This window comes from Falco rusticolus, chromosome Z (assembly GCF_015220075.1).
Source record: "Falco rusticolus isolate bFalRus1 chromosome Z, bFalRus1.pri, whole genome shotgun sequence".
Lineage (NCBI taxonomy): Eukaryota > Metazoa > Chordata > Aves > Falconiformes > Falconidae > Falco > Falco rusticolus.
The window spans coordinates 83,125,901-83,269,581 of NC_051210.1; the positions used below are offsets into that span (position 1 = coordinate 83,125,901).

The 143,681-nt window shown below is 42.1% G+C and overlaps 5 protein-coding genes across 13 annotated transcripts; 3 read left to right on the top strand and 2 right to left on the bottom strand.

Moving 5' to 3' along the window:
• Positions 1–12,417: 12,417 nt before the first annotated feature.
• Positions 12,418–52,897, bottom strand: MBD2 (methyl-CpG binding domain protein 2). Its single transcript, XM_037372983.1, has 7 exons — positions 52,507–52,897; positions 40,029–40,188; positions 33,172–33,309; positions 22,984–23,074; positions 22,060–22,237; positions 15,069–15,209; positions 12,418–12,899 (listed from the first exon to the last, which is right to left on the bottom strand). Exons 1-6 carry the CDS (start codon positions 52,617–52,619, stop codon positions 15,080–15,082), a joined length of 810 nt encoding a protein of 269 aa, XP_037228880.1. The 5' UTR covers positions 52,620–52,897; the 3' UTR covers positions 12,418–12,899; positions 15,069–15,079.
• Positions 52,898–52,936: 39 nt separating this feature from the next.
• Positions 52,937–65,036, top strand: POLI (DNA polymerase iota). 5 transcript variants are annotated; one of them, XM_037372980.1, is made up of 10 exons: positions 52,937–53,056; positions 54,588–54,713; positions 55,413–55,577; positions 56,347–56,499; positions 57,517–57,753; positions 58,960–59,138; positions 59,407–59,498; positions 60,674–60,807; positions 62,025–62,227; positions 63,275–65,036. In XM_037372980.1, the coding sequence occupies exons 3-10, from the start codon at positions 55,481–55,483 to the stop codon at positions 64,097–64,099; spliced, it is 1,920 nt and encodes a 639-aa protein (XP_037228877.1). In that variant the 5' UTR covers positions 52,937–53,056; positions 54,588–54,713; positions 55,413–55,480; the 3' UTR covers positions 64,100–65,036. The 5 variants fall into 5 exon arrangements, with proteins under 5 accessions (XP_037228877.1, XP_037228878.1, XP_037228879.1 ...); XM_037372981.1 differs by having other exon boundaries at positions 52,939–53,056; positions 54,591–54,713; XM_037372978.1 differs by lacking the exon at positions 52,937–53,056 and adding an exon at positions 53,596–53,773.
• Positions 65,003–73,260, bottom strand: STARD6 (StAR related lipid transfer domain containing 6). Its single transcript, XM_037372985.1, is given in 6 exon segments — positions 65,003–65,467; positions 65,775–65,868; positions 66,921–67,047; positions 68,176–68,302; positions 71,947–71,996; positions 72,145–73,260. Coding segments are annotated over 6 exon segments (636 nt in total). The 5' UTR covers positions 72,235–73,260; the 3' UTR covers positions 65,003–65,319.
• A 271-nt stretch (positions 73,261–73,531) lies between these two features.
• CZH18orf54 (chromosome Z C18orf54 homolog) lies at positions 73,532–88,919 on the top strand. 4 transcript variants are annotated; one of them, XM_037374024.1, is made up of 9 exons: positions 73,532–73,580; positions 74,023–74,179; positions 74,536–74,865; positions 80,856–81,626; positions 83,131–83,278; positions 84,302–84,410; positions 85,786–85,917; positions 87,449–87,522; positions 88,408–88,919. In XM_037374024.1, the coding sequence occupies exons 3-9, from the start codon at positions 74,586–74,588 to the stop codon at positions 88,433–88,435; spliced, it is 1,542 nt and encodes a 513-aa protein (XP_037229921.1). In that variant the 5' UTR covers positions 73,532–73,580; positions 74,023–74,179; positions 74,536–74,585; the 3' UTR covers positions 88,436–88,919. The 4 variants fall into 4 exon arrangements, with proteins under 4 accessions (XP_037229921.1, XP_037229924.1, XP_037229920.1 ...); XM_037374027.1 differs by having other exon boundaries at positions 73,549–73,615; positions 88,387–88,919; XM_037374023.1 differs by having other exon boundaries at positions 73,549–73,615.
• A 2,094-nt stretch (positions 88,920–91,013) lies between these two features.
• LOC119141574 (dynactin associated protein) lies at positions 91,014–104,213 on the top strand. 2 transcript variants are annotated; one of them, XM_037374028.1, is made up of 10 exons: positions 91,016–91,470; positions 94,997–95,083; positions 96,843–97,067; positions 98,316–98,522; positions 99,892–100,125; positions 100,906–101,059; positions 102,223–102,332; positions 102,477–102,590; positions 103,197–103,343; positions 103,981–104,213. In XM_037374028.1, exons 2-10 carry the CDS (start codon positions 95,006–95,008, stop codon positions 104,104–104,106), a joined length of 1,395 nt encoding a protein of 464 aa, XP_037229925.1. In that variant the 5' UTR covers positions 91,016–91,470; positions 94,997–95,005; the 3' UTR covers positions 104,107–104,213. The 2 variants fall into 2 exon arrangements, with proteins under 2 accessions (XP_037229926.1, XP_037229925.1); XM_037374029.1 differs by lacking the exon at positions 102,477–102,590 and having other exon boundaries at positions 91,014–91,470.
• Positions 104,214–143,681: the final 39,468 nt, after the last annotated feature.

Consider the following 143,681-nt stretch of genomic DNA (forward strand, 5'->3'; position numbering starts at 1 on the left):
AAAACGCATGGGATAGGAAGGGAATTACTGTGACTGTGTCTCCTGCCTTTCATTTATTGTTTAGGGCTGCCTTTAAGTAAAAAATCTAGAAAATATCTTCTATTAATGCTCCTAGCCCAGTTCTTGCATGTGCCGTACCTCTGTAATCCCAGAGCACCCTCACAAAGTTCCATGCCTCAATGAAGCAAAGTTTTGGAAGTGTTTAACAGATTCACCTTTGTGGGATTCCACAAACATAATTACACTGAATATTCTGTATTTGACCCCAAGCCCCTCAGATACTCCCTGGTGACTGGTATTGAATCTTCTTTCACCCGGTGCACAGAATCCTTCCAAGACGATCCATGTTCGCGTGGGAAGGATGCGATCGGATGCGCTGTGTATGAAGCCCATCCAAGTGGTTCCCAAGCCGTTCTGTTGAGCACTAACAAAAACCCAAACACATTCCTCCAGATACGCTATCCTCTCTGCCTAGCTTCACCTTCCATTCAAGATGCCCTTCCCTCTGGTGAATTACAGTGATATAACAATGCCGAGAAATTATTTGTGTCTGGGCAAGTCCTGGCCTTACCACAAATTACATGTGTTTTAATTATTCGCACCATCCAGCTGAAGAGGAAAGCCATGCAGTTAATTGTCATTGCCCTGGCATTCCCGTCGCCTGTACCTAAACACCACGGGTGAGCACCGGGGAAGGAAATACCCAAGGGATACCTCCTCAAGAGAATAACGAACAGCAAATATACTGTATGCAAATATATATATGTATATATATATATATATTTGCTGTTCATTAATCTCTTGAGAGTTTTTTACTTCTTGTTCTTTCCACACCCTGACCATAATAATATATATATACAAATATTATATATATATATATATATATATATATATATGCAAATATAATAATATTAGCTTCCCCTGGCAGAAGTTCACGTTGGGGAGAGCTGAAATTACAGTCTGGCCCTTGATTTTAGAGATTTTTCTCCCCTCTCACCAGTGCAACACCATCAGGGGTAATTGTGTGTAGAAGTGCAAGGACAAGGTGAGAAGCAAATCAAGATGGTATCCTTTTCAACTTGAAAGTTGAAAGAAAAAAAAAGATATTTTGTTAAATATATATATAATAGATATTTAATATATATAATCAACTAAGCAACTGCTGAGCATAACTAATTTATCTTTCAGTGTATACATTTATTCATTACAGAATTTATCAGCTACAGCGTGTACATTTGTTTAATACTACTAAACCTTTACTTAGGAAAAACAAAAATCACCAAAGAGACTTGACCTACATTTAGCTCGATTGCTGGTTTTCCTCTTGGGTGTTTAAGTCAGGTTTTGTTTTCCAGGACTACCAGGAGAAAACAGCCACTAACTGGGAAATCAGAGGATGAAATAAATGAACGCTACGCGGACGAGGGCTGAGCTCCTTTAGTAGGCCTCTTTGATTAGAGAAACACAACAAAGAATGAATGAACTGTGAGGAAGGATGAAAACCCCAGGAGAGGAACCTCGGGGAAGGCGTGGGTGTTCCAGCAGAGATGACTGTGGAGCCACGAGATGTTCGACAGCAGCGCAGAGGTACAAGGCGCAGGACACAGTGCCCATGCTGCGAGTTTGGGTGGGCAGCATCCTAACTATGAAAATGTGAGTGCATTGCATAAATAGGAATGTGACAGCAATAGCTTTTGGCACAAAGCACCCAGCATTATAACAAGTTCACGGAGCAGCCTGAGGTCCTCAAGGACCGGGCAGGCTTCCCACCGCCCACTCCTGCTCTGCCATGGCACTACACACCATCCCCACAACCACCCACCACCCCACAGAAATCCGGGAAGCCCAGAATCGTTTGGGTTGGAAAAGACCTTTAAGACCATCAAGTCCAACCGTTAAATCACCCCTGAGACAGGACTTTCAGCAGAATAAAGTGCGTGACAAAGAAAGGTATTTTTGCCAAAGGAGATAATGAATGTCCTTCTCAGTACAGAAAATCACGTAAAGGGTTAAATCGTGGTTAAAGGCTTTTTCCAACCCAAATGACTCTGTGGTTCTAGGGTTTAAGGGGTCCAAACGGCGTGGAAAATAGGGTTGAGACATTGCTGCTCTCTGAACACTCACATCCACCAGAGCGGGATGCTGCCCCTGGAGAGTCCCGGTGCAGAGTCTTTAGCGGTGTCTGCTCTATTTATCCCAGTTCTGTTTGCAAACACTTTTTTTTTTTTTTTTGGCTATAAAAGTGACAGTTACTAATTTACCAGTTCACTCAGCCTTCCAGAGCAGACCTGGAGTATGAATCCATACCCCCATTGAGCCCCCAGTGTTCCACCACTCACACCTTTTTTTTTTTTTTTTTTAAGTTTAAGTTTTATTCCTAAATTTTCAAATTTAAATACAAATTTCAAATTTATCTACAATGTAAAAATATTTTTTAAAATGTAAATATTTTAAAAAAACAAACAACCAACTTTTTTTTTTACTTCTTGTTCTTTCCATACCCTGACCATTGCTGCTTGGGAATGAAGACGAAGAGCCAGGTCCCTGTTGTCTTTATCCTACTTTAACTCAAATCATCCTTCTCCCAGAGCTTGTTTTTCTGGGGAAGAAAATGCATCTCTCTTCCTCCAACTGCAAAATTGGGATGCTCATCATTTTATAACTCCCGATTCAGACTGTTTTTTGAAAATAACTGCTTGGCTGTCGGTCAGAATACCATCTCAGTCTGCAAACTGCAACACAAACTGCTCTTGTTGGTAGAAGGAATATTTCAGACCCAGTCACACAAGTCAGAAGAACAAATGTACATAAATAAATCATTCAAAGCATTTCTTCCATTGCCGATTGCGGTGAGCGTTAGCTGATAGAGAAAAGAATATATTCTAGCTACTCAAAAGAAGAATAGGTGAGCCTGCAGCCGACGTCTCCAGCCCTGCAGCCTTCCGAGGTGAGCTGGGCAGCTCACCAGGTTCAAGGACAACTGGGAATTTTGATAAAAAAACATCTAATGGATGATATTTCAGACACTGCATCCAGACTCGCTGAGCCTCACGCACGCTCGCTCTCAGTGAATTACTCAGCATCATAAAGAAATGTATTCAGAATTTCAGGAGCAAAAGTTAAAGCTTGTACTTGGAAAAATGCAGTTGTTAAACCTCTGCATCCACTGAGGAATGAATAGCCCGGACCTCCCTCCCGGTGGTGGCTGGTGAAAGCACAAATCCGGAGAGGGAATTAGAAAAATCCCCCAAAACACCGATGTTTCTGCAGAAAACTCCTTAGTTCGATCCCTTATTATTTTTACGGTAGTTACAGAGTACCCAAGTGCCTGTAGTGAGCAGAGGGGAGCTCCAGTTCCACCAGCACTAGCATCAGCCCTGCTGATGCCAGCGAGGCATCTGAGCAGCACCGGCCACCAAAACACGTTGTGTGGTCTGATGGGACAGGGAAGAGAGGGCTGTGTGTGTGGTGGGGGGGATAGGGGAATGGGTGGTGAAAATCCTGGTGATGATAGTCGAAAGCATTTCGATGTTATAAATGAGGGTGGAGTAAGAAAACAGACATTTGGGGTTTAATTATGGGACAAAGTTTCTCATGGATCTACACAGGTTTGAACGGTTGCTTGAAGAGCAGTAGGTGCAGCGGAGCAGGGGGGTCTTCTAAGGAGGCCGGGTGTCGCTCCAAAATGTAACAGGGCACCCAGACCTGTAGTATCAGACCGGTGACCTGACAGCCTGCCATCCCTAAGGGCTTCTCATTACAAAAGAGTTTCATATCCAGCTAGACAGTGTCCAGGATCCAGCTGTAGGAGCAGCAGAACATCCACAGCCAAATGAGATGAGAAAGGGATTCATCTTTTTCCCAGTCTGGACACCACCTTCTTTTTGGGGCTTTTTTTTCCTTCTCTTTTCTTTTCTCTTTAAGTTAGACACTCAGGTTTCCGTAAAGAAACTTTTCCCATTCCCTTCTTTCCTTTTATGAAATGGTAAAACTTTCAGAAAAGTTCTAAAGCACTTTAAAGCCTGTAACCTTATAAAGTTATAAGGTTCTCCTGTCCCTAAGCTGTACTGTAAAATAAGTCCACTGCACAAGCTCGTTTCATTTTTAATAATTCTATCGTTATTGCCCCATAACTTTCCTGGTCATGAACTCCAGGCATAAAATTGAAAAGAAGAGGAAATCTGAAGACTCATTAATAAAATGCTCTCACACCATTTCTTCACGCTCCCTAATTTAGGGACAGATTCCCCCCTTGGATGGATGTGAAGGGACCCTGCCAGCGACTGGCACCGTGGGCACTGCCACTGGATTTGACCTCAGAAAACTCAAGATGAGATGGTTTTGCAGTAAAGTGTCCTCCCTGCTGTCACTTTTAAGAGGACGTAAGGTTGTTGATGCATCACACATGCACAGACCTGCTCTTGAAAATGCATCAAAGAGTAAAATCAGGCTATGCCTGCGAAAGGAGTAAGATATTGTCATTGTCGGGGGGGGGGGGGGGGGGGGGAAGAAAAGAGCATTTTATGTCGCTTTAAATACAGAAAGAAGTCTATATGACCTGGTGCTGGGATTCAAAGTCATGCAGAAGAGCCGTCTTTGTCAAGGCATGCAGTGCGAACAGCAGCAGCAGCAGTGCAACGGTACCGGCAGCTGCATTCCTGTGCCGTTCTGTTCCATGCCCTTCCCACCATAAAATGAGGCTCCAGAATGGATGATCTGTAACATCTGAGACTCCCTTTTGAAACTCCATAAGCAACTGTCTAGAATAAAGCCAAAGGGTTGAAGACCTCTACCAAATTTTGAATTTGGGGTTTAAAAAACTGCCTGTGAAAGACACCTCTGAAAGGTTGCCAGGTGTTTCATTGAAAAAAATATTTTTGGACACCCATAAAAGCCTCATTTTAAAAATTAGATTTTACATCGTAGTATTGCAAAACCTGTATTCACACTGGTTATTGATTAACCAGCTATAAAACCAACTATAGATTATAAAAACTCTACAGGATTTTCCCATACAAATAAATGCCTCAAGTTATTCCATGCTGGGAACAAAGAGTTTCTAATGACATGAGCATGACTGTGAGCATCAACTGAACAAACATCAGGTTCACACCAAAGATAATAAATTTTATTAATTACACCTTGCTTGAAACTCATAGAACACAAGATATTGGTAAAAGTTATTTTCCTTTGAATTGTAAAACATTGGCAATATTGACTAATTTTAAGCATGGTGATAAAAATTCTTCTGGCCCCAGAAATTTGTTCTGCTTCCTTCTCTTTTTCTATCCCCTTGCCTTTTTCACCTTCTGATTTGAATCTTTTCATTTTAATTTGTTCCCTCTATTAAAAGCCAAAAAAGGTCAGTTGCCTTCACATTGTCCCTTACTGGGACAAGGCAGAGCTGGTTTCTTGAATGATCTCTGTGAAGGCGGCGAGGTTTGGGTGTGCTCCAGCACTGGGAAATTTCCCAAAATAGATCTGCTGGAATCACTGGTGGAATAATTGTTCCCCGAGAGTTATTTCGGTGTATCCCCGCACGAACCCTCATAATCTGAAATCATTCATTTTCCCCTCATCTGGAGGTGGAAGGAGCTAAAGATGAAAAAAAATAATCATTCCAATCTGGAATAAATTTCCACAGGGGGCCTCCGTCGGAATAACTTTTGGGGAATAATTAGTCCATCACTGTTCTGCTGGCAAACTTCCAGGTGCAGGTGAGATTTCAGGGGGGCTTATTTATCCTCCATGCCCAGCACCCCACCAGAGCAGCACCCCGGGGTTGCTGGCACCCAAAGGGGTGTCAGGTTTGCCCAGGTGGCACAGCAGCTCCCTGCCTGGGGCAGCACCCCCAAGCCCCCCAGAGCCATAGCCCCCCCCCCCCCCCCAAGAGAATCCCAAGCAGTTTTAGTTGGTTCCTGCCCTTCTGCATCACCCACAAGAGCTTAATTTTCTGCAGCAGCTGCAGGAGCCGGAGGGGACTCACCACTGCCCACCCCGACCACCCTGGGATTAGCCCAGCACCAAGCAGCATCATGCCCACCCGCCTCAGCCCAGTGTCTGGGACTCCCAGCCCAGCCAGGCAGATGTTCTCCAAAGTGCTTTAAGGATGCACACTATCCCCCATGATTTTAATTGTAAAAGCCAAATGCTACTACTTTTGGACTCCCACCACATGAATGCCTCTGTGAAGTACTTAATATCTTCCGTGGATTTCTCTGCTCCAATAAAAAAATGTGCAGCTCTACAACATCACAGCTGGTCAGACAGGGAAAGGAATGCCCCCTGCGATGAGAGACAGAAATTTGAGAAATAAGAGGCACCTCTTGGCTCACGCGGGTTGTTGAGTGTGGATAACTGGCTAGCTGAAAAGGGTCACATAGACATAGTCCAGCTGGCTGGACAAAAATGCACATCGCTCTCAGCTTATCTGAAGTAAAGCAAAAATACACTGTCCTTGGCTGTTCTTGTTACACAGTAACAGGAAGATCGCGGTGGGAAAAGAATGTTGCAGGTGGGAACAGATAACTGCAAAAGAGAAACTAGGGGCAGGCTTGATATTTAGGCAACTAACCAATAATGAGCTTAACTTTTGTAATATGTATGAGCTAATTATAACAAGGCATAAAAGGTGACTGTAAGGTACAATAAACGAAGTCTGCTGATCACTCATATTGAGGGACTGTGTCTTCCCTCCGTCGCGACAGTTGAGAGCTGGCAGTACATGGGGAATACGAGGGGGCACTCCACCTCACCATCCACGGTACCACCTTCTGCAGACAGCAGGTGACCCCGAACCAACCAGTGACCCACCAGCCCACCCCACTCACCTTCTCCAACCTCCAGCAAGGTGGTCTGGCTGAAAGGTGATCAACTTTCTCTCTACACAACAATTAACTTACCAGGAAAGACAGTTAAGGGCCACGGCAGGGACATGAGACTGGGGAAGAGATGCTAGGGAGTATCTTATGCTAATATTTTTTACTACAAATTCCCCCTGAGACAAATGTCAATGTAATCATTCAGAGACTAAAATCTGTCTGGAGACAGGAATCAATACTTCTGTTTTAAGCCTCATTCACAGAGAATGAGTACGTGCTAAAACAGTTCATAACAGCTTGGGTGCTGGCAGTTTGTCATCTGTCAGCACATGATTTCAGAAATATTTCTTTCACACCCTGTACAAGGATATGTATGAGATGGCTGTTCATTATATAAGTATGAGAAGACTCGTTTTATTTTTTTTATTATTTATTTACAAAAGAGATGAAGCAAACCTAGACTGGTAAAGGTTATCTGCTGAGCTGCGCATGCGCTCAGAAATTTGTTTTATATCATTTCATGCTGCAATAAACATTATTCCATCTGCAGGAGACGGTGTGGGTAGGCTCGAACTTGTCCCTTAGCCTGAAACTTTTCTGAGGGCATTTCGGCATGCAGGCGGGGCAGTGCCAGAGGGAAACGTGTGGGAATCACACCTTCTTCAGCCTCATGCTAATGCCATTCCCTGCTTTGGTTACTATCCCAGTTCTAATTCAGCTGCATGAGCAGCTATCAAGTAAAAAATGACCCACATCACTACCTGGAAGGGAGCTGTGGGGCTGCAGCAGAGGGTGGGACCCGGAACCGCTGACAGGGTCAGGCAAGAGGTCTGATCCACAAGGTGTGCTTGCTCCCCAGGGGCTTATTTTCCTCTAATATTTGTAAATCACAGAACCAATTCCTTGGTCCTTAGGTCGTTGTAAGAAGGTGCACAGTCTCTCTGGCTAAGCTGCGGTGATTGCTGGAAGTTTTAGGGAAGGTAAGTACCATAAAATTACAGAAGAATAACTGAACAGGAAAAAAAATACTTTTAAACAGAAAAAAAGCTCCCAACATTTATAGACGAAAAATCTTTACCTGTTTTGTTTATGACAATCTATCAGCAGAAGCATGGAAAGCTGTATGGGTACGAAAACAAACGCAGCCCAAAGCAGGAGAGCCTTTCACACGTAGGTTTAGGATGACTGAGTCCGTGAATTTGCTTAGAGTTGGATAAACAGCATTGAGTAAAAGAGAGGAGAGATTTGGAGGTACCACACAATTCATTTGGGTATTTTTAACCAAATATTCTTTGTTCAGCAGAAAAGTCATCTTTTAATTTAGGTGGGTTAAACTTTTTAAAGGGCAAAGCCACCTGGAAACAAAATGTTTTGGAGCAGAACGCCTATTTCTCAAGCAAGAAAAATATATTTTCATTGTGGGTCTGCTCCACGTGATTTTTCCCTAACGTTTCACTTTACTTACCAAGCAGTTAAATCTGTTTGCAGAGGCTCAGCAAAGACTTTGGTTGTCAGAAAATATTAAGCACTTACCCTTTAAAATACAGCAAGCATAAGACAGTGCATCAGTTCCTTTGGTGGCCTTGGCTTGGCTGCAGCTGAATTCCTGAGAACCTCAGCAGACCGTGGAATACCGGCTGCCAGGACATTCCGATTTCTGCAGCTCCCTGCAAACTCAAAAAACAAATGAAATACACCTCCTGCAGCAGCACAGATGCGTTGCAGGGGCTCCTTCCAACTGGACGTGTCAATGAAATGATCAAAATCCGCCTAAATCCCGGCCACCCATCCTGTTACACAGTCACAGTGCAAAGAAGGGCAGTTGCCGGAGCAGGTTTTAAATGTTGTTACATTTTATTCTTATTCTGGTTCGGATTTAATGTGCAATTAATTTTTTTTAATTGTTAATGTAACAAATTAAAGTGTTTGTGGCTGGTTTCATCACCCTCTCACCCCTGCCCCGGGAGCTTCTACGGCCCTGGGAGCCGTGGGAAGGCTGGGAAGGGGGATGCCGGAGAGCACAGGTTGGCTTGATTTAAATCAGAACTGCTTCGCTTTGCAACGACTTCAGAAATAACCTCAGCTGAGCTTGTTTAGAGGCAACAGATTTATTTTTTTTCTCCCTGGTTTCAAAGGGCTGTGAATCAGCCTCCCTGTGCACCGCAGTAAATATAATGGAAACGGTAAAGCCTTCTATTTCTCCAAATGCCTTTATTTTTAGACTTCAAGGTACTTTGCATCAAATTCACCAAAGGGCCAAGGTCCTTCAGTGGAATTTCAGTGGAATGGGGGACATTTAAGCCCAGAGCTGAAGCCTTTGGCATATCTGACCACCTACCTACCGTCCTCCCTCCTCCATGGATGCTTGTGTAGGGAACCGCTTGCCAGCTTTCTCACCTCGGACTCAAGACCACAGCCCACAGGGTGATGCTAGAGTGGGCTTATGACTTCATTTCCACAGCTGGATTTAGGCGGCATGTCCCAGAATAGTCAATACACAGGTCACAACAATCAGACAGCCGTAATACTGGAAAATACCGGAAAATACTGGAAAATAGGGGTGGTCAACACATCTGTCTGCATGTATCGCTGCAGGTACTTCTCCACGGGCCACCCCTGGGAGCAGCTATCCCTGCCCTGTTTCTCCAGGTGCTCTGCCTGCCTGTGGACAGGATAAAAAAAAAAAAGAAGAAAAAAGGGAGGGGGGAAAAGGGAGGGGGAATAAGGGAGGGGGGGGAAAGGGAGGGGGGGAAAAGGGAGGGGAGAAAAGGGAGGGGGGAAAAGGGAGGGGGGAAAGAAGGGGGAAAAAAGGGGAAAAAAGAAGGAGGAAAGAAGGGGGACAGAAGGGGAAAAAAGAGTATTTTACTCCCCAGATCTCTCTCCCGATCCACAGGCTCGTCTTAAGTGGATTCCATGCCGGTGGGGGGGGTACTGGCAGTGCTGCAGGCAGGGCTGGCAGAAGCGCTGCCCGTTGGAAGCCTGAGATGAGTGCTGCCCGCGCTGCCCGCGCTGCCCGCGCTGCCGGGGGTGCGGGCATGGGTTGAGCTGCACCGACCTCTAGAGGCTTCGGCCCCAATTGCCTCCATCGCAGCGGCGTTTTACCGGTGGTGGGAAAGGGATTGCAGGGGATGGAGAGGGAAAAGTGCCCCTTCCATCATTTTCCTGCTTTTTCTCCCACCTGCTGCCCAGTCTGGCTCCTGCAGGGCTCGGGGAGGCAGGTCGGGGTGGGTGCAGCACGAGCGGAACGCCCGGAGCTGTGGGTGCTCCATCCCCAGCAGCACCCAAGGCCAGGCTGGGGCTTGGAGCCACCTGGGCTGGTGGCATGGGGTGGGACTGGGTGGGCTTTAAGGTCCCTCCTGACCCAAACCCTTCTACCATTCGATGATGATTCTATTTCACTATGACTTTGTTGCACAAATTGGGGAATATCTAAGATTCCCCTAGGGAAACCTGGGGACAAGCAGCCACCTGAGATGCTGCAGGTGCCTGGACTTCTTGTCCAGACAACGTACTGGTATCTCATTGGAAAAAATAGGTACCACCCCTACCCACTCCCGGACAATCTGTTGCCACACATCCCTTTTTAAAGCAGATTTCCAGTTTAGTCTACGTGGTTGTAAGCATTCAATCAATTGCAGGACCAGCACGTGACTGCAGGTTTGAACATGGGATGTGGACCTCTCATCCAAAGCTGCGTGACGCACCTGAACCAAGCTGCTAGCGCTGGAAGCTCATGGAGGATGCAACCAGTCACGCAGCGACAAAGCCAGCTCAGCTTTAATGGAGAAGTCATTAAACTTTTGACAGAAAAGCTAGGAAAAAGCCAGTCCTTCCAGTACAGATATAAAAAGGAAACCTTGTGCCTAGGTTCTTGTAAAGTCAATGAAAAAGCAGATGCTCATTTCACTGAGGTGTATTTTAGCAGAGAATTTTAGCACCCCCACAAGATTATTGCATTATTTTTAAGCAACAGCTGCCTCAAAAGAGACATGATGGGAAAGGCGAAGCGTACTCACGCACCAACACCTCTCGTGCATCCCTAACACCCAGTCCTTTGCAAAGATGCTGTTCTGAGGGTTCTCTGGAGGGCACACAGTGTCAGTGACATTCGCTCCATTACACGGCTTACGCTTTTTTCTAGAAGGTAGCGATGTATTCTGCACCAAGGCTTTTCTCAAGCTGGCTTTTGGACTTAACCTCCAGCAAAAGCACAAAAGAAGAAGAAGGGTGAGCTGCGCATTCTGCTGCCCGAGAAATAATTCCACCTCCCTGAGAACCCCAGAACAAGTTATATAATCGAACTGCTTTATAGAGAGTATCTGATGTTGTTTCGGTTGTATTAAAGAGGCTGCTTCAGATTTAAAGATCATCTTAATTTCTCTTTAAATGTGCCCAGTGAATCACGCTGGTCTGCTCCTGCAAGCAGAGTATGTGCATACCCATAGTACGCAAGTACCCATAGTACGCACAGTACCCAGGTCTGCAGCTACCCATACAGATGGAATGCAGCCACTTCCAGGCACAAAATGCACTATAAATATGGTATTCAACAGCTACAAGGCCTAATTTAGAGCCTATTTGAGTTTCTCCAAGGACAAAATGTTAAGGCAGGTAATGTAAGCAAAATCGAACCAACCACGGGGGTGAGACCTGGGTGAGCGGTGGTCGCAGGCAACTCTCTGCTCAGCAGCCTCCAGCGTCTCCAGGGAAGAACTACAAACAGAAGATGGTGGAACCTGTTTGGATCTTCCTTCATTTGAGGACCCTGACCAAAACTGCTGATCTCACGTTAAATACTAGTTATTTCATGTGGACACCTTTAAGGGTTTGCTTTACATCCTCGATGAGGACCAGGCAAGAGACAGGAGGGGGAATCCCAGTGACTGAGGAAGGGAACTGTAGCAACTAAACAACATGCATGGTTGTAAATTGTATTTGTTACCAAACAGTTCAACATAAAGCAGCGTGTGAACACATCCCCGCTGGAAGGAAAATCAGAATGGAATGTTGCAATGCGCATACAGCAGGAGGTGTAACGCTCTGCCTGCACGTCCTGGAAAAAGAGACGTTCTCCTAATCTTGGAACCACTCTGACCTGCCAGGCAATTTAATTTTTAAGGCTTTCGGGAAGTGAAGCAAACCTGCTTGGCTTTTTTGATTATTTCTCAGTTTTCTGATTAACTGTGCAAGCCCCAACTCACTTCACAACAACCCTTGCAGTGCCCTAGGCCACCCTGATGTCCTCCCTGCTTTGTCTAGGTAGACAGAAACAAGCCCAAGTTTGGGCACCTGCCGCAAACTGCGCTGAAGACACTTTTTTCTCAACAGTCTCCCTTCGACCTCAAAGCAGAACTCTGTCGAGTCATGCTGGCTACTTATTTTTAGCAGTCATCTTTCTCAGAGGAAATACACAATTGTACTTCACCTTGGCTGAAAAATCCATGCCTGCTACCGAGTTCTGACAGATTTCCTGAGGCAGTGCTCTGGGCAAAGACAGTACTTGTGGATAAACGCCTCTCCCAGCTGACCCGCTGTCTGGCCCAGGGAACACTGAAATATAAAGCAGGGACACCGACTCTATCCACAACACAACAGCTTTTCAACTGCTTGGAATATAATCATTTATTTATCTTTACAGTGATGACGGAAGAATGTACAGGTGTTTTCACCCATAGGTATAAAAATCTGTTTATATACAGAGTCACAATAATCTTTAATTGGGAAATCATTCTGTTCTCCTGATCCATTCTTACCCAAAACCACAGGAAAAACAAATTTTTAGTACAGGCAATATAATTCCAGTAGGTTTGCAACCTGGCATCAAAAGCTCAGCTTTAGATTAAGGGTAACGTTTGATACTTAAAAAAGGACTTTAGAGTCATAGGACACAAAATAAAGTTGCTTTTCAAATAAGATATATACATCAAAAATAGGAGTCTAAAAAAGGCATTGGTTTTAATGCTATTAGAAAGCTATATAAATGTGCATGGGTCCATTTCTTCTTGTAACGAAAGACCGAAGGAGAAAGTGCCTCTGTCTTTTCGGAAGTTCCTCCTAGGATAAGTCAGTTAGAAGTACCTGTAAAAGAGAAAGAAATAACCCCTTTTGGAAAAGTACAGGCTGATGGTTGCAGCAATTAGAACGACTTTGTTGGAGCAGCTACAGCTCTGTTTCAGCTCCATATTAAGATCGCACCACAAATAATTCATAAGTGGGTAACAAAAAATTAATACCAGGTAGGTAGCTGCTCAATTGTTAAGAGTCCCGCAGATGCCTGGTTAGTTTTTCATTAAGCACAACTCGCATACATAACGTGCTTTTAACATCCAGTCTCTTGCACCACACAGCCTCCTGGCACATTACCCACAGCCTTACATCACTTTCTGAATTCTTCTTTTTAAATATAGCATAACGTGTACAGGAGAAGTTTCTCAATACAAAAAGATCATATTGGAACATTAGTATGTCTAAAGAAAGAAAACCAACACCAACTTGCATCTTTCAAGCTATTGTACATTAAAACTTACCCAAAAATCTTGCTGAAGTCTCTAATTAAACCCAGTAAGGCAGAAAAAAAAGCAGTTTTATAGAACATAGCCAACACGTGTTCATTTGCATGGACACTAGCTATGTACACGTAAATAGGTGATGAGTTCACAAGTTGATGAAACTCAAGGTCTACTGCTCCACCTGATTTCTGCAGAGAACCACAGTACCAGTGCAAAAAGAATCACTTCTACAAACAGCTTTATGATTCACTTCTACAAACGGCTTTATGATTCCATTGGAAAAAAAGTATTTTATGCTAAATTTAAAAAATTCAAAACAACAGTTCAATTCTAAAATGGCAAAGGTTTTAAATGTCACATCTTCAAACAACGTTCTTTCTTGCCTTCCTTTAAAGTTATCCATAACTAGAGTTTTATAGGAGAAACACTCAAGGATTAAGACTTTAAGAGTAAATAGCTATAATTTAGAGTAATTAAAAGATTCTAGTAGCCTGGAAAACATCAAGATTACCAGCCTGTTAACTGGCTGGTAAACAACACTGGCAAATAGCTCTTGTCCACAACTTAAAGATCAAAATTATGTTGCATGGACATTGTAAGTAATAAAAATGACTGTGCATTAGAAACACGAGTATTCAGGGGCTGGTGGGTACATTATAAATACTTTTTGTTTCTAATTATAAGAATTCACTCAAGCAACACACCCGTGTATTTGAAACAGTAACCTGGTGTCCAGTCCAGATACCAAGTGCAAAATAATACCTGGCTGATGGTTGCGAATCTTATCGGCTTACACCCTTCTTTTGTAATTACCGTTCTGTGCTATGGGTCAAATACCAGTATGAATGCTCTGCAGCCTTGCTAAAGCAGGTCACAGTCTGGAAACTTCCATCCTACATCTACAGGTTACCACAATATTCACAGCTGTATAAAAGTGAACTCCTTTGTACCTGCCAAATAGGAAATACATATATTCTTTCCCCTTGTGGGTAGTAACTTCATAACAAAAAAATGAAATTAAGTCCTTTAAAATCACACAACCATCTCCAGACAGAATTCTTAGTTGTTAAAACTTCAGCTAACTGCTTATGAAAAGGTCAGATCTTAAAGCTGTGCACTTTCATAAACGAGCACTAGGCACTCAATGGAAACAAGAGGATGAATTACCATTCTTCTGCAGATGATTACAAAAAAATAACATTTTTTAGAGAAAGTTTGGCAAACCCACAGATCACTATTGAAAACAGGTATAAGACACAAGAATATGCCTTGGAAAATTAATTGGTAGTGCTATTATCCATTTAAAAATAAATAGGAAAGTTTCAGGAACTTGTTATGCAATTTTATGAAATTAAATTTTGCCAAACAGAAAAAGGCCGGTTACTTTGACTGGTTTACCCCAGTTTCACAACAAGTATTAAGTGCCAGAAAACACACCTGCAATCATTTCTAAAGACTGGGTCTTTGCTGTGGAGGATGAAAAACACTGTTTTTTTCCTCCCAGGTGATCTGTGTAGCATTTGCTGTGAGGATGTTCATGTCTACAGATGCAAAATCACCCTAGCGCTCTGCTGCTAACAGATACCTGCTGCTATCACCAGCAAGGCAGCTATCGCCTTGGGAGGAGAAAGCAGGACTGCTGGTGTGTGATACACTACTGTCCACCGACTGACTGCCCAGGCACTGCCAGCAGCTGAAGCAGGTAAATGTCCTCGTGCCCCCAGGAGAGCTGACTCACCTGATTTCTTTTTATGCTTCATCTCCATTATCCATTTCTACATCTATATCTTTCGTTGTATCAGCTGCTCGTGACAAAATGTCTGCCATTAGTGCTTCCTCCAGTTTTTTACGCACTTGTTGCACCCGCTCTTCTTGTTTTCTGAAAGGAGAAAAGGGAAGAAGGCACAGAAACGTCACTCCTTCAAGTATACTATTAGGCTGGGAGCATAATACTTGCATAAATGACTCAGGATTGGCTTTTCAACTTTTATTTTAACTTGGAACAGAATACAAAAAAATAGTTCTAGTCAGAAGGGACCTACAATGATTGTCTAATGCAAGTACCTGACCCCTCCAGGGCTGACCAAAAGTTAAAGCATCTTATTAAGGGTATTGTACAAATGCCTCTTAAACACTGACAGGCGTGGAGCATCCTGTGTGCAGAGGAAGAACCTCAAGGACCTTCACTGATTCCATTTATTTACTCTTTCCGTTTATCTATTTAATTACTCCTACCTATCTATTCAGTCTTATCTGCTAGTCAGTGATGCATTTAAGATGGCAGCAGCTTCTGCTGAAACAAAGGTTTGTTTCCCTGGGGAAAGTTAATTCAAAAATACTACCTCAATATCAACACAAATTTAAGATATTTTGAATCATTGTTTAGTTTAGAAGGTAGTATCTAGCTTTCAAATGTTACAAGAAGTCCTCTTTCCAGGTTTTCCCCAGAGAACACAAATTTTGCATCAGACCCAGGGTGTTTTTTACATGACAATCCACTTGTTCTATCAATTTATGTTTTCCGAAAAAGAAAACCTTTAAACAAAATACACACTTACAAATGGCAAGAACTCATCAGAAGCAGGCACAGGAAAACATTCATTAGTGCCACAAACTCCCTGTGGCTATTCAGGACGGCAGGACAGATACAAAGAACATCAAATCCTAGAAGAGCAGGAGTGATATCCCATGACCTCCACAGAAGCCTCTGAGGAGCACCAGCCTCTGAGGCTATTCAGTTCTACAGCTGCAACCACTACCAGCCCTCCCTAAGTACTTCAGAGGAGGCTGTCTGCTTACAAGAGATAGCAAAAAGAATTAAAAAAAAAACAAAAAACACCAACAAAACAAGGTAGCAGCTCAGTACAGAACATGTCTTCTATCTTCCAGGTGTTTTCTATCCTTGTTTTCTATCTTCAGTATACAGCTTACTGTCCCAGAGCTGTTAACTTTCAATGCCTAGAGTGATCTTTCAAACCCTGGGGCAGAGAACTGAACAAAACCAAAGACACCTTATCTTTTGCAGAACCTGTGACAAAGGAGAAATAAAAGTTTAGGGAAGCAAATTCAGTACTTCTTAATTGAATGAAAGTGATTTCAAGAACACACATGAACTGAAATACAATTAAAAAAAAAAAAAAAATCAGTACTAAAAACTTGTCACCATCACACTGTTGGAATACACTGCACACTGGAAAATAAATAGTTGAAGTATAATTTATTTGCCCCCTTTTTGGCTTCACGACAGTGGGATCTTTCCACAATCCCCAACCTACAAACTCCATTGCAACAGGCTTCAGACTACAGCCACTGACACCAGCAGATCCCTTCCCTTGATTCCTGGTGGTTCCTTACTCAGGGCTAATTTGAGCTATGATGGTAACTACGAGCACGTAACAACAGCATTTTTTAAAAAGTGCCTAAATGATCAAATCAGAAGAAGAAAGCTGCTGGAGTATCTTTATAAAGCTTTCCATTAGAGTGCAAAGAAAATTCCAGTAAATTAAAACACAGGAAGGACACTTCCCTACTCTTACACAGAATGGATTAAGAATGAAAGGTAAATTTTCCTTGAACACGGTTCTGGTCACTGGGAGTTTTAAGTGTATCTCCTGGAAAAGCCCTGAAGTGTCACATAGCCAGTGAAGATATGGGAAATCAGCAATCCTCCCTTTGTCAAAAAAGTCACAGGGCATTTCGATAACCTTGCCCACTCAGTAACCTGAATTGAGCCACAAACAGCTGAGGTGGGAGAGAAAGGAGGCCCCTTCCAGGCTGTGAATATTTCATAACCTAAATGTGTATCACGGAATGCACTTCACAGAAAGCACACAAGAAGTTATTCTGGAACACCTTTTCCTTCTTCCTTGTGGCTACAAGGTCATTCCCTGCTTTGCTCTTCAATGGGTCTGGTGTTCAGGCACGGAATCTGACATAAAGGCCAGCAAAGTACCTTATATATCAACTTTGAGGAGCTGGGCACAAAACAATCATAAGCTTTATCACCTCATTAGGCTCCTTATTTGAGATCTTCTTTTAAATGCACTTCACTATACTGACGAAGTTTTGAAAAACACATGCATAACCTCAGCCTGTCTTCAATTTCAAAATCATTATCCTGATGTGACAAGCCCCTTCCTAGCACCTCGGACATAGAACCAGAGTATTTAACTCTCACAATACACAGAAGTGACAGCCAGTTTTCTCCATCTTGGACCAGCTTCTGTTACTACGGGCCCAAGTTCCCTATTCATGGTATACGTGACCTTCTCCAGAGGTTACTCCTAGGTCTTGCTTCCCAAACTCAGGGGAAGACATAGCTTTCACCAGTTATCTCATTTCCAGATTTTCAGCCAGCTAATTGATCTCCCAGGGAGCAGTAACCAAAAAATAATTCACAACACTCCTGGTCCTGAAGAGTCTGGTCTTCTAGGAAACAGTTTTTAAGTATTAAAAACATAGCTCTTTATACAAGTAATACGATTTTTAAAGCACAGGAACTACCAAGAGCAAATGTTTAAGAACCAACAGCAAGAAAACACTACTAATAAGAAGTGCTCATCTTTAACACTAAATAAAACTCTAGGGCTTAGGAGTAGCTCCACTCAATTTGATTCATGTGACTTCTTATGCTAGTTTATCACGATAGTATTAAGTAAAAATACTTTAGCCCATTAAGTCAGCAGGGTTAGCAACACTGCCAGGGAAGGCAGCCACACACAAGTGCCCACTTTTTCCTACTAGCCCTCAGCCCTTCAGCTCCATAGCTCCCTGGCACCATCCTGCAGCCTGTGCTGATCCTTCTCACCTCCTCAGCTGCATCACTTGCTGCTAAGCAGCTCCCTGGCCACATGCGCTTTTCAGCCTTCCTCCCAGCAAGACACAAGCCTCATCCTTTAGTTTAAGAACTACTGTCTTCGAAAGCAAGCTAAAATTAAAGACACTATTCCTAACACAGAAATTCACAAAGCCTCTAATTCCAATTCCAACCATATTTTCAGGGGAGAACTGCTTGACACAACAGGATTGTGTCTAGCTCTGCATTCAGATGATTTCCTTCTGCTTAGCATGATTTTATTTGTCCTCACTACTTGTACTCTTCTCAGCCCACAGAACTAACCGATGTGTGCATGCTTTAAAGACGTGTGATTCCACACTACTGTATGAAATCTCACTACAATACTGTGCCAACCTCCCCTCTGGCTTCTCCCACCATTTTTTTATATTGCTAAATCTATTTAGGCTCCATTTGATTTAGGTCCTTATGTGCTGGCACAGCAATATCTACTCTGTCATCAACATAAAAAATGGGTTCAGATTAGATGGGAAAAATCCACAGAACCAACTTGTGCTTGTCTGAACATCAGCTCTACCTCCCTTTGTGTCAGGGGGGAGGTAATATTCCTTTTCCTGCTCTTCCAGCACATTCAAATAAAGTATTTTTTGGACACACTCTAATCAAGAACCATCACGATAAGTGCTTATAGTAACATGTACTCTGTTTTTATGAAAAAAATACTCTAGAGCTTCTCAGCAGCAGGCATTACAGAAGTCTTCCACCAACCAGGTCTGAGATGCACTGCTGAAAGGAGAATTATGTTGACTGTTATTTGTTGTATTATATTGAACTCAGGTTTAGGGGCATCTGCTAACTCCCTCACACACACACACCTCTCCAACACATCTTTCCCATCTCCTCCTCCCATCTCAGCAGAAATTAACCACTGTTAAGACAGCCTATTCTAAATGGTAACTACAGAAATCCTCACATGCCTAGTTACTGTGCTTTCCTGACATACACTGTATTAAATTTGTCTTTAGATCTGGGGGCAGAAAGTTTATCTCATAGCAAAGACTGATAAGGATTATTTAGGGGTTTGTCTCTCTGCAACACGCATCACTTTACCTTACAATTTTTTTATTCCTGAGGAAAGCTCAGACTGAGGAAACACTCTCGATCTCATTTTCTTTCTCTGGCACATTATAGTTCTTGTGGCTTTGGTCTGCCACATGGAAATTGAGATTTGTATAGGGTATTGAGGAATCTGGTGAGGAACTAAGCTACAGCTGACTAGCTTGGATCAAGCATACAGGTTAAGATTCAGACTTTATCAAACCCATTCCAAAAAAGCATTAGACTTGAATTACTCTCCATTGCTGTCTCATGGTAAACACAACTTCAGGCTTTTTTGACAGATTAACAGCTATTTTGTCTTACCCACTACTGTGCAGAGCATGACACAGCCAGATTACAACCAGTACTACATTAATTGTTATGCTTTGGTAAATTTAACAGGTTATGATTACCCATAAGAAAAAGCAGAAGTACCACTACCATGCTATTTGAAATGTCAAGATAGCTGAGAAAGCCCAGGAACAAAACTTACTGGGTGCTGCTCAGCAAAGGACCTAGACTGAGCAAGACAAATGGCTGTTGAAAACTCCAAGATGGGATTTTCAGAAATTACTTACATGCTTTAGGAAAAGAAATCCCCTGAAAACTGTAAGCTTTAGAAAATCCCACTCAAGAGAGAGACACTTGAAAAGAATGACAGACTAGACTATGAAGCAGAACAGAGCTGTAGTCAAAAATGAATTTTATAATATATTGCAAAATTTCATTCACCTAAGCATAACTGGAAGAAACAATCCACCTATTTGTTATTTGCAGAAGATACCATTCCCCAGTTCATCCCAAAAGAGAGAAACTGGTTAAAGCATTTATCTGGCAGAGACGTAAAGGTTGTCAGTCTTAGCCCTTCATGGAAATGAAGGCAACTCAATAGTGCAGTTGCAAAGAACATAACCAGATGCTGGTCAGGAAAGAAGCTGCAAAGCACAGTCTCAAGAGAAATGATCTCACAGACGCAGTATGGGAGAAGACAGTTAACAAGGAATTCTAAAAGCCTGCCTCGGGAGGTTAAGATTTGGATGTAAAGACCACGGAGAACCACACCACACTCATTTTACTACTTACCCTCCACAGGACTAGCACTAAGAAGTGCAGAACTATTCAGGTGTATGCCACAACTTGAGAAAAAAGTAGGCGTTTGTCCCTAGTGATCAGGAAGCACGGCTGTTTCTTAACCATGCATTTATAGCAGGTTATTTAATGTTTTCCCACTGAATGTGCTAAACCAGAAGAGGAAATTTTGCATTTTACCCTGACTATGAAAGAGATTTACCATCATTACATGACCAGGAATACTTCAAGTTAAACATGAGTTAAGCTGACAGCTATTTTAGTAGATATAAACAACTGCAACAATCTCCCTGAAGAATCTGTAGTACAAAAGAACATATGCTGGCACCTGACCAGATATCCCCAATGGCAACCCTTTCCTTACCATTATGTAAGTTCAGAAAGCAACTGTACTGCTTTCCTTAGTGATAACAACAATACAAAGAGTATCCTGATACTACTACTTCGTGTTTTCCGGATGGTCTTAAAATGAAAGTCAGCTTCATACAAACAGTAGAAAAAAGTAACTTCCAAGAATGTTTTGGTGGTGGTGAGCTGCCTAAGAAGTCATGAATCAGAACAGACACTGAACTGGCAGCATATTCACAGAGGTATTGCTGCTCCAGTTCAGAATCCATGTTCTTCCTGAGTTGCCAGCACTGACTTCTAATTCATTATTTACTTTTTTTAGAAACAGCTGAATGACTGATAAGACAAAAAAGGAATTTTATTTCAAATAAATAAAAAATGTTGTCAAATGTGCTAAGAAATTTTCTCATGTTGCCCTGTAACTTTTCGTAACAAAGCAAGAAAGCTTACCTTTTGAAAGCATTTCAAGTTAATGTTTAAGAAAATAAAGCAAAGTAAATCCCTAAGCAAAGCACTGGGAATTGGATAATTTTATACCTTAACATTAGATTTGCAGAAGCTTCAGCTAGCCATCTAGGGCTTAGAAAAGACTGTGTTAGTAGTATACTTTGGTGCTGAGTGCACCAAGTTGTAAGATCCAACTTTGGTCTTCAAATTCCCTATGCAATCCAGAATTAACTAAAAATGTGATACTAAAGGCAGTGTTCATCCCATATGCTGATTCATGCTAAGCAACGCTAAAAAGAAATATATCGGATGACAGGCTTATGTCCCATGTCTTGCCACACTCTGGCAATTAGTCAGTGCAACAAGAAATCTCTCTCTTCACTCAGTCCTAACTTTGAAATTCAGTGCTGAAGCCCCTGCTTTTAGCACCCCCAAAAATGATTAATCTTTCTTTGAAAAGAAAGTTAACAGTACAGCTATTAAAAAACAAAACCTTTGCCCCTATGTGAACAGATCTATCCGTGCTCTTCATACCATATCCTAATCTCCCACTTCAAGAGGGTGTGTTAGCTGCAAAGCTATGTGCTATAGGGGGATATTCTTATTCTCCTTTGTTGAAGTACTTACTTTTTAACCCAGAACAATAAATTTACTTGACCTAACCAGAAAAGGGAAGGAAGAAAGCCAATACTGATTATGACTATAGCTTAACGTGTAGGGCTCTCTCTTGGGAAAGAAAACGTGAATTATGACTCATACCTTGGGGAATATTTTCTATCACTATTTTGGCCTCAAAAAAAACACGTTTTCATTTTTCCAAGCAGGTGACCTAATCAACAGGTACAAGAAAAATGTTCACGCTTCCCTTATCTCCAGGACTGCACTGAGCCAGGAAGGAATCTACTTTAATGGAACTTGCTTTTTCTTTTACTGAAGACTTCCAGAAACTTACCTAATGTCATCATCTGTGACTATGAAAGCTTTGCAGAGGGGTTGAGATGTATTAAGCCAGACAGCTGGGTTCTTCTCAACAGCTGCAGAGAGCTGCCCCGTGATAGGTGCAGAACTGGTGTGCAAAGCACTGGCAACAGCTGATAACAGGGTATCATCATTGTTACCTGGGCCAACTCCTAAAACAAAGATAACCGAAGAGTTACCATTCACATTTCCTCCGTAATTTCCAGTGCCAGAGCTCTTCTCAGTTTGTAAAGGCTATGTGTACTCATAATGTAACTGCCACTGGATACATGATTGTATAATCAAAATAGTTAAATGCAAGTTCTTAACAATGGCTTTGTAATAGCACAGTTCTCATTTAAATTTAAGTCAGCATTGCAAAAAGCATCTCATTTCTAAAATTGGCTAGGTTTTTTGTTTACAGTAACACTTACAAGATCATCAATTTTTTAATCAAGATGATCACATCACAAACTTATCAGTCACATACTGAAACAGTTTCTTTGCAGCTTCATGGTATTAATCCACACCAGCACAGCCTTTGCTTTAACATGACAAGGTATTAAATCAATTCCGGAAAATGAACACTGGAGATTTTTACAACACTAACATACCCAAGAAAATCTCCCAAGCAGTGTAACAAAGTTGCTAGTTTTGAACTATAACTTGAACATATTTTAGATCAACTTTCACCAATAACAGTGCAGTTCTGAAGTGTGGTTTATATTAACTACATAAATTAACTAAAAATAAACACAGTTTCGGAGACTGAGGTATTTTGTCAGCAAAGAACACTTATAATTTCAAGTTTACTTCATCTGACTATAAAATGAAAACTTAAGAGCATCAAAAACTCCATCCTTTTTAAGCACAAATGACTTTGTGGATCTGAAGCAACAGCAGCAAGTGACCACAATACCTTGAAGACCTTTAGGTAGCTCCATGGATTTTATGATTTGCTCACTGACGTCCGATGCACTGAGGCCTTGTAGCCTCTTCTCCCAGAAAAGCTGAAAAAGAGAAAGCAAGACTGCTCAAGAGAAATAATTAGAAGAATAGAAAAAAATAACAACTAAATCAGCTCATGGAAATAAATAGCATTCGAACAATAAAAGACAGTGCCTAGCTGCTTACAAAACAAGCAACCTGGCAGTCACGTAAGCTACCAGAAAGGTAATATCCTATCTGCTGATGGAGTTTCGGCCATGGAGAACCTGCTTGTACAGAATTATGCAGCATGTGTTGAGACCCTGGAGACAGCTCTGCACGCCGGAGCAGTCCAGCTGCACCAACACCAATGCCGGTCAGCAGCTACGCCACTTCAGGACCTACACTGGCCTGATGACCCAGCCCTTCCTGAGGCTGCGTAGATCTCTTGACTTATCTGGAAACAGAATCAAATCTTTCCACTTTTGTAAGATACGTGAATTAAATTCACATTCATTTACTTTTTATTGCTTTGTTTATTAGCTGGGAGTATGCTTCCATTTCACACACAAACCTTTTCTTGACCTAAGAGGATTTTTGTCCAGTGATACAGATTTCCCTACTCACTCCTATCTTACTGGTCTGAAGATTCATCCTGAAGTTTGGGCTGGAGATTAGCCACACCTGCTTTTTAAAATGGCCTTCTATTTAACAAGATAGTGATGAAGAGCTAGTTAAAAAGTTGATTTCCATTCCATGGGAAGCTACCTGAACAAAAAATCTTAGTAAGAAGGTAAGCAAGATCGTAGCTCTGCAATTTCCTGTGGAAAGGGCATTCAGAAATAGTTTGATTTTTCTGCACTTTTCTTATTTTTCTGGAGAAGAAAAAAAATACCCGTTTCTTTTCATGGCTGCAAAATCTGAGACATAAAACTAGACAGGCAGTTATTCCTCATTCCTAGGAAATTCTTTGTTGCAGCTGTGTAACCAGAAGCTGTAGTTAAGAGGAGGCTTTTGAATGTCACACTCTGCTCTAAAACCCAAAGTGAAACCACTAGCACATCTTTCATCTGCTGTGGAACCTATAGGTGCCAGTCACACAACATCGTAACTGTATCACTGTACATCAGTGATTCTTATTCGAAAAAAAATCACATTTTTTTCAGTTACAGAGGTAGTAAAGGCAAAGAAAAGCACAACAAAAAGAACATCTACCTTAGCATTAAAAGCATACTACTGACTGAAAATAAAACATACAGTTACGCTAAAGAAAAATGCAATACTCTCCACGACATGTCCGTACAGCTTCATAATCAGTTGAATGACACTTGTGTTGCCTGAAGATTACTATGTCATTTTATAGAGATCTAGTTATTTAAGCATTCCTCTCCGGACAACAGGACGCATTTATAATGGAGTTTAGATCTAAGTGGTTTAAAAAGCCCACACACATTCACCTAAGTAAGCTCTTCAGCTCTTTTACAAACTCTGACTACATTTCACACCTTCTTGAGATCTCCGTGATTTGACAGCTTTTGAAAATACCTGTTGCTACTTGCATCTCATTTTACTAGAGCCACTTAAACTTCAAATGCTTCCTGTAAACTGACTCCTCAGTCTTAACTAGTATTAATTTTCAACGTTCCAACCCAGGTTTGAGCTACATTGTTAGCTGAGTATCAAGGAACCTCCGTTACCTTGTTGAATGTTAAATATTTAGTACCTCCAGCCACTCCCCTGCTGTTTACCACTATTGCTAAGCCCCCCCCCAAGAAAGCACTCAAGGTGTCTTACAGTTGCCCTTACAGTTCCGTGGATAAGTGGCAGTGCCTTAAAGCTGTCTAGAAGGCTAAAGAAATCCTTTGTTACAGAGGCAAAACCAGCAACTCGCTAGCCGAACTCTAAAAGCAGTATCAGGATTCAGATAAATGAAGTCAAAGTAAAATCCTATCAATTCAGTATTTTCGTCACTGGGTTTGCTTCCCATCTTGACAAAGTCTCTAGAAAGCTTACTTATGTTTTCCACTGTTCAAAGAATTCACCCTGCATTCTCCTTTCCTTCTGCGTTTCATCAACTTTTAGAGACAAGCAAAAGGCCCACCAACCCCAAATCCAAGCCATGTTTTTATATGCTACAGGTAAACATAAGAACAGGTCTGTTCATTTGGGATAAAATGAACTGGTCTACAGCAGCAAATGCATCACCAAATACAATCAAACATTACTGGGGTTTGATTCTTCAGGTCCCTACTGGGAAACAGCACACATGGCAGAGGGACAAGGAATCGGAGAATGGTTTGGTTATAGAGTGTATTAGGAATGCAGATCCCCGTGTGGAGAGAGGCCTGAAGAAGGACAACCAGCGCATATGAAAGCTTAGAAGATTTGGGAAGTGTAGTGCAGTATTGATTGAGTGTAGCTTCCAAGACCAGGACTCGCTCAGCTCTTTAAGCACTGAATGCTAAGGCAGGGAAACGTCTGTACAACTAGCAACACCTCAGATGACTTTTGAGGTCAGCGTCAGGTAGAAGAAAGCACCTGGCACTTTGACACACTTGTTGAAACAAGATTGAAGCAAAGCATTTTCCTAGCACAAAGCTTCCAGCACCATTATGTATAATTATTTGCAAATCACAATGATTGTGCTTCAAATTCTCATCTCCCCAGATCGCCACCAAGACTGCACACGTCACTCCTACTAATTTTCTGCCCAGAAATGAACTGCATTCCTGGAATTTTATTATGAAATTTGTTTTCCAACCCTCTGGGTTCTTACAAGTTCTCTCTGAAGCCCTGTGTCTTTTCTTGGATTTTACTGAAGATTCTGAGCTGGGCCAGACCTGGACAAGTATTTCCCTATCAGCTGCGCCAGGAATAGCTATTAAGGGACGGAGACAAGAGGGAAGGAAAACTACTAAATATAAATTCAGACACAGCTTTTCTGTTACTTCACTTACATGATGAAGATGCAACCTTTCCACAGCAGCAGAAGTAACTGAAATAGATCATGCAAGTCTTGATGTGCAGAATATCTGCCTCTGAGGTACAGCCCTAAACACAGCTTACGTTATTTAACTTACAACTCTCTCATCATTAGTGAGACAGGGAATAGAAAAAGAGAAAATAAAGCTCGGGTTCAAAGCTTAGCTATGTGCCCCGCTAAGCAGAGAAACAGGCTCCTAAATTAGGAGCAATTCATACAAATCCCATCTAGTTTGGTTGCATCAGCAGCCATAGAGCGTGGCTGGACTTTGTAAAACAAGGAACAGCCCCTCACAACACAAGCGCCTGCAGATACAGCCAGCCAAACTCAACAAATGACTGCCAGCCACAGAGGCCACCTTCTGCATAATAACCTTACAGCATCTCACCATCAGAGGTTTCCTCGTAAAATGGACTGAGCTCTCCAGCCTGTGCTTTTCTCAGCTTGAAGATGCACTGGTACAGCCAGAAAAGCAAGATACATGCCTCCAGGAAAGAAGCATTAGCAGACATGAGACCCTGTTATGCAGTAATGAGAATCCTGATGGAACCAGCAGAGGAAGGAATGGGAGAAGAACTGGATTTCAAGACTTGTCTTTGTTTGATGTGGTATTTCACTACTAATGCAAAATGAATAATCGTTCTGAGGATCATCACAGTTATGGGTATTCATCCTGCTGGACAATGAAAAATGGCTTATTTCACTTTTGCTTGAAGCAGGGTTAGGAACACACATCAAAAAGAAACTACAGCCCAGGTCCTTCATTTACTAATGTTTGGAGCATTCTAGATTCAGAAAGACCCATCAGCCAAGTGCTCCATTTCCTAGGAAATTAATCAGTGTGCTTATGCCAAAAGTGACCTCTTATGCAATAATCTCCTGCTGAGCAAGAAATGTATCCCTTATCTCTCAAACTTACTCTCCAAGGGCAAGCCTGTTTTTTTCCTGTGACAAGGAGGCTCATAGGAATGCAATGCCAAGGTCCCCAGGGTGTAGCAGAATTTTCACTTCCTTGTTCTGAAACTCCATAATGGCAGAGCTGTACAGCTGTGCTTCTGAGGTTCTTTTTGGAGAATTATAAAATATTGCTTCCTCCATAATTGTTTCTTGTCCAAAAAAACTATTTGTGACTAATGGTGAACTATAATCTAACCCGTAATCTCTGCAAAAACACATCTCCTAAGCAACTATTTCTCATTCAGACAACAAAGAAATGAGATTAGCCTTTCTATTGCAAGAACCACCATTACAAACATATTATGAGCTGCTCCTTTTCCTTAGATAAATAAAAGTCTACTTGCAGTTGCTCAAGCTCAAGGAAGCCTACAGGAATTTTTGCTAGAAAGAAATCCATTCCAGTTCTATTATTTTTAAAAGAAAAGCACATGTGTTCTTAACATTCAAACATTGCTGGAGGGTTTCTACATAAATCAAACAAGAACCTCAAATTTCTTCTGCCATTTACTATTTAGAGAGTATTGAAAATACTGTAGATGTCAGCAGACTGATGTACTTGACTGGACACACAGAAGAAAGGACAATGATTCTAGTGTTGGTGAGTTCACAGATTTGTTTACCGAGGTGGTTTCTTCTATTTAGACAGCTACAGATATCCACTCTTAACTTGAAGCAGCAGTCAGAAAAAGCTACCATCTAATTCAGAAGTAGGATCGACACAGCAAGTTTAGCAGCACAGTCACAGCTCCAGGAGCTGCCTTGGCATCTTCCTAGCTCTCTGCAACCACGTGTATTTCCATGCTGCTTACAAGTGCATTATACACTGGTCTCCAAGCTGATGAAAAGTTAGTCATGTCTACACAAAACACAGTCAACATATCTATACTGTACTGCAGACACAGCCAGCCTGCAATTTTGTAACGTTTTAAAATGTGTTTTAAAGGCTAAGTGAGACCAGAATGCCAGTTACCATTTGGGAAACTGCTCAAATGAATGACATTGCAGGCAGTTAAGTAAGGAGATATGATTAAAGAGAGGTCTTTTCAAAGTCTCCATGAAAGAATTTAAAAGCATGAGAATTTCTGCAGAAAACCAGAAAACTTCTTTCCTCTTTATATCCAGTTGCTGAGCTGCTCAGCTCTGCAGCATCCATAATAGCCAATCAAAATTTCAGTGTTCCCTTAGCTGCCTGGGAGAGGGAGATGAAACTTAATCTCATTGGGTTGCTTCCATCCCTCTTTTTAATAATTCTAATAGATATTAACCAAGAAGCTTAAGTTTTCCAACCCTGTTTGAATTCTAGATTCTAACCTTTAAGTTGATCCACAGGAAAAAAATCACATTTGACAAAATACAAAGTGCTAAGAGCTAAATAGCCTTTTTGTTAAGAACTGTTCACAAGAAGACATACATAAAATGACATCCTGCAATTTTTCTCATAAAGTAGGCTTTTTAGACTGCATATATACTATGAAATGACTATGGTCAGATTTAATTTGTCATATATAATCCTATTCAATAACCCACTACAATACAAGCCACTGCAAATATATATGACGGTAAATTTATAAAAGAGACTTTCAAATCAATTTTAAAGAGTCCGTCTGGCCTACAGATAGATGATACTATAAGTAAATATATCAGCTGTATCCTAATGCATTTTAAAAAAGAAAATACCCTCAGATTTATCCTAAGGTGGTTTTTAAAGGTGGTTGTCTGTCACAGAACTAGAGGAAATGGATCACATAATACTGACTATCTGATTTTCTCAAAATGAGCTTTGAAGGGAAGGATGTCCTTTTAAACACTTGAGGTATGTTTGTGGGGTGTTTTTAGGCAAATGGATCAAAGATACTGAGGTCAGTGCTTTGAAAATTCACCCGTTTACCAGATTACCACTCACATAACGTCAGTTTACTAGTATGGTTTCAAATATCCCTACCACCACAACCAACAGTGTAAACCAGATTTAACTAGTGATCAGTGGGTCCTCAGGAGTCAGAGCTCTCCCAAAGCAGTGTCTCAGGTACTACACATTTGGGGCATGGGGGAAAATGAATGAGTCTTGTATTTACCCTGGAAAAAGATCAATCAGCGTGGAACAGTGTGAACCAAGAAGCTCTAACAGACGAAGAAGAGGGTAAGTGCTCTACATAGGACACAGGGACCTGGACCCTCTGCAGGCACCGCATGAGTGGGGGTACAAAGGGCAGTGACCCATAAGAAAGTCTGATTTGCAGCACCATTCAATTTCATCCAGTTAGATACTGTCAAGAACACCTGACAGGCAAGTAACTCAAGTTTAAGTGATTACATAAAAGATTTACTGCTTATAATAGTTTCTGGACTTCCACTGCTTCACATTCACCCACTTCACACTTGAGAGTAGAATACTCAAATCCAGATGCACAAGTGGAGCATTAACGTGCCCTGAAGAACTGCTACATCTAGTGGCCTTTTTGTGAAATAAGAAGGAAGGAGAAAACAATCTGATTTTAAGACAGTACTCAACACGACCTAAGAGGAAGATGACAGATATAGTTACATGACTTATTAAGTCATCATTAAATCCAGTTTCATTTTCAGCAATGCTAATCTGACTTTTTAAATGTAAACCATCGCCCTGAAATTCATCAAGAATGTATCATGTCTTATCGAAATCTTATATACAGTGGAGAGGAGGCTGAAACAGGAGTTTGTTGGGTTTCGGTTGCTTTTTGTTTTCCTTTCTTTGCAGGGCCCACTACCAATCTTTCAGGATTCCTTTTCTTACACTGGTTTATCAAAACTTTTTTATCAAAATATTTTGTGCATGTTGATACTTCAAAAAGAGATGTTAAAGCACTCTGAAGAAAACAGCAATTGAGGCTATTAGATTTGCTATTTAGGAACTTACAGATACTCCTAACATTTGATTAGGCAGGAAGACTTTGTGAAATCTCAGTGGATTGACCGGTGCTGGTATTTGAACAAAAGCCACACAGAGGAAGAAGGCTGATAGTGAAGAGAAGTCTAGTGAGTACCACTTGACTCTTCAGAACATGCATGCATACACTCACAGCTCAAGCTCTGACACAGCCTACTTCCAGGATTCACAGAACGTTTCCATTTTTTCTTGGGTAAATTTCTCCACTCTGATTGATAACCAGTAACCTACAAAACCTTTAAGAATGGCTTTGAAAGCTTTAAGATGCTGTCTTGCAGAACTGTTGCTTTAAAAAGGCCTGGACAACTTCATGACACTTCTTATATGCCACAAACTAGCATGCTGAATATACGGAACCAGCAGCTGCCACAACAACCTGTTGCTTTGAATGACAGATTTACCTATACGAAGACCATAAGCAAGCTGCAATTAGTTTGTCTTTCCAAGAACTCCAACATGGTTTACTGCTTAAAGAAGAGCTGCTGCCAAATATGTTCCCTGCCAACACCAACAGGCATGTCTTCTCACTCTCAGGTCATGTAAAAAACTACTGACTGCCAAAGGAACTACAGTACTCATTTATTTTGATCTTCACAGAAGCAGGCAGGCCAAAGAGAATTTTCAGGGAATTCTGGTTAGACTGTCTTTTGAAGAGGGAGATACAATAGATATAAGCAGATAAAGCTTTCAGAGATGGATATCTACAGAAGCAAGAATCCCTTACGGGATCTGGGCCAAGGATTAAAGAAAATAGGGAGGAATAACACTGGAAGGAAGTGGTAACTGAGTAAGCTTTATATACAAATAGACCATGTAGTCGGTGTTTCAGCACTCAAATATCCAACCCTGATATATTTACAGTCTGTGTTTGGAAAAGTTTGCACACCTGAGTATGAGAGAAGGAGAAGACAGTGTCACACGTAGGGGTTATTTATGTAAGCAAAACAGAGGCTTTATCTGGAGGGGAAAAGAATTCAAATACATTTGCAAGGTCGCATTTGTCCCACAGTTGTATCTCAAGCGACAGGTGCTCCACATGGTGCAGACTTTATTAAGAACAAAGTTATCCAGCAACTTCTGTCCTCACCCTGGCTTCTCTACTTTATCTCAACAGATCCTATCAAGAAAAAAATCACTGCTTTTTGAAAACCGAGCAAAGATCGTAATTATTAATATTTACGCTCCAGCTAGCGAGTACAACGTTGGAATGAACTGCATGCTATATTCAAACAATGGGCATGTGTGCACATCTACGTATGCATACACGAAGGGTGCACACATGATCAGCATCTGCAGTTCCTCCATACTTTTGGTTATTACTAATACCAAACCAATATTGTTCATTGTATGACGGAAATCAGTGCATAAAGAAACCAACCAGATCAATGGAAATTATTTAGGAAAGCTGTCAATTTGCTTAAGATTCTCCAGTAACTGACTGCATACTACCTACGGCAAATTGCTTTGTTCCAGATTTTTTAATGAAAACTTTACTGAAAACTCAACTCAAATTTTATGTAAAAACAAATGTAACAACCTGTTCTCTCCTTTCCCAAATCTCCCACCTATGTCAATCATCACTACGCAGAATGATGACAAACTAGAAAACAGCTCAAGGCAGCAATCTAGCTTGAAGAAAAGCAAGAGTAAGGCACACCAAGATTTGCATTCCTATTGGATATATAAGATTAAACAATAGTCTTACTCTGTATTGCCATACTTCATTTGGAAGAAATGCTAGCTCTGATCACACTGATTGTGGAATAATTAAAGTGTCCTCTTCCGAAGATGCACTGTTGCAAGCTTGGAGAAAGGAGTTTGATTGAAAAAGAATGCTGACACAGTGATCAGCAGACAATGATTTCTTGAAGATCTTGCTAAACTTTAATCCATTAGAACCTATCTTAAGGCAGCAAAGATTTAACTTGGGTAGGTTTGAAAATTGACTATCTGGTAAGGATTTGCAGAATAGGCTTTCTCAAAAGATACGGGATGCATTCCCAAAGACTTCAGTCACTACGTATTTGAAGAAAAGATTCTGGAAGAAAGAAATCAGGGAGGAAATAGGCAAGCATGAAATGGTTTCGAATCCACCAAGACATAAATTGCTAAGGCATCCATTTCTCTTGCCACAAAGGTGCCATAATTTTCATATGCTTTGGTGATTATTACTGGTTCAGCAGACATGACCAAAAGGAAATTCCTGACACACAAAGTGTAGTACTTCAACAGGAAAACCCGAAGAATGTGAAGAGAATCAACAGACACATGCAATTATGCATCTTTTAGATCTGAATGTGATACACTTACATGGCCCCTGCTGAACTTCATGGGACCAACAGTGAGGTTAGCTGAGGCCTTCAAATCTTGCTAAAAGACTTCTCAACAAGATGATACAATACGGCTCGAAATTTCTTCTTTTTCTTTCTCACCTGAATTTACAGGATGCAGTCTAAATTGCTCATGTTATTTCTTACAAGAACAGCATTCAAGATGTTTGAAAGTGCAATATTAGAGACAGCTTGAGTTTCAAAAGAAATGTTGTTAAAAGTTAGTGACATATGAGTGTACAAAAATTTGAACATGCCTCTGCATTTTCTTCTCATCCCTGCACTCCTAAAACAGAATAAGGTGTTTCAATTTGATGGTAATCATGCTATGCCTCAAAAGACATAAGTCAGACTTAGAATACTTCAGTCCAATATACACTACGTTATCTACCCAATTATTCATTCATTAACTAGATTCTCATTTCTTCTCAGCTCCCTCCTCCCCATAAAATACAAAACCAAAAAAGCACTGTGTGAACAGGTGACCTGTCATTGACATAAGAAAAGCAGCTAAAAAGGAGAATTTGTGTAAGATGAGTTGATGTTACCGTAGTTTGAATTTATAGTAGTCGTAGAGTGAAAAAGAGGGATTTAAAATACAATATTTTATTGATTTTGCGCAAAGTTCTTCTACATAAGAGATATTATGCCTTGATGAGAACTGTGTATTTTATTGAAACTTCTATTAAGAAGCTGCACCTGAACAATTTTTTTTTTAATAATTGATGTCCAGTTGTGACAATAGAGCACAGATCTGAATTTCAAGAGGAATGTGGTAAATAGATAAGAATGAAGTTTTGGATTAAGAAGTATGAATCTCCATATGATGTGACTGTTATTTCTGTATTTTTTGAAATACACTCCTATAAGTAACCTTCAAGACTGGAATTCTCATCTGTAATTGAAGCACAGCCAAAAACAAGCATATTTTCAGCTTGTTTCACAACTTGCTGAGCAGCAACAATGGAAATAGATGATTCTTACCTGTCGTGGCTGCTCCGTCACTCGTTGTGGATCAGATCGTACTTTGTTACTAGGATGATTTGTAACTTTGGTGACTGGTTGTTTGAAAATTGATGCAGTTTGTCTGATTGGTAAAGTTGTATTTAAGTCTGGTTTTCCCTGTTAAAAAAAAAAAAGAAGAAAAAAAGAGAATTAGGAAAAATTATACATAAAAAGTACACAAACTAATGTTGGATTCACCCTCCTCTACCGAGGCTTTTTTCTGAAGTAAAGATTTCCCTTAAATGCTGCACTTAACTACTCTTTGCAGTCCTCCATTTTAAAGAGAACAAAAAAAAACAAAAAAAAAAGTAACACTTAACTGGTTCCACACTTTTCCACCTTCTTGGGAAGAATCAAACTGCTTGGAAGTTCATCTTTTGTTAAAATATATATGTTAATTGTTCAACTGACTTACATTCTGAAAAGAGACAGCTTCACAATCAGATGTCAAAATGAGATCTCCAAAGCTTCATGCAAATATGTTTGTAGCTAACAGTTTATAGAGTTCCAAGTCTTAAAGGACAGCATCTTCCTACATAACCCTGGTCACAAATTTCCTAAGCAATTCCTACACCAAACAAATCCTCATTAAGTGCAGCAATTTATTCTGGAAAAAAAACTAAAACTGTATCAACTTCAACAAACATTTTGACAAAGCTAGTTTTTATCAGGTTTGAGAACTGATGATTCCCAGGCATCTGCCTTAACTTTACCAATAATATCTGGTCACACATCAAACCCTTAGGCCTTTGGAGAAACTAGTGCCTGAAACCCTCTTTGTAGCAACAACCCCAGAATTATTTGGGGGGGGAATAGAATTCTCCCATAACCCCCAAAACTGATGAAGAAAGAAGATAGATCATCACCTTACACCATTCCAGCTTTTCTAAACCTGTCTCTATCCAAAAGCAGACTGCCAGTTTGAAGTGCTGTGCCCAGGAACAGCACCTCACAGCTTTTTGTTTGTAATCCCATTTCCTCCAAGTCTTGAACACATAATACCAGACTTTTCTGCTTGTGAATTTTGTCTGATATTTTCCTTAACTGAAATAAAATATTTTTTTTTTCCCCCCAAAGGATACAAGAATGTGACTGAGAAGACATGTCACTATATTGACACCAGAGAGACACTGAAAATAAATATCCCATGATAAATACTCTCCTAATTAATGTGTACCAAAAAGCAAGTTCACTATTTTGCAGGACAGTCTTAAGCACTTCAAAACAATTCATAGCCATATCTAGTTTCTGACATAGAAAAATGGTTAAGTTTTTGCGTTTTATAAGTTTACTGCTAGTCATTCAAAAGGAAAAGTAGTAAGTTATTATGCAGTATTTCACACCTCAGAAATTTCATAATTGGCTGTGAGATCACAGGTCAAAAGTTACACAGTGAACACTGGTATTAGACTCCATCCATGTTAGAAGTTTTTCATTAGGATTTACTTACACTCCTAATTTTGTGAGAGAAAGCAACCACTTGATCTTAGAAATGGGCATTAAATCTCAATATTCATATCCTCCATACATAGATTATACAATTTGGACTACACAACTTCATAAAACAGACAACGTTAAGAACCAAAGAGCACATGCTTGTTCAAAAAGCATTCATTTCTAAGATCAACACTCTGGAATTCCAGACAACAAAAGTTAGAACACTGACTATAGATATTCTGTAATGATCTGTATCAAAATTAAATTAAAAATATGGCGACAGGCTTAGGTTTGTTAAGCAGTAAGACTTCTCTTCACTGCATCTGTTGCAGATTAAATTCTTATTTTAAAAGTACACATCCCTCTTTTAGAGCTTTGCTAAAGCAATCTGATAAGGTAGTTCCTTCACCATCAGAACACTCTGATTTTAGCATACCTCTGTAATTGCAAGGCGGATGGCTGATGAGAAAGAGATCATGAAGTCATTCTTTCTATATGTGTACAGTGCACAATCTATAAACTAGCAATAATGAGAGTATAATCTCTGCACTCCACAGAAAGTTATTTTCATCATGAAGACCATTCTATAGGCAAGCCACTTAATCCCAAAATACATCCTTAGACACTACAATAGTTATTATATTGGGTGCTTCTATCCAGCTATTCGATTCATGTGCTGGGTGGGGGGACAGGCAAGGGAGAGGTCTCTTGTTATAGCCTCTCCAGGATGACACAGTGCTATTAGATCCTGCCTGGCAGAAAAAAATAAGGAATTCCTCCATGTATTTCTAAGGAATGTAATTGACAGGAAGAAACAATATAGAAACACTTCACATTTATCCAGGCACCTCAATATAATCTAAATGAAGGGACAGTTTTAAAACTTCAGGCCTCTATTTTTCATGCAGATGGCAAAGGTGGTGATTTATCAAGAGTACTATGCGTATTCTTAGGTATTCAACAGTATGACTCCATTCAGACACTCATTTATAGTTAACACTGTAGCATGTTGGAATCCTGGCTTAATATTGATTTATTCATCCTCTCACAAGAGCCAGAACACTTTTCCAGATCAACAGAAGAAATATGCCAGAATATTCAACAACAGACAGGTGAATTCTGAAAGAGTTCTAGAAATCTATTATTTTCAATGGAAGCAGTTCTGATCACAGCTCTCTATTCTTACCACTCCTTTAAATCACAGAATCACAGAATCATTTATGTTGCAAAAGAGCTTTGAGAATAGGCCCCCTTTCTTCACAATTTCCAGGTAGTGCAGTTAACTCATTAAAATATAATAAGGCTAAACCAATGGAAGTTTTCCTCAGAAATTCAGACATCTATCATTTCTAGTATAAACTTACAGCCAGAAACTAACCAATCTCTGTGTCTTGCAACATTACGGCTTTTGAATGGGAAAAGCAGCGTATCTTCAGAGATCTCCATCCCTAACACGCTGTTGAATTTTAACTGGAACCAGGGTTTCCGTGGCCAGAGCAAACAGCAACAGAGCATGAGTAGTTCTGCCTCATTACACTTAACAGTTTTAACCAACCAGAGAAATTGCCATTCAATCAGCACGGAAGTCCTAAGATCTTTTTATACGAAGCAAAAGCGAGAATCTAAACTTATAAGTAAATCTAGACATCAGTCTTCACCTAATGTTTCACCCAGGTAGTCCAGGTCCGCTAGAAAAATACTTGCGATACTGTGGTCATCGCTTTGCATGGTGGATACTGGTTATGGGCTCCATTTTTTTTCCTCCCTGACGATGACAATAGTAAGTCTAATGTTAGACTTTCTCATATATAATACATTTTTTCATATATAATTAAAGCATCTCTGATGAGCACAGCATCACCAACCAGAGCTAGACAGTAATCACACATACTTCAATTTGCACAAAGTATTTTGACAATTAACTTTCCTCACACCACGTAATTTAATTCACACCAGAACCCTGACAGACCTTGCCTATCCTACAAGCTTTGCATTCCCTTATCTTGTGACATCAAGTTCAAAGAAGTATTTGTAGCTTTGAAGTCCATGGCCCCAGGGCATTCTGCACAGTAGCATCGGTATAAGTGGTAAAATAGCTATTAAAACTGACAAAACCAATAATATTACAGAGCCAGCTGCCATATGGGGGTTAAATCTGGAAAAGCGAACATTTCTAGAACCAAGGTCTTCATTTCAAGTTCAGAAAAATATTTACAGGCTCCTTATGGCCAGTGATGGGCCTTAAAGAGAAGTTAAAAATTAAATCCATTAAACTCAGAAAATAAAAAGGAGATTTCTTCAGGCAGTCTGAAAAATCAAGACAATTCAGCTACATTAATGATATGGCGCCCAGAATTAAAGCGAAACCCTGATGAGCTATAAACGATGCAGGAAATACAGGTTCAAGAGCTAGATGGCCCATATACTTTTTATCAAGGCTACATACTAGAAAACGGTCATCAGGATAAACTGTTTAAACAAAGAACAGAGCAATTCCTAAGTACTGTAATTATAATCTTACTACTTTCCTGTTTTATTTCCTCTCTCATCATAGTCACATCTGGGCTTTCTGATCTCATCCTATATAAACAGTCTCTCATTTGTGTCACTGAGTTTTGAACAACAGAAAACTCTAGCACAGAAACTTGCTAAGCTCACCCATCTCCGGCACCTGCAGATCTTGGGATATACAGGGAAAAAAAGCAACTGATACTCAGAGAAACTTTTTCACAAGAAATCGTAAGTCAGCCACACATAAGATTTATCCGTGACAAAGGAAAAGCTTCCAGCACATCCCTACATCTTCACTGTAACAAAGATCCCTACAACCGACACCTCTCCTGGAGAACAGAAAGTTCTTTTGAGCTTTCCACCTACACGTTTCAAATGGTCAGACAGCGATTACTTCACTTGAGATGGCAATTAAGCTCACAATATTCAGTTTTAGGCACACTTTGGCCTTCAGAAACACAGCTGTACTGTGGGCTTCTATGCTGCTTGACTACTATCACAGAACAAAAACCTCTTCCTACTCTGGGAACTATAGTAATGTACTAGCTAGCAGAAAAATCAATTCCCTGCTCATTTTTATTCAGTAGGAGTATTTTATGGTCCAACAAGGATTTCCAAAAGAATTTCAGCCCACTACCTTTCCAAAGACATGTCTTTGCAGAAGCATCAACATGCCCAGGACATAAAAACATTTTAAAAACTCAGCAGAGGATTTTCAAGCCTTTCAAATCCTTTAATCTAAGAAGTCACTTATAACCAGACAGCATGTTTAACCAGTACTATTATGTTTTCTTTACAAAATGAAGAATTGATAAGCATATTTTTATAAGCACTGCAGTATGCTGTGTCTACTGGATTCATATTCAATTGTATTCCTTACTTCACTGTCTCTTCAAAAGCACTGCAAATAAATAAAGTAACTTAATTTGCAAGTGAAATGTAAAAATGGATACACAGAAAACAATGGCAAGATTAATATAGGTTGAAGCAAAACTCCTCCTGCAGCTTTACCGTAAACAAACCTATCAAACATATGCCTTTATTGCCAATACTGAACGGTCAGTATGAATGCGCAGTGCTAAGATTGGAGAGAAGTATTTTGCTAGAAGTGTATTTCCGTGTCATTTACACTGCTGTACATTTAACATCACAAAATGGAAAGCATTCATTAGCATATATTATCCGCAGTTCCACTTGAAGCCAGGTAGCATTAGTATGTCAATCTTGACATTGAGTTGTAATCTGCTCCAATTACATGAGAATCTCAAAAGTTACAAGTATGGCAAGACAGCAATTCCATCCACCAGCTACATAAATCTAACTGCCTAGACACGTCCCAGTAAGAAGACTCAAGTGTATTTTGATGTTCCCTCTTGAAACATATGAGAAGCCAAAGGATTTAGAAACATTTGTGGTAAATTGTTTGCACAAAACCAAACAACCTATAAAACAGGAGCAAGTTTATACACAAACTTGCCTATGCAAGTCTGTCTTTTATGGCCCCCCAGCAGCACAGCTGCAAGGTGGACTGGAAGACAACTCCAACCAAACTCTTTCAGTGTCTTGTGGAAAAAAAAAAACCAAACTCCAGGAAAATGTTTATCTTCATTTTTAACTATCACAGGAATACTGCAGAAATTCCTGAAAGCTCATGAGTTACAGATTCAGTCACTTAAGAAATAATAAATGTTATTTACCCGCAAAAAAAACCCCCACCGCCCAAAAAAACCCTTTCCTAATTTTGTATGTAACAGAGCTACTGTCAGCAACATTCAAGTAATCTCAGATCATAGAAATACAAAGTAAGCACGGACTCATCTAGATTTTATATACCAAATCTTCTAGTTTCTGCTCATGCAAAAAGCATAATCAAAACCTTTCCTTGGACTACCCCTAATTGTTAAATTATTTGAAAGCCTCATGTCTGTGGTAAGAAAATAGTAAATAATTTGAACACATGCTTTAAATAAAAAGAAACCAGCATGAAATGTGTGGTTCACGCATTACAAATGGCAGATGACAAAAACACATCAGTGCACAAGACATACCTATAACTTATTAGGTCATTTCATACACTACTGTAAGTTAAGAAATCCTGAAAAATAGAATACTTTAAAAAGAAAACATTGCAGGTTGTTACAGAAGTCCTTTCAAACTGTCATATAAGGTTTCTAAAGTTTGCCCAGAAACATATTATATCTGAGAGTCAGCTAAACTGGTCATCCTCCTATGTGCTACATCACTTATTTCACTCCTGCATGCTTCAGCCTTTTATTTTTAATGTTATACACATTTTCTTCAGTATTCAAAAGGATACATTGTTGTTTAAAAATAAATAGACAATAAGAGAACAATCAGATCAATTGAGAAAGGCCTAATCTTAAACAGAAAAACACCCGGCCTCGTTAAGCCACATAGCTGTACACAGCCATCCAGACTTGTACAGATAAACGCATCTGCCTCAGAAACAAGCTTCCTGGCACATACTGCACACATTAAAAATGTGAACTATTTCATCTCAGAACAGGAAGATGAACATAACAATTTGAAGCCTTGCACAGGAGAATCTCTTGGCGTCAACAGTCCTAACTTTTCCCATTTAGAAGAACATCATTCAGGTAGATGACTAGCACTGAGGTTCTTAGTCCCAAGCCAACTCCTGAATTACTCGAACTTTTGATTCATACTTAACCTCACCTTGGTATTTTTCTCGGTAGTAGCAGAGTATTCCATCTATTTACAGTTACATCTCTACCACTACTAAAAATTAAACATACATGTACATCTTAGAAGCAGACTGCTTTAAGCAGAAAAAAAAAAAATTGCTAAATGAACTACAGGAAAGGAAATTCTTAGGATATCCTTAAACACAGTATTTACTAACAAACCTTATTTTGATTGAGAGAATCATTCCTTAGTCTCTGTTTGTTCTTCTGCAATTTACTGGGCATCATCTTTCCCGTTCTGAAGTCAAAACTGCTGAGATCAACAGTGTTTCCCAGGTATCTTGCCAACTGAGGCTTGCTTCTGAACTTCTTACCACTTGGACTAAAAAGAAGAAAACACTTTAGTATGTTTTGTTGTACAAGAGGATACAACCTTGACTTCTTATAACAGGTTCTATGCCTTGTTAAATATCTAAAAAGTTTCCATTATCTTTATTCCATGTGGCACATTCATTGCTGTGTCGGTTAGTGACAGCATACCTGTCCAACCTCTGCGTATCCGCTCCCATCCCTGGCACAGGGTTTGATTTATATGTCAGGCTGTGGGACACTAGGATACACTACACCTTGGGAAGCTGGCTTAGCAGTACAGCTAAACCAAACTCCAGCCTAAGCAGCACAAATGTCAGACTGTGGCCAAGTGCAGGACCCTCTCTGCATAAATGTAAAGCCCATATGCGAGGTTCCAATGGATGGCTAGCTAAGGCCAACCTCGACTCAACAGCAACCCTTCCCAGCTATCAAACAGCAAGGCGTTAAACAGCTGCGCAGGACTAGGAGCGGAGGTGATGTGACATCTTATTGCTATTCAGTCACTACGGCTGGTGAGCAAAGCCAGGGAAGTAACCGAGCGACAAGCAAGCAAGCAGCAAGCAAGATGATGCAGAATATGAAACAGGTCCAAAGCTGCCATTGTGCATATAGATCTCACCATAACAATGAAATCATATGGAAGTGGTAGGGAAGTTATTTAAATCATCTTCATTTGGAATTACGGAATTATTTCTACCCCAAAGTCCCAGCTGATGTTTCTGAGTAACATCAACAAACATCCCATTTCCCATAAGGAAGTGCTAAATCTACCAGTCTTTAAATCACAGAACCTTCTATCCTCTCAACTCTACCTCATTTTCAAGCATTCCGAACACAGTCACATACATCATGCACACTGCCTGTGCTAAATACACATTTTATCCATGCGTATTTTCACCGACTTCACTGGACACTTGCTAACTAGTCTGCATGCCCTGTCTGCAAGGCATTGCTAAGAAGCACCTTACTGACAAGACACTACATAATTCATTTCACGGTAAGGGCCAACGGTGTGCTGTCCCCAGACTTACAAGCTCAGCAGAAAATCAACCATCAAGAACTGCTCTGTAAAACTCAAACTACAACACCAGTTTGCAATAGCGACTCAGTAGAGAGAGCTGTGAAAATGGCTTAACACCCCTCATGTGATGTCAACAGTCCCTTGGTCTAATGCAAATCTCGACCCAATGAATCAAGCCAAGTGTCAAAATCCTCCCAACTACTGAAACCAAAAAGCTTAACCGAGCTCAGAGAATTTTCACGCTACTTCCTTTCTGCAGAAAACTACAAGATTTTTTTTGTCTTCTTCACTTTTCAAAGGGGGGGGTGGGGGTGGGGGGTTTTGGGTCTTTTGGGTTTTTTTGTTTTGTTTTGTTTTGTTTTTTAAACTTCAAAATGCCTTGAGGCAAGAACTTCCCCACTGAAAAATATGTACTGAATTCTGGGAAAAAATAGCTAATGAAGCCAAACATTTTTCAAAGTCATTAAAATGAATCCAGAAATATGGAAAGACATAATTAACAAGCGGTAAAGAGTGGGAGAAAAAGACTTAAAACAGATCACAATCTGAAGCTAACCTCCTCGAGGATGGGTGTGGGAGGGAAAAAAAAACAAAACACCCCACCACACATATGGACACCCACACCCCACGACAAACCTCTTTTCTACTTCTCATAAACCAAGAATTGAAGCTATGCTATAAACCAAACTAAACAAAACACCAGTTTTATTTCAGATAGTGCAGATTAACACCCTGGCTTGTTAACAGTAGAAAAAATTCTGTGCTGAAGGTCAGAGACAGAGAAAGGTTTTTGTGGGGCAAGGAAGTTTGCTATTAAAATAATCTGACCCATTGCCTTTCACTCCTATTCAGGCACCTATAAGAAAAGATCAGGATAAAACCCTGACAAGAATTGCTGGCTGCCTAGCTAAACATCCCGGTTTCCCAACAGACTGGAAGGGCTGAATTTACTGAATAAAGCCTCCTGTTACGAATTGCTTTCCCAATGAACATAAAACACTGAATGAAAAGGAGAAAACAATGACTATAAGCAAACCCTGAAGCTGGTGTTAGTGTTCTTTTTTTTTTTTTTTGTAATTAAAACCTGTACACACAGTCATTTTAGCTCATAACTAAGTAACTACTAAAAGCACATAGAAATTTGCCATCCTACATCTTCTTCTATTATATCCTAATTTTGGTACCAAAGATGAAACATGCTTTCATTTTTCCCATATCACCACCTTCTGTTGTTGTGTAAGAAGCTAACAGACTCTGTCATCAATACAGCACTCTTTTTACTAGCTTTCCTCTTCAGATTCCTTGGACATAAATGCTTCACATACACCTCAAAGAAATTCAGAATTTCAGCAGTGAGCTGTTATCAGCCTAGCTTCACTAAAAATTCTTCCTGTAGAACTCTGAAAACAGATTTCACAAATAAAAGCAAATTTTATAAATGCATCCAACACTCTTATTTACAAATCTAACGTTTCACAGGTCTTGGTTGGTTGGTTGGTTTGTTCAGTCATCCAAAAGCAAATCAAAGTATATGACCCAATATTCCATACTGGCATCTGCACAGATCATCAGTAAGGCGGTATTAAAGGCTATTCCAAACCACAGCACAAAATCTACCACCTAAGTTAACAGTGAAACTCTTAGCAGGGACAGACTGCAATCCATTAGCAAAATATCTAGATTCACTTTAATCTCAGTGTTAAGAAAAACTGCCTTTTTGTGCTGAGATTAAAAAACAAAAATATGCCAATTAAAAAATAATCCAAGACAAAAAAGAAGCAACTGAAAATGGGCATTTTTTTTATCCTGTCCTATAGCTTTTGGTTCTGTGTTTTCCCACACCAGTGTGAGGGATGATAGACTTGTTCTGTCTGTCCTTGACCTGACATAACAAGAGCAAACAAAAAGGCAGGCAGAGAGCAATCTGCCCGCCTTAGCTTTGGTTGCCACTTCAGTCAAGTACTTATTGTGGACTTTTTTTACATTTCCCATATTCCACCATTCATTCTCATTGTCCTACTCCTTCCCCAGATGTTGCTGCCTCCAGTCAGCAATCAGTGACCACAGCAGCTCCCTGTCTCTGCAGAAGTATGTTACTCCTTTGCATCCCACTACATTCATATTGTCAGTCCATCTTTTCCAAGTTGAGAACCACCCAGCTGCGCTCTCGGAGAAAAAACAGGAATTGTTTTTCTTAGTCCTTAAATGCATAGTTTTCTGTTCCTTATTATTTCCATCCTAAATCATGCCCTTATCTTTAAAGTCATTCAATTTCTCCTGATTATTTTCTGATTCTCACTTGTTCTGATGATGTCCCAGGTATGAAATTTGCTCACGATGTATACACAGCACACATCATTTGTGCATCCAAGATACTAAGAACAGACTGGTTCCAAGAACTCCACTAGTAGCTTACAACACCCAAGAAGCCCTTGTTTTACCATAAGGTACTGTTGTCTCCTCTTCACCCCATACCTTAACCATTATACAAAACCTGTAGTATTCTCCGTTCTCCAGCTTCAAGGAAATCTAATGACAAATTATTGAAAGTGAAGTTCACTGAAGTCCAACAGACTGAGTAGCATTCCTTCTGCTTACTGCAAAACATTATTTCAGCACAAACTCTAAAACCTAGTCAATTCTGCTATGAAACTACATTTCATTTGATTCCATATTTCACAAAAGCCCCTATCCTTAATTGTTCTTCATTTCAGAGTTTCAACAAGTTCATATGATGTCAAAACACTGGAGAAAGTACATGCTTTGTAAGCCTTCTGGTTCAGCCTTGGTAGCTGGCAAACAAAATACCCACCAGCCTTCTGTTCAGTTTCAAGGCTGCAATTTTTTCTAATGTCATCCAGACTCGTTTCGTATGTCAGACCTTCATCCTGTTCTAAAAGGGGCATGAATACATGAGCTGGAAGGATTTGAATAAACTCAGAACTGTATTTCCACCCCACTTATATTAGTTTTCACATATATTCATTTTTTCACTAACACTCTTGTAGCTGTTACCATTTTCTACTTTGAAAGTGCAGGCTGTCAAACCACTAAAGTAATGCCTTCATTTCTGAATTATTCCCAGATTATCTTCGGTCTCCAAGGTGCTCCTGCTGCAAAGCTTTCTCTTACCTGCAGAGAAAGCTCCATGAGGTAAAAGTCAAATAAAAGGCCTATTTGCAGAGGCTTTATTTGAGCATCTATTAAATAATTAGTATGCACTAATGGAAAAGAGTGAGGTTATAGAACCTATTTAAAACACTATGTCTACCTAAAAGCCTGCTACTTACATATTTTGGTTGAAACTAAGAAACAGCATATTTTTTTCCCCCCCCTAAAGTTGTTAAAACCAAGATTAAGTTCAAACTTAGTTTTGAGTAGAATAGAAAGGCAGAAGGAGAGGTATGAAGCTTTCTTCTCTCTGAGAAGGTTCTCTGGATGATGTGACAGAGCAAAGCCTCTGGTCCAACTAAATTGCAGCGTGCCCCAACATTGAGACAATTTAGAATTGCAAGATCAATGTGAGATTACACAGCAAGATCTCCACATAGATTTTCAACAATAAGATTGTTGTAAGATTTTTATTTTTATAAGCACTAACCAAAAAAGTTACAAATATTTAGTCTTATCTAAAGACAGTAAACTTTCTATAGGCTTTTAAAATTTTTATTAGCTTTCAGTAGAAGTTTCAGGGTGGGGGGATCCATCAGAGATATTATATTTAGTGCACCTGAGAGACTTAGTTCTACGTGTGTACCAGCACTTAAAACTTTATCCTGTCAAATTAAACACTGTACGATGTTTATTAACATAACCAATTAACAAAAACCAGCACTCCTCAAAAGAGGTGATGCGCAACAACCTCTGAAAACTATTATTTCAATGACACTATCAAGGCTTAAATCGCTTTATACAAGACTAAATGAAGAACACAACCCTTCACCTCTAGCTATGTGCTTGTGCAAATTCACATATATACAAAATGAAGTTCGTAGTAGGCTGAGGATGATTATGTCATGTAATGAACTTGCAAGGAACGTTATTAAAAAAGACACTTTCCAGATCTTTCCTGTGAAGCAGCAGAGCAAGCTAATTAACATACAAGGAAGTTACCTTGAATTTTATCATACAGTAAAACCTACTTGATACTAGCCTATCTGGCCCCCTCCCCAGTTCAAAACGCGCAGCAAGTTTACAGGCAAAATAGTAGTGTGGCTTATTAAAACAATAACCTTGTTGGCAGACATTTCTGGGTTTGGTTGCTTTCAAAAAAACGCTGGCAAGCTATCTTCTTTTTCTTTGTTTATGTTGAGCTTTTGCTTGCTGGCCTTCCCCATCAAACAGATTTTAGAGGAAAATTTCAACCATAGCAAGCTAGATGCTCCAACAGCAGATGATAACAGGGAAAACATGCTGTCTCCACCCAAGTTTAAAATGTCTTGCTTTTCAAAGCAGCTCTAGCTTTACAGTTTTGCAGCAGTGGCTAAAATGATAAGAAACTGAAGAAAGAGAAAGTGTGATTTCATGGTTATTAAAACTACAATTCATTCACTTTAGTGTTTTCACCTCTACTTCAGCACTGCAGGGTCAGTCTAAACAAATCAGTTGTGCCACCTACCCCAAGGTGGCCAACAGTTGCACAGATCCTGGTTTCTCGGATTGCACCTGGCAGGCTGTAGTCTGACCTAGGGGAGGGCTGAACTGCCACACACCCATGAACGGGAACAAAAATGCTGAACACTTTTGAAAAGGCAGAGCAGATTAAAGACATCTTCATTTGGCTACCTAGGCAAAGGATTTCTACCAGTCAATCCCCTCCATAGGTTGGGAATGAAGCCCAGGAAGGCAGGGAGGTTGAAAATATATTTGAGCATTTCACAGTGTAATAGTAAATACAACCACAGAAATTCCACAATAAAATTAGTTGTTTGATCTTATGTTCAGGGGAACCTAACACTGGACAGCTGCTGACAAAACCTCCTAGGCAGGTGACCTATAAGGGAACATGACAGATTTCATCAGGATATCAAAACTGCTCTGCAGTTGTTGGAGATCTCTTTCCTCAAAGATTCTTCTGCAAATACTCAAACACAAGCTCTAAGACGTTTGAAGATTCGGTGAAGAAATCACTGCATGAATGGCATAACATAATACATTTTCATGTGTTCAAAGGAGTTCAGCATTTGGGATCTAATTTCACTTGCAAAAATACAATTTTTACACAATACTACTTGCGGTTTATACTACCACACTAAATCACCAACAACAATTGACACCAACCAACCATAAATGGTTAATTTCTAGATTGTCATTTACTCTTCCATTTAAGGAAATATTTTGGATTCATTTATCAGAATCTATTTCTGTTTCCTAAACAACCTGACCAGCTCCTTTGCTGGGACAGAGGACTGATTCATTGTGCCCTTGTAAAATGAAGTCAGTTACTACTGTGACTTTGTAATAATCATTATTATCATTCAGCACAGGGACAAATTCACCCTATAAAGAAAATAGATTTATTTTACATACTAAGACCCTATTAGGCAGCATGGTTAAACCAGCACGCCGGATGCTGCCCTGAACTGAAGTAGGGGAGACTGTTACCATGCTTTTTCAGAATCAGTGCAGGTAATTGAGCCATGGAGATAAAAAATAACACCTGTTCCACTTAAAACTTCCTTTTTACATTCTCCTTCCAACAGGCAAAACAAAAGGCAGCCAAAATACTCAAACTAAAAGCAAATGATGGTAAGAGAAAACCCATCCAAGAAAACCTGGGCTAACTTGTTTGTTATTACCATTACCCTTGTATTGGTTTTCACTTAAATTTAGAAAAACAGTACAGTTTTCAGCAGTGAAGGAGAAATGATGCAGCCATTCAGAAGGGATGAGAATAACAAGATGGCAACAGCAAATTCTCCTCACTGAATGCCAGCCCCTGAGCTGGGTGCACTGCAGAAAAAAGAAAGAATAGGAGCAGCACTAAGAGATTAACATGCAGCTAATGGCAGCAGTTTTTTTCTTGCACAGAAGGTGAAGTACAATCTCAAAATGTAGACCTCACTATCAGGACTTTTTCTATGCTCTAATTACCTTTGGAAACAAAAAATCAGTAAGCTTATGTATAACATAAGCACAACTCAGCATCGCTCAGGAAGTCATGACTTGCTCGCTTTCAAAGACAAAGTAAAGGTCTCCCAGAAAAAATAATAATAAAAAAAAAAAAGACCAAGGGGGGCACCCAAAAAAAAAAAGAAGGCAGCACAGAATTAACCTAATCCTACTGTCATTGGAAACTCTCCTGCATTTATCTTACTGTCAAACCACAAAACAAACTTCAAAAGGATGTCTGTTTGCCCTATGGGGAGACCTATACTGGAAAAGCTTTTGTAGTTAAACTTAACAGTCTATTAGAATCCAGTGAACATGGTGTCAACTACTTGGCTTTTTTAATCTTGACTAGAAAAAAAGTAGACTAGCTCTCCCTTGCTTTTTTCCCACGAAGAACAAATGCATCAAAACAGAATATTAACTTGCTGCTGCTGTGAAAGAAGTAATTTCATGCCAGAGTTTAAGAAACATTTTTCAACAGGTAAACACTCTAGTGGGTTATATACACTAAAGGGATTTTACCAACAAAAAGAAGGGGTAAAGAAAACAATAGCTGAGATACCCGTGTTCAAAGTTCCTAGTTTACTCAGACTTTTGCAGGACTTTGGAAGCATGACTTAGTCTTTTGGCAGGACAGCAGCACCCCCTACCTCATCACATGCTGAAGAAATAATACTTTAAAAAAAATTATGATGCCAATTTTGTACAGTATTAGGGCTTACACAAATAGTAGGGGAGTCACTTCAAAGAGGCTCTTTGTACAGGTACAGTTTCTCAGAAAACTTTGATTACAATGAAACAACAGTTAGGACAAAGTGGAGACATGGATCACAAGCACAGCATATTGACTTAAAAGAAAAATCAGATGTATAGCTTTAAATGTAATCTCCTGTCTGTAAACAAAGTGAAAGAATACTCTCAGATTATCACTCTGCAGATACGGGGAAGACATTGGACTTTGCAGCAAAGACAGACAAGTCACTCAGAATGAGGACTTACTATTCTTGAGGATCAACAAAAATTGCCTTTCAGCTCGCCTCTGCTGTAAGTTGAGCGCTCACTAAATTTACAGTATGGACAAGATGGTCATTAAGAGAACTCCTGCCTTCTTTAAACTAGAAAAGGTCACGTATATTCCTCGGAGCTGCTACGTATCTCAAACTGATTCAAAAGAACACTGTTTCATTTTGGCACCATTGTAATCTTCTTGATTTTAATCCATATCATTGTCGCTCTGAATAGCCATTGCTCTTGAGACAGAACATATGTATTTATGACAGTACGTGCTCAAGCTACAGGCACTGCACATCAAACCGATTGCCAGTAAAACCCTCTGGGAAGTTACCTGATGTGTGGATTAAGGTCTCATCCAAGTATTTATTCTGAGAATGTTGTGCTGGTATTTGCATTTGTCCTACATTCAGTATCATGATTTTTAATGCACTATTCCCTAGTTCAAACAAGTTTATGTCACTAAAGACAGTGATTATTTCCTCCCCTAAACTCAGCTCCAGAATAATTAATTTTTCTCCATCACAATTAACAAGGATTCTGCAAGCCGAGCCAGACCTCTGCGCAAGCCTACTATCCTCAAAGTAAGACACACACAGAAATCTATTTCTTCTGACTGTCTGTACAAAATTAAGCAACCAGAAGTTTAAGCCAATTATTCTGAAGACATATAAACTTAAAATGCAATGTACTTTTTTGTCATTGTCCTAAAGTTGCCAAAAAAGTGTGGCATTATTCTTTAAACGGTCATGCCAAACCCTGACTCTGTAGGCTTTTAAGGAATATTAGTCTGTATAAGGCACACAAACCAAAACCCGCTTTGTACCCAACTACGTATTTTAACAACATAGCATTTGTTAACATTTTTTCCCTTTTTTTTTTTTCTTCCAGCAGAACTAGAGTGACATAACTCCTTTGAATGTATTTGGCCTGCTCTACTTACTGGATCAAAACAGATTTTCATTTGTTTTAAATATAGCAGTGCTGAAATCTGCCTCATAGCTATAACAGAATGAAAAGGGGGGGGGAGAAAGATAAATTTCCTATGCCAGTCCTGCCTGCAGCCACAAATTATTTTTTTTTACTTGTTTTACTTTGGTTGTGCAGAAGTAGTCCTGTTGCTGAACAGAAGTTATTCCTCTAGATATAAATGACTACTTTTTCCAAACCTGTAATCATAGTGAAACCAACAAACTCTAAGCTATGAGTTGCCTGGTAAGTTCTGAGTTTCAATTTTGCGGTTGTTTGGCAGATGATCTGCATCACTGCTAACCATGCTGGAAGGCGTCCTAAAATTTGAAACGTTTATTCCTACCACTTTCCCACATTAAAAAGACAGAATTCTAGAGTCAGTGATGAGCAGATTACAGTCTTGCATCTTCAACAAAAACTGTGTTAAAGAGTTTCTTAACAGGGTTTCGGGCAACAGCAGCGGCAAAATCTGAAGGATGAAGGCTCAGATCATTACACAGAAGGGGCTAACCTCAAAAGCTGTGTTTTGATCTAGTACAGTATACATGAAGTATTTCTACCACACCCCTCTTTTAATAGCTTTTTAATGATAATCATAAAGGTGAGAAAACTCATGGATATATGTGAAGGGGAGCAAAAACCACCCTACCAGAAACTATGCTGGATCACATCTTCCTAAAGCATGATATGTTTAAATACCATAAAGCTGTCCTGAAACAAGTGAGTTTCAAAATGCAAATAAGGTAGATTGCAACATGTATTAATCTTGCAAAAGTTGTTCTTAATTACCATTATTATTATTTAGACCATCACAGTAAATGAAGCTTTGTCCAATGCCTTTTGGCATTTTTTTCTAGCCTTAAGAAATCATAAAAAACCATAAACCTCAGGGTTTTAGTCAGTTAACTATGGCACTTTAATGAATTTAATGAGGTTACATACCATTCTTTGCAAAGCCAAAACTAAAACCTGGAAATACTAGAACTTGCTGCATTCTCCCCTATGTTTTCATAGTTTAACTAAGGATCCGTATTATATAAAACACCAACACCCCTACATTCTGATGGGACAAACACGCGGCTAAACTCAAGTGTTTTTAAAACAGGCCATTCTGAGCAAACAGCTGAAGTTACTTGGACCTTCTACATTAAATATATTCCAACACAGTCAGCAGTGACTGTCTGGCTTGAGAAAAGTCTGGCATTTAATTCTGGAAACAATAATCCTATGCAGGCAGTTCAGTTTAGCAATCTGCAGAAAAGCAGGACCCATCCAGAAAACAGGATTTAAATTGTAGACTCAAGCGCAATCTTTCAGACAGGCTTCACGAGGCAGCATCGAAGAAAGAAAAGGCAGATGCAAAGAGATAGACGGTGATGCCAGATGCTACCCAATCATCTGCTGCAATATTAGCATACGGTTGGGCGTGCGAGTCAGACAAAGGCGGTAAGACAAAAACAGAACTTGTCTAAAAAAGTTTTCAAGCAGATTTATTCAAAAAGCTCACAAAAAAAGTGCCATGTTCCTCCTCCACATCTAGCGATTCTTTTGTCAGACACCGAATTTTCTTTAGCAGCAGGCACATGATGGGTCAAATGATGCCATATTCAGCACTGACAGAAACCGACTCTTCCATTAGCTGGCATCTGAGAAGGAGCAAGCACAACTTCCCACTCCTCCAGCCAGGCAGCAGAAAGACTGAATCCATTCGCTGCTACAAAATGAGACTGCTAGGCCTGCTCAGAAACAGTGATGTTAGGGAGAAGTTTCAGGTGTGGCTCATCAGATGCACACAGAGCTATAAATAGAGGTGCTGTGGGTAAGAGGTTAGCCGTTGCAGAAGACAGCTTCCTCTGCTGTGCAGCAGGCTGGACTTACAGAAGCATGGCCTAAGAGCAAGACTTCAGAATTTCTTTGATTTCTCCCTAGAGAAAAGAGCTATACTTTCAGCTTCTGAAAGCAAGCAGGAGGGCGAAACAAAATCAGGTTGCTGTTGCTTCTCTTGGGTTTACTATAACCTAGGCAGTAATAATGAGAGCATTTTGCAGCAGCAAGACTTCTCCGATTTTTGCATGCCCTTAACTTTGCTAAAATTTCAGCTGTTGATGCTAATGGTAAGCTTCCTAATTAATTTGGGGCAGGGGGTGGGGTGCACACATCCCGCCTATAAGCTAACTATTTTGGTTGGACCTCTTGGGTACAGACCATGGCAACTCTTAGTTTAAATGCAGGGGGGTGTTCCCTTTAGGCTGACCCCGCTCTTACTGAAAAGTGGGGCTTGGGTGGATTGTGGCAGGCCAGCGTGCAGCACCACCAGCACCCCTCTCCAAAGGAAAACCGGGCAGGGGGGGCTCCTTGCAAGCCCCAGTAGCTCCCCGGCTGCCCAGCTGTCAGCCCCGCAGCCGACCAGCCCAACACTGGCAGGGAACTACGGAGCATCACTACCGGTACGGCTGGCTGCCCGGGGCTCCTGCCCACACGGCAGAAGGAGCCCCAGCGGAGGGCGGGGGGGGGCGGGCGGGCCTGGCCGCCAGCCCACTCTGCGGGTGCCTCTCCCCGAGCCCCCCCCGCCGCCAGCCGCACGGCCGCCGCAGGCTTCGCCCAGCCGGTCCCCATGGCCGCCGCCGGGGCTGGGCTGCCCGAGGAGAGCCGCCCGTCCGCCCCCTCCGCCGGCACCGCTCCCCTCAGCGCGGCCATGAGAGCCACTCCCCACAGCCGCCCCTGCCAGGCGGGCGGCGCCGGGAGGGCACCGAGCTCGGCCGCCCTGCGGCCCCTGACGGGGAAGCCGTGGCGGGGGGGCACCCTCCTCACAGCCATGGCGGGGGGCACTGGTCTCGGCCCGCTGACACAGGGGAGCCATGACGGGGGGGCACCGGCCCTCTGACAGGCGGGCGGCGGCGGGCGGGAACCGGCCCCGTCCTCCCCCGGCCCCTGACAGGCGGGAGCGGACCGAACCCCTCTGCCGGCCCCGGCGGCGGAGCCGCGGCGGGAGGCGAGCGGCGGCGGCTCCGTGACAGGCAAGCGGCAGGAGGGGACCAGCCCTCTGACAGGCGGGCGGGCACCGGGACCGGCCGCGACCCTCCCCGCCGCCCCTGACAAGGAGGAACCCGGGGAGCAGGTGGCGGGGCCGGGCGGCGCAGCAGCTGGCGCCGGTCCCCACCTGGGCCGGCCCCGTCCCGCTGGTGGAGCGGGCTGTCACGGGCCGGCACGTACCTGAAGTAGTAGACATCGCTCTTGCCGGCGCTGAGGCCCGACTTGCGGATCACCTCTTCCTTCTTCCAGCCCGGGGGCAGCGCAGGGCAGTCCATCCTGCCCTGCTTCTCCATGCACCGGGCGCTGGGCCCGAGGCGGCGGCCGAGGAAGGGGTTTGCCCGGCCCCCGGTACTCGCAACAAGAGCTTTATTGTTCCCGGACACGGCCGGGGCCGGGACCCCCTGGCGATGGCGGCCGCGGCGCGCTGTTCGGCGCCAGGAGCGCGAGCTGCGCGCGCAGCCGGCGGAGCTCTCGCCCGGCGCCCGCTTCCGCGGCCGAGCCCCGGAATCCGTGTCAGCGGCCTAGAGGGGCCAGAGCGGCCAACCCCGCCGACCATAGAGAGCGCCGTAGGCGGGACAGAGCGGCAGCGGCGCTGCCGCAGCGGCCCTCGCGGGCGTCTGCGGCCGCCTGAGGGAGCGCGTTACCGGAGGGGAGCTGTGCCGGGCCGGTAGGGCTCGGGCTCCCCGGCGGCGGAGGCTGGAGGAAGCCCGGAGCGGGACGGCGCCGGCAGGTACTGGGGCGGGAGGAAACCGTGCGGCGCGTCTCGTCCCGATTAGCCCCCAGCGTGAGGGAGCGCGGTGGGCGCCCGGGGCCGGTCTGGGGACGCCGCCGCGGCGCTGGAGCCCACCGGGGCAGGGACGCTGGCACGCCATAAGGCCGCCCTTGCCCGTGTTCTCCGCCGAGGTGCCCAAGCACAAAGCACCCCGCAGCCCCCACGTTCAGTTTATTCGTGTCCTCCGCCCCGCCCCGCTCCCCCCACCCCCCCACCCCCGCCCGCCTTCCCCTCACCCGGCCGGGGGCCGCCGGCCCTGCCGAGCTTGGGCCTTGCACCACGAGCTAAACCCCAGGCAGCCCCGTCACGGAACCCGGCGGCCCCGCCGCAAAGCCCACAGCGCACCCCCGAAGGGCTGCGTCCCCCGCGTCCTCCTCAGAGCCACCCGGGGGCGTCCCCTGGGGGCGCCCGGGCCCGACCGCCTGCGGAGGCCTCGGCCCTCGCCTCGGCGGCGCTAGGACCTGCGCGGCACGGCCGGGCGCCTCCTCCCCGGGGCGGGCGCAACGCGAAGGGGCCGCAGCAGTGCGGCCATCCCCGCTGGCAGTGGCGCTCGGCGGGAGCGGTGGCTGAGTCAGCGTTGCGGCGGCATGGAGCCTTTCGCGCCGCCCACGGAGGAGGATGAGGACGACTGGCTTCGGCCGCAGCCGGGCGGCGAGGCCGCTGCGCCCGCCCCGTGTGAGCTCGGCCGGCAGTGGGGCGGGGAGCAATGGCGCCGGCTGCGGAGGGTAGCGGCGGCGGCGGCGTGCCCGCACCCCCCCCTTTCGCTGGCCGGGGACACGCGTGGGGCTCGGAGGGGCAGGGACGGCAGGAGCAAGCTCCCCGTGGCGCCGTCCCGGGGCAGAGCCTCTCCTGGGCAGCCACAGTCCCGGCCGCTCCGGCTGGCGTTACCGCCGTGGTGCCGCTCCCAGCCGGGGGCCGCGCCCCCAGAGGGGCACACGGACCGGGCTTGCGGCTGGACTGTCTGCCCACGGGGTTATTTTCACCTCAGGGAAAGAAACACTTTTTTTTCGTAATTTTTTTTTTTTTTGACCTTGGCTGGCTTGTTTTTGTAGCAGGGTTTGCCGTTTGTCAGATGGCGATTTGCCATCTTCGTTGGCCAGCCCTGGGAAAGGCAGATATTTGATAGAGCTGTCTGAAGTAGAGACAAAACCAGATTATTTCACAGAAATACATTAAAAAAAGTTACAGTGTTTCGTTGTGAAAGAATATTGTATCAGTAAAGCAATGTTCTAAATCAGTTATGTGAAAAACAAATACAACTGACCCCCCCAAAACCGGGAGCGATTAGTAGTAAGCTGAGTTGTTATGGACAATTTACACACTTTAAGTAATCCTAGAATTAATGCAACGGCAGAATTAGTATAAAACTTGTAAATTTTATAGTTTTCTTGTAATATGTTTATTACTCTGGATTAACATTTTAAAAAATGGTAACATTGCATGTTAGGTGGCGAGTAATTTTTAATCTGTTCATTTGCTTTCCCTGCAGCAGGCCACAGCAAGTCCGTATCAGCAAGAAGCACAGCACGCAGAGTGATTGTGCACATTGACTTGGACTGCTTTTATGCACAAGTAGAAATTATCCGTAATCCTGAATTAAGAGACAAGCCTTTAGGTATGAGTTACTTTGCTGTTAATTTGGAGATTATGTGTATTCAGGCAGAAAAAAAACTAAGGATGTGAGTAAACTGAGGATGTGACTGTGTGGTGAGGTACGCCAGAGCCCGTAACCACATCCAGAGTGAGCAAGGTACACTCTAGACTCTGTGTGGCTCTGACTACAACGTTAATAAATCCTCTTGAGCGCAAGTACAGGCACTTGCCAACGTGTCTGAGCAGTTCTGGGCATTGAATCTGGTTTATAACATGGGCATAGAGAGGGCTGAGCTCCCCAAATGAGCCAGAGCCTTTTGACACAGTCATGCTTAAAGCACACTTTATTCCACCCAGGAGTTAAGAAGGAATGCAAGGCAGTTGGTAGTGTCTTATGATCAGTGAAGAAAGTACATCCAAAAAATGACTATTACATAAAGAGCACTTTCATGGGTAAGTTGCCTAAAAAGGCCCAAAATTGAGAGCAACCATACAATGGGAAAAAAACATCTATAAGGTTTTAAAATGTTCTTACCATCCAGTAATTAAATCAAGAGATCTGTCCTTCTCATGATCTTCGTAAAATAAGACTGTTGTGTTGCTTTGTCTGCTTGTTCTGTGGCATGGAGTTCTGATCAAAGCATATGCTTTACAGTGGCATTAACGTAATGTAGTCTCTGTGAAGTACCAAGAAACCTAAACTTTAAAAAAATATTTTTAGGTGTGCAACAGAAATACATCGTAGTTACCTGTAACTATGCAGCCAGAAAACTTGGAGTTAAGAAACTGATGTCTGTCAAGGATGCTAAGGAGAAGTGTCCTCAGCTGATCCTGGTTAATGGGGAAGATCTAACTCCATACAGGGAAATGTCGTACAAGGTTACAGGTACAAAATTAACAATTTTCCAGTAGAGGCCAAACGCTTCCTGTTAAACTGTGTGTGGGTGCACACGTGTGCAACAGTATTTGGGATTTTCCTGCTCCAAAAGTTTTTATTAAAATGAGCCTCATTGCATGGTGATACTACTTACAACGTCAGCATTTCATAAAATAAGCTTGGTTGCATTCTAGGTCTGGCACTAAACATATCCTGCTGGTGTTATATGGGATTTATACCCTGTGTTAGGATTATGCCTGTGTAGTTCTTTAGGAACATTTTTTCTTACTTAAATACTGGCTGCAGTAATATTTTTGTAAAGGTGAAGCAACGAGGATGGAATGCTGAAGCAGCCTTCAGGTGGGGGGATCTTCTGCAGCATCTCTTAAATGATACACCAGCATTATCACCGATTACTGCTTTTCACATGAGCAGTGTTAGCAGGGGAAATAATAATGTAAAAGTGAAAGCCCACATAGCTGGGAAACAGATTTCCTTAGGAGAAAGTATGCAGAGGTTAAAAAACAAATGAAGAAAGAAGGAAGAGATTCAGGGAGAAGAAAAGTAGATGACAGAGGTAGTTGTGGGATGAAGAAATATTCCTCCTCTTCACCTTTGCTAAAACAAGTGCCTTATTTTATCTGGAAGAGAACATAGTTCCTTTTTGTGCAAGCATCCTCCTTGAATCCATGGGAAATCAGCTATGGATTGATGCAGACTTGAAAACCTCACATTATTAGCTGTGTGCATATTATCCTTGGGTATCTTTTCTTCTTAGAGCTGTTGGGGGAATTTTGTCCGCTGGTGGAAAGGCTTGGGTTTGATGAAAATTTTGTGGATATCACAGAGATTGTGAAGGAAAGAGTAAACCAGTTACAGCAAAGCAGATGTTCCAGAGTCTGTGTGTCTGGCCATGTATACAACAACCAAGGTGAGTTAAGCGTTCTTCATACTGAAAAATATGTAACATTGTGAACATCAGCGTGCAAACATTTGTGAAGTTCAGTACATAGTATCTGTCAGCTTCTAAGTACTGTCCAGAGCTGAACAGCTGGAAACTTGTATTGCTCCGTGCTTGGTTTCTGTATTTGAGAAGAGTACGTGTATCTCAAATGTTAATCAGTGCTGCAGTCAGATGGCAGTAAAAATCTACCACATCTCTGTGGTAGATGAGCACGTACAACAATTTGGGAGAAGATATTTTCCTTGCCCTTTATAAGTTTTTACTGTAGTAAGACATAGAATTTTGTTTCAGCTTGAATGTTGTTGTCAATTGGCAAAATGGAATTAGTTTTTTAACAGTTGGTTTTTTAACGGATTTTTTTAACAAACAAAAACCTAAATGTTTGCTACAGCCATTAGGTCAGGAATAGATTTACTGAGACTGAAGTAGCTAACTGAGCTGTTTCATACGTCATCAAACATGAACACAGTAGCTATATTATGATACTCAGAGCACGTTCAGTAGCTGTGATACTCATTTCATGCACTAGGAAGGAAAGCAGTTGGGTTTTTTCCCAGACTTCACGCTATTGCGATAACTTTGAATGTGGTTTGGAGAGGAGGGAAAAGCCTGATTTGTCCTTTGCCTCATTTGACATTTGCATGTGAGTTATAAAGGCTTAGCTGCGACAGCCCTCTAAATTATAAAGATTTGTAAATCTCTGTTTCGGTGACATTGGTACAAGAATCTGTGATATTTAATGCTTTTCTTTGATATCTCTTAATATATTGTATTTTATATTTAAAACACTCTCTAAATATTATTCTTCCTGGACAGAATGCCCCTGGTTTTAGACAACAGCTTGGATACAGAAACCATGGCACTGCCACTCAACCCGTGAGACCGTACTTTCTTGTACTGCTTTAATGCAATGAAGAAAATATCTACAGCTAGAGAATTAGCTAACAGTTTACATACTGAATGCTGCTTTCTTTTTCTTTGCAGCTATCAATTTGCATGATACAACGCACTTAGGACTAGTTGTTGGATCTCAGATTGCAGGAGAGTTCAGGGAAGCCATATATGCGAGACTGGGCCTCACAGGCTGTGCAGGGGTGGCCTCTAACAAATTACTGTCAAAACTAGTATCTGGGACCTTTAAACCAAATCAGCAAACTGTTCTTCTGCCTGAAAGCTGTCAAGATCTACTATGCAGCCTTGATTGCATCCAAAAAGTGCCTGGTAAGTATGGTGCTATGAGCAGTGATGGAGGGCATACTGACAACTCTTAAGATGCTAAGAAAAACTAGTGAAAAAATTAGAGCTGAAAGAAATTTAAACTCTAGTTCTCGCAAGCAGGCAGCGGGCTGTGCAGGTGTGTGTTTAGGGTGCTGTCTTTTCTTTTTCAAAAGCTGTTTGAGTTTTGTTTAGCAGAAGGAATGAAAGGACTTTGGTTTTCTTAATTTTCGGTTGGGATATAAATGTGTTGCAGCACTTTACAGGATGCCTTCAAAAATACTAAAATACCAGTTTATTTTTATTGAAGTCCACACATTGTGGTTGATACTAGGTTTTCAACACAAACTCCTTTAAACTTACTGATTGGAAACCTACTGACAGTTACTAAACCAGCCTGTTAAGAGCCTGACAGAATACTCTGAGGAAGTACTTTGCCTAATTATTCTATGTTCACACTGCACTGTTGGCTGGGAAGCATTGATAATTGATATAGGCTACATGTGGAGACCTTTGCTGGGTCCCAGTACAGCTTTTCTAACGGCAGATTCTAAAATTCAAATGGCAACTCACTAAAGATGCTGCTGAAAAGCCTCTGTTGCAGGAGTGAAAACAACTGTCAGTACTACGTGGGTGGGCATTTTTTATGTGTATGTGTTTATATAAATTTTCACTTTCCTGTGTATTTTTAGTTGGAAGAAGGGTTCACTGGAGTCAAGAAGACGCTCAATATGAGTTATGCATCTTGCTCAACTTTATTAGTTTCTAACACTACTCACATAGAACCGATACACATGCATATTCGTAAAGCAGAAATATAATTGGTTAGTAGTCTCTAAATGCACGCGGTTCTCACACCCCTAATTATCATGACTGAAATAAGCATTCTATCCATGTAGCTAATTGTGTTGCTGTGCTTCAGCCTTGTAGTTTGTTACTCCCTATTTTCCCATACGGTCCCTATCTCTCTTGGCCCTGCACCTCTTTCCCAACAGCTGTAGCTCGTTACAGCCACGGCCTGTTGGCACAACATAATGACTTGGTCTCAGGATTCAAGAGTAGCTCAAGGCTACCTTTCTTGTTACCTTCAGCACAGCAACTTCAGCACAATTCTGATTACAGGCCTATTCTAATACCAGGCCTGGATTGTGCAGGTCTTCAGAGATTCTAAGGCCATGCTTCTGCAGCCATTCTTCTACACGTTTTATTTAGGCATTGGCTACAAAACTACCAAACGTCTTGAAACCCTTGGTGTTAAGAACGTGTGTGATCTTCAAGCATTTCCACCTGCCATGTTAGAGAAAGAACTGGGTGTTTCTATTGCTCAGCGTATCCAAAAACTCAGTTACGGAGAAGATGACTCCCCTGTGACTCCATCAGGCCCTCCTCAGGTACAAGTATTGTTCTGAAGTACTTTACAAAGAGGAAAAAAAATTGCTTTTAGTTTTATACAGCTTTGCTGAACTAACCAAAATGATGAATTTTTGTATGTATTCTCCAGTACAACTCAATGCGTAACTCTCCTGAAGTTCAGTTGAGCTCTGTATGTGAAAGATCTCTTGGTGTTAATTCTACACACTTAATTATGATACTTTTTTTCCTCTTAAGAATTTTGAAGTAAATATAAAATCAAAAGGACTTATGTGGGTTTTTTTTCAGTCCTTTAGTGATGAAGATTCTTTTAAAAAATGTTCATCAGAAGTGGAAATTAAAGAGAAAATTGAAGAACTGCTTCCTAACCTATTAGACAGGTGACTGTCTTCAATACTCTCTGATGACTGAAATTGTGACCTGAAGGGACTTGGAGTGTTATGTTTGGTTTGTCTCATAATCTACATTTCTTCTCTCAACAAAATGCATTTATAGGGACAGCACCTGCTTCTCCAACCTCCCCTTTGGTCTTTATCAATTCATGGATTCATGGATTGTCCTGCTGTATTGCCTCACTTTCCTCTTGCCCCCATCTTTTCTCTTGCCCCCAGGATGGCTGCCAGCCCTTCTGTCCCTTTGCAGCTTCTCTGTTAAGGATCTCTGCGTATTCTGTCTGCTGATCCTTCTCCGTTGCTTTGATTGTGTGTCACACAGTATCTGGTGGTCTTCACTAATCTGTGTGAGGGACCCTAGGTTGTCTTTCTCTACTTTCAGACCCTTGGTGATCACCATTTTTGCACGCCTGCTGTAGAACAGCAGTCTTTTTTCTGTCAGGCTGAAAGAATGTTTTCATTTCTTCCTATTTCCCTTACCCTGTGAACCCAGGCAGTATCCAAGCCCAAGATACTCTACAAAAACACCAGCATAGTAGGAGAGGATGCATTTACTCCTGTCTTGACTACTTTGACTTCCCTATCCCCCCCTTCTATCCTATGGCTCTCTTTAGCCTTAAAATCATCTACAGTTCTTAAAGGTTTTCTGTCCCCCTATCCATGCAAGTCTCACAATAGATATGTCCATTTTAGTGGCATTAACACTGTGGGCAAGCAGTCTTTTATCTGCATCTCAGACACTGCTCTGTAATCACAAAATTTGAAGTGCTAACCTTTCGCTGCTAAAGCGGGGGGATGTTTCCTTGAAAAGCAAAAAGCTAAAAGCTGAGGATTGTACAGGGTATTAACTTCATAGACTGTACTGCTTCTAATGTATTAAATACTGAAATGTGGCAATGTTGCAGACTGACCCACTTAATTTTCACATTCACTTCAGCTAAGACTCATGGGAGACAGTATTCACATTGTATGGAACTTCTAACTTACGGGTAATTAAGGGAACCAGCTAGGACCCAAAGCTGCCCGTATAATCAGTGACCCAAAGCCAGAAGGTGGGAGACATCCATAATACTTAATTTGACTTGGTAACCTAGATGCTGTGACAGTTTCCATAGACCCTCTGAAAAATACTTAATTGGTTTGTGCCCATTAATGCTCCATAGAATATACAAAGATGGAAGACAACCACACACAGTAAGATTGACCATCCGTCAGTTCTCCTCAACTGATAAATGCTTTAACCGGGAAAGTCGTCAGTGTCCTATTCCACCTCATCTCGTTCAGAAATTTGGAAAAGGTAAACTTAGAATTTTTGAAAGCATCAGCTTTGTGCTGCTACCACCTAACTTCTCTGTACAATTCCGTCATGTAATGTCATGGTGATATTCCGTACACTTAGTATTTGGAAACTTTTCTGTTTGATGACATATGCTAAAACCATACAGAAATCCACTGCAGGCATAACTTCTATGTTACTACCATGTTTTAACCCAGTCTGGCTGGATTCCCTGCAGTAAATTTCTTGGTGGGGTGGGAAAGGGTGACTGGAGGCTGCTTCCCAGATTAGTAATCTGCTTTTCTCTGTTACGGATTTGAATTACATTCTCAGTTTCATTATGTAATTCATCTTTTTGATGTACTTCTGAAAATTAATAACATAAAGACTCTCGCCCTTCTCAGACTTAAGCTTTCCAACCAGCAACTGCAATTCATTTGACACTTCATTCAGATTGGGGTAAGGAAATAAATCTGAATCACTGCTGTATCAGCACACTGTATCACTGTTCCCTGACCTCAATTCCCAAATTACTTCTCAATGGCCTAGAGAAGCTGTTGAAATTCTGTGTAGCTTCCCACTTCAAAATTGCTACTGACTTCTACATTGGAGGAGACTAATAATTACTGTCAACTCATAGAGTCATACAAACTCCAATAAACCATACGGTTATTACCAGCGTTGGGGTAATGGTATATACTGACACGGCTCTGTAAAGGACCTTTTTGGTACAATTGGATTATTTTTCAAATCTATTCAGCTTGGCTTCTATTCTGTAATTCTTCTTTTCTAACCTAAGTACATACTATAAAGTAATCATCACAGCTGTGAAATTAAGTGTTTTTACTGGGGGGGGGGGCGGGGGAAAGCCTGTTATTTAGTTGAGGACATACCTGACAGGGCAGAATGAACATCTTAACAACTATATATCCACAGATTATTTTGGAAGCCACTAGCAGTGTTCAGAATTTAATACTTCGATTCATGTTTTGAGATGAATAAAGGCTTCCCTAGGGTATAAAGGTGGGAGTTACAAATATTCTTATATTGCTAAGAACAGTACTGTATACTCAGTTCTTACATATGACTGATCTCTTTATTTCTGTGCACATGCAAAATGTTGAAAGTTCAGAATGTGGAGCTGTAAGTTTGCCTTTGCCCTTTGCTATTTCAATCAATCTTATTTGGTCACTTTTGATTACATACACATTGCTTTTTTCCAACCTTTTTTCTTTTAGAAAGCAGCAACATTTTATCCCCATTGGTTGATATACTAATGAAACTCTTTCGAAAGATGGTAGATGTAGATCTACCATTTCATCTTACCCTTCTCAGTGTCTGCTTCTCCAACCTCAAAAATCTTCCTAGCAGCAAGAAAGGATCAATTGGTTTCTATCTAAAGCAGATGTCACCAGCATCAGGCTCTCATAAACGTGTCTGGGTAAGCTGAAAGATACTGAAAACTATCTACAGATAAGTCATAAGATACTTCTGTATTTATGATACAGATTTAAACCTTAAATGAAGATTTATTTGGAGTCTTCTGAGCGGGTGTTACTCGTTTGCTTTCTTTCATTAGACAGCTTGCTTAAAAGAGGTTTAATACTATCTTGAATGAGACAGCCAGCTAGGTTATCAAGCCCCTTAACTGAAGAGAACAGAATTCCATAGGAGAGCTTATGTCTTCTAAAAAATAACTGCTGAATTTGGCTGTTCATTCCAGTAAGATCTGCCCTTTATTTAGCATCTGTGAAAAAACAGGCCACTTATTCAGGTATTATCATACTGAAGCATCTTTTACCATAGACTAAAATCTCCTTAAAGTTACTTATAACTTACCTCATTGCTTTTATTAAGATACTTTCACAGTGAGTATTTCCCTTACTATGCATTCTCAGGTCACCCTGTTCAGACTACAGATTATTCAAAGATTCAACTCTGTATTGGCCACTAGTTTCTGATCGAGTGAACTTCCAATTCCTGCTCAGAACTGAGCAAATCTCCTACCTCCCAGCTGCATATGCTAGACAGCATAGGAGTTAGCTGTATGTGGAAACACTGCAAAGTATTTCCACAAGATGCTTTCAGTACATAATATAAAAACTCTGTAACTTCAAAATTATGTTTTGTAATGTTTACCGTTTCCTTCTGGACCTAGCAGTTCTGCATATTGATAAGCTTGTCTGTTTCTCAGCTGCTCAGGAATGTGACATATAACATCATACCGTGTATTCCAAAGCTCCAGAGTTTTAAAGCAATAAAATGTAAATTTGAAGTATTTGCTACTTCAAAATACAAAAAGGATTCCTACATGTGTGTACATTTTAAGGCCTATGTTTGAATATAAGATTTCAAAAATCATTACCGATCATCATAAGGGAAAAAAACCAATTACTGTCTGTTAAGGAATAATTTTAAGTTGCTGTTAGTAAAATAGTGCTTGGCCACTAGTAGACTGCACAGAACATACTAATTTTTTTTGCCACAGGAAACGGAAGATGTCTCACAAGGTGAGGGAAGTGTTTCTTGGAACCAGAACTGCAACAGAACTGGAACTGCAAAAACTAGGAAACTTTCAGAGGAAAAGAAAAGCGGTATTAAAAAAGTAGGAGTTCCTGACATCCCCTTTTTTTTGCCGCCTTCTGACATTGACCAGGAAGTCTTCAAGGAACTTCCAAAAGATATTCAAAAAGAAATTATTTCTGAAAAAACAGAAGCAACACCTACTGAGAATGTTTTGGGTGAGCCATCAGTATGTTTTGCAGAAGAGGTACACAGCACTTCCCCACATTCTAAGGGACTGAACAGTGACACATGCTCTGCAGGGTGCAGTATACCTCTCACGTCAGCCCATGAATCTTCAGCTGTGCTTGCACACAGGTCTGGGGCCAGCTGTCCTTCTGAGCATCCCAGAAGTGCACAGACAAGCAGTGGTACGGAAAAACAACCTACTGACTCTATGACCATCAGAGAGAGAGAACCATCATCTCTGGAAGCTGGAGCCAGCCAAACTGTACTGCATGTCCCTGTCTTGGATGAAGATAAGCAGGCCTTTGAAACAACTTCTGAGGGTAAAACGTCTAGTAGGCCAGCAGGAACTGTATTTCCTCCCAATGTTGACACAAAGACTTTTTATGAACTACCTGCAGATGTGCAAAATGAACTACTAGCTGAATGGAAGAGTCAGGAACATGTGTCCAAAACTTCTAGGGATAAACCCCCTGAAAAGCCTAAAACAAATAAAGGAAGAAGGAATACAGCATCATGTTTATCACAGTCTAACAGTTTACTAAGATATTTTAAGCCACAGTGATAGAAGTATCATCAAGACTTCCAGAAGTATTCATACCACCTTGTAAAACTGGTATTGTTTTTAATAATACTGAAAGAATCAGCACTTGTAGGCACTTTATTTATGGAAAGTTTACTATACATTGTGAAGATGTGAATATTAAAAATACGTTTTTGGCAACTTTTGACATAAAACCTGCTGGTGACTCTGTTAGGTAGCAATTAGTCTGTCTTATTTTTCTTTCCTATAAATTGACATTTATCTGAGGAATCTTCAGTTGTTGACCTAAAACTAGTATAGTATGTAAACATATTTAGTATTTGCTATTAATACCTTAATCCGGTGACTGGGGGGAAAGGAATTTTTACTTTAATTTCACTGAGTTACATACTACGTATGCAGTTAATTGTTTCTAACAATGTGGGAGGGGATTGAGCAGAGAAGATGAAAGCAATTTTTACAGTATTCTTTAATGTGCCCCACTGTTCCTATGATCTGTAATGGAAATTGCTATTTGCGTGGCCATCGCCATTTCCTGCAGTTAACTCACAACTAGAAGTACTAGAAATACTCAGGGGTAACAGGGAACATTACTTGCAGATGAATCGTATTACCAGCTTGTTCCTGGAAGTTAGTCAGCATGTAAAAAGTGTTTAAGTTTGGTGCTCAGGATTCAGAAGACTACAAACTCTATGTATAAAAAGCAGCTTTTAATGAGATGCCAGATACAAATTAATCAGGCTTTTCTTTAAATATTTCATTCCAAAACAAGTGAAATAGTTGCTAATTACACTTGTACACTTACAGTTAATAAACATGTTTAAAGTCTCTAGTACACAAGATGTTTCCTTGTTTCAGTCAAGAGTACATAATTGAGGTAAGAATTTATCAGTGTGTTTAAAGCTATGGCAAAATATTTGACTATGGTATTTACACATTGCTGTAATTTGTATCACCAGATTCTTGTGTGTATATATAGATTCTCTGCATATAAAGTGCAAAAATACTACAAAACATCACCTGATTACATTGAAAGCGACATCCTATACTTTGATGGCACTTCAGTGTAAATTCTTGATCATTCCCAAGAACTAAGAAAACCAGCACTCACCATTTTAACAGTTAAAGCTTTATGTATTTCCACATAAACCACAATTAAAATAAACTTCATCATCTACTTTAAAAATTAATCCAAGTAGAAGATGCATGTGACTTAGGTGCTTATTATTTTCCACTTACATTTAATTATGGTCTTTCAAGGCTTTCAGTCCAGCCCTTGTATCGGTGATTATGAGATAAGTAGGCAATGCTGTCTCCACTACAGAACCTGGAAGCATTCCTCCTAGTTCTGGCTGAATAAATACAACTAGCATAGAATGCTCTGGATTCCTGTGAGGAAAGGAGCACAATCTGTCAGTTAACACTTGTAACTCCTGCCATGAAACTTACTTGAGATGTACAAATGTTAACAATTTGTAGTCCATCCCCCTTGAAATTACTAACACTGAAAAGTGGAGGATGTACAAAGTTTCAATTGTTTCAAAAGATCGTCTGAGGCACAAAACACTTCCCAGGAATAAAACTGTCGAAATAATTTTTTTTAAATAGTTGCACGGTTCAGTAGATTTCAAGCTTTGTACAAGGAAGACAACTGAGTAACTGAAGATGCTAACAGAAGAGGGCTTTAAATACTTACTCGGGCAAAGGTGAACACACATAGCCACAGGGATTGTTATAGCCTCGGACACAAGAGGGAGTTGGAGGGCAGCTGGAATATTCCACGCTGAGGGCTACATGCCACCACACACAAAAAACAAAACCAAATTAATTATGTTTATATATGTCAATCATACGATTCAAAAATACCTTTTAAAAACAAACTACTCCAACTGCTATAGGATGGCACAAGATCTCACAATATGGCATTCTGTAGGTGAAACACCTAAAGGTCATTAAATACTTATTTATGCAAGTAATTCAACAAATATAAGAACTTCTAGAGATGTTTGGGCAGGCATACCCAAAAGTATTATCCTTGAGACATGATTACTCATGCTTAAGTGTTGAGGTGTGGCTTAGTTCGGGACAAAGAAGTCAGTTTGTCAGCAGATGTCATTAATTAGTAAACACAACTGCAGAGATGATGAGGAAACTGCTGTACACATGCACAGTAGTAGTTAGGAGGGGTTGTTTTGTGAAGTTATCCATTACTTTTGCGTAGTAAAGTATTGTCATAATATGGCTTGAAAAATAGATAGGTCAGTAAAGTTCCAAGATGAAAAATGTTTTATGCCATGTACTAAGATCCACCCAAAGGAAAAAGATTAGCACAGAAATGGAGTAGCAGTGAGGTATTTTCCTGGTTGGCCATATAGTTGTAACATTAGTAATTTCAGATTTTGTAGAAGTTTATAGAGCCAAACTCAAAGAAAATCAAATATGGGGCAAATTAGCAGTTCACTCTAAGAACAGAATATTGGGCAAGTAGCACCTGGTCAGGAAGCCATCTAAGTACAGAAAGGTGTTCTTAAAGAAACACTAAATTTCCATAGTGAAATAAATTCTACATTTTCACACTACTACTACTACATTTTGTTCAATTTCTCAAAGAGAGGCATAATAGGAGAATAAACCAAGAATGCAGTGTTTCCTTTGAGGATCAATTTTGATCGTTTCAGTATTAACTAAAACAACTTTGTTCTGGGGATAAACAGGAGGGGATTGTAAACATTACTAAGGCCACACGCAAAGCAAGGTACTCCGTACTGCATTTAGGCTGCAGGACTTCACAGCCTTAGGATTTCCCAAATGCAGTCAAAATAGGAAAACATGCAGTAGTTACATGCAACCTAGTTAGTTGTAAGGATATCACCAGGGTATGGTTTAACGTGCAGCAGGTCAACAAAATCTCTTGATGAAACCAGTCCCATACCATAACTATGTGTTACACTGTGGTATATACCAGTGTCCTACAAGTAAGGAAAGGTAATTTTTTACATTAGTATGTAAGCTAAGTGTCATCTAATTGGCAAAGCAGCATTACATGTTGAATAATAAGGATGTGACAAAAATGGATTCCTACTTGTTAGCTAAGACAACAGTTATCATCATCTAGTTAGTGCAGAAGTAACATGCCATGAAAGGATTCTACCAGTAGCACAGGGCAGGGATTCACTGCTATCCCTTGTGGCCTAGATTTGAAGCAGGAGTATGGTTTCCATGTGGAAAAACTCAAAATGCACCCATTTAGTGTCCATGTTTGATGGAGCTAGAAAGCTTATTTGCATTAAAATGCACGTACTAGACTGCATACTGTGTTCCAGGACAAAGATGTACAATCTGTTAAACTAAATCAGTTCCAAAAGCAGCAAAGATATCCTATCACCTGACCAACTCTAGCAGATCTGGGCAGAGGAAAGAAAGATAGAGGTTCAGGGAAGACAAAGACAGGAGGAATTTCCCCCCCCCCCCCCCCCCCCCCCCCCCAGTTTAGGGAGTACTTTCATACGCTTGAGTCATTCATACATGTGTCGTATGTTCCACATAAAGGGGCATCTCTCTCAAGTGGTTAGATCAAAGCCAACTAACGCAGAACTGATATTCTTCATTGGAGTTCTGGGTTTCCAGACTGCCGAAAACAAAGGACCCAGGCAACTGGAATGCAGACACGGTCCTTCACACTAGCACAGCATCAATGCAATTTGCACACTGCCTTTAACTTTGGTGATTTTTTTAGTTTATGTAAACCATGCTCGCTGAGAGAGGAGCTTTCCCTACATTTTATTGTCATTGATGTCACCTTACTCTTGATGGGGACTTCTGTTGTTCACCACTGACTGAATTCTTGGCATGTTTGAGGCCATTTACTTCATTAGAAATACTTCAATTTACCCTACTTTTTAAATTACTCTAGAATTCCTAAGGGGAAGGATATATTTCATACACATTTCACATAAGCAGGACATTTAGAAGTTTTACTTGAGCTAGAATGTATTTTGCATTGAGAGGTTTCTTCATCCAAGTAGAGGTCTTTTTAGTCACCATAATTCATGCAGAAAGAGTTAAAGTAAAATCTTTGTATTAAATTATCATATTACCTCGTCAATCCTTTCTAACAGCTTGTAAGATTGTAATGCTTTGTCCCATTTGTTTCGATATTCAGGAAGATACATAAAAGGAATAATTTTACTAGAGATTTCCTGAATTATCCCTTCTCCACGGTATCTAGATTGTGCAAAAAAACAGATACTGAATTCACATTTATGAACTGGAAAAGTAAGTTATACAATAATAAGCATCTAGCAGTTTGGGGATGCCAGGCTGTAATGAGGTAAAGCAAATGGACGTAAATGCCCTTGGTGGATTGACTAAGATTCAAGTAGAAATAAAAATTATTATTCTGTAACTGATTTTTGAGACCATTACATTCTTGACAGCCCACATTTTAAATGAATTGTTTGTGAGCTATTACAGAGGAACATGTAAATTTAAACATATGCAATTAATGTATTAATTGATTTTTTCTGTATACTTTCAATCCACTTTGACACTGATTGCAAATCTATTTATGAACTAGCACATACTGGCATTTCTCCAGTTTTGTTCATAATCTTCTGAAGAGTTCAAGGGAGAGTTCACAGAGGGGAAGAGGGGCCTCTCACAAGGAAATAAGAAACTCCTGTAATGCTGGGAACTGCTCACTAATACTGCGAGTTCTCACACCTAGTTCCTGGAGAAACTGTGAATCACTACAGCAAGCACTCACAGACAGCAATTAAACACAAAGGTGAAGGATGCCGTGTGACAACAGATGAGCTCAAAGGAGATTATGCTTGCAAACAGTTTAAGAAACATGAAATCATATTTACAGAACCTGATCATGCACGAGTGTAAGTCAGAAAGAGCAAAGAGAGCCAAGTTCAAACCCAAACACAGAGGCCCTGTAAAATCGTGGGTCTGTTTCTTCACTTTGCAGCAGCTCCTTGTCACCACTTACTGCCTTGGTGGAGCACGTGCAGTGTGGGCGTATACGACTGCTCCAGAAACTTGCTTCTCCACGAACTACAGCAGGTCTGATGGTAACAGAAAACATTTTAATGCCTACTCAAAACCAGCGAAAGTAAGCTGTGGCAGGACCAGGTAATATCAGTATATTCGTATTTGGAATAACTCCCGTGAACTTACGTTTACCAGTCTCCTAAGGAGCTCTTGCTTGCATCCTGTCATATCTTCTCTCCTACACTCAGTGAGTTGTTAACCAGGAAGACTTCTTCTAGGCAAGGCTTCTGAAAGACACAGTTGCTAGAATAAAAGAAAGGGCACACTTCTGAAAAATCTCCATTTCCAGTTTTTACAGTGGATTATGGGGAACACCGGAAAAAGAGGAAGTAAGCCTGGTAAAGGCCACTTGGATCACCAAATCTAATTTCACTATCTTAGGCAAACTGAAATACATACCTCATTGCCTTTCTTGAGCTTAGGTGACATAATCCCAAATGAAATCCTTCTCAGACTTCAACAAACAGCTTAATGCTTCCCTGAACTCTGCTGAAAATATTTCACCTGACTGAAGCAAGGACCTCTATTGCTTTTCACTGCCAGATCCCACACTTAGCAAGTAAAGCAAACTGTTAATACTCCTGCCAATTAAAAAAAGAAACTGGTATTTGTGATATGTGGTTAATAAATATTCAATGTCACACTGAAAATGGGAACAGCTATACTTTTGCTCCTAGAAACAGCTATATCCTTCACAAAAGACACACCAGGGATCAGTACTGCTTATTAATGTGACAAAGATTTGTACAAAAATAAAGATTTTAACTCCCTGAATGAAATGGCAGAAAATACAATGATGCTTCTAACTGCAAAGGACTTGCTACACACAGGTCTGAGTACGACTGAAAATGGCTTCGTGCCTGATTAAAATAATAGCTTTTTTATTTTCCTTCGCAAAAATAAGTCAGGTGCATTCTCATGAATTCTAAGCAACCCAACTCTCATTCCCTCATATCCACCTGTCTTGAAATAAGATCTGAAATACAGTAATAATGCCACACACAAAGTATGCAAATTCTTATTAAGGTAAAGTACTTTTAACACATACTAATGAAATATTACACTATTTTCCATTATAATACTGTAGAGTAATTCTTCTGTAACATTAGTGATAAAGCATTGCCTTCTGTAATTACACCTTCTTTGCTCAAACCTTCAGAAATAATTAGGAAACCAAGCAAGACTTCTGGATTTAGAGTGCCCCTAATCACAAATATCTCATCATACCAAGAACAAAAAAAAAAAAATCAGATGCAAGTTTTCTCTACTGCCTATCTGTCTAGATTAGCGTTTAGTATAATTTAATACTCATTAGGCATTAAAAAAAAAAAAAGGGACACGCTAAGAACATATTGCAAGCGTTCTCTTTTCCTCCACTCTTGCACACTTCTCTTCAGTGAGTTGTTTTGGCAGGGGTTGGGGGTTGGGTTTTTTTTTGCTTTCCCTTAGTTTAATGAGCTTAATGAGCCTGGTGAACAATCACCTGAGTGCCACAGCCACCATAAATGAGAAGCAGAATTGCAGCACCAGGAGAGGCATAGGGAAGAAATGGAGAGTAGAGCCAACTCTATCAGCAACAGCAAGCTGCAAGATCAGCTTAGCCTGCCTTGCTTAACTCCACCCTCAGGCCAAATCTAGCTCTTTAACAGCACAGAATTTACTGCTCAAGAGAAGGAAGGACAGAAGGAGCTGCTCCTCCAGAGATTACACCACTTTCTTCTTCTCAGTACAGTTAGATCAGTTTCAGGTGCCAGGCAGAAAAAGGTACAAAGGACAGATAAGGTAGAGAGAGAGCATAAGCCTATCTGCATGTGTGAGTACCAGTCATTTCACAAGTATGAAAGAGTAAAAAGCAAAGCCCAGCTGGTAAAATGTAATGCCTTGAATAGAATATTCTACCAGGCAGAGTTACTGACTTCAGGCCAAAGCTGTGACTTCATATCTACTTCTTCCATATCACCAAGTGTTACATAGCATTTCATTTTTATAGCACACTTGAAAACTGCTTGGGAAATCCACCTTTTGTATTCCAGCCCTACTTCTGACCCAGCATAACTACAGCACAAAAAACTTCTCTACAGATAACAAAACCAAACTTAACACTTCCACAAAGGACAGAATGTGGTTAACTTTATGTCCTGGTTTCAGCAGGGACGAGTTAAATTTTCTTATTAGCAGCTGGTGCAGTGCTGTGTTTTGTATTTGGTGTAAGGACAATGCTGGTAACACACTTATGTTTTTAGTTGTTGCTAGTATACTAAGTCGAGGACTTTTCAGTTCCTCATGCCCTGCCATCAGGAAGGCTGCAGGGGCACAAAAAACTGGGAGGGGACACAGCCAGGACAGCTGACCCAAACTAGCCAAAGGGATATTCCATACCATAGGATGCTCGATATGTAAATTGGCAGGAGTTGGTTGGGGCCCATGGATCACGGCTGGAGCATCAGTCAGTGGGTGGTGAGCAACTGTATTGTGCACCACTTGGGGTTTTTTTTACCCCTTCCCTTTGGATTTTATTAATCTCCTCTTCTCCCTCCTTTTTCTTATATTTATTATTGTTGTTTTGGGTTTTTTCCCCTCCTGTTTTATTTTAGTTATTAAAATTGCTCTTATCTCAACCCTAGAGATTTACATTCCTTTCTGATTCTCCTCCCCATCCCTCTGGGGGCAGGGAGTGGGCAAGCAGCTGTGTGATACTTAGTTTCTGGCTGAGGTTAAACCATGACACTTTTCCATGTCAATCTTGGGTGTCACTGTTCAAAAAAGACGTTGTTATTCATTACAATGACAAACAAAACATAAATACTTACATATTTCCTGCATACTCTTTTGAAGGCTTTGAAGAAACTGTAACATTTTTCTCAAAGCAGAAAAAGGAAAAATAAAAACTTAGCATTTGATAAAGGGTTGTCAACTAATTTTTAAAGGAAAAGTTTTAAACACTTTTTGCAACAAAATGTATTCAATAAAAATAACTTCATAAACAATAGTAACCAATATTTTCTTACTGAAACTTTTATCACTCTCCATCCTGAAGTATCTTGACTGTATGATATAATTTTTTCTGCAACTCCATCTGCAGTTTTCTTATAGTCCATTTATCTGTAAAGATTTAAAAGTGATTTGCTGGTGTATGATAAAGGCATTCCTTAAAGCAAAAACCACAGAGCTCATTCCTGTTTTCTTTCTACAGGCTTTAGTATATATTAACTGAGTGATTCTATCAAATGAACTTTTTATTCATCATACTCGACTTCTGAAAAACAAAACTCTGTAACTGACTTACAGTCTGGGATACTGAGAAGTAGAGCTGTTGGTGTGATCTAGAGAATGAATAGCAACACCCAGTGAGACACACCATTCACTCCCTATTAAATCCATCCTCACTCCACATTAAAACTTCCCCTCTTTATACAGTTTATGACCTGGGATTCCAGTTCTGCTATGATTTGCTAAAGTCATTAGATTCATAGCAACTTGTGTAGTTAACACACACAAAGCCCAAACAACTGAAGAGGGATTTTTCTTATATCAGAACTTTATGCAACAATCATGTTAAACTGTGCTACTGTGGAAACTCTTTGGCAAGCGAGAGGCCTGGCTCCAGCAGCCGGCAGGTTGCAAACACCAGCGTTTCCAAGACATCCTCCACGCAGCCCTCCCCAATGCAGGCATCTCCGGTGTGTTGCAGCTCCCACCTCCCCAGCCTTCCTCCTTCCACCCAGTACAACCTCTCTCTTGTAGCTCTTCTCATAAGATCATCATCTGTGGTTCTCAGGCCGACAGCACCGAACCCTTCTGCGCTAGTCTCTAGCTAGTCTGCTAGTCTCTCACACCAAGTTACCTTCATACCGAAACCTTTACGGGGCTGCGTGGTGTAAGGGGCGGCACCGACTCTTCCAGAGCTCCCTCAGTGCCATCCCCTGGGATTTAGCCAGCGCCCCAGAAGGCACGATGCCCGCGGGGGGCCAGGGCAGAGAGCAGCACATCACCCACCCTCCGCCGGGCACGAATTCACGGCGCCTCCGGCGAGGTGGGGCCTGGCCGGGCCTACCAGACCCGCGGCCGGCTCAGGGCGCGCTGACAGGCCAAGCCCACCACCGAAAACGCGGCGGAGCCGGAGGCCTGCCTGGCGGGACCCTCCCCCCCGCGGAGGAAGCCCCCCCCGGTAGCCCCCCACGGCGCTCTCCGGGAGAAGCGGCCCTGCCAGCGGGAGCTCAGGGCTGGAGGGAGAGGACACGGCAGCGGCTCACACTCACCTCAGAGGCACGGAGCGGGCGCGGAGCGGGCACCGACCGTCCCCGCCCGCCTTCCACGCCTTCCTGCCGCGGGGGCATGCCGGGAGCTGTAGTCCCGCTCGCGCCGCGCCGGCCGCCACTGCGCCTGCGCGTCGCCATTTTGTACAGGGACGCGGTCTCTTCAAAAACGCTGCGCGGGGAAGCTTGTAGGGGTGGCTGGTGTGGGTGGGGGGTGTCCGGGGTAGGGCTGGCGGGTTTGGTTGGTGTACTCTTTTGGCGTAGCGAAGTGGCCGTGCTTCTTTAGGCGGCCCTTCTGAGGGGAAGGGGGTTGGGGGGTGCCTGCCGCGGCCGGGCCTTGCCCGTGCGGGCCCGCTAGGTGCTGTGTGAGAATGGGGCCCGGGAGGCCCCTAGGCCGGTCGCCCAGCCCCTGGGCCGGTGCCCAGCTCGGCTTCCCGGGGAACACCGCTCGGCCTGGAAGAGTTAACCCTCACTGTGCCTTTTTCATATAAATCTTTATGCTGCCATTGCATGATGATCCTTGTATGTGTGCGGTACTGGATATAACAAAGTTATTAATCGTTATTCCTTGTTACAGCACCTGTTTCTTTAACACCTTAACAAGTTTTTCAAATGGTATTTTACCTACAGGGGTGAAGTGAACCGTTAGGTTTCTTTCAGTGATCTTGGCCATCCCGATTACTGCATTTGGAACCAGTCTGTGCTTCCAGCTCTTCAATTTACAGATTGTGGGGTTACAAAGGCATCTTGGATTCAGTTGACTATAAATTGTATAGACAAGACAATTGTAAGTGCTCCCACAGGGCTCGTAAAATTTTTTGCTGTATGTACCTGTTCCGCTTGTATACAGATACCAGCAAGGGTGATGCCTTCCTGCTCTTGTGACATGGAGTTGTTTAGGGGTTTTATGCTAAGCTACTTGTCTTTTTGTCTGTGAACACGTTTGCTGAGGATTCCAGCGGTGGTATGTATGTATGTATGACAAATTTATTTGAAAAACAGCAATTTGAATAGCTAAACAGTAATTTTCAGGAAAATAAGAATTACAGAACAAAAGTTAAAAAATCCTTAGTACATTACGGTTTGTGAGATGACATTTTAGTGCAGACGATCACTTGCACTTCCGTTTCTTTTTCCATTTAGATTCATAAAAAAAATGAGTAAAGATTCTAGCAGAAACCTGGATAAAAGCCATGACAAGCTCAATAAAAGAAAGCTGCGTCTGCTCTCCTGATTCAACAGTATCTTCGCTTTTAACAAGCTATAGCACTGACAGCAATACTCCGTACTCAAACACCTTGATCCACTACAAGGGCAAGCTTTACAGCTCTGCTTCTGAGGCTTTGGAGGCGTATATTGAAGATTTTGATTTAAGTCTCACATCTTCAGAAATAAGCACTGGAAAAATCTGCATATGTCAAAACACTCCCAAACAAGTTAAGTTTTCAAAGCATCGTACCAAAGGAAAACATGGTATGTCTCTGCAAATATGTTGTTTCATAAGTTTTGGTGTTTGCCATTCTGTTCTTTTGTTTTCACTGCCCATGGTATTGCAGCTTCTCATCTTGCACCAGGTGTGTTTTGTTGAAGGAATAGTCCCTGCACAACTGCATGCAAGTCTTTATGGTGGTACAGTAAATGGTGCTTCGTTATAACTAGCAATATTTGTCATTCTCTGTATAATGCTTTTTTGTAAGTGCTTGGTGGATTGGTAAGACTTCATGACCGTGCTCATACATGCAGTAACAAATTACAGAGTATGGGATACAAGTTGTGTTTTCTGTGTGTGCATATATACTAAAGACAGTGTAAATCATAGCTTAAACCTGAATCTTGGGGGGCAGGGAATCAGTTTCCAGAGTAAGTAACATCAGAATCTAATTATTTGAGGGAGTTCCCTTAAATGGGGCTCTGTCTTAGAGCAATATTTGCCTCTTATCCATAGATTTTTATGAGATGTACTTTTGGGCCTGAAGTCTCACACAGCTGGGTAACATTTATGGGTTTGAATTGGCTTTTGTTACTATTAGTTAGCTTGAATAAAGACTTAATTAAGTCTGACAAAAAAAGAAGTGTCATAAAAAACCCTGAAAAAATGTATGATTCAAAAGTAATTCCTTATATGCCATCACTTATACCATATATGCATTAATAAATATGTAGCATAATTGCATGTTTTCCTTAGACTAATTATTAGGAAAATGCTTCATTTTAAGCCTGTCATTAATCAGATTAATATTTGGGTGGTTTTTGGGAGGTTTTAATGGTATATATTGCTCATTTTACGCAAAACAAGGGCAAATGCCTCTGAAAGAAGTGCATTTCACATTAATATTTTATATAATCAGTATGTTTCATTGAGTCATTCTGAGATAACAAAAGCTACCATCTTTTCTTTAGGTATTTAACATACATAAGAAACTATGATGTGCTTACAATATTCCTATTGACATACTTTATTTTTCATTCAAGTATATCTTTAAATGAGATAAAAAGCCACCCACAAAGTTTTGCAAGAAAAAGTAATAGCATAACACGTTGAAAGGACAATCCTTTGTGGTCAGATTGCAACAGTGCAAACTTAGTCATAACATTTATTTCGCTTAAGATGTTAGTAGTTACTCTACTCATCTTGTTTGTATATACAAGTAGTAATTAACCTCAGACTCAAAATTAGAAGCCATAGCTTAAGATCAGACTGAGTCAATAGAGTCAGTTTTGTTTGTCTCCCACTGACAGCAGCATGCTCTATCACAAGTACCCCACAACAGAATGGGAGTGGGAAGGGCTATTTGAAAGACAAAAACAAAACTACCCCCCCAGTTACTGGTGTACTCATGTCTTATAGCCAACAGGAATTGATCTATTGTCTAATCAATTTGGTCTCTACACACCTACAGTGCTGTCAACAGCTATTCCATGGTCTTCACTTTCCAGAGGCAGAAATTTAAGTCCTTAGTCAAGCAGACTTTCAGCCAAGAATGCAGCAATTACTTTCTATTATAAATTATTATGAATTTACTTAATAGTTATGACATCATATTTTATTGAATTTAATCATTACAATACAGCAGCTACCTGTGCTAGACACATGTAATTGTCTAGACCAGGGGTCCTCAAACTACGGCCCGCGGGTCGGATACAGCCCCCCAGGGTCCTCAATCTGGCCCCCGGTATTTACAGAACCCCCCCGCCGGGGGTTGGGGGGGGGAAACCAAGCAGCCGCAAATGACTGCCTGCCACTTCATCTGCGCGCCGGCCCCCTGGTTAAAAAGTTTGAGGACCCCTGGTCTAGATAGTCTATATGTTATTGACCAACTGTTAAGTATTGGAAGTTGGAAGTGAACATAAAACATTCAAATTAACATGGGTGGATTTTTTCCAGAGAGCTACTACTGTTAGTTTCATATTTCCTGTATCAGGAAGTTATAGAAGTTGAAGAACAGATCTTTAAGCAGTTTGTATTATCACCCCATAAAAGCTAGATAAAATTAGACTAAGACCGCTGCAAGGTTTGGTTCAAGGTCTTGAATAATTTTAATTTATTTTACTCCTATTTTTATTCAGATTACTGATAAATACAAGTAATGAGAATGATCCCTCCCCCAATTTCATCAGACTTAGCATCAGCTGTTTCAAACAAAAATACAGTCAATGTAACATTTCTCAGTAGTAGAGCAGTTATCAGTATCACCCAACAAACATTCATTTCAGTTCAGGTAAACCTCCTATGTCTACATTTATCTGCCCCCAAGCAGCATAAAACATCTAAACTGAATTGACCTTAACTTATCCAAAGATCATTTTTGTTCAGATAAAATGAAAATCCTCCTTATTCAAGAGACTCCAGAACTTACATGTGTGAACCAGAAGAGTGCCCTACTGAGTCAGACAAAACAAACTGAACATGAAATTTTCACTTTCATTAAAAATTGAAACGCAACATCTATATTTAAACAACTTTATTAACATAGTTAAGCAGTGATTAACATTCACATCTATTATATCACATCATACAAATGTAAATAAAAAATTACTACAGTACAATATATATTCTCTGCATGATCCAAAATACTTGGTGGCCCCAAAAACCTCTTTAAAATTCAGCGGCTTATCAAAAATTAAAACCATATTCTATTTAAAATGAAGTTCTGTTAGTAAATAGGCAGACTTCAAGAAGTATCGCTCAATTTAGTACAGTTTGAGACATTGCAGGAGGATATGTTTGAAGGAAACATTCAAACATTGTGGCAGATACAGAAACATCAGTTTTAAAGCTTCCAAGTAAAACTCATATCAACCTAAGTTGCCAGCAGAAAGATCAGTCATCTTTCATTTTAAACTATTCTATATATAGCATCCAATTAAAAATTTTAGAAGTGTTTAGTATTAGTAAGTAAGACATAAATAACTACCTATCTCTTCCCATGAAAAAAAGATAGTATTACAATGGAGATTTCAACAGCCATGTAAACCTGCTTATACCCATCCTTTATTTTCTAATCACCATCCTCACAAAAAAATCACCCTGGCCTTCTCAGTTTTGTTGCTCACCCAAAGTAAGGAATTAGATACCTAAGGCAAAAGTAGCACAGTAGAATCAGCTTACAGAAAAGTGATACTATGAGCACCGAATTATTTGAGATATGGATTTGGCTTACTTAAGTATACTGTAATACCACACAGGGATTCATCTACTGTAGAGCCATTTTAACTTCCCTCACATAAATACATTCAAGTACGTATCATTATTTTAGCAGAATATACTCTACAAGGCAAGCAACAAGAGTATTCACCTCAGAGTTTCCCATTTAAACTAATTATCTAAAACTAGCTCACTCCAACCATTAAGTACAAAGAGCAAGAGTCAATGGCAGACTAAAAAAAATTATATTGGAGAAAAATACTTAGTAGACTGATGGATGCAAGTCATTCTGGAGAATACATAGGTGAGTGAAATACACAGCTACTGATAAAGCTTTATTTACTCAAGATGAGGTTACTGGAAATACTTATGTAATATATCACAAATATGCATGCAAATTACATCAGCATCTATCAGAAATAACTGCAGGATGTTTTGCAATTTACAGCAGTCGTTTCACTGTAGAGCTTAACCTTTATCTAAGATAAAAAGTTACTCTTTAGACCCTATATAGAAAATTTTATGCATTTATCCTCATGAAAAGGACAGTATTGAAGCAATTAGTGTTAATTTGCAACTTCTTGACAAAAATCTGAAACGAAAGATTTCCAATACAATGTTACATTTAAAGCATTTTTCAAAAAATATTTAAGTTGTTTGAATATGGATGCATTTTCCTCAAGGGAAGAATGTTTTTGCACCTTTATCTGTTAATACATTCAATATGAATAAAATAGGTGAAGCAAAAGTCATTGTTGTTCAACAGTAGAAGGTTAATTCAGAGTAAGTTTAAGACAGAGGAGCTGCCTAATATAAAATACATAAACTGATATAATTAAGACACATTTTTATAAGCATGTGTTCTGAACAAAAAGGGCACAAGAGTATTCACCTGAGATAAAGCTAGTCTTTGATTATTTCTAAGTAGCAATGCATTTTGCTTGAGGAAAGCCACTTGAAACTTTAAAAAATACATTTTACTATTATATAATATATGCAGTTCAAGTAATTAAGATTGATGCTAACATAACAGTCCTAAAGAACTCAAAAAGAAAAAACAGTGTATCAATATTGTTAGTTACAAAATTTATGCTACTGCATAACTTTTACAAATTATAATTATTATAAATTTTAAACCCATTCTTCCAAAACTGATGTTTTGAGTACAAGCTTTAAGGAGCAATAAACTAAAGCATAAGAATCAGTTTATTACAATATATACATATTCACCAATTTTGAAAATAATCAAGCTTTGGAAAAAAATTACAAAATTGATTATTTTTGCTTGCACTGCTTAAAATAATGAAGCATTCTAATCTTCTTTCCTAAATGAAAAAAACAGTTTCCTGAATGTGCAATGAATAAAATTTAGTATTGAACTTCTAATTTAACAGCAATTTAGAACTGCCAAAAAGATGCATTTAATAAGGATTTTAAATACCCTTTCTGTTACCAACTTAGGTTGATCAGCAGCTTTTCTTCACTCTCTAAATCCTTCAAAAAGGGAAACTCAGAACAAGAAAAAGGCATATATAAAACCAGTAAACACTGACCTCCTGAGGTTCCTACAACAAAAATATTCAAGTAGAAAATCTGCAACATGACTTAGCAGCAATTTCTGTAGTTTAGCAGACTAACAGCACTTTAGAGTAGATAACTGTGCTTGAGCTAATTTATAATGGAAATGCTTTGGCTGTTACATCTAAAATAACAAAGTCCTAAGTACAGGCACACTTCATACCTGAAAAAGGATGCTTTCTTGGGTTGCATTGGCATGGATAGCTATGGTAGCATATTGTATTATTCAGGACTTTTTTTTTTTTTTTTTTTTTACCTATAACCTTCCTCTAGTTTCACACTTTTCTTTCTTTTATCAAGACTGCAGTTTTTTAGCAGTGTTTAGCTTTTGGATTATATTTTTTCAGTACAAACCACCTTCTAGTTATGTTTAACTGATCTCCCAAACAAAAATAAGGATTCTGATTATCACTAAAAATGAGAAACTGTTCTGTGAAACGTGTCATCTCCTCACATTTTACGCTGAAATTTCCCTGTTCTTTGCAGAAGTCTTATTAGCTCCGTTCATGTATTACCTAGTCTATTTTGTATGGTTTTTTATTAGCTGTATGTTTTGTATCTTACAGTAGTCTTTAATATCAGTAACTGAAATCTGTATATTACAGTGGAAGTGAGGAAAAAAACCCCTCACTTCCAGGTACTAGTTGAGGCAAACCTATTTTTTGTGAATCAAAGAGCTTCATAGCTTCTGTTAAAAAAAGGGATTTAATACTATAACTCTTCCCTGAAAAACTGTCAGGCATGTAAATTTCTGTAGAATCACAAAATGCATCTGTAGGGCCATTATCTGGCTACTTGCCTTGCAAGCTGCTGCTTTTAGCCACCTTTTTTCTCTAGTAAATATGCTCAGTTTCAGTATGGGAAAGGCCATCCCTGACATTACTGTGTGGAGGAAGCATCGCTACTAGGTCTGAAATACTAAGGATGTATCTGCAAAATACATAGTTCTGAATGTGAAACTAAAAATGGACTGTATAATGTTGACTGCTTGTTTCTCAAAAAGTTAAAGAAAATATTCAAAGCTGTAAATGTACTATGAAAGGAGGGGTAACTTTTGATAGGTAAGGTTCCTATCAAGATCCTGATTAGAAATGGAACTGTTCTTGTAAGAACTGTAATTCAGTACCCCATGGTAAAGAATATATTTCATCTTTTAACTATTACTTCATGTTAGATCTTACAAATGTGTCCTCGTAAGCTTGAAGTATAGCAAGTCATGTAAAATATCTTTGTTTTTCAGAATTGGATGATTTTAATCGGCATGTGGGATTGGGTTTTCTTGCCTCACCCTCTAGAAGGCAGAGTGAGTGTGACCCAGACTCCATTAGTCTTGCGACAGATGATCTGTTAGCATTTCCAGCAGATGGATCACTGCCCTTTGTCCAACACAATCTTCTTAAATCAGAGCATCAAAGTAGTGAGTGGAACAGATGGTCCCTTAAAACATCTTTCTGCCCTTGTCAAACCTCGTTACTTGATACTGCAAGTGGTTTCAGTCTCCAGGAGAATGAGAAAGCTGTTGCTCACCAGAATCCACAAAAAGACTTCAGCAAAAAGAAACACAATGTGTCTGCACCGGATAGGTGCAGTTCTGTCTCCTCTAAAGGAAGTTTGAAACTCTTGTCTTTTGCAGAGAAATCTAACACTTCTAAGAATTATCCAAGGTGGCTTACCAGTCAGAAGTCTGACTTAAGAGTATCTGAGATAAGTAGTGTTGCCAATTTTCATTACCCAGTCTGGCTTAAGAGTTACAGCCTTTTTTCTGGATCAACCAAAGAAAGCGATGGTCAAAGTTCTAATATACAAGGAAAAGCTTCCTCTCCACAAGCTTTTGAGATACTGAGAAAAAGACACTCTGTAGATAAAGACTGTTCTAATTTTTTTGAACAAAATGCTTGCCTGGATCTGAGAAGTGATAACAAAATAGAAGGAAGTTGCAACTATGACAGTCCAGATGCATGCTTCCCATCTGATAACTCATTTTCAAGACATACTAAAAAGCCATTTAGAGGTAACTATATTTCATATTTATGTTTTAATTTTGAGGGTACGCATATAAAGACTTGTACTTTTTTTTTTAAATCAACACTAGCTATGTTGGTCTGACTGCACTGTACACTAGATTTATTCACTTCCATCTCTGACAAATCCCTTGAAGCACTTACTAGTAGCTGACCAAGTTAAACAGCTTTTATACTGTTTAGTTTTCATATATAAATCAATATTTAAGCATTACTTTTACAGCAAAGTATTTGTTGCTGTGGCATATTTAGTATCTTAATGCAAGATAATGACATTAATTCCATAAATACTTTTAATAGAATTTCAAGCATTACATTACATGAATTGTAACCCTGGGGGAAAGAGATTCCTAAACATAGTGTAAATGAACCTGTCACATTGGTAAAAAATACCATTTATTGTGCAATCTTTTTCTCTACTTTATGCAGTCAGCAGGAGGTCTTTGTAACCCATATATTTAGGTTATCTAGTGCCTTCAGTTTATGTGGAGACTTTCCTTTCTCATGTAGCTACTATTTGCAGCAGACCATCGCTCTTCTGAAGCCAGAAGGCTGTCCTGTGGTGAAGCACCATCTTTGTATTATGAAATATCAGCAAGACTTGCTTTGATATGAAAGATTAACATTTCAAAGTGTTAATTACCTTCATTTCCAAGTTCATTCATTTAAAAAGAAAAATAATTTTTTTGTTATGCAAAGCATAAATACTGGTCTCCCCATTTTCCAAGAGGTTATATATAAAAACTAAGTTAAAATGTTGTTTATGTTGTGAATTCAAAGCAACAAAATGTCAGATATGCAAATACCTTCCTAATGTGTATGCATGATGAACTTTACATCCAGGGTTGTATCTTTTTTTTCTTCACACAGAAAATTTTACTGATCATGAATAGGCTAGGTATAAAAAAATGTGAGAATGTGTCTGTCACTTTGAGTGCTTGTCTCAACCTATTTTTAAATGTTCGACCCATATGTGATTGTGTATGTGTATGTGATTTGCATGTATATGTTGCGTGGTTTCTCTCCCAAGTGCCTGTAAAATCAGCTCTTAGAAAAACCTGTACAAAAATAGTAAGAAAACTAACCTGAGGACTTACAGTATTAATAAGCAATATTTAACATTGTATTGCGAATTAATATTGATTATATTTTCTATAGTATGAAAGCACATGAAAAACATTAATCTTGAATACTGCATATGATACTTAGTTTGCGTAAGTTAGAAAAAAAAAAAAAAAAACAAAACCAAAAACGTTTGACTACTTTAAATATGTACTGGCTAGAACCTTGCAGGTCCCATTTGGTACTGAGGATTTATGTGCCAGTCCAAGATAACCAAAGGAGTTGTATTGATGCTGTACTCTCTGTAAAATATTTTTACTGCTAACTGATTTGTAGTAATTTCCTTTGAGTATCACATCAAATTAAAATAGGGAAATAATGCCCTTGAAGAGGGTTGGACACATTGTGTCCTGGTGTTTGTTTTTTTTTTAGAGGACCAGCTTGATCTACTTACCTTGAAGGTCAACAGAGGTCTGGAGGGTTCAACTGAAGATTTGTCAGATAATCTGAAAAATGATGGTAATCCTACAACAGATATACTAGGAGCAGAGATGACATGGGAAAATGTTCCAGGTGCTTTGTAAGTCAATAAAGATTTTGGACTAATTTGTTTGTGAAAATGCATAATGTATTTAATTGCTTTTGTATATAGATTATAAGTAACTGTGCTGTGGCATGCACATAAAAGATTGACTATTAGATTTCTTGCTAGTGCTAAATGTTTGATATTTCAAGGTCAGGGGATTGGGGTACTGCTTTCCCTTTTTCACTGACTTGCAAGGAGTGCTATCAATATTACTTATTGTTGCCTTTTAGTAACATCTTTGTATATTGATGATATGTAAGAAATACTTGTTTCAAGAGAAAAATTATTTCATGGAACTTAAATTGACATATTTACTAGTTTATGATTAATAATTTATGAAAAACAAGTTAATAGTGGGAAGTCCCTTGTTTAAAAAAAGCAGTGGGGGCTTGGGAAGTTTTGGAGGGGTCTTGGGAGTGAAATTCTGGTTATCCCAAGAGCTGAGAGGTTATTTCACAGGATCAAAAGTGCTAAAAATATACTAGTATTTCCTATGGTTTTGAAGAAGCGACTTAGGTATATGTGGTTCTGGGTGTTGTCTCTTGGCTTCCCTTTACCTCAGAAGATTTTGAACTATTGGTTAATTTTGGCAATATTTAACAGGCAAGAGTGTCAAAATGTAGCATTCCTGCATGTGGTAACAGAAGTGGTACTACTCATGCTCCTGTTCAGAGAGATATATAATCTAACCTCCTGCTAGCCACCAGAGTGTTAGTGGAGGAGTACCAAGTGTAAGAAGAACACCCATGTGTAATAAATCATAGCTAAGAAGTCCTTACCTTGCATTTTTTGTTGATATTTATGGCTACCCATGTTTTGATTATACTGGCAAAGCTGGAACAAATATTTACAAGTCTCTCTGACATACACCAAAGTGCTGACAAGACTACTCAGTGCCCCTTTGGTGTTGCAGTTATGCAGTATATCTGGTTTCATCATAATGACTGTATCCTAAACCAATTATTTTAGTTTATAAGCCTGTTGTTATTCTCCATTGCATGTTTAATGTTGGTTTAGCAAACCATCAGTGCCTGTGTGCTGTGAGGATGTGGAGGATGCTCTACCATTCCCCAAGGCAGATATCATACACAAATTCTTGGAAGACTGTTTACATGACAAAAGTAAGGTCAGTAAAAGTGAGTATGTATTTCTGAATGCCCAAAATATAAGACTGGTAAATATTAGAAGGGGGAGTACCTGTAAACTGGTTTTTCTTCTTCTATAATGTATGAAGTAGAAAGTCTAACTGAAATAGTTTAGTCATACTTGAGCATGATGAGTTCATAGTAGTTAAATCCTATAATCTAACCTTTGGTCACAATTATGATTAAGAAAGAATCTAACTATAAAATGCTTTGTTTAGTAATAGGTTGGCTTGTACACTTCATGTTTTGTTTAAATAATAATTTCCCTGCCTTGAGTAAAAGAAGACATTCCTTTTGTTATTGATGTATTAATACTACTAATTTCATAGCCTGGCTGATGTACTGTTAGGTATGAGTCAAGTTCAAGAGGTAAGTTAAATAATATATTTCTTCTTATTTATGCTCTTGCACTGGAATTGGATTGTGGATTGTATTTACTCTTCTGATTATTCATAATTTTATTCCCATTCTTACATATTAAACACCTTCCTGGCAGTCTTAATATTGTTCAGTCTTTAATTTTGGTTATATGAACCCTTTATCCTTTTCTCAGCTAGGGACATGAGCACGGAACCCAGTATTCTAGTTAAAAGGCATACTATTCATTTATGTGCTGGTATATTTACTTTCTGCCCTGTTGTCCTTGAATCTTAACTGCTCTAAGATTCTGTTTTCCTATCTTGTTAGTAAACAGAGCAGCGCCCTTTAAGTTCTTCCACTGTGGTACATCCTTCTGTTTCCCGAAGGAGTTCATTGATACAGAGCCCAAGGTTGTGCATGAGTAATTCAAATTATTCTGTCTGATGCATGGTACTTCACTGTATTTCATTCTTCATGCTTCCCGTTCTCTTGGTTTTGCTAGATCATCAGACGTTTCTGGACACAAGCATCTCTAAATTACCCACAAATTTTTGTCACCTTGAGTTAATTTGCTTTTTTGATTATAGAATGAGCAGATACCATATAGATGCTAATCTTATGCATAAATCTATGCTTATCATTAAGGAAGCTTACTTGCTCTGTCAGTCATGAAATGTTGAAACATGTTCCAGTACTGCTGTCATAGCATTACAGGGACTGACAGTCAATATTCTTGAATTATTTCACACAAGCCTGGGCTGAAGCCGTTCTGTGTTGCTTCAGGCCTTCCTAACCATTTGTGTATTTACAGGGACTTCACTGACTGTACTGTGGCATAAATTAAGACGACCAGTGTAGCATCATACATGTACAATTTATAAATAGACTTCATACATATACAATTCATAAATAGACCTTTGAAGAACAGGTAGAAGGAAACACTTTATTATTTTATGTGCACTGCAAGATCAACAAACTCTTTGCATTTTGGTTTAGGAAAATACTTTTTCTGGAGATCATCATCACAGGCCCCTTGAAGCTTTGAAGCTAATGTTGTTTAAACTTCAAGCAATTCAGGGAAGTTTAAGCCGGATTGAAACTGCTGAACAAAAGAAAGAGTCTGAGAAAGTGAGTAGTCAGTTTTCTTATGTCATATCTTGTCACAATGGTTGTGTAAATTTCTGGGAAAAACTGTTAGTTCTTTTATAGACTTTGGTTTCCAGTCTTCATAGAATACTGGCAGCAGATTCAATCCAGTTTGCATCAGAATATGTTCGTGACTGCAGTGCCCTGCATCCCCTCGGCCTTGCTGGAGGCTCAGCGCTCCCACTCGCTGCGGCGGCTGCTTTTTTTGGGGCACTGCCTGGCGGGGCGGTAACTCCAGTGGCCTGGGCCCTGCTGCAGAAAGCAGCACCAGGAGATGGCGACATCTCAGGCAGTCCTGCCCGGAGAGAGCAGGCTTGCTCTCCGCTGCTCTAGGAACAGCTGTGCTTGGAAAAAGTTACCTTCTGGTAGTATCCCCGTCAATTATTTCAGGGGCAATGCATCAAAATCCTTGTCTCCTTTGGCATCAGTGAGTTGGTATTTTTGTGGCACTTTTGCTTCAAAATTATTTCATAGACTTTTACCCTCACTGTTTACCTTTTTCGGAGTGTTGCTTGCATACGGTTCTTAAACCCTGTGTCCTAGGCTTGGTAGTGAATGAAATTGCTCCATATATACCTGGATCAGGCAGGCTCGGGGAATGGGCCAACAGGAACCTTACAAAATTCCACAGGGGCAAATGCAAGAACTCATACCTGGGAAGAAAGAAACCATGGCAGTAATGCAGGCTGGGCACTGCCTAACTGTTCTGTTGAAAATGCCCATAAAATAGGCATTTTCATGAAATGAAATGGGTCTTGGTAGGTACAAGCTGAATATGAGCCATCTATGTGCCCTGGCAGCGAAGAGGAACAGCAGGGCCCGGGCTATATGGACAGGAAGGAGCACAGGCAACACATCAAGAGAAATGCTTGTCTGTCCCTCTGTATCCCCCAGCACTTCCTAAACCACATCTCTAACGCTGCATCCAGGTTTAGGCCCCTCTCTTAGGAGTGATGTCAGGAAGCTGGTAGAGGGGTACCTAGATGGTTGGGGGCTACAACACTTGTCTGGGGTGGGGGGCTGAGGGAGCTGGCCTTGTTCAGGCTGGCGGAGAGGAAGTTTGGGGGGATCTAATTGGCGTCTTCCTGCACCTTTGAGGAAGGTATCAAGAAAATGGAGCCAGGTCTTCATAGTGGGGCACAGTAGAAGGATGAGGAATGGGGATGAATTGAAACAGGAGGTTCACACTGGATATTGGGAGAAACTTTTTCACCCTGCAGATAGCCAAGCAGTGGAGCAAGTTGTTAGAGAGAGGTTGTGCAGTCTATGACCTTGCAGATTTTCGAGATGTGACTGGATAAAAGCCCTGAGCAACCTGCTGTAACCTCGTAGCTTCCCCTGCTTTGAGCAGGAGCCCACCTCCTGAGATTTCTCCCAAGCTTATTTCCTTTATGATGCTATAAAGTTGTTGGCAATCCTTTCCAGTGGAATGTGCTATAAAAGATTCCTGTTTTCTGGCATATTCAGCTATTCTTCCTTCCCTCCATTAACAATTTTTTTGTGTGTTTTTAAGCTTTCTGAAACAGCAGAGGCTGAATTAAAACTGTGTGACAGTGAAATAATCCCTCTTACTAATTCTATTCAGAAGTAAGTGACCATTGTTTTTTCTGGCTTTTCAATGTTTTCAGAAAGTGCAGAAAAGGAATGATCAATTAGCTAAAAGCTGTCATGTGATCTGAAAAGTTTATTAAGAATAAGACAGTAGTGACTAATTAAAAACATGGTAGTTCATGGAGCAGAGAAATAGCTAGTGGATAGTTGCAGAGACATACTCTGTAAGTAAGCATTTGTATTTCATTTGTATCAATAGATTAATTACTACTACTCAATAGATTAATTATTCCTACACATAGACTTTAAAATAATCAGACTTGGAGTAGTATGTAATGCGGGACAAAATATTGTGGTTTTCACTACAGTGAGAAAATAATTGCTGTAAAACAGATTTCATTAATGGAATCAGCAGAATCCTACTAAACAGTTATAAATAACTAAAGAAATAAGTTTGAGAAAAGGCAGAATGGAAAATGAGTTTATTATGTAGGACATATGTTTCAACAAAACTGTGGAGTATAGTTCTATAATGTAAAAGTAAAACATTTTAAAGGATTTTTGAATTGAAAAAAATAGTGACTTTCAGTATTGATCTGCTATTTTATGACGTTAAGTTTTGCAGTTTCATATCCTGTGTTAAATACCCATTTTGTAATAATTTAATAGTAGCTGTGTGTTTGAGCACCTGTATTTGAGAAGACACATTTAAAATTTCAGTTGCAAAAAGTATTTTCTTTTTTAAAAAACATTTTGATGTATTTTATAATCTCTACAACCAATTAAGTGGGACAGTTAGAGATGTAAACTGTCTATATTACCATTCAAACTGTTAAACTATGAGAAATCATTATCCTTTTGTCTTAAACATATATAGTAACGTATACACTGTTCTTGAAGTCTTCATTTTTCCTAATCTAGGGTTTTACACCATTTGTCACATCGGTAAAGTCTTGTTGAAGATAACAGTAACCACTGAGAGAAGACTGATGATCATGAAGATGAACAAAAAAATAAAAATCTGTGAAGCTGATACCTAGAAGTGTTTTAATATTGTATAATTTAAATAACTTGTCAGCCTGACCACTAGTCAGAATTTTTTTGAAGGCTGAACCAGTGCATGTTCTCAGAAATGTTGTATTCACTATTTCTGTACATATTTGTTCTTTTTAGTAATTACTACAAAGCATAATTGAGTATTAGTGCTGCCAACAGGATCTAACAATGTGACAAGATATACCACTTTTTAAGGACAATTTAATTAATAATGCCAACATTTTAATGGAAGAATCTGTGTGTTTATAAGAATTTATAAAAAATTATTTGGCCAATTCTACTCATCACTTATTACATGGCCTATTAGAAACAGGGGAAGATCAACATCATGTGTAAAGTTAAGCAATGAGGTTTAGCAATAAAATAATTACATAATATTTTCAGTGCTGTTCTTTCTAACAGGACTGGAGTTGATGTAATTGTATGTTCCTTGTGGTTCCATGACCACAAACTTACCAAATATATTGTATCAAAAAGCATCTGAAGTCTTTTTGAATTGTCCTCCTTTCACACCCCAGTGAAGCTTGGTTCTTTGGGGAGAGAAGGCCCTTGTTTAGGGGCACGGAAAGTTTCAGCTGAGCTGATTCAGAGCTAGTTGTCACTGTTACTGGGAAGTCCTAATCACCCTTCCATTTTCCTTGTTTTGTTCTTGGCTTTAGAGCATATCAAATCCTTCAGTGGGCCTAAATAGGCAGAGAAGTAATAGATTTCATTTTTTTTTGCCCCCCAGCATAATTGAATAGAATTAGCTCGTGAAGGCCACTGATAAGCACTGGAACTTGTGCATGGGAGAGAGGACTAGGACTTATGCCATTTGCCAACAGCAAATTGAGAGGCAAAGAGAAAAGCTGTAAGTAGTAACTTGAGTTGTGAATTGAAATATATTGACAAACATTTTGAAAGGAGCCTTTTGCACCTCTTCTGAGGCTTACATAATGTAGCCTAGCATTTTGTGCTGTCAGTAAACAAAATATATGGCGACATGCCTTTCTAGTGAACTCTTTCCTTTTAATCTGCGTGTTTATGTATGTACACATGAGAAAGCAGGTACCTGAGCATGTACTGATTCTGAGAAATGAAACCAGAAGAAAAAGTAGAAAGATTACCTATGTATTTCTCTCATCTTCCTATTAAGAATTAGTAAGTAGAGCTAGAGTAATAGATGACTTCATTTTATGGCTGTCATGATATCATGAGAATATACGTAGGTCATAAGTGATACATAATAGTGTTATTTCAGGCAGATGTTATTGGCCTTTCTTAAATGCTGCGTTAGATCAGAGTATAGAAATTAAAATCACTCCTAGAAAACTTCCTTGTAGAAACTTTTTATAACACATTTCATTGCTGAGACATGAATGTACAAATCCACTGATACTGTGGGTATAACTGTTGTCTGCATTAAGCCACTATCTGTTTGCCAAAGGTCATTTTATTAAAAGAATTCAGATGTGCAAAGAAAGATGAGGTGGTTTTCCTGATGTCATACATGTTTGTGTATGGATCATGAATTTACTCTACTTTTGCGCTACTCTGGATGCTATGTGTAGGTGCTTACACGTAGTATGTAAGCTGCATCATTTTGAGCATACCTCAAACGCTCAGCACAAGTAGTGTGACACTGCTTAAAGCCATCATAGCTCTCCTGTTCCTGAAGGCAGTTTGTGCCTTTATAGCTCACAGTAGAAAAGCAGATTTATGCATCTAGGTGTATAGGTACTCCTTGGGGCGCTGGGAGCGCAAGCGAGGTGGACTCAAAGCTAAGGCTTGGTGCCCTGTGAGAGTACTTAGAGGTTATACCACACTCCCTTTGTATCCTGCTTGCAAGGGTGCATAGGACAAATGTCAAGCACCCCCTTCTCCCTTAGAGCTTCTCTTGATGGTAGGGCAGGGTTTGTTTGCTATTTAGAAAGTCTTTTTTATTAGTTCTTGCTTGGAGAATCCTCATACCTATCCCTACTTGTGAGATTCCTCATTCTTTGGAGTTGTTGTTGTTATTAGCCTCCAGATATTTCTGCTTTATCAGTTTAATGCACTTTGGAGAATTTGGCACAGGATCAACTTTTTTTTTTTTTTTCATAGCACACAGACCTAGGTACAATGAAAAGTACTGTTGATATTAAATATTCCTATTTACTAACTTTTGTGGGCCAGGTATGAAGGGCTTTGATCATGAATAAGGTCCACTGTGTGAGGTGCTGTACTACACAAGATAAAAGTACCTTAAGTGTGTGAAACCATGCAAGTAAGTGGCACAATTTCTTACTGTAAACAACAGAAATCCCAGTAAGAATAGAATCAAATGATTAAAAAAAACCACCATTATTCAGTAAGGGAGACACCTGTTTTCACATAAAAATATTTTTTTTAATGAGATCAAGATTTTTATGGCCATTAAAGAGTATTTTAAAGAGGGATTTGATCCTTATCAATAGAAAAAAGTAACTTTTTTGTTGTCTACACTGATCAGTTCTTACAATTATAGCTGGAATTTAGTTTGCTTATAAGCTAGGATAAAGAAGTTGCCACTCAGGAAAAACAACAGAATATGGAAATCAAGTACTAAACAAAAGTAATTGCCATATTTAAGATGTCAGTGGTGTTCTTGCTCTTGAGACTAGGTCAGAGAAAAGGAATTTTATTGATCTAATCTTCTGTAGTGATAGTGGGAAAAACAAAAGGGCAGCCAGAGAGGCCAGGATTTAGAGGAAATAAATAAAGTAGCAAGACTATATAGGAAAGAGCTGTTTGCTAAGGATGTACACAAGTATTTGTGATCCTATGTATTTGCATATACAGGAAATTTTTATGAGGAGGGCACTTCCTGAATTACAGTGTATATATATCAGTAAAACGGAGCTGAGGGAAGTAAAGGCTTTGATGAAGACGAGTATTGTGCTCTTGAATCCTGTGAAGATCCTGTCCGGGGTAAGACTGTGACTTAGCATGGTGGGAGGAAATTAGATGGGATTTTTATCTTGGGAATTTTAGCCTTTTAAAGGCTTAATGACAGAGTCCCTTGTGTTACTGATCTTGAAATGTAATCACTATATGCTGCAGTTATCTTTTCCTTTGTAACATTTCTTTTGTATTAGGAAATCTCTCTGCATCACTGTATTCACACTGATACAAAAAAGTGCTGATGTAAGAAAACTTAATTTCATGCTCTGGATAGCATGAAGGCTAACAGCTCTGCCAACAGAGGGTTAATTTGGCTGGAGTTTATACCTGTTTTATTCTCAAAAGGAGGATCTGAAAACCTACAAACCCTGCAGTTGCTCATTGTCAACCAATCAATTCTTTTCCTATGTAACTCTGATGCTGCCAGAGCAGTTGTATTTGTTTTCCAAGAGCTGCTTATGGATTCTCACATATATATAAATATGTGGACTTGTTAAACCCTTGAAAATCATGATGTGTATTTTCTTTCTTGATCATGGATTCTGTGATCTACCATGGTTTTTAATTTTTATGTTGTTACTCAAAATATTTGCTCAACTTTATAGTTGATGGGTCTCTTAATGTGCAGAGACAATTGCTGCTGAAAGGGAAACAAGAAAAACTTTTCATTAATTTTAATTGACCTGATCCTGCTGTTGCCAATTTAAATGGCTGAGCTTTCACAGCTTTTCCAGAACAGAAAAGAAACGACTGCTGAGTAGAAATGGCTTTATCTCATAAGGAAAAATAAGTGCTGCTTTAAGTTTAGACTTGCTAACTTGGGAAGGAAGGCTTTAAACTAGAATTATGGGGACTGATGACAGAAGAGTGTAAGTGTTATCAGTGGAAGGATGACCAGAGGGATAGTAACCATGGGTGTAGACTTTTTATAAAAAGGATTGAAGCAATACGGAAAACAGGATAGTGAATGTCTGCTTAATTTTAAGATGTCTATATTAGTTCAGACTGTATGGAAACTAAATGGAGGAATGTACAAGGTTCTATATAAAGTTGTGATTTAGGCAATGTAAAAGTTTACATGGTGGAGTGTTTCATTTGTTAATGAATTAATACAGAAAAAAAGTGGAGGTGGCTTCTGAAGAAAAAGGGAAGGAAGACACGTTTCTCTATGAATAGTTACCTTTGTAGTGAAACTTAGAATCTAGAGGGACATAATCTGTTAGAAGTATCTTTTTGATAATAGAGGAGAAAAAAGCCAGGGTACTGTTATGTTGAGGACCTACCACCAAGATCACCAAACCAAGGAGGATAAAGATGGAAAGAACATTTTTGTAAACAAGTGACAGAATAATTTGCCTTGAGGGCATAGATATTAGTTAACCAAATATATATTGGGGAAAATCAACTGAATACACAGTATCCAGGGTATTTTTAGACTAGGGTGACGTCAGGTTTTGATACAGAAGGTGAAGATTAATACAAGAATTTTCTTAAAAGGTTTTCAAGATTTTTAGACAGAAAAGAGGAAGAACAGAAAAAAAGCAACTACAAGAAATTCAAAGATCTGTTTGCAAAATCCTATGAAAAAAGTCTAGGAAAAAGGTGCTCAGGAGTTTAGCAGTTCATAAAAATACATATATTGAAGACATAGTTGCAGGATATCCTAATATGGAACAGTGAAAATAAATGTAATAAGTCTTGCAGCCCTCGATGGTCTTCCAGGAAGCATAATGGAAATAGCTAGATTTGTCCCTGAAGATGAGTCATCTTGGGCTTTTGTGCTTTTTGGAAAGTCCAAAGCACAAAAATGAGAAATAAGGAGAAAGAGCTTTCAAAGACAGTAAAATAACCCTGAAGTTCCTTATTGTTTAATGCTAGTAAATGATAGGAACCTTATTGATATAAGGGAGGACCAAGGAAAATTTGGCCCATGACCTCCCTACAAGGTAATACATGATGTCAGGAAAGGTGTTTACTTAAAACACACATCAGCAGCAATGGGTGGTAGAGAAAGCTCAGATTATGGCAGGGAACATGTGACTGATAGGTCTTACACAAGCTACCCGCGTTCAGTGGACTACACCTACCATCATTAACACTAAACTCTTGGAGAAATGGCTGAAGCCATCTTCACATTTTCAGTAACGTTTAGAATTCAGTGCAGTCCTATAATGGTCTTACTTTTTAACGACAAGTCAGCCAAATGGTACCAAAGAATTATAGGGGAATCGGCTTCACCTCAGTTTCCTAGAAGTTCAGTAGCACATATCAAACATGAAATATATCAAGGAAATGGAGGGTGGGCGAAGCAGGAGAGAGAAAGGTCATTACATATGCTGTGTATTACACAAACCGAGTTTCTTTTTTACAACTGGGTAGCAACATTTAACACTTGTGTGCCTCAAAACGAGGAATAATAGTCTATATTAAATTATTTTTAGGGAATTGTAAAGATGGGTAGACATCAGTGCTTGGAGAGCTGTTAACAATGAAGTCTATTGCTGTTTATTTTCCTAAGGCTGTGGAGTTAGAGAACATTGAAACAGTTGTGGACATAGAAGAGCTGCCTAATAGGGATGGACTAAAAGGCCTTGGACCTTCAGCTTGGAGGGGGGAGCGTGTGTTTGATGTTGCTCAAATCCTACGGTATAGAAACATAGGGGGCCTTAAAGGAGCTAGCAGGAGATCTATTTAGGACTGAAAAGTTCTCTTTGGTTTGACCTGCAAGCAGTAAACTTAGGAGGTCAGGGAGTATCAGCAGGTTCAGAAAAGACAAAATCATGGAATTTTCCATAAAATGAAATCTAAAGGGAAGGAGCTGTTCCCTCTAGCAGCTCTCATCCAACAGTTATGTGGATGTGTGAGGTATGAAAGGTGTAACCTGGACATAGTGGCCAGGCTATGCTCTCCCTTGTCATTTTCTAAAGTCCTGCCAGACAGAAAATACCAGCCTGGATGTACTATCGGTCTCACTTAGTGGGACATTTTCTGTGTAGTTTAGTTCCGTTGTGGGTGGGTAAAGTCTTAACAGTTCTGTTGCAGCAGGAGTGATTTAGGCTTAGGAAGACCTTTTTAAAAATAATAATATGTAAGCAGGGAAATGGGTTGCCAAAGAAGTTCTGGAACCTCAACCGTTTTTGTGGTTGTAAAAGTAGATTACACAACCAGGCAAAACTGTAATGTAAATGTATTAGGTCCTTAGCATAGGTAAAGGAAGTAGATGAGCCTCACTTTTTTTTTAATTCCCCTCCAAATATTTGATGATTCAGACTGTCTCATTGTCATGTCGTGTCTTAGGGTTCATGTGATACATGAATAACGTTAAATCTGAATGTGGAACTTGTCTGACCTTTCTGTTTTAGTTTAGTGAAGAAGAGTTATTTGTATTGCACCATATTTCTGCACAATGAACTGAACTAAATGCCATTCATGTTACTATGCAGAAGAAGATGAGTCACTTCCCTGGACTCTGTAACATAACTGAGCACATATCGGAATTAACATCCTTTTGTTTTAATGTTCTTCTTGTCTTCTGTGGACCGATCTATTTCAGTTTTACTAAATGGATAACCAGGCATTTGAAATGCATGGAGAGAACATACAAAGTTCTTCAAAAGGAAAAGAGTGGCCAAACAAAGAGGTACCAGTAGTTTTCTTTTACAGTGCTATCAAAACATTGTTAATGCAGTCAGTCTGAAGATTAAACACTTATTTTGTAATACGACCTAATCCTATACTATTCAGAAGGTCCTGAAGAAAGTAACAGCTGTAAAGGGCTTCAGTTTCAGAGGTCCTGAAGTGCACAGCTCCATGTGCACTAGCTAGGATCTGAACTGTGAGACATAATTCCCTGGCCCCACTTAAGTTAATAGCTAAATTCTTTATCCTCTAACTACTGGGCAAAGTAATTATCTTTGGAGAATTCCCCATTGATTTTAACAGAAAGACCTACTTAAAAGCTCATCTTGTGGTAATGTTTAATATCTCTACTGAGTTACACATTAGAGTACTGTTTCATATTTTCTTTTTTTTTTTTTGCCCTTGAGAAAAGTAATTCTCTGTAATTTTCCCATTAAAGTTTTGCTTCTTGGGATTTGAATTAACTTCATGCAATAAGGGCTGGAATATTGCTCATAAGCTGTTACATTTGTTTGCAGTCAACACAGTGCCGCTTCTTGGCTGGAAATAATCCAAGGCTTGTGATTTTCTTACAACATAACTCACTCCCCACAGTTGTGCTGAGGTTGAGTGTTCTATGTGAGTTATTATTATGTAATATGTACAGCATTCTTTTGACTTTAAAAATAATTATTCAATTGGTGCCACTACTGTGAAAATGCTATAAATTAAAGGTCCTTCACATCTGGAAAATGGGGATTTTAAATGCATTTAACTATAAAGCCTTGAGCTCTGATGAGACTGTGGTCTGAGTGCTGCTGTTGTGATATTTGATTGAACACAAGCTTTAAAAAGGGAGTCATTTAAACAGAAGAAAAGATTATTACCAAATAGTATAGGGTGATATTTTGAGCATTTCTCTGCTGGCAAGTGAAATGTATTTGTAAAGAGCTTTTGCCAAATAGATTTATGAAAAAGGTAATTTTGTTAAAATTAGCAAGTAATCTATTTTTTTTTCATTTCTGATTGTCTAGCTTAAGAAATCAACGTTCATAGCTCATTTTCAAGCACTCAGTGTCTGAAAAATCAGGCCTTTAAAGGTGGATCAAGCTGTGTATGCAGAATCAGTAGAGTTTTGGGGCAGATAATGCAGTCTTTATTCATCTGAAGCTGCAACTCCAGCAGCAAAAAAGGTTAAGGGATAGGAAACACTGAAAATCCTCATCAAAGTGATGGTTCATGGTGCCAGAAGTGCCTTGGCCTTCTATAAAGAGCTTGTGTGCTTCTGCATGCCCAGCTGCTTCTCCTTCACCCTCCTCCAGAAGTCTGAATGTCCACAAAGGAAATTTTCGGTGAAGAAATGATGCCCCGAGCATCTTCTCCACTGTCATGGAGCTGGGGCCATGTGAGATGTGCCATAAAGCAGTGGCAGAATTTCTGCCCCAGACATGAAAGTTTGCCGTGAGTTGACACTGCAGGTCTTCAGTGTTTTGTGATATAAATTAGAAACAGCAACAGAAAAAAAATGTTTAAGAGTTTGTAAGACCCCAGGATGATGAAGATGTGCTTTTACTTGATGAAATAACAAAAGGACAGCAACAATCTGATAGCATACGCTGTAAGTTTTCCCTGTGCTGGGCTTAGTACTTTGGTTGTACCTGTGTTTCTGAAGTTTTGATTACAAAAGAACTATCACAAAATTTCTCCTGTGTGTTAAATCCATTAAAGCTTTCTTTTTGGGGGGGGCATTGGGTTTGGGTTTTTTTTTTTATTAATTTCAGGAAAGAAAGGGCAGGTGGTCCCTGATGAAAACCTTTCTAGTTTGTCTATTGGCCTGTGTTATCACCACTGCAATAGGAGTGCTGGTCCTGTCCTTAGTCTATGTAAACAACCCGGTCTTTATGAAAGAGACAGATGTTAAAGATGATGGTGCATCTTCCCCCAAACCAGATGAAAAAAATGTGGATATCAGTTTCCAGTTCATGAATCACCTGGGGAAATCAAAGGTAAATTGTTCATCTTGTGCAATAATATTCTAGCATTGTATATAGAAGTTTAGTGAATTCATTTCACCTAACTATTTTTTAAGATTGGGTGATCACTCTAAATCTGTTGTTCAGGCTTCTTTTATAATCCATGGAGAGAGACACAAACTTCCTGACAGCATTTCACTCCAGTTCATAGCAGATGTTGGAAGTGCTATAGATCTCTGGAGCACCTCTTGGAGAGCTAAATAATTGCTCCAACAAATTAGGCAGGCAAGAGAAGGCAACCATTTTATGTGTGATTCTGAAATTACAGAGTATGAAATTCTGAGAAACAAACCCAGAAAGATCAAATTTTAATGTAAGCTGAGTAGCACACTAACCTTTTCATTCTTAGGACTGAATTTAAACAAATTGTGATGTTGCAAGAAAAAAATTAATTGCATGATCTTGTTTCAGTGAGCTAAATTGAATTAATTGGCAATGTAATGAAGCCCTAGGAACTATGTAGTTTTTGTTTAGGTGTATTGATAGTCACAGAAACTTATCCTTTGAGCAAACTCTGAAGACATACTCCATCTTCTAAATCTGTCTTTATATATGTAAAAAAAATCCTGATTAATTTCTGCTTTTCAGCAAAAGAGGGAATAGGATCGATTAGGTAGTAGGGCAGTTTAAACTGACAACAGCCATTTTGGCATGTTTTCATGTTCAATCAAACTATGTCATTAATTTTCAAACAGAAAATGTTTTTAAGTATGGAAACAAAAGTGTTTAAGAGGAGAGCAACCCTTTTAATATGACCTTCCTCAGTGATTCTTTCAAGTACAAAACATGTTCTGGAGGCGGTAGAAATACTGGGAAAGGAATAGTTTCAGGTGCAAATAGTTTGCAACCATGGAAATTCAGGAAAATGCCTTACTTGGGAAGTGTTCTAAACTATTTTAATCTAAAAGTTTAAGCATATATGCCACTGATTTCCCAAATCAATGTCCAGAATCATGTAAAAAGAGGAGGAGCAGATAATATTGTTCTTGACGTCACTCTTTAGCTCTCGCTTGTAGAAACAATACTATTACATCATGACATGAGAAAGTATATAAATGATTGTGAAAAGTGACTAAAGAACATACAGAGAGAATCTTCACTGAGGAAAGGAATAGGTACTTTCAGTATTGCGCGGACCAATAATTTTCTGAAATATTTTTGGATTGTTTGGTCACCACTGTCCACAATTAACCCAATTCTCTACTCTCACTGACTTTACAGGTACATGTGTACCCAGGTGGCGAAATTCAGTGGGCGAGATTCAGGAAGGATGCAAATGAATATCAAAGTGATGAAGAAATGGAATTTGGAAAAAGTATCAATAACCATCGCTCCAAAATGACTTTTGGAACCTTACGGATCAAAAGCAAAGGGCTTCGGGCTCCCCACTGGCACTTTAATGCCAATGAACACGGCTACCTGCTACAGGTATTATCTGATTATTTGAGCTTTCCCAATTGGTTTTGCAGTTTAAAGCATCATGTACATATAGAAGATGCACATATGTAAAAAATAATTACATATACATTATAAACAAATGTTAACAGGTAATAAAAGCAAAATTACCATTGATTGATGCATGACATCAGTTTTCTTGCTTGAAATAACATTTTCAAATGAAGATGCTTGAAATAGGCTGTTTAATGTTGTTGCCTGAGTAGCAAACACCTGTAGCTTTCAAAGAAATATGAAAACTGAAGTCAGAGGAGACTTTAGACACCTGAAAGTTACATAATTTTCTTTACTTATCCGAGTGCTTACAAAGATTAAAGTAATTAATTTAGAGAACCATTGCAGAATCAGAGAGATGAAGGACTGTTAAGGTTCTTAAGAAAGCCTCTGACTCCACCCCCTGTACTGATCCATGTTAAGAACACCTAAAGCATATCTCACAGTTTTCTTCAGTTTTTAAAAATTTTCAACAAAGGAACAAAAGGATTACAAAATCAAAAAGTAGCTGTCTCCCATGTTTTGTCACACAAACCATTAGAACGTTCTGGTACACAAAACATTAGAATGTTCTGGTACACAAACCATGGGGGTTTTAATTGAAAAAAAACATATCCTAATTTCTCCCTTTGTATTGGCTTTGGAGAGCTTCAGATCATCTTTCTTTCTCGCAACTTCTTCTGTGTGGAAGACTCTTATTCCCATACAGTCTTCTCTTTCCTGAACGAAATACCTCTCCCCTTTCCCCTCCAAATAAGTCTCTTTGAAAGGTTTGCTCTGTCTCACCTGAGTGTCAGATTTCCAATCTGTAAAAATAAAGAAAACAAAACCAATAAATAGAATTTATTTATTTATTTATTATATACCATGAGGAATTCAAGATAGCATATTAATTTGAAAACAAAATTATGTTTCTTTGGAAGCATAGGTACTTAGATCTCAATTTTTAATTTCTATCTAAGAACAATTATTCATATTTTGACCAGCATCAGAACTGAATAGCTCCAGCTGGATGGAGAATCCTCCTTGGATTAGGGCATTCCACAAACACCTGGGCCTCTGTCCAGCAGTTTTAGGTAGAAGATGACTCCTTTATAGGTGTTCAACCTCTTTAATAAGAAATGGTTTAAGTATGTGTAATGTGTATTGGTCATGTATTCCTTAAACCTTCTAAAATTTTGTCACTTAAAATTCTATTCTGGATTTAAGTTCACAAAGGCTTGTTAGAGGGTGCATCAGGATCTCTTTTTTCCTAACAGCCTTCCGGTTATTTGAATTACTGATTTGCTGCATATGGATTAAATGAGGAAACTTTCATTACGGTTCTTAAACTGTGATTATGTGACAGGGTACTGCCTGGATTGGAGTAATTGGTGCAGATGACAGCGTGGTTACCACATACAGTGTCACGGCTGGTCAAGTGGTCTTCTTCCCTAGAAACACTGTGCATTGGGTAAAGAATGTAGGATCAGAAGACTGTGTGTTCTTGCTGTTTTTTACAACACATGAAGAGCTTCAGACCCTGGATGTAGATGATGCCTTTTTCTCTACCCCAGAGGATATAGCAGCTAGAGCATTAAAGGTCTGTATGATAGAACAGCCAGCCTTTATCTAGTCTTCTATACATTAACATGGCAGTCCAGGTTCTCTGTTTCTTAGAGAGGATCCTCCCTACCTCAGCTGCTGTCTTTAGTCCCAGCAGTGTGGAAGGATGTACACGTGTCCTTTGTGTAGCACTGTGCCATGTGCTGTGTGTTCCTTTATGTGCAAGGAGAAAGAAATGATGATGCTCTCTCCAAGAAACCTTTTCTCCTCCACTCTTCATATTTATTTCTGGTTCATGGAGGATCCTCCATATTTCCAAGGTTGGAAAAGGAAATTAAATAGTGAAGCCCAAAGCTAATTTCCCAATAGCCCCATGATGAATTCTGTGGCATAAGAAGATTGCATAGGAAACTATAGATAAGTCCATCTCCTTGCTAAAAGGGATCTTATTTGAACTGGCTAGTTGGCAGTGTCCTACGAGCAAGAATGTGGCCACAGTTTCTGTGGAGTCTGAGGAATCTGCGTGTTCAAATAGCAGAATTGTGATAGGCCCCTTCCCACCCTGAACCAGTTTGATGGGAGACAGATTGAGTTTCCCTTCTGCTCCAAATCTCTGTAGTAACTGAGGAGGAAGGGCAGAGCAAAGGAGCAAAACAGAGTATTGACAGGGCAAGGCAATTAAAGAGATGAGGCATGTCCACAAGGCAGAGTTTATCTACCACCAGGTACTAAGGTGGAATCTTCAACAAAGCAAAATTTTTATTCTGCAGTTTGCTGTGTGTATCTGTCAATTTAACATGCGCCGTGTGTCCCACAGCCACAAGGTGGTGTTAACTTCATCAGAACTTTCAAGAAACAGAAAGAAGATCAAGCAATTAACCTCCCATCAAACTTAGATCAGCTTGTGCAAAATGCCAGCTATGTGCAGTCTCCGGACAACCTGGTATGGCAGTACTTCTACAATCTCAAAGGTACACAGCTGAGAATCCTGTGTGTAAGAGCTCTCTGTGTCTCTAGAGGGGAAGAGGAGGGGATCTGTAAGCGATTCACTGAAACAGGAGTTAAAAAGTATACAGAGAAATGATAAGAAATTAAGGAGATGAAAAATATATTGATAATACATCTAATTAACTGCACTTTGAAGACTGATTCTCACCTCAGAGTAGTTTACCCTTTTGGTTTTAGTGTTTCTATCTGCAACAGTGGGTATGAGAGCAGAATGCCAGGTAAGTAGCAGGGCATGAGCTAACTACTGCCCAGCTCAAGATTCTTTGCTGATGTATGTAACCAGGACTGGTCTGTTCCCTGCTACACTTAAGCAATAACCTAAACCTAAAGTTTTCATTCAGAAATTAAAATCTAATAGGCCAGGAAGTCCTGCAGCAGATTAGCTGGAGAGTGACTGCTACTGAGCTGCTTAGAATATCTTGCATTTGCACGTGAAATGTCAGGGAATAAATACCTTACCATATACCTAATCATGTCCTCCCTTTTCTTTTACGAATACAACTTCATAACCAGTATTGAACCATATTCACCGGTTTATCAGCAATTGTATTAAACCCTCTGTACAGCCTGGATCTATCAATCATCAGTGAGCACCTAATAAAGATAGATTATAAAACTTAATTCCAAGTAGTATAGTCTATTTGAGAAGCTATAAAAAGCAAATACAGGTCCAGAGCTCCACATGCAGCTGAGGGAGGTCCTGAGAAATAGATGTGTGTGTGTGACAAAAAGCTTTGTGCTTGGAGCAAAATGTCCTTCTGCATTGGCAGTACTTTACAAAATATTGTGACACATGGTCAATGCCATAAAGGTTAAAGGCTAATTTATATACTGGCAGTTCGCATGTTCTTTTAAGCCTGTTGGCTTAAGCAATACAGGATGGAAAAATCTAGTTGGAGTTTTTCATTGTGGTTATCTGGCTACAGACAAATACAGTCAAGGAGACTGCAGTGTCTAGTGCCTGAAGGATAGATCAGCAAAATGGACTTTCTTTTCGGTGCCAGAGGCTCATAAGGTTCGAGGCCTCAAGTTTAGTACATAGCAATGACTTGAACTTGGCCAATACACTAACAAGCAATGTTAAACAAACCTTGCTGGAAATGCTTAATAGCTGTCTTTGTTTTAGGGTCAGCAGAATATCCTTTTCCAGGAGGAATCTTCCAGTGGGCTCGCTACCGCATAAACAACACCGGACTAAATGAAACAGAAAAAATTTTTAGTGAGTCGCTGAACAAGGTATGTGCTTTTAATTGGATACTGTAGCTATTTAAACATAAGGCGTAGTGTGCAGTTTCTGTGGGTTCATCGCTGCTTTGTCATGTATAACAGGGATATAAGAAACTTGGATGGTTTTCTGAGCATTTTTGTTCTGCTTTTCAGCATGAAAATACCCTTACCTTGGCAACTCTCCGGATATTCAGCAATGGACTGGGGCAGCCTCATTTCCACTTCAATGCTAATGAGATGGGTTATGTCATTAGTGGCTGTGGACAGGTAATTTGTTACAGCAGTGAGGGGCAAGTCAGTGGAGTTTTGGCTGTAAAACAATTACAGACCTAATAACTGGTTCCCAGCCCTGATTAATGATTCTACAATTAGTAGTATTATAAAACTTTCAAGGCCCGTATTTTCCTTCTCCACACAAAATTTTGATCTCAGTTACATTTGTGGAAGCTTGTCCAGTCAAAGTAGCGTTGTACAAAGAGCAGAATTTGTCCACCTTGTTAGGTGGTTCAGCAAAATGCTTATTACAGGAATCGCCACTCCCCTGATTTCTGGGAGTACAAAATAAAAAAGCAATACTTTGGATTTAGCTCCATGAGGGACAGATAAATAGATAAAATTTAGCGAGGATTAAGATTTAGGGATTTTATTATACGTGGTTCCCTCAGTGCAAATGTGAAGTGCAAAGATAATTGAGATGGCACGAAGGTTCTTGCTCAGGGTGTTGCCTAGGACCTTCTCACTAGGGTCTCAGTGAAAGCACTGATGCTACGTGAGGTGATTTTATTGCCATGCTGGGACCGTCACTGTGTATTTATCCCCTAACAATACACTGAAAATTGTTGTTGCTGAATATTACTGCTTTACTTGCACCAGGCTGGAGTTATTCTCTCTGGAGTCACCACCAACTTCAACATTGGCATTGGAGATGTCATATTTTTCCCTGTTGGAACGCAACATTATATCAAGAGCTTATGTGATGAGGATTTGTTTTTGATTCTAGCCTACAGTACAGGAAACCAGGTGAGAATTCATACGGGCAAGGGAAGCAAAAAAATGTTCAGCTGTACATAACCTTACGCCTTTCTCATGCATGTAAGCTTAGTCCTTTGGCACACACACCTTTCAAAACAAATTCTAAGAGTGTGTCAAGCACACTGGCAGTGCAGATTTCCTTCTGGTGTGAACGGCTGGCATGCAACACCTATCAAAACTCTGTACGTGGAAACAGGAGTTAGGGAAGGCAAAGAAAAGGTCTGTGGTAGGGTGTGACATGCTGGTGCATATGCGTGCGTAAGAGAGATGGAATTCGGATCGTGTTTGTGTGTGAGGCACTGCTGGTGTTTAAGGAAGGGAGTGTGCCCTTGGGCAGACTGGGCAGGCTGAGGGTCTTTACAAGCTGAGCACCCCTGAAAGGGAGAGGTCTTCAGAGGCCTTGAACAAATCTATACCCTGGGAGCCAGAGCAAGGGTGTCTTTAAGATTACGCATCTCCAGTGATCTTGATAGCCCCATGTAACCTGTCATTATTTATATACTTTTATATTTGTTCATTTTCACCTGGGACTTAAGGTGCACTTTCATATTGCATAGTATCAATATTGTGAAATAGATCAGGTAGCTATAACTATTCTTTTTTAATATTGTCTTTTTCTTCACAGCTGGAAACTCTCCGTATGAATGACTACTTCCATGCAACAGCAGATCATATCCTTGCTCAGCTTTTTTTCAAGGAACAGGCTGAATTTAAGAAGTTCCCAAAGGCTGCCAAAAAACCAGGCAAATAAACTCTCTTAGCAGTTAATGGCATCAAGAATTTTTTCACCATCACCACGTTTCTGTCAATACTTTTTGGTACCGTTCTTGTTTATATTTATCCAGAGGAGATGTTCAGAAAAAAAAAAAAGAAGAAGAATAATTTGGGATTATTAATTATAAAAACTTATTTTCTTTTTATATTTTTTCAGGTTTTATTTATAGCACAATGTAACTTGATAGATCGTGTATTAAAGTCATTTTTACCATGACCATTGCCTTTTGCTCTACTTAACACCCATTATCCCACCATATCTCTTACCCCACACTGCTGAAGGTTACGTTGATTCTCTGTGGCGTGGGCAGTGCTCTGAGCTGGCGGTGTCCCTGCGCAGACAGCGGGTTCACACTGCTCGCTCTGTCCCCAAACCAGGTGGGGTGTTACATCCCTGCGTCTAACAGCGATGGCAGGAATGAGCTGGTCAGACATTCAGCTCATAATGGCTCTCCCTCCCCTAACAGCACTCCTCTCGGTACGGCCGGGAATTGAAGACAATTAACTCCTTTTCCTGACTTTGCCAACAAACTGCTATCTGATTTTGAAAGAAATCATAGGCTAGATTCTCAGCAGGATGTCGACTCAGTAGCAGATGAGCTCTGTGTAGGCACCATTCTTCGCATGTGAAAAGCGGGGAGAGATAAGCTCCAAAAAGGGGCCAAAGAGAAGCAGAGATGATTTCCTGGACTGGCACCTATGCCACATTTTCAACCCTCAGGTTCCCATTCCTTCTTGTGTAAATATTTAATCACAGCCAACAGGATGGCTGCAACGGGGAGGCAAGGAATTCTCTCTCTGTTTCCTATGAGTTTGGGCATTATTTTTTTTTTATTTTTCCCTCAGGAAATACTTGCTTAGTTTATGAGGGTTAAATCCAGTCAGGATCAAAGTGGTTTATTGATTTATGATCAACACATAACAAACAAGGATTCAGTGAAACACACAGTTGGGAGTCCATTTCATTTCTTATCAAGGCTCTCAGTAATCCCCTGGCTACTTTTTAATCCGGCTGAAGGTCATCTTCCTCTTCAGCTTTATCAGTTTGGGTTACTTGGGGTGCCCCACTTGCAGGTGCTGCCGCGCTCCCCTTCCCACCCAGCTGTTTGCAGAGTGGAGGGAGCCGCCGTGCAACCCCCCTCGGCAAACACCCGCCCCAGCCGCCCGTGCCGCCTCATGCATGGGTTGTGCAAAGCCTCTTGGTCACCAGGGAACAGCCAGACCATGGACCGCAGTGGGCCAAAGCCTGGCATTGCCTTCGGGAAAAGATACTGCGCGCGTGTCCAGGAGGAGTGATTGCACCACCCTGTGATTAACCTGCAGCCCAGCCGCAGTTGTAAAGGCCAGAAACAACACAGGGACCCAGGTCAGACACCACCATCCCAGAGGGACCTGCCTGGTGTTTGAGCAGTATTTCTGCTGTGCCATGTCCTCATGAGTCACCACCACCCCTGCCCCACAGACAGCACCAGGGCTGGAGGAGCCCTCCGAGCCTCACCGCACCCCGGGGGCTTGTCATTAGGTTATTACGTGCTGTCAGGCAGTAGGAGAGAAACAGGTTGGTGCCTCAGGTGCCGGGGCTCAATCAGCTCCAGGCTCTGCTTTAAAACGATGCAGCTGGGAAAAGGAAGGTTTAAGGACCCTCCTTAGGGATCCAGAGGCACATCCAGAGGTAGGGGAGGGGCTCAGTGGGGAGCTGGGGAGCTCTCTTGTTCCTTTGCTGTGCAATATAACAGATATTGTGGCACAATAGCAGGTGGAAAGCTGTGGGTTTTTACCTTGATGGCTGCGATGTCTCTTGTCCTGGGCCCCCTGACCCCTGCAGTCCCATGGCATCATGTTGGGAAGTTGCTTGTAGGCACCTACCAAATGTTTCGGTGCCTGGTTTGAGCCAGTGTTCTCAGCTGGGGGTTCCTGGGGCTGGGTTTGATCCGTGACCCACTGTGGGAGAGGTTTGGTCTCTCTTTCTCATGTCTCTCGGGTTTGGTGTGCTGCTTTTATTCTGTGTTGCGTTTGACCGCAAGCTGCTCTTCCAAACGGAGCTTGATAGATGCAGGTCCTTCACCCAGGTGGATGCCATTACCGGCAGCGTGGAGCACAACAGTGACTGTCAGTAAAAGGGGGTGGTTGTATCGGTGATAAAAGAAATATCTAAAGAAATAGAGAAGTATTAAAAGCCTGGAATGTCTAATTTTAAATTTCTAATTATATATGATAGGTATATAATTATATACAGAGAGGAGATGGTGATGTGGAATACTTCTGATTATAAATATTTCTAATTTTTGCTGGCTGGTCTCTGTGAGGCCACAGAAGGGTGCGATTAGTGTGTGCTACATAAGCAAACCAGGGGAAATATTTCCATAGCACACTTCATCGCTTTAATTAGCTCTACTAACTGCTCCTTAAGACTGGGAAGCAGTGGGGCTTATGGCCCTGGCAGCTGCAGTGGCCATGCCCTCGTGCTTCCAAAGCAGGTCCATGTTTGTGAACGCTTTTGTTCGGTTTGTTTTTTACTAAATACCATGTTTTTCCAGACTTTATTTTTTTGGGGGGAAGCTAAGGTTTGGTCTACTAATTGCAGAGTGACCCTCCAGCGGAGTGAAGTGCTTTTCCCTTAGCTGGGAGCGTGTGTATATAAGAGCAGGATGCACTGTTAGGTGTGAAGAGCAACTGAGGTTATCGAGTAGCTCCGTCAGCCAGGATCTATGGCTGTTGCTGTGTTGTACAGTGCTGGACCGCTCTCAGCCCTCTGACTCTTGGGATTATTCCAGGCCATTAATATTACAGCTTTGCAGATAACGTTCAGCCCTTTAGAGCAATGTATTCAGGGAGTGATGAGACATGCTCTCCTCTTTTGCTTTCTCTTTGATTAGTGAATTAACTAGATTATTCCCCCTCCCCCAGTACTACAGGCCCAGGATGAAAGGACCAAGATGTAGTGAGGTCTGGTTCCTAAAAAGATGAGACTCTCCTCTAAAGTCTCCTTTATCTCTTCAAAGCCTTTTTGCTGTTTACCCAGAGGACAATTGGTCAGCTTCTGTTCAAAAAGCTTTTCTAGTCATAAAATTTTTGAATTTACATGGGAAGGATGGGCTTGAACTTTATCTAAAGGGATGAGGACCAAGCTTCTGGGCTCAGTTCTGAAGCACAGAAAGGTGGCAAGCGATATGAACTGTGGTTCAAAGATCTGAATCAAGGAACTTCTCACACTTGGTTCTGCTTTGCTCTTCTCTCCGACTCACCCTTCTTTAAGGGATTTGCTTTAAGGCGATGGGAAGGAGTACAAGCAAACAGAAAGAATTCTGCTCGGGCTTTTAGTTTTGGTCCCTACCTTCTGGTTGTTGGCTTTTCTGTTAAAAAATCCGTTTTATCGCCTGCCCGTTGGGAGATGTTCTGCATCCTGAGGGCCACGAGGGCGCCCTGCCAGGGGGTGCAGACGTGCTCGCTGCAAACATAGGTTAACGAGCTTGAGGTCTCCGATACAGCTGTGCAATGCATTGCATGTATTGTATAGACCAAAGCCCAGGGCGGACCCTCATTTTGGTCACTGGGAGAACAGGAAGTTGGCAGCTCTGGCTTTCTCAGGCCATTCCTGGGGTACCACAGGGCAATTCACCCAAAACCAGGGGTGTTCTTCAATGCAGAAGTCTGTCCCTGGGTATGCTTTGAAAACAGGGGGTAAATCATTGACTGAAGCAGCACTATTTCAAGAGTAAAGGCTGTGTTGCATCCCGTGAGAAATCTGAATTATGGCAGATAATATTTCTTACCTTAGAAACTACATAGGTCTGTTCAGTGGAATGGACCTCAGCATCTTTAGGTAATCATAATCAGAAGCAGTAATAAAATGCATGGGACACTTGCAATACCAAATGAATTCACAAAATGCCTTACATGACTTATTAGCCCTGTACAGCTACCACAAGGGTTGGCACTACACGTTCCAGAGAAACGTGTAATGTTTTCCAGGGGGTGAAATCAACCTCTGAAGAAGTGACAAGAAGTTAGAAATTTGTAAAAGCTATTGAAAGCATCTCTTGAGCCAAATTGGGAGATTCAAGCAGCCCAGCATCCCCATGCATGTGAGTTAAGTTTGTTCAGTGTAAGTTGTCACTCACTGAAGTGAAAAACCCTGACACGATTGCCCGCTGCGAGCCCTGGGCAATCCTGGGGGAGGGAGATGCTTCAAACCTGCTCCGAGGTGACGGAGCCACTTCCCTGGCTTGGGGGACGGCTGGTGTTGGGGTTCACCGAGGAGAAGCCTGAGGCTGATTCTGGGCTGTATTTCGGGGCTGGCTGTCCTTCATGTGGCAACCTTTGGGAAAATCCCCTTTCCTGTCCTGTCTCCTTGCCAAGCCATCCCCTGGAGGTGGCCGGTGTCACGCTGAGTGGATTTTACAGCAGAAAATGCAATAGGGTTTCTGTAACCAGCTGCCATAAAACAAAAGGTTCATGTACCCCATAAAATGCGACATGGTTATTTTTTCACTTGGGAGGGTTTAGCCTTTCCCAGGCCCTGCACGCTGTGTGTTGGTGTTAAAGGTGCATGTTTTACAGCCCGGCAAAGTGTTACTCATGATAGTTTGACCAGTTTCCTCCTACAGAAAATTAATTGTAAAATCTTGATGGCAGCGAGATTAGCACGGGACCATTCGGAGGCTTTTAAACTCCATGAATCCACTGCCTGCATGTGGCTCGGTACCATGGCTTGGTGCTTGCGACGTGGCTAAAATAACCAACCCCAAGGCAACAAATCCTTCACCCCAACTAATGAAAACAACCCCTAAAGCTATTGGAAATTTTTTGGTAATTCTTAAAGAAGCGTCAGGGTTCACATGCATTCTCGCAGCTGTGCTGTGCCCTCCTTTTTGTTTTGAGCCCGCAGCTTTGTGCACACCCACACCTCCTGCAGTGCCTTCTGTCAGGATCCCACCAGCCAAAAAGCCGTGGAAGGTCTCCGTAGGACTTAAGGTGTTCAATACAGGATGATTTAATAATTAAACCTGCTCTGTACATCTCCATCCTTGCACCTTCCTTCTCGTGCCAATGAGCCGTTACAGTCCAAGCGAGTTTTATAGATCGTTGAGGACAAAAGGAAATTTCCTGCGTTTTATGGTACGTTCTGAGTGCAGCTGGGTTAGAAATGTTGAGAAATCTTTATCTTTAGCAACGCAAACACAAACCCAGCCCACGCCCCGACCCTGGGCAACCTGCACAGCAATGAGTCATCTCAGGAGCTGGGGACCTTTTGATGGCGAGCCAAGGGCTGTTGGATCCGAGTCATTTTGCAATGGCTGCATAGCTGGACATAGCATAACTTGTTTATAGAGTGATATTGTTCATTATAAGGGTAGCATCCTTTATAGGCCGGGGTTATCCATTCCCTCAGCAGGGGAATTCCCAGTGCCCTCAAAGGTACCTGCCAAGTTCTTTGTGGGTTTATGGGCTCTCACCAGCCTGGGCAGCGCTGTCCTCCATGGATGGGTCACTGGAGATGGCGATGTCTGTGGGATGTGGGGACCCCCTTTTTGAAGGGTACCAAAAAGCTGAAAGAAAATAAAACCTGCCCATTAAATTGCCCACCTCAAAGGAGTCGGGGATGCTGCTTGTTTCCCTCTCCAGCCAGGCAGGGATGTAACAGATCGAGCAGCAGTGCAGATAGGAGCAAATAGCAGATTTTGTAATCAAACAGACGAACTGGGCTTTTTTTGTGGAGACAGTGTGTGTGTTTCGGTGTGTTCGTTTTGGAAGTAATAGAGAGCTTAACAAATGCTAAACTGGCTGTGCTTTATAGGAGAGCAGGAGCATCCCCAGGGAGGGTGTGAGCCCAGGCTCGCAGGCGAGATGCCTCTGCTCCCGCAGCCCCTCGGGCTGCACCACACTGGCCCAGACGGTGTTTCCTAGGAGCGCTTCATGCTCATAAACGTGTCCTTTTCACTACGTTTTATAGGCAAACATTGCTTCTCCTGCCCAAAGTCATCAGCAAGACATTCATCTTTCCAGCTGCTTCAGCCATGCTGAGCCACGTTTATCAGGCACCCTGCGGGAACCCTCTGAAATGGAGTGTTTCCCAGGATGTGTGGGCATATACATTTTATATCGATCTATAAAATACAGATATATATATAAAATTACAAATATGTTTTCAAAATCCAGCTAAATTTCTGTTCAGGAGTTGACAGTGTCCAGGTAGAAAGAGGACATTCAAGCCTTCTTCCATCAAACAAACCCTGCGGTGAAGCTCTGTTAAGGATGGAAGTTTGGTGCGGCACCTGCCTGCAGACTGATAACCACCTTCTTCCCGAGCAAAGAGCAAGTTTATTTTCTCCTACAGAAGTCTGTGGCAGTGGACAAGCACAGGCAGGTGGCAGACATGCTGGAGGTGTAAATGGAGACATGAGGATTTCCTTCGCCAGTGCGGTGAGCTGCTGTCCTGCCACCGCTCCTGTCCTCACCTGCAGCCTTGTGCACATGTGATACCCCATGATGCTGTGCGTAACCTCCCTGCGGAGAAACCCTCTCTTTCCAAGCCTGGGGACCTTGCATGACACTTCACGTGCTGCAAATTCACCCACGGCTGACGATAACCTCACCCACGCTTGCCAGTGCCATCCTTACAGCCTTATTTCTTTACTCGTTTTGCACTTTTCTGGTTCGCTGGGCAGCCACCTCTTTGCTGGCAGTGAGCAGGCGGTTGGTATACTGCGGGGGGGGGGGGCAGCTGGTGAAGGAAAATTAACTTGCCACAATATGGGAAAAAGACAGGGTGTTCCTCAAAGCAGCTCTAGCAGGGGGTCATCCAAGGGGGAGATCCTACAGTGCCAGTGAGATCCACTCTGAGAAACTTGGTTTCCTCTCATTAATGACGAAGAATAACGTCTGTCGGGCACAAGGCACGACCAGTGCATGCTGCTGGGCAAGGGAGGTGATTTACTGCTCCTTTGCCTTGACTCAAAGCTTGGACTCCAGGTTTCATACAGTGCTGCTTTTGTGTTTTGGGAACACAATGATATGTCTACGCTGGTGCCAGAGAACATGGTGAGAAAAACATAGAATACCCTGCAAGAATGTATTCTCACTATAATAAAAGCTCAAGGAAAGGAGGTTTTCCTGCTCCCTGCCCCTGTGAGGCAGGTGCAGTGGGGGTCAGGGAGGCAAGGTGGAGCTGGAAAAAAAATGCAGGAAAGAATTCCAGTGTAAGGCACTGGAAAGCACGAGGACAAGCCCTGCTTTGCTCCGCAGCTGTGGATGCCACCTGCCGGGCTGCAGGCGTGTGCTGAGTGCTGGTGGCATGATGGTCTGTGACCATGAGTGATAGGGATGTGGTCTTTAAGGAGAAGGTAATTTAGGATAAAAAGTGAGAAATTTCAGCTGAGAATGGAAATTTTTCACGGCTGTATCTCGAGGGTGTGCAGCTTTGCAGTCCCCATCTCGGCGTACCTCCAGCCCTGCTGCGGGGGGGACACCGGGAGCACTTTGTTGTTCAAAGGTTTGACCAAAGAGGTTACAATGCCAGGGAAGAGCAGATGCTTTTATTTGCAAATACAGGCTGCAACCAGGCAGGGGTGTGAGTGCTTCTCCTGAGCCCTTTGCACAGGTCCTGCGTCTGGAGGGGGGAGCATCAGTCCATGTGGTATCGGTTGCTATTTAGTCACCTGTATGATGCATTTTAAATAGATGCATTTTAACTCGAGAGGCGCACAGTAGCATCTTGAAGCAGGATTTCAACATCCCCAGCATGCCCCATTGCTGCTGTTGGAGCCGTGTGTTATTGTCACGGGCTGATCAGGATATTTTGCAAGTTACAGAGAGCGCTAGGGTTACATCTTGCAAGTAGCTCTGAGCTGCAGCAATCCAACAGTGAGGTAGACGTACTACCAGCGGGGCCAGGGAGGGTTGGACCCCCTGGGGCTGGACAGCCAATTCTCATTAAATTCACTGAGAATCTCCTACAGGGAGGCCGGATGGAGTCAGTAAATAGCAAGAGCACTGGGGAACAGAGGATTTTTCGTTCTCACCCAGCAGGTACTTGCAGCATCTGACCTCTCTTTGAGCTGTAAGTACCTTTAGCAGCTGCCACCAGCCCAGGCTGCATCCCAAACTGCCCTCCAGATGCAGGACCCATGTGTTTCAGGTTTGGTTTGCTGGAGAAGCTTGCGTTTGACAGGCAGCTCACCCCCAAACCGAAGGCAGGCCGAGGAGCCAGGGCTGCCCTGTGAGGTGAGCATCCCCCCGGCCGCTCGTCTGCTGCATGGTGCCCAGCCACGTCTCCCACATGGGTAACAACAGCCCCTCGACCAATTTTCAGATCACTGGTCACAAATCCCTCCTTTTGCCCTGCAACATCTCTGTCCCCTAAATCTGTCACTGTCCCTTGTAGCTGCAATAGAGCAGTTGCCAGGAGAGATTTACAAAAGACATAACTGGGAAAAAAACCCAACCAGGCTGCTTTATAGCAGGGAACATTGGTGCTTTCATTTACCTGGGGCCTCATTTAAGTGTACCATGTGATTTTTCTTTCCTTCCCTTTTCTGTTCTTCACCATTTCTCCCTGCCCTCAGCTCTGTCCCCTACCTGAGCCCGCTCTGCTCCATCCCCTGTGCACGCTGTCGCATCTCCATCACTCGCTTCCTTTGATCCATCAGGAAATGCCCCCCAGCACTAATTTTTTCTTCTTCTGTTCCTCTCCCCATCACTATTTGCCCTTCCCTGAGGGTGGCTGGCAGGGGCTGAGCCAGCGGTGGCATCACTCCGCAGCATCTGAGCCGCTTGGGAGGCGAAGAGCCATTCATTAGGATGTGGTACCCTTGCAGTGAGGAGCCTCCGTCTCTAAAGTGCCTGATGTGCCCCACGACGTATATAAATAGCACCTGCTCATCATTTTTAGCTGAGGTTTATATAGAAAGCACATCCATAATTGACATTCTCCAGCTCTGGGATGCTTTGCAGGTCTCAGTGGCTGCAGCAGGACCTTGAGAAGGATAGAGTCCTCTCCTGTAAACCCCCCCTGGGGTGCGGGCAGGGACCACCACCCAGGGCCCAAGCAGCAGTACATCCCCCTCGTGTGCCACTCGTACAGCCTCCCTGTGTCAAATCAACCCCCACCCCTGAGTACCTGCCGCCTTTCCCCAGTCAGCAGGGTGATGCCATTCCACAATGGCTTTGCTTTGTTTAAAGCATGGAAGGGTGGTTATAAAACAAAAAAGAAAAGGGGGGTGGGCAGTAGGAGGCAGGGGGCTGAAGCAATGTGCTGTTGCACTGTGGCTACCAAGGCAAGATGCCCTGGGGAAGTGGCCAGAGCCCGGTGTGGAGCTGAGAGGCTGCAGGAACCTCCCAAAGGAAGGAAAAGCCTCTCCTGGGGGTGTCGGGAGGACCAGCCTTGCTCCCCTCCTTCCCTGGCTGCAGGGAGATGGATGCGAGGCGCCCAGCTGCAGCGAGGGGATGCCTGTGGCCAGGGAACACCTCGATTTCCAGCCCACGGATGATGTCTGCAGGGTGCTCGCACCGAGCACAGCTGGGCAGAGATGGTGTACATGGATGCAGTGGTCCAGAGCAAAAGGCTGACATGAAGACCCCCTTCCCCAGGGCCAGCACTCCAGAGGGGGCTCCAGCAGAGTGGAGGAGGGCAGGGGAAGCTCAGCAAATGCTGCCTACGCATACCCCCAAAACCCAGGGGGGCTACTAGTCATTCCAGCATTCCTTACTGCTGTTAAAAAATGGGGATCAGTGGATTTCCCGCTGGAGAGGCAGACAAAAGGTGGGTTAATTCAGGCTGGGGCTGGTACCTTGGTGTCTGCTGGGGCGGTTGTGCAAGATTTAGGTCTGCACGCAGAGCCTGTCCCTCGCAGAGCACAATTCCGGAAAACCCAAAGAAGAGGGGAAGGAGAGGGACCTGGCTCGTCCCCATGGCTGTCCCACGGTCACAAAGCGATGCAAGAGATGGCAGTTTGCTCTGGAGCCAGCTCAGCCTCTGCAGCTCATACCAGACATGGATTTTGGTGGGGTTTGCCCTTTGCTTAACTGGCAGCATCGCTAGGGCAGGCTTACCTTGGGGGGGGGGGGGGGTGTCTGCATTTTGGGGACTCCCAGGGCAGCAAAACAAATGCCCAACACCCTGGGTTTATTCTTTTTTTTCTCTCCAGCCTGCAGCAGGAAGGATGAGCTGGTGACAGGAACCCCCTGGTCTGCAACAGCACAGAAATGAGATAAAAATCTTGATGCAGGTGCTGATCTTACGGGCACATATCATTGATGTACCGTAACGTTAAAATTAGCTTGTCTCTTTGGTGGGCGAGTTGAAAGTTAAGAATTTTGATAAACATTGGAATAGTAAATTTCTTCCCAGATATTCTTTATTTTCCAGACTATTACTGTGATTATTATTAGGTCTGTGTTTTGGTTTTTTGGGTTGTTTTTTTGTTGGGTTTTTTTTTTTTTTTTTCAGACAAGAAACCTCTGTCTGTGGCTGGTTACAGAACGAGGCAGAGCCTGACTCTCCAGGTACCAATTAATTGAACCACTTCAATTTGAATCCCTTCAGCTCAAGCCCATCAGAAAAACCACACAGAAGGTTTGTAGACAAGACCTATATTTTCTGAGAGTGAGTTTGCTGTAGGTAAAACCCAATTTTCTGCCTGCCAAAAGTGACCTTACAATAATATATTCTTTACTGACACAGAAGCAGATTTTTTAAAAATTTATTTTATTTTTTGGCTTTTTTCCCCCTGGATTATAAAGGCACTGAAATATTTTTGGATTTAAATTTAGTGGCAACTAAATGTCCCTGTGCATGCAGGCAGGGCTGTCGAGAGGATGTGGTTTAGTGGTGAGGAGATGATTTAGCAATAAGGATGCCCTCACCAGAGCAGGGACCCCGGGACAAATTTGTGCTGCCTTTATTAAAAATACAGAAATACCTCTGGGAGAAAGGTCTATTCGCTGGCGTGCAGGGGGCTTCACCCTCATGGGAAAGAAAGCTTGTCAGTATTTTGCTTCATGCCTGGAGCCCAAATGGAGAATAAACCAGAGGGCTGGGAAGGAGGAGATGCCCCAGGGGTCTTCACCGGGGCTGGCTCTGGGGCTGGCCCTTTGCCCTTGCAGCTTTTCTTACCACACAGCCCATGGAGGGGTATGAATCCCCGCAGCGGCCGCAGCCAGGGGTGCCCGGGTCCCTCCAGGGGCTGGGGGCCGTCCAACCCTTTGCAGAGGTGCTATGGTCCCACACGCGTGCTGGGAGAGCATCCCGGGCTGGGAGTGATGGGCAGCGGCTGGGAGCAGCAGCACTGAGGGCACTGGGCATCAGTTGCTGCTGCTGTCGTGGTGCCGCCGTCTTCAGTGACCTTGGTTTTTCGTGCCATGTTGGTGGGCTGTGCTGAGGAACCCCACCTCTGTTTGCTGGGCAGCTGGCGGGGAAAACAGGGAGGAAAACCCACAGCAGGTGGGAGGAACTGGATGCAGAAACACCTCATGACCTTCCCCCATCACTGCAGCAAGCTGTATTGCATGCAGATCCAGTTGGCAGGCAATTAATTTCTATTTTCATATATTTATGAATTCAATGTCCTCTGGCTCAGTGATGGGGAGGGTCGTGGTTTGGGGTTCCCCAGCACAATGCCAGCTCCAAGCCAGGTCTGGGGGTGGAGGGAAGTGTTTCTGCTCTGCTATCAGCAAAATAATTTCATTTTCACCCAGGAAAATATGAAGAATATTATGGCTTGAACGCTGCGGTTGTGGACTTGAAGGAAACCCAATTTGACTCTTTAGAAGTGATCAGGTGGAAATGCCAGCAGTTCATTTGTTAAAGCTCACAGTAAAGCAGGGAATTCCCGACGAGATCAATGCGATAATCTTACTCTTTAATTTGCAACGTGTGTTACGATTTCATTGGGGCAGTGTATAAATAACAGCACTTTCTGCATTAAGACAGACAAATTCAGATGTTTTCCTTAAAGCCATGAGCACTCACTCCTTTTCCTTGGTGCAAGGTTTACCTGTGAGCTAGGCAACCCTAAGAAGACTGTGTGTTATAATTTTATTTTTTTTAGCCAAATGTCTTTGGAAGGCTGTATTGGGATATACAGACCTGAGGATTTATGACTCTTCAATATACTTCAGGCCCCTGTTAAACATAGCGAATTGGTTTCCATATGACTTCATTTAATGGCTAGATAAAATTCATATTACAGTGTGCTACTCAGTAATAAAAAATCGTGAGAAAATATTTTGTGCAGGCAGGATACGCTAAAATCAAAATGATTTCCCTGGTGCTGTGGGATGTAATAACTTGAAATCCTCTTCAACCTCTACCCCTGAGAGTTTGGCCCTTTCTTGTCAGTGAATTGAATTGGGAAATTGGTATTGCTGCTTGTGTAAGGAGAGACTCAGAATATTTAATTTACTTCTAGTTTTTGTAATTTATTTACTGAAGTTATTGTTTGCCATACTCACTCCCAGCTCTCTGCAAACCCGTGGGAGACCCGCCACTGGAAACCATTGCAAGAAAAGATGTATTTTCTTGATTTCTTCTCCACAAACAACTAATGAAGGTCTTGCTTCTGTCATTGAGCGATGGAAGGGGCTTTTTTAAACAGCCTAGAACCCCCGTGTGGAGCCACCCATGGGGGTTTGCTGGCTGGTGGCCCCGTAAAGGCACGTTGGGTGCTCCTGGGGAGTGCTGCTGAGCTCCCCCTGCAACCGCAGCCCCCATTTTGCTGAGCTAATAATGATCTGCTGGTATTTATCTGATGGAGCTGTAGGGTGTTGGAGGTGCCTCGGTGAATGCTCACCCTGAAAATGGAGGCTGGGGGTCGGACATGCCCCCCCCCCCGAAAGGTGCACGCTCTCACACTGCGGCAGGAACCCATGGAGAGAGATGCGCCCGGCGCAATGCGGCATTGGGGATGCTGGGGGAGTGGGGTAAAGCCCGCTGCACCTGGGGAAGGGCTATCGACACAGTATAGCATTAAAAAAAAAAAAAAAAAATTAAAGGGCGTCCATGAAGTAGGGGAGTGAGAGGGCACTTGACTCATTGAGCAATGTAAGGTGGTAAAAAAAACACTTTAAAAGCTCCTTAAATAAGTATTATTTAGATATAATTATAATTTATATATATTATATCTATAATATACAATATAATATTATATTTGTATTGTTATATAGAACACAAAATATAGACATATTATATTACATAAATAAGTAATTCTTACTTTATTTTGCAATTCTTCCCAGACTAAAAGGCAAAAGCTATGTTAGGGGGAAAAACACTGCCATGAAGTCATGAGAACAGTGCCCGACATTGTAGGAGGTGGTTGTAGTTATGGGGGGAGTTGCAGGTCACGTGTACAGGGATCCTCCAGAACCCCTGTGGTGGTCACGGACAAACCCCTGCCCGTGCGCTCATCACTGCTCCTGCCCAGCTGCGGGTCCATCCTCTGGGAATTAAAATATTCCCACCTATCGCTTCAGGGGGTCCCTTTGGCAACACCAAAAAAACCCCAACATAGACACATGGAAGGGTTTGGGGATGGAGGGACCTTAAAACCCCCCTGGGCCACCCCTCTGCCAGGAGTAGGGCCACCTCCCACCAGCCCAGGTGGCTCCAAGCCCCAGCCTGGCCTAGGGTTCCCTCCAGGGCAGGTTTTCCCTGTTTTTTTCCCTGGGCACCAGCTGAAGGGCAGGAGCAGCTTTGGGCAGTGCCTGAGCAGCCATGGATGCTGCAGGTCGTTGACAGCGCTGGTGAAACACGGGGTGGTGTCATCCCCCCAGCCTTTAAAAGCCAGCTTGCTGGAGGGAAAATATTGAATCCAGAAGAAGCGATGTAGTTAGGATCACCAAATTTTTGCACTAAAAGTTAGCAAGCTATGAAACTGCTTTTTAGGTGGGTTTTGTCTTTTTTCGATAGACTACTACAGCACTTTTTGGTAGAGAAAAAAAAGGGCATGGAGGCATTTTCACGTGTAATTAATACATGGGGGTTTAATTTTTTCTTGTTTGCTCAGGAAGTCAGTAGACTACTAGAGCATCATCATGTTTTTCTTGGCGTGGCCAGACCACTATGAAAGACGGAGCTGGTTTGAGTAGTGCTCCCTGTAGGTAGGGGGTGATGGTGGAGCCTGGGGTTCGGGGTGTCTGGAGGCTTTCTTCTGTTGAATATATTCTTTCTTCTATTGGATATATCAGGGGGATGCTGTCAGGGCTCCTTGGTGCCACTGTCCCCTCCAGCACCACCCTGGGCTGTGTCCTGGTCCTGCATTTCCATCTGGGCTCTTGAGGGGGACATCCATAATTAATTATTCCTGTCTCTGCAGTTTCAGAGGATCGCAGCGCTTGGCTTTGCCTTGTGAAATGTAGCACATGTAAACACACCTGAATTTCCAGTCACCCTCCTGCCTTGAGACGGAGGTCCTTTCGGACACAGGTTCGTTTTCTTTTGGCTTCATCTCTTGATTTCCACCTTGCGCCCTGCAGTGCTCCTGATGTGCCACCGGTAAGCTTTAACTCCATGACCAGGCTCCAAAAGCCTGGGAGGTCCCAGCTGGTGCTGGAAAACCTTCTCCAAACACCGTCCCTGCTGGTGGAGGGGCTTAAAAAAGTGCAGAAGCCCATGCCACCAGGATTTCCTTTGTTTCAGAAGCTGAGAAGGGCAGTCCCTGTGCTGCATCAGCGTCTTGGCTCGGGTGCCCGCGTTGCACAACCGAGGGCAGTCCCCACGCATGCTGGCGGAGGCCGTGAGCACGAGTGACACACAGTGCTATGACTGTTGCCCCCTTGAGCTCATCTAGTTTAAAAAAAATTCTTTCCCTTCTGCACGAGACTCCCATCTCCCATCTCACTCTTTCTCAGGCTCTTTCAGGTGAGCGCTTTGCTTTACAGGGACTTTTCTCTTAGCTGTTATGAAAACAAGTGACCGCTCCTGTTCTGGGCATGGGGCCGCCATGAGGTCCAGCCACTGCCTCCAGCTCCAGCTTCACCAGCAACATTTGTCACATACTTCCACTTGTTCATCTTGTATTAATTATTATAATTACTATAGTATATTAATAATACAGTGACCAAGTGCTGTTTCTACTCTGTTGCCTATTTCCCCCCTTTTTCTGAGCAGAAACAAGGTGCAGGGGTTCAGCTCGGTGCATGTCAGGAGCATCAACTTATCCCCAGGCAGGAGTGAAATCCAGATAAACCACTAAACAAGCTGGCGATAAACCCCTGTGTGTAAAGCTTCAGAGAACCAGAGGTGACGAACCAGCAGAAAATAAGTTTTATTTAGCTGTGCGTGTGGGATGTTTTGGATGTGTCCTCTCCTGGACATGGTGCTAATTATGCCTGGAAATCTTTCTGTTTAATTTCTTGCTAAAAAGACCCAACTAAAGAGGGTGAGCATGGTCAGGAGAGGACAGATGCTCCTTGTCATGGTGACCAGGATGAGCTAAGAATAGGAGCGTGACACGCATTGCAGGAAAATGCTGGTTTATAAGAATTTTTTTTTTTTTTTTTAAGTTTGGGTCAGCTGATGCAGTCAAAAACTGCAGCGTAATGCTGGGGCACATGTGCCCTGTGAGCAGGGCTTGCCTGCCCTGCTGACAGCGTGAGCAAGTCCCCAAAGAGCCACCTCCCTCTGCCCACGCCACCCATGGCAGGCAGTGGCACAAGCACAGCACCCTCGGATGCTCCAGGCAGCGCAGTACCACGCTGTCCGGCGCCAGGGCTAGCGGGAATTACAATAAATAAGTAAGAAGATAAATAAATAAATAGTGAGGTTGAAATGCTTTTAAGAGGGTGGTGCGAAGAGCTGAAATAAGCATATTAAAAATGAAGTATTGCTAGTGTTTATTTTTGGCAGGGTTGGGTAACCTTCTGGAAAACACGCAAGTTAATAAACAGCTTTAAATGAAGGTGGGTGGAGGGGGCTGCTCTAAAGCTTTACTTCAACCCAACACAGCAAAGGGCTGCCTGGATGAAAATCCGCTAGATGTGTGATGCAAGCAATCAGGTTAATAATTCTATTTTTTTTTTTCTACTGTCTAGATCTAGGAGTCTGTAAATTACTTGCTTTGAGCAGCAGGGCTCAGGCATAAACCCTGGATCCTATTTCCTTTGCACTTAACACTTTCCTTACACTGCACGCTAAAGCAGGGTCAGAAAAGACAGGAAAGGGACCCTGGGCTTGTCGCTCATCAAGTGTCAGGTAAGGAGTAGTTTAAAGCTCTGGAAAACGGGTTCTGCATTTTTTCTAAGGAAAAAAAATATTGAATTGTTTGTCCAAGCATAGGGAAGTTTAATGTTTCAGTAGTGCATACGCTGCAGTTTCTTCTCTTGAGGAACATCCCTGAGCATCCCCATCCTCAAACCAGAATCCCCTTTGCCCTGATTTTGATATATAATATCAATGTCAGTGTGTGTCCTCTCACACACGTACACAAAAAGACACAAAGCAAGAAATCCTAATATTTCTTAGGGTAACTTGTCTCTTCTTGAGATTATGAGCACTGCAGCATCACGCCTAATTCTTTCCCCCCCCCCCCCCCCCATATGTTCCTTAAATGCCTAGAAAACCACAAGTCATAGAATCATTTAGGTTGGAAACAACCTTTAAGATCATGTGGGTACATTACATTAACATATCTAATTAATCCTCATAATTCTGTGTATTCAGGGGAAATAATCACACTCTCCTCATTTGTTGTGCAGGAGAAAGGGTCGGGAAATTGAAGAGGCACACCACGAGTCTGAGGAGGGGAAGGGGAAACTGTGAAGCCAGGATTTAACAAGTTCTTGTGGATTTATGCACAGCTGCTTCCCCACGCCGTCTTTACATCCCCTTACACCACTAAAATTCCTCTTCCTCGCGACACTACCCTCTCCTCCAACACAGACTGCAACCCAGCCTGGCCAGCCAGTGCGCGGGGTGGTTGTCATTCGGCTGGGGAATTTGTACTCCTCAATTAACACCTCTTTTTAATGAGCTCAGAGGGGCCAGGCATGCCTGTGAAGAAGCCAAGAGCCTCTCTGCCATGTGACCTGCCCCTCCAGCCCTTGGATGTGGAGGTTACTGGGGCACTTGCTGCTCACGATGCACCGCGCTGCCCAGCAAGCCTGGACGGTAGGTTTGGGCAGAGGAGAGGTCACTTTGGGGTAATAAAGGCATAATAGGTGCAATAAAGCCCTGAGACAGCTGGGATCAGCTGGCTGTCCTCTGTCCTGGCCCTGGGTGGAGCAGGAGAGGTCAATGAGAGAGGCTGCAAGCTGGGTGCAGGTTGCCAGCAGAGGGATGGCACGGGAGCATACTGGGAAAAGCATGGGAGAAGAGGGAAAATCAGTATTAAAATGAATGCTGAACAGCCTGTGAGGGAGGATAAAAGCAATTATTAACGTGCATTTGAGGAAAAGGTTAAAAGAGCTCTGAAGTCTGCTGTGAAGTGGCTTTTGTGCTGCTCAATGGAACCCATCCTCGGCATTTGCCGGTGAGACCAAGCAAAGCAGTGTTGGGAGCGTGAGAGGGAATGAAGTGGATGGGACTGATTTCACGAGAGCTGGCTGCTCTTTTGCGGTGCCAGCACAGGTGTTGGGGTGATGGGGAGCAGCAGGGGGGTCCTGGGGGCTGCTTTGCCCTGGGCGTGGGGCAACATCTCGTAGCACTTGGGGAATTTCTGCTGTAAAGGGGGTTTTCAAGCTGATGACCGCGCTTTCCCCGTGCTAGTGATTAAAATGGTGTGCTTGCACATGACCGAGTGAAATCTGGGGCTGAGCAGATGTTTTCTGGCACAGCTCCTTGCGTGACCCCTCCTATCAGGGATGCGAAATGTCAAATGCCCACACGTGACATCATGCACCTCATTCCTCATCATGAGATGGTTCTCTGCTGTCTATTTTGCTATCAAAATTCGATTTTAAAGGTTTTGTGCTTCCATAGCATCAAAAGAAGGACGGGTCTGGAGTCAATGCCCTCTGCTCACTGGCTCTGCACAAGTTATAGACCAAGTCTGCAGTGACAGGAAGCAAAACCAGGCTTCTCCAGGGAAACAATTTCTGTACGGCTGTTTCCAGAGGAGCAGAAGGTACTTCTGAAGACGCACGCTGTGCAGCGGGGCCAAAGCACTAAATTAGCCATAGGCAAGAGGCAGCGGGTGTCCCTGGGTGATCTTCAGTGCTGCCTCGGAGCAGGCACCCCACAGGCTCTGGGGACTGGTGTACATGACGCTGCTCTACCAGGTTTGCTCAGAATTTTGGTAGATATCCCTGAGCTCCCCAAGTCTTCCTAAGGAACCTGTCTGAGTGTTTCCCAATACTGGAATTATTTTTATTTAAAAAAAAAAAAAAAATCCCCTCCCATAAATTAAGCTGGCAGACCTGTGTGCTTGATAGTTATTCTTCCATTAAAAGACAGTAGATCTTTCCCTTTTTTCACGTAGAAATTGGTAAGATGTTCTTGAACACATGCATTATCCAACCTACTCAGGGAGTACTATGTGCACACCACCCTTGGGCAGTTGTTTACTCATAAAATGCTTTTTTTGCTGCTTTAAATCAATCAAACAAGCAGGTAGCAAGCTGTAGCACTGCTCCTCAGCCAAAACCTGGGGCTTTTCTGTGATCTGCCATGCTGCTTTCCAGCTCCATCTGCCCGCTCCCTCCAGAGGAGACAGCCCTTGCTCTCAGGCTGGGGATGCCGGCTGTCCGGAGGTCTCCCACAGCCCAGGCTGGAAATGGGCAGCTGGTTGATTTTAAGAACATCTGTCTGGTGGGATGTACTTAACACCCATCCTAGATGCAGGCCGGACAACTGAACAGGTGTTTTTCCAGTGTCTTTCCCACCCTCCTGAATGCAATTCTCCTGTACTGCCGTATATCTATGTATCCCGGGTTGGTTCAGAAAGCTTTCCTGTGATCGTTTGCGGTGGCTTGATGTGCACCAGCCGTCTCAAATGCCCTCATCGACATTTCTGTGTGTTTTAATTGACTCAGGAGATGTAGGACACAGAGTAAATGGCAGGTTTTAAATAATTAAGGTGCTGTTAATCCTCAAGAAATGTCAGAAAGTCCCTAAGAGATACTGCGTGAGATCCTCTTCCTCATGAAGTGGCTAATTAAAGGGATCCTTTTCATTGAAAATAAATAACCATGTGAGGCTGTCAGCTACAGCACGCTCACCGTGGGGAAGGAGGGCTGGTGGGAAATGAACAGCTCTCACTGAAATGCAGTCTTTTCATTTGATAGGTAAAAATATTTAGATAGAAATCCCGAGACGATTTTGCAGTTACGTGAATGGTGAGCAGCAGGGTTTGCGGTTGAGAGTGAAGGCTGTGCAACTCGAGATGGGCACCAGGAGGTCCCAGAAGCTTCTGGAGACATGCAGGTGAGTGCAGAGCAAGGAAGGGGGCTTGAGGACGTTTGGGAGACCCTCTGTGAAATAAGTAATGCGTTGTAAAATCAGCTCGTTAGCGCAGGTGAGATGCCTGCAGGCTGTCAGGGTGGAGCCCCCAGGTTTGCATGGGACTGGTGAAACTCAGGGGGCTGTAAATCTTTTTTATTTGTGCCTCATCCATCACCATGTCTGCTTCCTTCTACACTCTTCATAAGCTGCCTCTGTTTATTGGCAACACCAAAAAAACACTGCTGGGTTTTGAATATGGTGTTCTGGCAATCACAACTATAACATGAGTTGGGGAAGTGGGGTGGGAGCTAACAAGTGGAAAATTTTAAGCATGTAGAATTATGGCTCTAAGGCATTTTACTAAACAAAAAAAACCCACGAAGCAGGTGGAGAAAAACCCATTCCCTTTGAGATTAGTTTTTCATTGACAGAAACAAAAAGCATTGCTAACAGAAATTTGATGACTGTTCTGCCTTGGAGTTTACAGAAGTGAATAGATGCCAGGGAGAAGCAGATTGCATCTTTCCCTCAAGATATCTTGGGGCAAATCTCGATTATGCCAGACAAGCCAATCAGGAAAACATGCTTCTCTAAAGACTGGAATATGGTAAAGAGTATCTGGAGTCTTGCATATCCACAGCGAGTCCCTAGCGCTCGGCTCCTCCCTCCCCTGGTGCCCTCAGGACCGGTGGCTTTTGGCTACTGGGAGCCTGGTGCAGCTCTCACTGGGAGCCGGTGCAAGAAGCTGGTCTCCATCAGTCCAACTCCCTTGCCAGGCTGTGCCTTGGGATATTGCCGAATCCACGCACCCGATAAATGGGTGGTTATTTTAGGGTGCACAGACATTAGCAACGTCCCTGTTTTTAAAGAAAAAAAATGAAAATATCGTTTCTGTACCACTTCCCCCTGTTTTGGTGAGGGGTGCTCTCATGTCACCGTGCTGTAACTGCAACCTGGATCCACTCCATCTGCTCAATTCACTGACATTTTGCTTACAGTTAAAACTGGCTTTAAACTCTCCCGGTGTGTGTCCGCCCCCTCCCTCCCCCTGCATGCCTGTGGGAAGGAATACGCTGCAGAAGGGTGCCCACCTGGGCAAACATGATTCCTGGAGGTGAGAGACAACACACCTGGTTAAGGAGAAAGGCAGAAAATAAGGGACATGCTCGTGCCTGGTGTGCTTCCATGTCTCCTGTTTTAAGAGAAAGCAACAGCAAATTTTGGGCTACTCCAGCGTTTGCAATATATGAGATCCCCTTGCTGCAGAAAGGCTGAGGGAGCCCGCGTGGCTGCTTCTCCCGGGGCAGAGGCAAATTTGGCCCCTGACCCAAAATCTGCTTTATTCAACCCAGCAGGCCACCCAGAGAGAGCCCTGGGGAGGGAGTGGCACCAGCCGCCCATTGCATCCCTGGGGCTCTGCATCCTCCCTTCTGACCGATACCTGGCTCCTGCCGCAGAACAGCAAGCACATCAAACTGGGCAAGAAAGGAGATATTTTCTTTTTTCTCCAGCTCCTCTCCTGTAGGGTTTAAAATCCTGCTGTCAGCAATTTGCAGCTGGGTTTGCTGTATCTTCCTAACGGGACATGTGAAGATGCTAGAGCCTGTTTAACTCTTCTCTCCCCTAAGCAAAATGTATCACTTAGCCCCTTGGAGCAAGAAATTAGCAGCAACATTTGATGCACTGGCACAGCATTAAAACAGATCTCTCGAGACGCACCCGACGAGCTGTATCCTGCCTTCCAAGGGAAAGCATCGTCTTCTGTTGTGGGGCTTATTTCCTTGCAAGAAAGGGAAAGTGCCTGCACAGGAGCTCTGGCATGGAGGAATATGAACGCAGCAATCTGGCCACCCCGGGCTCCAGGTGTGAGTGCCTCACCAGCTGCTCCAGCTGTATGTGCACGGCGTGGGTGGAAGGCACGTCCCACTCCCTTCCCCGCTTCCCTGGATAAGCCAAGATGCCATAAATCGTGTGGTTTGTGCCTTTGTGGTGAGGGGGGTGAGCAGGGCTAATGGGACCCTATTTCATGTAGTCAGCAGAAATTGGTAACTGGGCAGGAATTAGGAAATGGTATGTTCAAGACCTTAAAGTATAGGGCGATGCTGCAGGCACTGGCTTTAATATTTTATATAGGAGTAATAAATTATTGCTTAGAAGCTGGAAACCAGCAGAAGGATTAAACTTGAGCTAGATCTCCGGTAAGTTGATTCCTTTTATTTCCTAATGGTATGCTTTAATACTTTGTTTATTAGTGCAGATTAATATGAAGTTCCTTACCTCCGAAGAGTAAACAGGGAAACGTTCTATTAAAATTGACTCGGGGATTTATCATGTTTAACCTTTGCTTCTACTCTGCCGTGTAAGAAGTAGTTGTAAATGTATCTTACGTTTAAAATGTTGTTCTAGGAGACAGAGCAAATGTTTATGGAGGCTAAGGGATGCACCAGGCGAGCTGGTTTTGGGCTCTAGGCAGTCTGCTGTTTGCTTGCATTCCTGTCCATGTCACCTGCTTACCCAAGCCAGCAACTATTATTCCACAGTTGCCTCCAAAAACCCGGTGCCAGAGCTGTCAACCGCTTTGTGTGCACACGCTTTGCCGATTTGGGACACAGAATGAGTGGGGATCCCAGTGCAGGGATCCCCGGGGCTGTGAGGGGACAGCTCAGCAGGGATGTGCTGCTCTGAATATTGTGCTGTGCGGCCATTAGTTTAAGGCTTACTGTCTTCATGTAGGGCAGGGGGGGAAATAATTTTTTATATATATTTTTTTTTACGTTTTAAACTTTCAGGGATGTTCAGAAGTCCCTTCCAATGGAAATTACCCTGGAACGCTGTGCCGTGTAAGAGAGCAGCAGTAAGGTAAATGACGTTACCAGGCTCCTTCAGAAGCAATCAGGGTAAAAATGAGCATAACTGATGTACGCAGTTGTTTTAAAATAGCGTCTGTCTCCTACAGTAGTGAATGTGATTCTGAATCATGATTTTTTCATGAATCTCAGAGCTTCATTTTTTCTGTCCCTCCACCCCTGCAAAGGGTGGTGAAGCAGCACTGGTGCCAAGGGTGCCAGCACCCACCACAGCATCTTAACCTCATCCCTCCTTTTCCTGGGGGGCTCCTACTAAACCTGCAGGAGCAGGATTTATTTATGTCTTTTTCAGCCAAATACGATTGGATTGGGGGTGGAATTAGGCAACTAGCCTCATTTATTTTTGAGCTAATCTCCAAAAATATAGAGATCATTGGACTGGGCTGTCCAGGTGGCCAATGGTTCCTCAGGCTCGTTGGTCCCCACTGCGGGAAGGCAGCACACAGACCTTGCCGCTTTTAACCCAAACCTGGAAGTTTGTGTCTCCCCTCAAAAGAACTATATTTTCCTAGAAGGGAGCAGAAGGCAAACCTCAGCTTGACACCTCCGAGCAGAGGTACTGAGTCGGTCGCCTACACACCACCATATTTCCAGCCTCAGGGAAATGCAGCGCGTTTTACTTAGGAAACGATTCATCTAGGGGCAAAATTCCTCTATTAGTGACAAAAAGGGATAATGCTTATTAATTTGGAAGAATATGACAACATTTGAGCTTGGTTTGTTTGGAATTCAGGCCAACAAGCTCCATGTAAATGCATAAGCTGATTGCAAAGCCGTTGGGGCTGGAGCACATTTCCACAACGTTTCTTTTCCGACAGCAAAAGCACAAAAAGCAGAATTTCCACCACAAGCCTGGTGTTCCCAATACAGTTTTGTGGATGGGGTGCTCCCTCACCTGCACCTCTGGGCTGCTCGTGCTTGCAGGTACCAGTGCGGTGCCTGGCATGGGGGTCTCTGAGCCAGCTGGGACCCCTGCAGACCTACATTAAACTTGAACTTTACCATATGCTGTGAAACGACAAGCAGGGCTCTAGGGAATGGCGTGTTTGGGATTTGGGGATGCTGAAGGGAAAACCCCCAGACCTGTCCAGGGAATGCTGTAGGCAGCAAAGAGGGGACCAGCAAGGGGGTTTGCAAAGAACCAGGAGCGTGATGTGTGCAGGAGCCCACTGCCATGGCCAAATGGGCTCCAGGGTACTCCTGAATTCCAGGATGTCCCCAAGGCAAGGAGAAACACCTGACTTTCCCAGGAGTTTAAAAAAAAAAAAAAAAAAAAAAAATTATATAATGGATATATATCTATCTCCATTTTCAGGAGCAGAACCAAATGCCCCCATCAGGTGCCAAATGCCCGCAGTGGGAAGGGCCACCTGGACCCCCAGCAGGTCCCTGGTCCATGCTGTCCCTCCGGCCCAGCACCAAAAGCATTGTGGGGCAGCAGGGAGCTGCCACCTGCCCATCTGGGTCTCTGCTGGAATAATTTATGGTGTTTCTTTTCCTTTTTTCTGCCTTCCCTGGGTTGATGCCACCTGGGGCAAGCTGGGCTGCAGCCAAGGGTGCCCAGCAGCTTTCTAAGAGCCTAGATAATATTTTATAGCTGAGCAGGCCAGGATGCGCCCATCTCTCTGGGGATAACACAGCAGCATCCCTCGAAGCGCGGGGGAAAAACCTCTGCGTATTCCTGCTCTGCAGCAGCCTGGGGTCCTTCTGGGCAGGGAAGGTGTAATTGTGTCCCTCCCCCTCCCCCAGTGCTGCAGCCCTCAGCAAGGATGAGGAGGATGAGAGCCCTGACCTGTGTGCTGTGTTGCTGAGGTTTATGGTACAGCTTGGTTCTTTTTGCAACCAGTTGTCTACTCATTGAAAGGAACAGTGCTGTCTTGGGGAAAAACAGCCAATTTCAGGTTTGGGGATTTAAAACCTTCTCACAGATTTTAAAAGAAACCAAGAGCTATTGAGATATTGTTTTTTCAAATTCTTACAGGTTTTATTTTTTTATTAACAGTGTCTTAATTGAATTAAAATTAAGAAATAAGGAGAGAAACTTTTCTCAGGCTATCTTTACTAAATTTACCCTTACAGCGGCTTTTACTATATCACAGAACAACCAGGATTCATCATTTTTAATGCACCCGATTTATTGCCATAAGAGAGCAATGTCTCCCATTGCAGCACCGTCTCCTCCACCCTGCCTTCATTAATCACCCCCCTACGAAGGCTGGTCTTAAAGAGCTGGGATTTCTCCACCGAATTAATCTGATTTAATATCTTCTTTTTTTTTTTTTAATGCAAAATATTTGAGTGATTTGACTATTCAGAGAACCTAAGTGTCTACATGCCACGTAGATTTCAGTGGGACGCTGGCATTTGTGTCAGTAATTCATGAACCAGGTTTTTAAAAGCCTGCTGGGACCATTCGCAAGGTTTTTTGCCACCAAATTTCAAGTCTTGCAGAAACCCACCCATCTGCATTTGGGATTTAAATTTTTTTTTACATGCTTCCTCTGTTTAAACAGACACTTGTTCCACCAAATATTGGGACACGAATTTTACTCCTGTAATTGTCAGGTATAATTTGCTTTGTAAAAAGCTTTGGCAATAGAAATCACCTATGTTCTTGGTTCTGTTAGTTGTTATTGCTCTGAATTCATCCTTGGTGACTCAGGTGAGGGCAGGAGTTTCTCAACACTATTGCTCATTTGCAGTGGGAGTTTTTTTGACTATATGGTGTTTCAAGGTGCAAAGCATCTCTGGGAACATCTGTAGCCGTAACGCGGCTGGGAGTGCTAAGCGAGCCTGTCTGTATAAGCATCTCCAGCCGCAGGGACTGTGTGTCTGCCCAAAGTTAGGTGTAAATTTCAATATTTGTTGAGTAGTGTCTAAATGCTGCCAGCCTCAGTCCTCCCTTCTGCCCGCACAGATCAGATGTGGCTATTGAGCAGTGGTGAGCTCGGGCAACCAACCACACACACAACACACACACAAGCACGCACGCACACGCACACACACACACAGACACACAGACACCCAGACACACAGACACAGACACAGACACACACAGACACACACACAGACACACACAGACACACACACACAGACACACACACACACACACGCAGCTCTGCAAGATGCTGTAGCCAGTGCATCTCTGAAAATGCCCGAGTTGATGTTTGTATAGCTGTGATTTATGAGGGTGACTGGTGTTGGTGTCAGAGGCATGGTCACCTCTGGAAACACTGCTCTTCGGGGTGCGATTCGTGGGAAGCCTACACGTGTTGGGTGGGAGACTCAGCCATGCCCCTACAGGCGATGCAGCTCTGAGCTCTGCCCCCGGGTTCCTGAGCAGCCTTTGCTTGAGCTGGTCAAAGGATGCATCTCGTTTACAAAGGTGTTTCCAACAGCACACTTCACGCTATGGTTAAAATAAATCCTGATGCAAATGCCAATCAGATTAGCAAGGATCTAATCTGCAAGGCTTCCTATTAAAAATAACACACCATGACTACAAAATATACAAAAAGATATTTAAGCAACTTCTGGGAAACATACCATTGCTTCCCCAAATGCGCAGTGAAAGCCAAGGTGTGAGTTGTGATTTTCTTTCTTGCTCCTGCATTGGAGAAGCAACAGATCTGCTGCCCCATGCCTCTGTGCCAGCAGCATGACCCCCAGCCCCCCCCCCCCGGGGCTGCCGGGTGCAGGCGTCTTCAGTCTGTGCATGGGGAGTTGAAAACAGATGGGTAGCTATCACTTCGGTGTAACCCCTGTGCAGCCTTTGCAGCAGCAAGGAAGTTAACCCACGTGTAAACATCGCTGCAGCCGCCTCCTCTGCAAAAGCAGGCTGGCAATTAGTTGCTAAGGCAACATTTTTCCCAAAGCTGGGATCTTCAGTACAGCTTTTTAGCATGGCTCCATCGGCACAGATATTTTACAAATTGGGCTCAACCTGCGAAGGGCTCAGCTTTGCTCCCTGACCTCCCACAGCCCCTCTCCCCAGGGTGTGAGGGAGAGGGGACAGCATGTCACCGGGGCAGATGTCTCTAAGGGGAGGCAAGGGGGACCCCCACTCCCGTGGGGTGGTGGAGGTTGAGGGGAGAGCCCAGACCCCCTCCCATGGGTCTGGTGCCTATGGAAGGAGTGAGCGGCCGTTCACAAGCCTGGTAGCAGTGGCTGCTGGAATCAAAGACACTAAATAGAGTTTTCTTGTCTGAGTAAATTTATGGGTAATGGTCCCATCTGTAAAATTACTGTCTGAAATAGTAGAGGCAAACATATATTGCATGTCAGAAAGCTAAATGGTAGATAAATACTCATTTATCTAACGGAATTGCTTCCATCAGGCTTTGTTTTCAGATGTCCTCTGTTTTATAAGTTCCTCCCCAGCAATTTCCAGACAGAAACTTGGGGAAAGCAGTAAAGGGGTCTGATTGGGACCATCTATTCTGCTCTTCAGGCAATGAGTTTGCACTGGAGTAGGAGGGAGAAATTATTTACACTGTAAACAGAGATTTATCATTCTAGATAACAAGTGCCCATTTAGTTTGTAGATAAATCCTGAAGTTTTCTGTTTGTCAGACTATTGCATATGGCTTTTTGTTCACATGACGAACCACTCTCCGTCCTCTCCACTCCAGTAAAACACTCTTCCATTTAAAACTGGGCTGCAAATCCACAGTTTCTGTAACTGTTCTCCAACAGTCAAATGCTTTACGGCTATCACTGTGTCTGCTTTGGTGCAATCACCTAATCCGAGCACACGAGCTGTACCCACGTTGCATGAGCTCTTTGTTGCAGCAGTAAATGCAAAATACAGAGATGCAAATCTTTTCTCCACCTGCCTGGCCTCCATGGCCTGAGGTGGAGTGGTGAGGAGACCTCCTTGTCTGAAACCTGCTGCAGGCTTTGTTAGTTCTCTCCTGGCTTGATAGTTCTTCCGCTTTTCTGTAAAATGGGGGAGCAGGAACTCGTACAGAACACCAGGCTGACTCAGAGGATGCAGATCACTTGCCAGCTCTGAGATAGTAGATGCTAAAATGATCAATACTTTAAAAAAAGATACCGATCCTTTCTTTGTGGCAATTACATCAGGGCAGATGGTGTACAGTGAAAAAGGATGCTGTTTATACTTGAAATTGCTGTTGAAATAAAGAGCATAGCTCATTTTTGCCTCGGAGCCTGCCTCCCTTCACTGTGCAGATGGACTGGCCGAGGCGCTTTTCTCACCATCCCCACACCACATCTCATTCCTACCATGGAGACTCATCCTGATTAATGAACTTCATGATGCCCAGGATGCTAGGCATCCCCAGCCCGGCTTTGCCTTCAGCTAAAAATCCTACTTCAGCATGACAGAGTCAGGGGTCAGTGCAGGATCTTGTCCCTTTGTCCATACATTCAGCTTAGAGGGCTTCTCCTGGTGTCTCAACACTGCCAAAAGTATGTTCTTCAAAAGTATGTTCAAAACGGTTCTTCCAGGTCAGCCTTCATTTAGAAAGAGAGGAAAAAGTTGGCCAGGTTGTGATCGCTGGGGGCTTCTCACACCAGCTCTTGTAACCTAAATTCAGGAATTACTTCATATCCACCAGTTTTGAGGATGGAGATATTACATAGGAATAATGATTGGAAGTGAACAGCATCAAGATCTTCCTGAAAGATGCTTGTGTCTTGGGTACTGTTCTCTCATGATTTTTAACATGGTTTTCAGTTATCTGGTTTTTTTAGTTATTTCTTTTGGCACTGACATCCCAGGGTCTAAAGCAATCCAGGTAGCTTTCCAAAGAACTGAATTGCTGGTGAAGACTTTACATTCAAATTGTACAGTGTGTATTCTTCAAAATGCCCTGTTTTGGCTAAAACTAATTCTGAATTTCGTGTATACATATAAAAAAAAGATTCCAGCCAAACAGATCCTCAAACACTCAGGCTCAGCACCACAAGCCCAGGCTGAGGCAGCACAGAGGAATACAACCACCGCCTGCCTGATGCCATCCTCAGTGCAACAGCATCCCCAAAGATCAGGAATATTTACAAAACCTTACACAGGCTGCTCGTGTCCTCGAGTTCAGGTTGGTGCAAGAACTTTTGCAAGAGAAACGGGTGGTGAGAGCAAGGAGTATCGCATGGGGTTAACTTGGGAAAAGTAGCTGATCTAAAGGAGTAGTGTCAAACTGAATTGCAGAGCTTCTTTCAGTTATTGAGGCTGCTTTGTAATCTCCCAGCACTACCTCACATGCTTCCCTCGAGGAACTGCCTGAGGAAATAGCTATAAGTCATGGAATCAATGTTTCTTGCCTGATGCTGCCCCAGGGACCTGTTATTTCCCAGGGCAGATATAACCCATGCCAGCAGCCAGGCACCGAGATGCACCGGCCAGGGGGGACCCATGGGACCCGGGAGCAGACAACCTTGGGACCTGGGGTTAGCAGGGAGGAGCAGGAGAGGCCGATGCTGCTGAGGGGGGCATGCACAGGGCTGCACCCCTACTTTGCTACGGTGTGCTCAGGCCTCCTGTGTGTGTGGATGTTCCTGCTCTGAAGAAGACTTTGTGATATCTTCATAATGCAGTTTTCCCCTCTGCCTTACTGGAATATCTTCACGTATATTTTGAATCAAGTTACAGACAATGTTTGTTACAGTAAAGATTGATTATTGCTGCTAGAGAAAGTCCCACGATAGCTGAAAAAGCAATTTCTTGCCAATGGGTGGAGTGGCTGTTGAAAAGTGGTCCTGTAGTGGTGTTCCCTGGGAAGCGGCTGTGCTAACGCAGGTTCTGTAGCCTGTGACGTCTGGCATTTGTACTCACTCATTCCTTTTTGCACGGCAGCATCGTCACGGAGCAGCGTCACCGCTGTGCAGCCAGTGCCCAAACTCGCCTTGCCCAGGCACAGCCCTCCCTGGGGTGGCAGTCCCTATTCCACCCTGTGTCTCTGTTTTGCTCCCACTCCCTTTCAAACCCTCCCTGCCCCAAAGTGTTGCATTAACCACGTGTGCAATAACACATTGGGCCAGCCCAGGGGCTCCTGCACCATCACGGTGGTCCTGAGTCCACAGCCAGAACCCTCCACCTCTGCAGTTAGAGAGGAGCTCTCGAGTCACAGCAGGACGATAATAACGCTTCATCTGATAGACACGACTGACAGACTTTGACAAATTGTTATGGTCTCTTCTCTGCTTCAAGAGCAGCATCACCAGCCCTGCTGTTGCTGACTGGCCTTGAGGATGCTTGCTGCAGCTCAGCCTTGTAGTGCTGCTCAGCACTTCTCTGCAAGGCTTCGTTGCTTCTTTGATGGCTCTAAAATGGATAGGTTACACTGGAAATACCTGATAATTCTACAGAAACTGCAAAGTGTAGCTTACAGGGTTGTACTGCTAATGCAATACCTGAAACATATCTGGATTTGCATGGGAATGAGGAGGAGCAGATTGCAAGGAGAACGCTGGTAAGACAGAGGCGGCACAAAACCAGTTCTGTTTCGTTACAGTTAAAACACCGATTCTCACGTTTAAAATTTTAAAATAACCCAGACAGTTCATCAGAGGCTGCAGACTCTGCTGTCTGCTTAACGCCGCAACAAACAGCCTTCATCTCTTGCCTCTGTAAGCAGATGACTAGTGATAGGTGTAGGTGGTGGAACTGGAAAACTTGGTTTGAAACAATTGCTTTTCTTCTAGACAACACGATTATGTATATTGCCTATTTTACAGCTTTTAATTTAATGAGCTTCCATATTCTTTTAGATACAAACGCTAATCCCTCTTTGCATCCCCAGTCTGTTCTTCGCAGCACACTCCAGACAGCATTTCCCAATGTACCTGAAAGAAGCTGGTGCCATTACAGCAACTATCAACTTCTTAATTTAGTGTGTGCCCTCAAAAAGAATAACCCCTGCTTATACAAAAAGGTTTTGATACTATTTCTGCATGATTATAAGGTGTAGATTATTATCTAGGCTGCTCTGGGGGTAAGAAACCGACATTGCATCCTGGCTTCCCGCAGTGCCTGGCACTGTGCAGGCACAGATCAGCCCCCTGAAACAGAATTTGCAGAACTACTCTTTCTCCAGAGGTTATCCAATATTAAATGTTACCAGTGAACCATTCTATGAGTCAAAGTATCTTTCTCTTTTCAGCTAAGAAATTGAAATTTTTCCTACTTCAATATATTCACTAACATGATTACACACTACAGTAAGGTAGTATTGCACAACTGTGTGAGTAACATGAGTGATTTTTAAGAATAACTTGGCAGTTTTTAGTAACCCTTTTTAGCTTGCCGCAGGAACTGCACTGAGCGTTTTGGTTTCAGCCTGCTTTGAGGCTCAGGTGACGAAGATGAGATGAGATACATTGTTCCCTTGACGGGGTGAATCCAATCTGTTCAGCTCAATGTTTCCTTGGGGGAACAGATTGCTTCATGACTTTCTGCTTGCTTCCACTAGACTGGTTTTTCTCAGTTATCCTTCATGGTCCCTTAGAAATAGTCCATGGACTCCCAGGAGGTCAGCAATTACAAACTGGTGCTTAGTTGCACTGAAGATGTAGGATGCACAGGTATCTAGTGACCTCCCGGAGGCTTAGGACTTGCCTCGGCTCATGACACATCAAAAGACAGACTTCAATGAGGATGCAAAGCTCTTAAGTAGTGACGTGGACTTTTTCCCACTCCTATTTTGTAGGGAGTCGCCTGGACTGCGCTGAGACACCTAGAATAGTCCTTTCTGGCATCTCCACTTTGTAACATAGGTCAAAAGATCGAAACAGGTTCAGCTCAGCAGAGGCAAGGTCTGTGATAAGGAAACCCACCCGCAGCTTCTCCAGGGGAGGGATAAGGTGACTTCCACCTAGTTTTACATTTTTCTCCTTCAGCAGTCTGCGGCTCCCAGCCTCTTGCTCTGCCTCACAGCAATGACCTGGTTCAGCGAAACCAAACGACCGAGCGAGCTTCCTCAGGTCTCTTCCTCACCTTCGCTGGAAGGTTTAGGAGAGCATTTAGTGCAAAACAGTAATTCAGCTGACCACCAAAAATCGCTTACAGCCACCAAGGTGAGAAGCTGTCGGAGCCATCAATGCCTGTGCCATGGCTGCACGGGGAAAGCCCTGGGCTGCTGTGACAGCCACCCTGGTTGTACCTACGGGGTGATGCCAGCAATACTGCATATGGCCGGGGACAAGGGCCCATGTCCCCATGCAGTGACATGGCCATGCTCACCCAGGGATGCTTCCTACCCTGGCTAGCCCCAGACCCACCTAATTGCTGTCTGTTTTCATTCACAGACCGTGTTTTCTAACAGAGGTGCTGACCACCCTTGCAGTGAGTTTACCTCTTCTGACAATATTCCAGCTTTTCGTAACTATTTGCCATGGACCTTTTCCGTAGTCTATGGAAAAACATGGTTCTGACTTGCTGACCGACTGCCGGCACACTCCTGTGCACTGTCTCATGAAGGTGGGAAATACAGGTTTAAAAATACTTCTAGCAGCAGGCAGGATGGAAAACAGATTTCCCAAATGCTTCATAAATCTCTGCCAGAAAAATTCCACAGGGGTTCCTCACCAGTTGTCTTTACAAGAAGGGAACAAACCCTGAAGCCCAAGAGATCAGCTCCACTGAGCTGCCAGGAGCAGTGGATTCAGGGCTGTTAATCAGAACAGGAAAGTGTCCCACCGAGCAGATGTAACTCACAACACAATCGTGGCACTGGTTTCGAACACAAATAACTATCCCCTTTTTTCCAGTGGAAGGCTAATAAGCACGGTACATGGTTACAGGGCAAAAAAGGTTAAATTCACTCTTTTGTAATCGCACCCGATGGTAAATACTATCTTTCGGTTCCTAATGATGTCTCCTCCTGCCTCTCACGCAGCCCAGCTCATAGGCAACTCAGGGAGGACATTCAACAAGAATAGCTGTCTCCATCCCACTGGGATCAAAACGTCTCAGTCAAAGTAAGGAAGAAATATCCTCTTCTCTGAAATGGCTTTTAAAAATCTTCATAGCCAGGACACGGTGTTATTCAGGGAATAACATTATTCAGGGAATTAGTGCTTGCTGGAAAGAGGGATGGCAGAAATGTGCATTAAATGCCCATGCTCAAAGACCAGTAGAGGACAGGTAGGTGACGTTTTCAGATACCCTTCATCCTCCACTGGTAACGTACAGCGGGGAGGCACGACAAGACAGGATCTGCAGGGATGCTGCTCACTGAGCGCCACTGAACGCAAGGGCACGAAGCCCTGTTCAGGGCGGCACACTCTCAACCTCTCCTTCCCTTTTCCGTGTGAACCGGACAGAAAAAGGTAATTTTTTTTCAGCAAATATTCTCCATTCAGTGTGGTCTCCAACTTGTTTGAGCAGTCACTTCTTCAGTGAAATTTGTTTTGATTTGTGGCCCGACAATTACAAATTCTGCTTGGAATATTCAGTGTTGGAATTTAACCTGGTTCACGTGCTAGAGCTTCTATTCCTCAAAACCCTTTGTCTTTGGGTAAGTTATACAAAGTAATGTCCTTTAAGTTACCCAAAGGCAATTAATTTTTGAGTGGCAACTTGTCACAATTCAACATAGAATGCAAAATTCACAAGTAGTCAGTAATTTTGAGTGTCTGAACTTTACATTTCTTTTCCATGAACATCTATGTGTAATATCCTTAAAGACTTCACATAGCAAATTTTTTATTAAAAAAGGAGAGCATTGAAATATCAATTTAAACATTAATATTAAAGACTGTTTTCTTGTTCATAGTCGTCTCAAGACACTACCTTCTGTTTTCAGAAAAAACTATCTGTAATTCTCTTCTTGCAAGGTATAGCACTGAGAATTAGCTCCTCAAAGCAAAAGAGAAACAAAAAGAAACTTTTACCGGTTAAAAATGGGTGCATGCAAACCTGTGAAGACATCAGAGAAAGGAAGAAAATGCAGCATCTAGAGCTACGAGTTCTTGCAAAGAGGAGGCTTAAGCTGTGCCGAGCAAGCCTCTCACCACTATTCGAGATTATAAAATCTTGACAGATTGTTTCCATGGAAAACAAAAGATATTGGCTTTCTAAAGAGAACAGGATCGCCCTGTGTAAAGCCTCACATGCTGTTTGTGCTCCAGGCACTGGCAGCGAAAGCACTGATACATGAGACCTGCAAATAACAAACCAAAAGAAGAGAGAGAGAAAGAGGGAATAACTAATAAAAGGCTCAGATAGATACTGAAATATTTTCAAGCAGGCTTCAATTGACGACCACAGAGTCTTTCAAGGTTTCCATTCCTCAGTCACTACTCAAGAGCAGGCACCGTGGGCGGCTTGGTGCCCCCCTGCTCCTGCTGCTCTGCTCATGGGGAATGAACCCCCTGCACATGCTGACAGGGCAGCAGCGCACCGAGGGAAAAGAGGGAACATTTTCCAACTGGAGCGATATTTTGTTTCCCCACAAAACCAACTGGTTTGTGCTGTGCTCCTGATACGAGCACACCATGCCAGCCACAACAGCAGAGGGACCTCGGCTAGACAGGAAAATGCAGAATGAGAGACACGATCCTGGCAGAGGCTGGGAATGATGTGGAAAAGCCTGATTTCCTCCCATTCACATCCTTTGCATAACAGTGCCTACAGTTAGAGGGGAAATAATCAAACAGCCTGGGGAGGATGTTGAGCAAGCTGTGATTATTACACCTAGAGCATGGCCAGGGTGGCAATCGACCATGCACAGGGCCCACGGTCAGCCCCAGCATGGCACGCACAGCACGTCTGCCATGCTCGCCGGAGCCTGAGCAGCTATTCAAGCTCATTTGGATGCCCAGGCCAGCAGCCCCCCTGGACCGCAGCATCTCCACACAGCAGTGGCTCTGCAGAAGCCACCTGGGACCCAACTGGGTCAATGCCGAGCAGAGGCTAACAAGGCTCGATGAGTCTGATTTGAATTTGCACTGCTGATTGCCTTCACGGCAAATTTTTATTTTGTGGCATACGCTTTCATTGAAATGTGAAGAGCCACTTCTTGTCAAAGCTGGGGAGCACTTAGGCCACATTTGTTCCTTCTGGGCCAAATCACCTGTTTCTTCTCCAAACTAGGTATGAAGTGCTTGTGAAGCACCTATGTGACATGTGTTTCTGTGGCCCCTCCTGCTCTGATGCGGGGGAGCAATTCGGCTGCCTGAGCTCAGGCTCCAGCTGCGGTTTAGACCCCACTGGGTTTTGCACCTTGCCCCCACCAGCCCTTGGACATTCCCCAGGTAACGCTGGGGGACATGGCACAGCCCTTGGCTCCAGTTTCCCGCTGGGATTGAGCATCAATTTTATTCTCCCCAGGCAGTTTCTAAAGAGAAAGGTGCAGGGGGGGAGCAAGAGGCGCCTGTGAGGAGCAACCAGGCTCCCGGCCATGCTGGCTCTGCTTTGCCAAGGCTCCCCACACCTCTCCAACCATGCAGGGTTTAATTAGCCAGAGCACATCCAGAAGCTTTTCTGAGTGAGTTGTAATTTTAGGGAAATCCTGTTAGATTAATTTTTAGCAGGGATAAAGCACATCTCGTTCTCGGCACTCCACGCTATTTTCTGGCACCCAGCAAATCAGGCTCACTTTAGCGCATTAAGGAGCACTCTGTTTCCAGGTTTTACAGAATAATTTCATTCAGAGCTTTTTAGCACTCACTATGCTGCATGTAATAAGAAAAGAGCCACTTTTAGTGCAAAGAAAGATTTTTTTAATGTGATCCCAAGTTAAAAGGTCTTCCATCTCCTATTCTGGACACGGGATGTATAAGCACATGGAAGTATTTCAGGGAGCTGATGGCTTGCACAAAGCTGCTTTGGTGGGTTTGGTGGTGGTGACCGCTGACTGTGATAGATTGTGCATGATGTGGTGCCCCATCCCTAAATGTCCCCTGTCCTCTGCCTCTGTGACTGGCTCACAAAGCCACCCTCCTTGAATCCCCCCTGTGGACTTGTGAGATGGGTAAAGGAGATCTCCTCAGCCACCTCCTCTGGTAGTTCAGGGCATAGACCTGATCTCCCTGGCCATCACTACCACTTCATCCAGGCAAATACATTTTGTTTGAACTAGGGCAAACAATTTTGAGCTACTGGTTCAGAAAATGGGGGGTTTCACCTATATTTCTGCCATTTAACTGGCTCATTTTGAAATCAAATTATCCCATCCTTATCACTGCATATTTTTGCATAAGATTGCTAGAGGCTCCTTTTTCTCCCTTACTTTAGCAAAGATCTTGGCAATGATATTTGCAGTGCTTCCTTCTGCTGCAGAAGTGCGCAACATCATCATCCAGGTTACTGGGGTAAACGCTGGTCTTCCTTCTTTTCTCTCTTCTAGCCCTGCTGGTCAGTCTCTGCCTCACCGACCAGGATGGCAGAGCTGCAGGGACCCGAGCCTGTGTCTGCACAGCGAGGCTCCGCTTTCCCTGTCATCCCAGAAAATCCACCCTGCAAATGAGCAGCTTCCTTTCCCGTGTTGCTAATTAACTTGGTGCATGAATCAATAGCAAATCCTGCAGTTGTGCCACTGACTGGTGCCTCCGGAGACCACTGTGGGAGAGGGGGAGCTGCACAAGGCTGGGTGTTTTCCTTCAGCCTGTTTCTCTGAGTTTATAAAAGTGATTCCGCATAATTTTAAGGCAAATTTGTGGCTAGCTCTGCAGAAACACAAGAGCAGCTTGCTCAAAAGAGATGCAGTTTAGACATGAATGAAATACTTCTCCATTGTGTTTTGTTCCCGTTTTGTAATGTTTCTGCAGATAACATGGAAATGTCCAGAGGAAACTTAGGGAAAAGGAACCCACACAGACACAGTGTGATAAGCTGTTATAAATCAGCTCAAATGAAGTTAAGATAATGAGACAGGCCTATTCAAATTAGAGCATGTTTCCCTATCGCAACAGCCCCAAGTACTGAAAAGGAACATTATCACATTTCCAACTGGCCAGTGCTTACTAATTGCTGCTTCTGCAGCAAGTGAGAGTAACAGGAGACTAAGTCAAAATCAAGGCCCTGATGAAGTTCAAGGTGGGCTTTACTATACAGCTTTCTTCCCCGGGAATAAATACAGGCAGATGCAGATGGTTATTTCAGTGCTGATACTCAGTCTTTGCAACATCAAAGCCATCCCGTTTGTTTCTGAGTGGTTGGGCACATCAAATATTTAAAACATTGTAACACAGGGAATTAGGAAAAGTGGGCACATTTTGAAGTTAAGTAACAGGTCTGATTTTAAAGAGTGATGTAAATCACAATTGCAGATTGAATTTTTGACTAGGCAGAAAGGATCAAGGTCATTATCTGCTGGCCTTGAAAATGGTGGGGTTTTTTTTCCAGGAAAATAACATTCTTTAGGTCTGAAAAAAATCTGGGTCAACCTTCTAGATGAGACATGTATTTTGATCAAAAAACTTAGTTGCAGTAAATAAGTAAGTAATTATTTCTTTTCTTTTTGTCATCATTTTGAGCAGAAGAGGATACTGGTTTCCAACCAACCTTGTTCATTCCTCTTATTCTTAACTAATTAGTCTCTGGCTACCAAATCGTGGTGCAGAAAATATAAGCATATTCTGCCAAATTATTATTGTGTAGGAAAAACATAATGGATTAAATACCCTATCAGCATAAATCGGTCAAGTTTTGTTGAGCTCAGTGGAATTACACTGACTAGCACCAAGAGGTGAGCTCTGTCTCTATGTATGAGTGCAGATGTAGAATAGACCAGAATAGAACTGAATAAAATATTTCAGTTAGAAGAGACCCACAACGATCACCTAGTCCAACAGCCAACAAGCATGAACCAGAGGAAGGGGCGATGGGAGACCTGGAGCATTTGTGGATGCCCAGCACAACTGGGAGAGGATGTGGGTGGCAGAGGAATGGAGGAGGAAGGGGAGAGAGTAGAAGAGACATTTAAAGACTTACTAAGTAAATCTGCAATACATGCCTTACATAATTAGCTTGTTGGCCTTGTGTAATTAAGTCAGCTGTTTGCTCCAGATTTTCTTGGTCATGTATCTAGTTTCTATGTGTGAATCTAAAAAAGCATTTTAAAATTGGTTTATACTACTGCTTGTGAGTCTGGTCTGGGTGAGGTTTTTGCACAGAGGGTGAAGAAACATGCTTGATACCATTTAAAACATACAGAAAGTTTATCCTCATAGAATCTTGGCAACTCAGGCAGTACCTTGGTCAATGCCAGGATGAGAAAGAATATGAAATATGCTAGCAACACTGTCGTTACTCGGTTCAGACGCACCCATGTCTGATTGCTTTCATTAAATATCACTAACTGCTACCGACAGCCCTTTGGAGGGCCACTGGGTGGTCCAATGTGTGTTAAGGCTCCCCACAACAGGTCACATACTTGGCAGGTCGCATGCCCCAGTGACAGAAATCCTACCTGACACATGTGACTCCTCAGGCTGCCATGAAGAGAGCAGCATGCCTCAGACCTCACAGACACATGCTGAGTGAGTTAGGCAAGAATAAAGGAGACTGAGTGCATTTGCATGAGAAGCTTGTAGCAGTTTCATGAGGTTGAATGTACATTAATTTAGCTTGCATTAGTGAGATGAAAAATAACGCTATTAATACTCAGTGAAAAACCATGACTGAGCCACAAGAACTGGCTTAAGACAGCTTACTTAAAGGCATACACCAGTTTCGCTAAACATAGTTAAAATGATCCCCCCCACACCCTGCCCCAAGTAGAGCAGGCCTTAAAGAAAAATTTGAATAAGAAATAACTTTCTGAGATAATTAAAAGGAAAAAAACAGGGGGGGCGGGTTGTGCGGGGGGAGTTGGCTGCCACTTCTTCCTTATTTCTGGAAAAGAGTGAAGGTATGTGGAGCCGGGCAGCTGCTGCCAGCTGGTCTTCATTCCCGGCTGCAGGCACAGGGAGAACAGGTGAGATAACATATTTGCTTTCATTGTGGTGCAATATTGTAGTTACTGCAAATATGCTCATCAGAGGGAACGTAAATACCACATCCTGCTACTCCTTCCAAAGCAGACCCAGCCCGCTATTAAAAAAAAAAAAAAAAAAAAAAGTGTATCAGGAAATACCACCCTGCCATTATTAATTTTGTATTATCTTCTCTAATAATTCTGCAAAGTACTTGTTTAATCACTGCTGCTTCACATGAAATTTCTCTATCGGGAAAGCACAGGATCCATGCACATTTCCTGTTCTTGTGAATAACACTGAATTTTAATTGTTAAAGGAATAAGCAGGAAACTGAGGTTACTGATTAAGACATTCGCCTTTAATTTAAGGGACCCAAAAGAAACACAGCTCCCATAGTTTTATTTAACATCTAGCAGCCTAGAGGAGATAAAGAGAAAACTTACCTAGGAACTGCAAGGGCTTTAGAGAAATGGTTCTGTCTGAAACTGTCCATCATAGCAAAACATTTCCAGTTACATAAAAAGAACGGGCAACCAGCAGTTACTAATTGCCTATGTGGCCAAACTGAATCACTGCTGATCGCAAGCCAGTTTGTTGGATACTGTGTGGGTGCGAAGTTCTGAGCTGTGAGGCCTCACAGAAATGTTTGCCAACAGTTTGATTTCCTCCGTCTTATGAGCACAGGGCATTTACCAGCAGGGAAAAGGGCAAACAGACCAACAGGCCAGTGATAACCCATTTACAAATGTTGCAGCAGCTAATGCTGGCAACTGGTCTGATTGTTCTTAAACTGATGATTGCTGTTCCCAGCTGAGCTGCATGGCAAGTATTTTTTAAAAAGGATGTGTGTGCCATAGGTAAGAAGGTTTATTTGTAAGCCATGCAGCTGAAAGAATAAAACTGTTCAGAAAAACTCTTTTTCTCATGATAGAGGCAACATAGTTTTGAAGCATTGCCAGTAATAAACCCCAGGAAAGGGCAGAAACCATTTAAGCATACCTCTAAGTGGCTATAAGTGCTGGAAATCACAGGATCTGCAGCAGGATTGCCCTCCCAGGATCATGAAATGTTACCTGCAGCTATCCTATTTTTGCTGGTATCTCTGGACACACAGAAACCAAAATGGAAAAAATAAAGGCAGAGGATTCCTAGTTGTTCAAGTAGGGTATGAAGCTCAAAATCCCGCTCTTTCTTCCTCCCCCATGACGTGTTGTATTGAACAACCTACTTTACCAGTGTATACCTCACCACATCTCACCAACACCTCACACACAAAAAATGACCATGAAAGAGGAATTATAAGTTACAACTTCACAGTAGACCCTGCTGAAACTGTCCAAGTCCAAGGATTTGAGTGAATTTATTAACTGATGAGACTGCTGAATGCAGCTCTGCCACGCAAGGGCTTTGCAAGGTGCTATAACCTTG

What these genes read in the sequence shown, in the direction of transcription:
- MBD2 (XM_037372983.1), bottom strand. Translation starts at nt 52,619, where the DNA reads ATGGAGAAGCAGGGCAGGATGGACTGCCCTGCGCTGCCCCCGGGCTGG. An exon ending in AGCGATGTCTACTACTTCAG is followed by an intron (nt 40,189 to 52,506) that starts GTACGTGCCGGC and finishes TCTTCTTTTTAG; the next exon opens with TCCAAGTGGTAAGAAGTTCA. An exon ending in TGACGGAGCAGCCACGACAG is followed by an intron (nt 23,075 to 33,171) that starts GTAAGAATCATC and finishes TCTCTTTTTCAG; the next exon opens with CTTTTCTGGGAGAAGAGGCT.
- POLI (XM_037372978.1), top strand. Translation starts at nt 53,686, where the DNA reads ATGGAGCCTTTCGCGCCGCCCACGGAGGAGGATGAGGACGACTGGCTT. An exon ending in GGCCGCTGCGCCCGCCCCGT is followed by an intron (nt 53,774 to 54,587) that starts GTGAGCTCGGCC and finishes CTTTCCCTGCAG; the next exon opens with CAGGCCACAGCAAGTCCGTA. An exon ending in TTGCATCCAAAAAGTGCCTG is followed by an intron (nt 57,754 to 58,959) that starts GTAAGTATGGTG and finishes CGTTTTATTTAG; the next exon opens with GCATTGGCTACAAAACTACC.
- CZH18orf54 (XM_037374024.1), top strand. Translation starts at nt 74,586, where the DNA reads ATGACAAGCTCAATAAAAGAAAGCTGCGTCTGCTCTCCTGATTCAACA. An exon ending in TACTAAAAAGCCATTTAGAG is followed by an intron (nt 81,627 to 83,130) that starts GTAACTATATTT and finishes TTTTTTTTTTAG; the next exon opens with AGGACCAGCTTGATCTACTT. An exon ending in CTTACTAATTCTATTCAGAA is followed by an intron (nt 87,523 to 88,407) that starts GTAAGTGACCAT and finishes TTCCTAATCTAG; the next exon opens with GGTTTTACACCATTTGTCAC.
- LOC119141574 (XM_037374028.1), top strand. Translation starts at nt 95,006, where the DNA reads ATGGATAACCAGGCATTTGAAATGCATGGAGAGAACATACAAAGTTCT. An exon ending in AAGAGTGGCCAAACAAAGAG is followed by an intron (nt 95,084 to 96,842) that starts GTACCAGTAGTT and finishes TATTAATTTCAG; the next exon opens with GAAAGAAAGGGCAGGTGGTC. An exon ending in TAGCAGCTAGAGCATTAAAG is followed by an intron (nt 100,126 to 100,905) that starts GTCTGTATGATA and finishes TGTGTCCCACAG; the next exon opens with CCACAAGGTGGTGTTAACTT.